Source organism: Polypterus senegalus, chromosome 9 (genome assembly GCF_016835505.1).
Source record: "Polypterus senegalus isolate Bchr_013 chromosome 9, ASM1683550v1, whole genome shotgun sequence".
Classification (NCBI taxonomy): Eukaryota; Metazoa; Chordata; class Cladistia; order Polypteriformes; family Polypteridae; genus Polypterus; species Polypterus senegalus.
This window is the reverse complement of record NC_053162.1, coordinates 129,408,743-129,552,183: the sequence shown is the minus strand read 5'-3', so window position 1 is coordinate 129,552,183 and position 143,441 is coordinate 129,408,743. Positions and strand designations below refer to the sequence as shown.

At 38.8% G+C, this 143,441-nt stretch overlaps 1 protein-coding gene across 1 annotated transcript; it reads left to right on the top strand.

Annotated features, from left to right (window-relative positions):
• The first annotated feature begins 21,837 nt into the window (after positions 1-21,837).
• Positions 21,838-76,741, top strand: lcat (lecithin-cholesterol acyltransferase). The gene is made up of 6 exons (XM_039763840.1): positions 21,838-22,039; positions 49,469-49,625; positions 59,459-59,574; positions 62,951-63,046; positions 64,668-64,892; positions 75,952-76,741. Exons 1-6 carry the CDS (start codon positions 21,892-21,894, stop codon positions 76,479-76,481), a joined length of 1,272 nt encoding a protein of 423 aa, XP_039619774.1. The 5' UTR covers positions 21,838-21,891; the 3' UTR covers positions 76,482-76,741.
• The last annotated feature ends 66,700 nt before the right edge of the window (positions 76,742-143,441 follow it).

Here is a 143,441-nt window from a genome sequence, read left to right as displayed (position 1 = left end):
ATAATTTTAAAATTTTTAGAAATATTGATGTTTTATATCTATCATGTAACCATTTTTATATAAATATGCACAATCAAATTGGAAGACGTTCTTAACAAATCATCTGTTTTTTAAATGATGTAAATATTTTAGAATTTTTTTTAGAAGTTTTAAGCTATTTGTTTATTTCATTTCTATATGCTACTGAATACAGCTGAGAAGGCAAATTTCATGTTATATGTGTAAACATGACTAAATAAAAACCTTGAACCTTAATAAGCTGCACAATTGTTTACCTGCATATTTTACAGTTGGAGCACAGGTAGGTTTAGTGGCGTGCTTGTAAAGACATAGTGTGTCAGAGGTGAGGGTTGAAGCATCAGCCATGGGGTTTAAAGTCCAGTGCCTCAGCCACTTCACCACAGTGCCAAGCCAAATGATTGGAATGTGCCAGCAAGTACCTTTGTCATCTCCTGCGCAAAAGCTGATGTTGAGCAGACATTAAAGAAGAACAAACCCACTCTGTTTTCTTAGAAAAGCCTTCTATTTCATTTTTGCAACAGCAGGTTAGTTTTCAAACAACTATAGTCAACACTGTAATTTTATGAAGTTAAACAACAAACAGAGTTAAACATATCAAAAGTACATTGTTTGTAACTTTACATAAAACTACTCTAAAGCATAGTGCTGCCAGTGGAGCAACATTAATGGTGAGATTCCCAGTTGAAACAGTGGTGAGTGTGTATTATTTGAAGCAAAAAATCTGCAGCAATTGAAAAATATTTAGGACTCTGAAATTTTCATTTTCTTGTGATTTACTGCCATATTTCTTTATTACGAAAACCTGTGTCAGTGGGTATGTCTTCATAAATAAATAGAAATGTAGATAAGCAGTTCACAGGAAATATCTGGATTTTTAAAACCTTTTTTGACAAAAAACCCAATACTCTTTTTTTGCCATACTAATGATTGTGGCTTTTATTCAGTGACATTTTGTGATCAGGTTTTTTAGACATTAATACTTTTTTTGTAAAAGTATTAGTTGCTTTTGTGATTAGTTAACCAGTGCATATTTAAACAGCAATGCAACTGTTATGGCTTGTTTTATACAAGTTAAGTTATATAATTGTTCTTCTTTCGTTCTCATTTGCTTCCACATATGTTGCATTGATAATTGTTGCTTTTATTTTTCTCAGGGATGACTTTTAAAAAGCCATGAGAACATTTAGGCTACATCCTGTTGTGGGGTACAAAATCTGTAAATTTTGCTCTGTATTTTTGTTATATTTTGCTCAAGACAACAACAAATGAACTAAATTCAGGACACATCAAAGCATATCCTCTTCCTACTTGTACCTCACTTTTAAAACAGCTGTTCCAACAAAGAAAGGAAGACATGCTGGTGCCTAAGGCTATTGATTAGTTTAGAATCTGGGCATTTGGGAAAACAAGTAGCTAAATTGGTTTACAGCCTGGGAAAGGAAGAAATGCCAGTATGTATTAAGCAACATCAGAAAAGTTTTATTGTTTGGAAAAACAATTCATTCATCATATTGACAGCCAGCCAATCAGAATATTTAATAATCACATCTTGCAAAACCCCAAGGTAGAATTTTATAATAAATATGCTAGATCACAAGCCACCTGCGACATTCATCCTTGACATCTTTAACTTTTTGTAAGCTTTTTCTAAAGACTATATATATCCAGACTTTACTATCAGTCCTTTGTGTTTTTCCTAAGGCACTTGTGTGGTTTAAAGGGCTAGAGTTTAACCAGCTGTGTATGTGTTATTTATGGGGCACTGTTGTGGTTAGGGTCTGTGTGTATGTAAGTCTCATGAAGAGCTTGGATAGTGACAAGTTGTGTTATTCACAAGGCACTTGTGTGGTTTAAAGTGCTAGAGATTAACCCGCTGTGTGTGTGTGTGTGTGTGTGTGTCATTCATAGGGCACTGTTTAGTTTCTGTGTGTATCTATGTATGTGGGTGTCTAATCTTAAAATGCAACAGTAGACCAACCTGGTAACGAATCTGATGAGTACATTTACCCCTAGGTAAAGGGTAGTAAGTGGGAAATACCACGATAATACAATCCACACTACTACATTTTCATTTAAAATGATGTTTTTAAGCAAAAGCAAGCTCCATCCACACTAGCTTTTTCACATCATTTATAAAAGTATTCTCATCCATACTAAAACAACCAAAAACACATATGACATAACCATCCATCTACACTGGACATTCATGCAGCATAGATGTCTTAAACCTGGAATTCACTGCAAAAGCTTAAGCCCATTTTACACTTCCTGACTAATTTTGTGGCTCAAATGTTAGCTTTACATACAGTATAAGAGTGGTTGAAATGCCAGATTGTATATCACAATTGGGTTGTTGCATGATCAGAAGAATTTCTGTCATGTCAGAAATTTCATTTGGCTGTCTTGTAGTGAGAGCAGTCTCACAAGTCCATTTTCTGATGTTGCTATCAAACTGCCTAAAATGCATTGGGGACTGACCACAGTGTGTGTGCAGTGTGAACACATAGTCTAGGAACCAACATCAGAGCATGTCAATTGGACAGTTTGAGGAGCTGCCTGACCACATTCTCTACCGCATGAAACACAATCTAAATGCATACAGAAAAGCATCAAAATTGCCAAGGAAAGCAACTATTTTATGTCTGCTACAGTTTGTTGGAATATGGTTTTCTTTAGTAAAAGGTGACCAAGCAATGAGTCAATGTAATGTGCACGATCCAATCATCAAAGAACCACATAAAAGCACAACCCAACCGAAGTGCAATGGAATCTGCCTTCTCAAAAGTCTCCGGTGCTAGAGAATGTTTTCAGAAGTATTTGTTTCAATGGTTGAAAATGCCAGTGATAGTGTGGATGAAATGCAAAAACAGAGAGAAAAGTCTATGTTTTTAAACAAAAATGCAGCTATGCCAATAGGGCCATTGAGAGTGCTAATGCGTTTCAAGGATATCCATACTTTCTCTGGAAAGAATTATTTGTTTTTTTAAGTCTTTGAAATGATTTTGTTATTATGGCACTGATTTGTGCTTAAAATAGACCTTTTCAGTCGATGTAATGAAGAGCTTCCTGTTTAAACGGGGCTGCGAGACGTGAACTCAGCTCTTCAGCGCACCTTATTTGATTTTTTCCGGCAAACAAATTTTCAAAACAAACCATATTTTATGACTCTAATCAGAGTCGGGGTAATAATTATGTTGGCGTGATCATTTCAGATCTGAGATCGGCTAAAATTTAAACAATGACCGCTGTTAATACCCAGCCGTCATTACTCAGTTTGCTAATAGATGTCAGAAGGATGGATGCCAAAACTGAACTGCCCAAAGATAGATTTCGACGTACCAAGCAAATGGCGATACGTTCTAAATTACTTATGGTTCCGGAGCTGTCAAAGGGTTTAAGTCAGTATAAGATGTTAGTCCTGGAAAGTACACCCCACCAAACCAACGTTCCAAAAACCAACCGAACTTATTGTTATCTGCTCGAACCAACACTGACTTACTATACTTGGCCGTCCAGCGGCGTCACTGAAGCATTCAAACATTCTTAGTCAATTATGCAATACTGCGTCCGCGTTTGCCACTTTATGTTCTAACTACAAAGGCAGAGTCCCATTGCATGGTTCTAACTTGTATTGAGTCGAGGTATTGACGAGAACACCATAAATACGGGGTATTGACGTGAACACCATACATACGGATAGTATCAAATTATATATAAGGATATATAAATGTACCAAACAGTTATATGGGAATAATACATATTTTTCTTTTTAACAATATTTTCATCTTGATTTTCATTCTACATTTCTAGGTGTTCTAATTGTTTAATTAATCTTTTATTTACTAATCCATGGGTCTGATGCTAAAGTACTTGAAGCCTTTGATTATTCAGTGTTGTTTGCTTGGGTGTCTGCTCTGCTCATTTTTAATTGTCATTAATAAGATACAATGAAGGGGGAAAAGAGAAAAACTGCACAGGGAAAGGGCAAAATATAATAAAATCAACAAAAGAGAGTCCATCCATCCTTATCCAACCCACTATATCCTAACACAGGGGTCTGCTGGAGCCAATCCCAGGGCGCAAGGCATGAAACAAACCCCAGGCGGAGCACACTAGGGACAATTTAGGATCTCCAATGTGCCTAACCTGCATGTCTTTGGACTGTGGGAGGAAACTGGAGCACCCAAAGGAAACCCACACAGTCACGGGGAGAACATGCAAACTCCTCGCAGAGAGGACCCAGGAAGCAAACCCAAGTCTCCTAACTGAGAGGCGGCAGCACTATCGCTGCACCACTGCGCCACACTACAAAAGGAAGTTAAGCATTTAAATCTATAACAAAAGCAGAAATATTTCTAAATGTCTTATAAATGTAAAAATCATGCTGCTGTGCTTTTCTGAATGTAGAATAAAAGAAAAATAATACCAGCTAATTAAATGAGATCAGTGTTATCAGGTGTTGTCACTGATTAGGGATCTGGTTGGAACAAAAACCTGCAGTCACAGGGAGGCCACAGGACTGAGGTTGGGAAACACTGGATTAGAGTCAGGAAACAGTGGGCGACACTCACTTGGAGGAAGGAGGGAAGAAATTAATTGTTTATTATATTCTGGTGGTAATTTTGCCTGCTGATTAATCAGTGGTAACAAATAAATACCCTTTATTTGAACCTGGAATTGTGTTTGGTAAAATTGTGTCTATGGTTTTGGGCTCAGTGGCATCTCCTTGTGGCTACAATAAATTAGTAGTAGAATTTTATATTCAATCCTGAAAGACACAGGGAGCCAGTGAGTGTTATGTGCTTGCCATAATTCGCTTGTTATTGCACATCTGTGTAAGGGCAGTTGCAGCAAAGTTGGAACTAACTGGAGCTGTGATCACAGATTAGAAGGGGCACCAAGCCAATAGGAAGCTACAGTAGTGAAAAATATATAATAAATAATAAAAGCATTGTGAGCACGGGTCCGAACACCATCAGACAAACACCACTTCTTTATAAAACACATGTTTATTATACTAAATAAAGTCCCACAAAACACAGTGCTCCCAGCACCAATCACCCTCCACACAGGCTTTTCTCTTAATGTCCGTGGGCCTCCTTTCCTCTCCTCACGGGAGCTTCGTCCTGCTCCCACTCCCGGCTATAGCTCTCTGATTGTAGTGACGTGGCCCCTTTTATTTCCACCCAGATGTGCTCCAGGTGCCTGATGAAGCTCTTTCGGCAGCACTTCCTGGTGTGGCAGAATTGCTACCCTTGCACCCAGCAGCACCCCGGATGTCGCTGGAAGGATCTTCCCCCACCTTCCCAGTTGAGGCGGAAGTGCAGAGCTCCTGGGCTTTAGGAGACTTGGGGCACCCCCTGGTGGAAGCCACGGGCCCCCATGGGTTTGTGCCTCCTCGTTCCATCCCCTTGGTCCTCTGCTTATCCAGGGCGGTTGCCCCCTTGTGGCCCAGGGAACGTACTGACTGCCTCCCCGTCCTTCCAGGCATCCCGGCTGGGTCTGGCCCCCAGCCTCCTGTAATAGCATGGACAAGGAGAGTAATGAACAGACATGGGATTTGTTATGGGGTGGAAGAAATAATGTTTCTTACTGCAGTGAATATGAGAATAATAAAAAAGAAAGAAATCAAAAAATATTCCAATTTATTTATTCCAATTCAGGTTGTCAAAAACAGTCCTGCATAGAAAGATTGTTAAAGTTTGCCTTTAATATTTTGGACAGGATTCTTGTACAAGAGGGAACACAACTAAAGAGTTTTTAGTAACAATGAAATGCAATTCTCAGTCAAGCCACTGTCTGTGTGTACTTTGTGACCACATGCTTTTTCTCCAGGAAAACGATGTTTCTTCTATGTGCCAAAGACATACCGGTGGGGCTGGTTGCCAACTATAAATTGCTTCTCTTTGAGTCGTTGTGGGTGTGTGCATGAGTGCCCTGCAATAGACTGAATATGTTCAGAGTTGAATCCTGTGTGAATGTGCTCAGGATAAGGTCCTACCAGATGTTGCCTAAATATGAGGTGATTTGTCGTGTGGTGGGTGTGATAATGCGCTGCATCAGTGTGTGCTCCTAACCTCCCCCTCCTTTAACCCTGTTTTGGACTAAACAAGTTTGGAAATGGTCCAGACTGCATTCTTGCTAAATATTTATAAAATGCCTACTTTCCAGGAAAAACAGAAGTAAGGGAAGAAGGATTCTCTTCTTTGAAGAAAATTTTAATAATGTGGAAAAAATTACCAAACTATCGGAAAATATTTAAATGATATATTGGTGCATGGAGACGTGTCAAAACTGAACACAGAATAGCCTAAATCTTTAGATGCAGTAGAGGAGTAAGCCCAGGCTGTGTATTCTTACCTGTACTAATTATTGTATATGAATAATCTGTGAAAATTGAAGCATTCACAGAAACAAGTGACTTAAAGAAAAGGGGTCATGACATAAACAATACCAGACAAGCATACGGAATTGAACTATACTTGATAAAAACATGTGATAGTCACTAGAGAAGAAGTCTGTAGGATAATCATGAATTGAATGTAAAGTCTATATCAGAGCTACTTTTACAAAATGAAAATGGCCGAGAGCTACTCATGTTTTCTAACTTTTCAACCCAAACAAACTGAATAAGCTTGTTTTGCCTGAATATTTACAAAATGTTGGTGTCCACAACTCACATTTTGCATTAAAACATCACAAAAAAAATATGTAGTTCACCTGCAAGTGCATTTTGTATGTCTGCATGCATTTTCTAGTGTATCTCATACTATTGAGTTAAAACATGAATGTTGTCAAAACAAAACAATGCAATTACAAATACACTTATTTATACACTTACTTATTCATTTGTCATTTTGTTACATGTCACTGTTTTACTTCACAAGAGTATTCACGTGTCCAGTTGCATGTGTGATTTGTGTTTTAGTTAGTGAGATGACTTTTGGTGACATGATGTTAATTTATTTGGTTATCTTGCATGTCTTTGTATTTTCATTACTGGATTTCTGCATTGGGACTTGGTCACCGTGAATTGCCTTCCAGGCAAATCCCTTCTCTGTATTGTATTTATGAGTATTTTAGTATCTTTTTATTTTATCTTCTTATCTGGCTGATGACAATCCCCTCCATTATGAATTTAGAATTTTTTTTGGACTTAGTTATTATTTTTGCACTCTTGAAGCAAAAGCTCCATTTAGCATGCCAGTGAAGTAGGCTGCCTGGAAGTGAACCTTCTCTGGATAGGCTAGAAGGGATTCTTACCTGCACAGTTTTGGAGGCCTCACATCTGTTTACATACCTGTCAGAAGACAATTAAACATAAGCCAGTGTAGGGACCCTAGCTTAAATATAGTATAAGAAAGAACTGGAAAAAAAGATAATAAGCAGAATTGGCCTGTCAAAAAAGCCCTTTCTGAAGGAAAAAGAACTTAAAAAAGACAGATCTAAATATGAAAGCTAAGAAAAGACTACCTATTCCAAACCTTCAGCTATGGCAGTGAGTCATGAAGTTTTAACAATGTATTAAGAAGATACAAAACAGATGTGTGCTGAAGATTAAGTAATTCATGTACAGTAAATGTTTTGAGCAGATCAAATGCTAAAATCAGCTTCTGCGAGCATATAAGCCTAATGGAAAATGCCATTTGCAGAATATGTCATAGGAGGGTCAAGAGAAGATATGACATTTAACTTACTGTATTTGGAGAAAAGCAGGAAATACTGTAAGCTGGCTTGAATGTATTATAAAGTTGTGTAATATTAGTAAACACAGAGACACACTGTAGTACAGAGAGAAGTGGAGAAGCATAGCTGTCAACCCTGAGACAGAAGAAGACATCTCATGATGATGATGAAGCATGACAATCAATTCACTGTTAGAGTACAACACCTGACAATGACAATGATCTTAACATTAACGCCGTCATGGCAATATCCATCCATCCATCCATTTTCCAACCCGCTGAATCCGAACACAGGGTCACAGGGGTCTGCTGGAGCCAATCCCAGCCAACACAGGGCACAAGGCAGGAACCAATCCTGAGCAGGGTGCCAACATCATGGCAATATGAAAGTACAAAATATCAATCGTTATCACTTACAAGAGATTTAATGAGTTATATTCAACTGATAAGCATCAGTTCATTACAGACTTGGGGACAGATTTAATTTATTTTTAGTATTATTGTTCCTGATATCAGCATAATATTGTATAGTCTGTTTAAAAAATAAATAATTTAAAAAGTAGTCCAATAAGAAAAACCCTTAGATGAGCAGTTCATTATTAATTTCCCGATTCTCTATTTCATTTGTTGCTAACTTCTCTAAACAAATATTTGAGAGTCTGACCAAAAGTTAGTACACAGGGTACAAACTCACAATAAAAATCAATAGGTCAAGCAAAGTTCACATTTTTACAGGGCTGCATTCAGATTAGATTTTGGTTTAGACATTCATGATTTGCATTGAGCCAGTTATTTTAAAAAAAAAGTTATTTTTTTATAATAAAAACATGGCATTTATTTGAAGGCTAATATGGTAGTTCAAGAATTACAAAATTGAAAAAGTTGATCCCCAATATGCATATTTTTTATACTTGTGATTCTATTACATGAAAATTGTATTTATATTTTCATCTTTGAAAGGAATAGTTTTATTTCTTTAACTAGACCAAAAGCAATAATTGTTCATGTGTTCTTAAGTGATCCATTTTCTGAAAACACTCTATAATACAGTGTTGTGACACAATGTGAGAACTATCCCAGGATGGGATGCCAGCCTTACTCTTACTGAGCCAATTTAGGGTTTGAAGTCAGTCTAAAAGCATGGCTTAGAACTGCAGACTAACTGCAGTACAATATTTGACACTTTTGTGTGTCACTTAGTTCATTTTTATCCAGCCCAGGTATTGCAATACAGGTTTTTAAAATACACACTACCAAATATCCAAAACCTACTCTTTACAGTTTAAAAATATTTTTTTTAATTAAAATGTTTTCTAAATATAGGAAATAGTGGTTGATTTATTTATAGTACAATTGACAGCTGCTATGTATTATTCACAGGCTGCTCAAATAGTTTCAGTTAATTCAAAATGCTGCTCTGAGAATCCTTACAAAACACAATTTTTTAAGTTTTTAAACTGGCCTCCAGTTAATGCTTACTACATTTTCAAAATCCTTTTTCTATTCTGAGGAATAGAAAAGTGCCTGCCAACTATACAGGACCAATTATTGGGGCCAAAAATGGTGATCTGAGCTGTAAGGGAGCAGCGCTAATCACTGCACCATCATTACTCAAAGAACAAAAGGTGCAGACAGAACAGTCACCACAAGCAAAATACAACAAATGACATGTTCAGAGTTCCCATCTTAGGGCACATATTGGCCTTTCCATGAAGTAGCTACACGGGACTACCGTCTTCCATCGTTTGAAGTCTCAACTCCTAGCACAACTGGAGTGTCTTTTTTGTTTTTTATCTATCCTTGCAGGCACTTTGCTCTTCTTTCTTTCATCATTTCACCAGGTCACATTCTGACTCGAGGAATTGGCAGAGGAGAGTTCCGGAACTGCTCAGTTTTGTGAGAAACTAAGGCAGCACACAGTGATCAGTATTATACTGTATATCCGGTGGCAGTACTTAGAATATTCTCATTACAGACAGCTATTCATCAAATGAAAACACTGCAATTTTTATTTTTTTAATGCATGCACATGTAAATCAGATTGGAGTACTGATTGGGTCAAAACAACATGGATGGACAAAGCTGAATCAGGCAGTGATCTTACAGTATCCATACTTGAAAGTTCTACACATGGCTGCTTAAGCTTTGTGATGTCACACTGGTTTTGCAAAGCATCATGGGGCACTGTTTATCTATGCTGGCCACACTGCAAAGTTTCAGTAAAATATTCGACAAGGAAGATCACCAGGAAACCCAGGATATTCACTGTGAAAAACACTTTTTCAATTTTTGTCAATCAACACTACCGAAAGGTAAAAGGATTAACACTAGAATCCCTGAAGCCTACGAAAAAACTCGTAATCCCGGGCCACCTTAAATTCCTTCGCACCTCTCCATCAGTGTCTTTTGTTTTGTAAATGTGTCAATAAGCACAAGCAGCAAGCAGCCTGTTATCCCATTCCCCCCACTGACAGAGCTGAGCCCATCACAAAATTCTCTGAGTTCGGGTCTCTTAATCTGGGAGTGAGGTGCCTGGAGTTGTATAGAGTAAATATTACATTATTATTGTTATTTGGAATACATGCATTGCATGTGTGTTCCGTGTCTACAATGGTCTGTGTAAGTGTAGGATGACAGGGACTGCTGAACGTATAGCTTAAAGCGAAATTTTTTCCATGTTATACTAATAATGGCATGAACTGTATAATGTATGAAGACTTTAGTCCAAATATCAAATAAACATGTGCACTTTTATTCAAGAATATAATCAAAAAAAAAAAAAATTGAATTTCATGTTGCTGTCAATGAGTTAAAAACCCAAGCTCAAATGTCAATTAACAGGTAGTTGATTTGTGTTCTTGAATAGTGTAGTGGCAAGAACTGTTGCCCTATAACCAAAAGGTTCCTGGTTCGAGGCTGGAACACTCCTCGTTTTTAGTAGTTGCTGCTATTATAATTACTATAATATAATAAAAACAAATATTTGATTTGAGTCTGTAACACCTGGTGTAAATTTTGGCTGATTTTAAAAGTTAGCGCTTGTTTTTTATTATTCAGTTTTATTCTGTAAGTGACGTTCACGTGGTGCAATGAACTTGCCACTCCCTCTCTGAGTTGATGGCATTTATCTCCATTCTTTCCACAGGAGCAGTGATGACCACAGTTGGTGCTGTGATTGATGTCTACTCAGAACTATTTGTTGTACCGGCAATCAAAGATACAATGTCCTATGACCGCTATCAGAATACCATGCGGCATTTGAGCTTTGACAACAAAGACACCCACGCAGAATGTGTGAAAGACGACAGATTTGCTGCGATCTTGGAAATCTGGCAATGTTTTGTTGAGAACTGTGTTTTGACTTTCCGAGTCTGTGGTCACAAAGCTTATGGAGCCGTTTCTGAACAAAGGCAGAGCAGTAACAACAGACAGCTCCTTCACAGCAATTTCGCTGACTAACAGAATGGGACTTCCACCTGCAGTTAAAGTCACTTCAGTATGCGAGCAATTTGCCACACTAGTGTTTAGATCTGGCAGTGCTTTGCTTCTGGTGCATGTGTCCAAAAAGAAAAGGCCTTCGATTTCAGTCTGTAACAACCAGTGTAACGTTTTGCTACCTGTAAAAGATAGCGCTGAAGAGATATAAGCAGACACACAAGCGCTAGTAAATCACGTCTTCTTGGTATCTTGTTGTCACTTGAATTTTTTGTTATTCAATTTTATTTTTTAATGAAAGCACATTTGTTTCAATATACCTTTACAAAACTGTTTTATATTCCAGTAACCACTTGAATGATATTGAATCTGTCTCTGTGTCTCTCACACACACACATATTCATACATGAAAACATCACTATTTGAAAACGCTATGCCATTTGAACATGAGTTGTCATTCAAACATGTTTTTTTCCGATCTTGCCTGTACTGCATTTTCAGTATCATACACCATAACGCAGAGTACAAAAAGGTGCTGGAAACATTCCACAGGGATTTTGGTCCAAATTGACATGATAGCATCACACAGTTGAATTCAGATTTGCCGGCTGCTCATCCATGATGCAAATCTCCTGTTCCACCACATTCCAATGGTGTTCTTTTGGATTGAAATCTGGTGACTGTGGTGGGGATCGATCTGTTCTTAACTTAATTTTTCTCTTTGTAAAAACTTGATTGCTTTGTATGGATTGTAATAAAATTAATAAAAAATAAATAAAAAAAAAAGAAATCTGGTGACTGTGGAGGCCATTTGAGTACATTGAACTCATTGTCACATTCATGAAACCAGTTTGAGATAATTTTAACTTTGTGACATGAAGTGTTATCCTGCAGTCCTAAAGGGGTAGACATCATCAGTAACAACACTCAAGTAGGCTGTGGTATTTAAACAATCATCATCATCGTCAGGAGCAGGAAGCCAGGCAGGGCCCTCCTCACTGTCCCGTTTCACTACTATGCGAATAGAGCCACAGGGGATGGCTAGTGTAATATAAATTGTAATTGAGCACAGTACATATTGAAGCTGTTATTAATGTGATATTATGCTATTGCAAAATGATTATTTTATTATTTAGCAAATTAAAAATATTCTTTCAATTGTTTTCAACCAGAATATGGCTGTGTCATACAGTAAGCTAGCAGTGGAGAGTGAAGCTGTGGTGTTGAGGATTGCATTTTAACACCTTACCCACTTGGCAACCGTGTCAACTGTGTAATGGGAATTTAATGACATACAGCTAAAACAGCAAAATATACAAAAAAATTGCAGTACAGTGTACTTTCAGTATCACAAAAAACAGACATTTGATGCTTGATCTTGATATTCAAAGACAAATATTTAATTCTTGCACAACAAACAGTAACATTTTGTTTAATGTTTCTTCTTCTTCTTTCGGCTGCTCCCGTTACGGGTTGCTACAGCGGATCATCTTCTTCCATATCTTTCTGTCCTCTGCATCTTGTTCTGTTACACCCATCACCTGCATGTCCTCTCTCACCACATCCTTAAACCTTTGCTGAGGCCTTCATCTTTTCCGCTTCCCTGGCAGCTCTATCCTTAGCATCCTCCTCCCAATATACTCAGCATCTCTCCTCTGCACATGTCCAAACCAATGCAATCTCGCCTCTCTGACTTTGTCTTCCAACCATCCAACTTGAGCTGACACTCTAATGTACTCATTTCTAATCCTGTTCATCATTGTCACACCCAATGCAAATTTTAGCATCTTTAACTCTGCCACTTCCATCTCTGTCTCCTGCTTTCTGGTCAGTGCCACCGTCTCCAGCTCATAGAACATAGCTGGTCTCACTACCGTCCTGTAGACCTTCCCTTTCACTCTTGCTGATACCCGTCTGCCACAAATTAATCCTGACACTCTTCTCCACCCATTCCACCCTGTCTGTACTCTCTTTTTCACCTCTCTTCCACAATCCCCATTACTCTGTACTGTTGATCCCAAGTATTTAAACTCATCCACCTTCACCAACTCTGCTCCCTGCATCCTCAACAGTCCACTGACTTCCCTCTCATTTACACAAATGTATTCTGTCTTGTTCCTACTGACCTTCATTCCTCTCCACTCTAGAGCATATCTCCACCTCTCCAGGGTCTCCTCAACCAGCTTGCTAATATATTATTTTAACTTATTATTGGAGCAAAATACAAGAAAAGAAGTAATGCATTAAAATATTAAACACATCATCATTTTATTATTGGAAAGAGGTTGTATCAATAAAAAGTGTGACATATGGTAAATTTTTGTTTTCTTCTTACTCTGCAATTACAATGCTTCCTTTTGTACCATAGAGGTCATTTACAAATTAAACTGTTTTAAATGTTATTGTTATTATTCACTTTTACATTTAATGAAAAAGCATCATTGGGAAATTACTTAACGGTTTTCACAATAAAGCAAAATGTATTAGTAATAAATACAACTGGAAGCCTACTTAGAGCTTGTAAAAAACAACCTAAAGAACTCTAAGACTGTGAGAAGCAAGATTACCTGGTCTAATGAAACCAAAATAAGTGTCATGTCTGGAGGAAGCCAGACCCCTGCTCATCACCTGTGCAATACCATTACAGCAATGAGGCATGGTCATGGCAGCATTATATTGTAGAGTTGTTTTTCAGTGGCAAGAACTAGGAGAATAGACAGGGTTAAAGGAAATCTGAATGGCACAGCAATATTCTTGATGAAAACTTCCTCCAGAGTGCTCTGGGTCTCAGACGGGGCTGAAGGTTCACAAAACAAAGATAACACAGGAGTGGCTTAGGGACAACACTAGTAATTTCCCTGGCATGCCCAGACAGAGAGTGAACTCAAACCCCATTGAACATCTCTGGAGAGACCTAAAAATAAATGTCTGCCAAAGGTCTCCATCCACCCGGACAGGGCTTGAGAGGGTGTGCAGAGAAGAATTTCAGGAAATCCCCGAATCCAGGTGTACAATGCATGCCAAATCAGACACAAGAAGACTCCAGGCTCTAATCACCATCAAAGGTGCTTCAACTGAGCACAGAGTAAAGAGCCTGAATATTTGTGTCAGTGCGATATTTCAGTGTGTGTATTTTAATAACTTTGTGAAAAATTCTAAAATCCTGTTTTTGCATTGTTATTCTGGGTAACTGAGTGTTGCCTGATGTGGAGAAAATTTAATTTTAAATGTTTTAATTTAATTAAATTTTAATTTTAAATGTTTTAGTACAGTGGTAAGTAAAATGTGAGAAAAATGAAGGGGTCTAATTACTTGAAATCACCGTATATATTATCACCAACTATTTACACCCACTAACTCCAATACAGAATCACTTCAGCACGAAGCACTACTGTCCTTTGACAGGAAGCTTTTATATACTCAGAAACTGTCACCCAAAGGTTAGCAAAGAAGTAGAAATGGCAAATTGTAAAGCCAACATCTTGAGTTTAACTCCCACTTTTGCTGTCTAATGTTCGACAGGTAGAAAAAAGGGATGGGTATTCCCTGAGCAGTTCCTCAATGGTGACAATTGAGATGTTTTTCAGAGATCACTTAACGAGGAGGCAAATGTGGCCAGCAGTGTGCGCAGAATCAGATAAGAGAGTGGCTAAGTAGCCTGTTGCTGGATAATGGAGATTATTTTTAGTGTAAAGGTACAACTGATGTCCAGTAATCTTAATGTTGTGAGTTTGCATTCCGTGTCTGCAGTCTAAGGGTATATGGCTCAGGACCTTGCATGTCTCTTTGTTCGTGGCGATGTTATTACCATATCCGAATGTGTTTTTCTCCACTTAGTCCAGCTTTTCCTAAATCATTTCCTAAGACATTTTGGTAAGTTTAATTTATGACTCTGGCCACAGATGAGTTTTTTCATGAGGTAGTGTAGGACAGGCCAGGTTTAGAACTTCACAGGAAGGGACAAACAGTAGTTTAATATCAAATGCATGTAATAACTTAATTTCTAGCCCAAAGTTAAAGTGCTATAATAGACTGAGTGATACATTAAAAATTGATTGTCTTAATGCTAGGAGTATTCAGAATAAAATAATTGAGAAGGAATTATGTAGCTGAACATAATTTTGATATACTGTACATAGAAATAACAGAAACATGGCTAAATAATAGACAATAGGAAAGAGTAGAACATGAAGGGGTACACATTATTTGGGAAAGTCTGGCAAAACTGAAAAGGTGGGGGAGACACCATTTATTTAAAAAAGTTTAAATGCAAAGCTTTTTCAATCGGATAGTGAACTGTAGCTTAGTTAAGTTGTTTGGATTCAACTAGATGGAATTAGGGATTGATGCCAAATTTTGGAGTGTGTTATAGACCTTCTAATGCAGACAATAGTTTACATTTTTTATTTTTTAATAAAATGTAAAAGGAAAGTTTACAGAGGAATATTATAGCCATGGTGGACTATAATTATCCAAATATTAATTGAGTTGGCCTCACAAATAGCAGATCACAAGAACAGGAGTGTTTAGGCATAATTAGTGACTGCTTTATTAACATGAATGTTAGAGCATCAGTGATTTAGGGTTTTGTAATAATCAGGATAGAAATGAAGGGGTAAAGGTGATCTAGTAACCATAATTTGCTAGATTTCACAGTGTTTTTGTAAAGTTTATATTCTTAAATAAAACCAATTACATTTAATTTTAATAGGGCAAACCTAGCAAATGTAGCAAAATGGTATAAGCTTTTAAGTGTGAAGACAGCTAAGGAGATGTTGGGCAATTTTAAAAATGTTTTGCACATAATATACATCAAGTATATAAAGCACTTTGAGCTATTTTTTGTATGAAAATGTGCTATATAAATACATGTTGTTTGTGTGTTGTTGTTGTTATCAAGTTCATCACAAAATTTAGAAGCAGTACAAAATTAAAGAAAACTGCAAGGTGGAAAAATAAGGAGCTAAATGAGAATTACAAAGAAAAATTAAGCTGTATAAGGAATATAAGACTAGCAACTCCAGAACGAAGTGTATGGCATATGAGAACACGAGAGCAATGGTTTAAAAGGACATTAGGAAGGCCAAACGTCTCTTGGAGAGAAATTTTGCAGAAAAGCCAAAAGATGACCCAATAAAATATTTTCAATATTTTAAAAGTAAACGAATGGTCAAGGAGGAGGTGAATACTAACAGGAACAGTAAAAGTGAGATAGAATAAATAGTGAAATAGCAAATGCTTTAAACTAAACTTATATATTATAAGCTTATTTATATGTATGAAGAATACAATAACCTTGCAAAAGTAACAATGACTACTAAGGAGGTACTTAGTTGTAAATTGTAGAGGGAGTACTGGTTGGATTAAATGAGCCAAAATCTAACAAATCATCAGGATCATATTTATCCCCAGGTGCTTAGGGAAGTTAGTGAGAACATATAAAAACCCATGGCACATATTCTTTGATATCCTGTACACACTGGGGGAATTCCTAAAGACTAGAAGATAGCACCTATTATCCCATTGTATTAAAAGGGTGATTGGGCTGAATCAAGCAACTATAGGCCTTTTAGCTTAACCTGCATCACAGGTAAATTAATGGAAGCTATTATTAAAGGAACAGGAGTGTACCCAACATGGGTTCAGACCAGGAAGATAGTGTTTGACTAATAGAATTTCACAATATTTCTATCTATCTATCTATCTATCTATCTATCTATCTATCTATCTATCTATCTATCTATCTATCTATCTATCTATCTATCTATCTATCTATCTATCTATCTATCTATCTATCTATCAGGAAGCAACAAAAGCATACAATAAGTGAATTGCATGTTATTATTTATCTTGAATTTCAGAAGTCCTTTGACAAAGTACCATATGAAAGGCTAGTGACCAAGCTAAAAGTACAGTGAATTCAGGGCACGGTCTGTAGGTGGATACAAAATTGGCTCAAACAGAAGGAAGTAAAGGGTAATGTTGAGTGGAACTTTTTCAGAAGCAGGTGATGTTAAAGTGATGTCTTACAGCGGTCAGTGCTGGGTCCGCTGCTATTTTCTGGATAAGAAAACGAATAAGCTAATTACTAGGCGGAAGGGCAGATATTGAAGAATCAGCCAAATTGTTACAAAGGGATAATCTACTGGCTTGGGTAGATTTGTGACAGTCAAAATTTCATGTAATTAAATGTAAACCATAACATGTAGAAAGCAAAAATGTTAGATTTGATTACACAATGGTGGGTCTGAAACTTGAAAGTACCCATTATGAGAAGGACTCAGGAGTCATAGTGGACTCAACACAATCAACATCCAGGCAGTGTACAGAAATGACCAAGAAAGCTAATAGGATATTAGGTTATATATCATGTTGTGCGGAGTAAGATATGCTTAATTTTGTGCTATTGAGGCTTCACCGCTTCACCTGGAGTACTGTGATCAGTTTTGGTCTCCATATTATGAAAAAGACACAGCAGTGGTAGAGAAAGTTCAGAGAAGAGCAGCTAGGCTCATTCTAGGGCTGAGATGTGTGAGCTACAAGGAGAGATTGAAGGAGATGAACCTTTTCAGTTTAAGCAAACAGAGATTAAGTGGGAGGATGATTGAAGTGTTTAAAATTTTGAACGGAATTAGTACAAAGGATCCAAGTTGTTACTGTAAAATAAATTCTGCAACAAAAAAATAGGGACATGGTTGGAACTTGTTAAAGGCAGATTTTGCACAAATGTTAGAAGGATTTTCTTCTAGTACAGAACCATAGGCACATTGAATAAATTATCAAGCATTGTGGTGGATAGCATGATTTTAGGGACCTTCATATTTCAAATTGATGTTATTTTGTGCAATCTAGATGAACAGGATGGATGAAATCGTTAGGTTGAATGCTCTGTTCTCATCACAATTTTTCTAATGTTCTAATGAGTGTGTCCAGCGCATGATGCTACCGGTATTAGCTCTGTAACCCCACTCAGCATTAAAGTAAGAGTGTTTGAACATTTTGTGTAGAATAGCCTAAAATAAGTGCTCAACCTAAATTGTACATAAATCCTAAAAAGTATCAGAAGAAGAATATTTTTTTTTTGATTTTGAAACAGTCAATTAATCACATATTTGTCATAACATTGTACATCTTATTCCATATTATTTAAGTTACACATTATTTTGAATGAAATACTTTTTTTTTTTTACTTTCATCCCAATTTGGGTTATAGCATTGCAAGCTGGAGTCAACTGAGTTTCTCATGTAGAATAATCAGTTGAAAGCTTTGAGTGAGTTTTTAATTTTATATTTTAAATCCATTGTTATTTCAAGCATGTTATAAATATATTTTTCTTACCTATGTATCTTTTGGCAGCCATTTGTATGTCCATATTATGTAATCAACCTTTAGCTGAAAATTTCCAGGGTGATTATATTGGTATTAAAATGGCAAATTATATCCTCACATTCAGAGCAAGTTTGAAAGCCGTTTTAAAGATCTATCTCTAAATAATTCAACATACTTAACTAAAGTTCTGCAAGTATTATGGGGCCTGTGATGCATTGTTCATTCTCTGTTTTTAGACTTTAGCTAACAATTCATGGTTTGCTTTCTGTCTTTCTTGTGCAAACAGATTGTTGACCTAGTCTTCTGTTTCATCATTTAAGTAACAGCTTGAAAGGTCTACGCTTGTTATCTTATGCCGTTTACTGTGTACAGTTGATTGCCCTAAATTAAATCTTTCAAACAGTAACCAAACAAAAGCACAATGCTTATTTAGTTTTAGTATATATTAAAAGGTTTATTATGAATAATGAAATCTTTACGGTTTTCTGCCAGATTAAACATAATTAATGTTTGCTCTTGAAACTTATTTTTTGTGATTGCCAAGGTAGGAATACTTGGTTAAGTTAAACGCTAAGACAATTTAAACAGTAGTGTGGAGCTGAAAGTTACCTAGTGTTGTGATTTATAGGAGTCCCAGAGCACACGTCCCAAAAAGCACTTCCAAAAATGCCCAGTATAGGGGGATAACTAGTAACAAAGGAAAACACATATGTTTATAACAATGAAAAGGATTTATTTACTTGAACATGCTCTGTGAAACAGTCACATATTATATATAACAAAAGTCACAAATTCAAATCAAGGTCAAAACACAGGGCAGAAAGTCAAAAAATCCAGATATATCACAAATCACAGTAGAAACACAGAAACTCACCAAAACTCCAAATTGCATTCAAATGAACAGCCAGGAACTGTGGGAGAGCCTCTGAATTTACAGGTCAGAGGGCAGTTCCTGGTGGTGATTGGGAGATGGCCGCACCTCTTGGTGGACCACCCACAAAACACATGAAACATAACCAAGGCAATAATACAAAGACAAAATGAAACAAATAAAGAATACAAATACTAAATGCAAGCAATATTAATGTAAACAAATCAATTGGAAATGGACAAAAAGGACATGAAATGAAGACCTGACCTGAACCTCAGATCTTGGCCAAATCATTGCACTCAGATAAAGTAAAATGTGACATGGTGGGGCATAATGATGCTACAGAAAATTACAAAGACAAACAGCAATGGGTTTTTATGCTTGCTTAGTTTTAATTACATGTATGTAATTTGACATTTTTAATTTGCCGGCAGTGTTTTTACAGACATCACATTAAAAACACAACAAGAATTTACTAATCAAACATGGCATAATACTTATGATAAAATATCAGATCATATGCATTATACATACTTTGTTTTCTATGTGTTTTAACAAATTTGTATCTTTATATGACCAAATCTGTATTTAATAATTAGTATTATCTATACTTGTATTTTACCTCAGAATTTGTTACAGTGCAATGCACCTGCACTCAGTGAAGTCCACTATACAAAAACAAGTTGTATTGTATTATATAATTGTATTGTACATATAAAAATTAAACCAACATTCAGACTAGACCAGTGATTGACAAGAATGATAACTGTTCAACCCACTTATTAAGCTTGTGGATGTTTATTAAAGCAAAATATTTAGGATATTAATAAAAACAGAGACAAATGAGCCATGGAACCTTTTGCATTCAAAAGCTGTGATCTAATGGAAACAACTGGACTTGTGAATTTAATGGGTCAGTGCTGTGTGAGAGAATCCACTCAGCTTTCTGCAATATCCATTTACTAAATATGTATGTCAGATTGTGCGGTTGAGACCAGACCAAGCCAACTGAACATAAGTTAAAACAGACTCATTTCATAATGTATATTAAAAGGCAAGCTAAAAAAACATTTTTTTTTAGACAGTAGGGGTTATGTTGTCCCATTTGCTTCTGTTATTGAAATCTGATTGTTGAAATCTATCATTAATTCTTTGTTTTTTTATGTTTAATTATGGTAGACTCATTACACTAGTTAAGAAAATCACCTGATTTGTTTATTCTTATTTAGTAGACTTACAATCTCATTGAATTTTTTTTTTAAATTATCCAATTTTCAACCATTAATATACGGTAAAGTACAATGCACAAAAGAGGTAAAAAAAAATATCCCACAGGGAGCCCTTTTGATAAGAATAGCATGTCAGACAGAGAACTATTTACTTTCACTCTTTAGGTCCTGTCTGCTAAAACCCAAATTGAAATCTTTAATAAGCCCTGTGGCCAGGTGCAGGAACAACAGACTGACAGATAAAAAATTGGGTAGTCAAATTTAGTACGAAAGAAAAACAGACAATAAAAAAAACAAATATATTGATGTTGTCACCCTATACTTCGGGCCATAAAATCAACAAAATGAACTCTTCTTCAAATGGGACACTTTAATCATGAGCTCCGTTGGACTGTTCACCCTGGCAAAAATTATGCTTCTTTCCAGGAATCCAGGGTTCTTATGGATGGGGTAATGGAAGGCGTGAAGTCAGATGCTCTCAATGGGTGGTTTCTTGGTGCTGGCAGAAGAGTAGGAGAAGACAGTGTTAGCAATAGGGACCCCTTTCATCTCAGCTGGTTATTACATACCTTGACAGAGCCTGTGGGGAAATCCTCTGACGCAAATGTGTCACAGCCTATCAGAAAGAATGTGGTGCTGGATGGTATTAAAAATGAATGGGGAGCCTACAAACACATCCTCCAAGTGTTATAAAGCAGATGAAGCAAAGAAACAATGGCTTTCTCTGTTCATCTATCATTCTAGAAGTCAAACTGAAATTGGTCCAGAGTTTTCCCTCTTTTAGTTTCTTCATTAAGTTTTACAATTATTTCATTACTAGTGTGGTTATGTCATAGCCACACATCAGAAGTAATTTCACATTTTGGAATATTTGTTTTTAACTATAGGTTTTAACCTGTTTCTACAGCTTTGGGATAAAACATTGCACAAGATTTAAAGAGCCATCTATTAAGATGGTATTGAGAATGTATTTAACACTGGCAATTGTGCTTTATAGTTATGTGTGTGTAATACTGTTAATCTATAGTGATTTGGTTCTTTTTACATTGTTTACATCAGATCATTTATACAAACCTTTCAAAACTTTATATTTTATTAACTTTTTATTAACTTTCTTCCAAAGCATAGAGTATAACTATTTTATTAAGAGCAGTAATTAAATAAAAGCTAGTTATTTTCTTGGTGGCCTGGCCTATTGTTATTCAATTAAATTGAGAGAATGGAACAAGCCACTCCTCTTTCCTGCCTGTCAGCATGTACTCAGTGTGGGATTATTTGGTTCAGCACTCTGATCTCACAGGCTGAAGTTGCATATCCATCATGGGACAACTGGGAACTTTCTCTGTATGGTTTGTCCTGCTGATTTCAACTCAGCCCACCTTGCAATTTTGGCTTTTTAATGTTATCTTTCCTCCTAACGCAGATCCTCTTGATGCAAAAGTGGACAACATAACTCCTGTAATTCTGGGCAAGTATTTAGCTTTTTTAAATACAGACTATTCTTTGTGAGATGAATACAAAAGAAAGAAACTTGTATTAAGTTGGTAAACTCTGATAATAGATATAATAAATTGATACCGTCTATTAGTAATCTCAATATTGATGCATGCCTGAGTCGTATTATTTGGTATTGTTTTGATTAATTTAATCAAATAAATCATTATTTCATATAATACAAGTTGTAGTGAGCATATGCAGAAAACTCATTGCACTCTGTTGAAAGTTGAATGTTGTAAACATAAAATTCCAGACTGCTGATATTTTCTAAATTTAATATTCATCATGTTTTAAGGGCATGTTCATCTTTAAAACTTTATTCTTATTTTGTTTTCATTGATGTTATCCATTTTGTTTTACTTTTTTCAAAGTGTTAATCATTACAGAGACATAAAGGATATAGGGTTGAATTTCTTTAGCACCTTTAAAAGTGTTTTGAAAATAAATAATAGTTTTAGCATATCAGTTTCATTTTTCTGTCTAATACTTTATTTGGTATATAAAATGTACATTTATAAAATTTCTTTAAATTAGATGTATAAAATTGTAGCACCATAAATGTGTAAATATAATATTCAGAATTGTATTCATATAGAATAGCTTCAGGATGTTTGCCCAAACTATATATCTTAATTGGGGCTGTACTTTATTTGCAGCCAATGCAGTGTTGCAATTCACTTTAAGAAGTTGACTGTAAAGTTTTAAAAAAGTAAAACAACTATTTTCTTCATACAAGACAAAACTATATTTTTTTTATAAACTGTGCCGTGTAATTTTGTAATAGGTTAAACATAAATCTAGTACCTGAGGAATACCTCAGACACATTTCAGTTGACTTTCTTTTTGCCTTAACTGACTTTGAGGTGAATTACAGAGAGCTGAGTCATGTGTTTTATGTGTAATCGGAGATGATCATTTGGACTTTGTTAACACAAAGTCACCCTTTAAGATGAACTGGAATTTACATAATGTGCATAAAAGCCAAGCAAAATGACACCTTTTATTGGCTAACTAAAAAGATTACAATATGCAAGCTTTTGAGGAAGAAGGGGCCTGAATTGCCTCGAAAGCTTACATATTGTAATCTTTTTAGTTAGCCAATAAAAGGTGTCATTTTGCTTGACTTTTTTCTACATTTATAATGGTTAACACGGTACAACACCCTAGTACTACATAATGTGCATAAGAAATTATAAATTATATGTCTAGCTGTGAATAAAATTTCACATAATTTGCTGCACATATATAATATGCATGAACACAACCCTGACATTTTCATTTAAAATTATACATTCAGTAATTGTTCTATATTGGTCCTTGTTAAACATTCATTTAACTCTCATATTTGCTTAATCAATTAGAGATATCAGAACAGTGTTTATCTGCTTTAACAATTGTTAACTGACAGCTAAAGACTTCAAGCTAGGATGTCTTCATTGTGTTTATATCATAAAGTGATACATTGTTTTTTAGGAGGAATGTCTGAGCTAATCAAAATCATAAAGTAAATTTTCCTGGTTCTCTGTTCTCTTTACATATTTATATAAATATTTAAATTAATTCTTGAAAAATATTTAGTAGATGGTACAGTGGCACAGGCCCTTCAAGCTCCAGCCCCACTGTGACCCTAAATTTTATAAAATGGATTTGAGCATGTTATGTTAAATCTAGTTTGTTTCTACAATTACTATTTTTATATCTAATATATAAAGCAGAGTTGATGTATGTCTTGTGATAAATTAGTCACAAAAACAAGCATAAAGGTTTGGGGAATGGCCCCGTATAATGGTTTTCGGTCAAGATGATAAAGAAAAACTTTTTATCAGACATTCGACCAGCATGATAAGGTTCAGTCGGTTTATATATGATGGCTAAAGGAAATGATGGAAGCATGAAGTGACGTCATCATGGTGGAACCGAAAGTGACATCATCTGCAGGAGCCGGAAGTGATGTCATCATGGTGGAGCCGAAAATGACATCATTTTCTGGAGACGGAAATTACATCATCGTATTGGGATTTGAAGTGTATGGTGAACCGATTGAAATATGGGTAGTTGTGGGTATGGAATGATTATTTTTCTTCCTTCGTTCTGCAGGGTCAGAAAGAGAGGCATTAGTACCCTCATACAACTCCCCATCTTGTAGCCATTCACTCACCTCTGGACCTTTTGATTGCCTCCTATTTGCACGTGTGTGACAGTGTGTATGTATGTATGTTTGTTTGTCCACCATACAAATCTGCACCGGGCGTCCGATCGCCACCAAACTGGGGATGGGGCTCCTTTGTGACCAGGAGTAGGCCACGGGGTATGTTTGGTTGGGAAAAATGTTCGTAGTGAAGCGCAGGGCACCTTTTCACCGACACAACGTTCGGCACACGTCCCCATACTTATCATCGACAAGATGGCCGCATGTTGCAACAGACATTCACAGTGGCGTCATCTAGAAGCAGTTTGCTCCCTGTGTGTCGCTCTTTAACCATGTTGCTTTAAATTACCAAGAGATGGCGGAAGTGTCCAACTATGAGAAGGCTGACTGCTTTGATCAGGTGAAGGGGAACTGTTGTATGGATGTAAAAACAGACGTTCATGGCGGCGCCATCTAGTGGCAGCTTTGGTCCCTGTGCGTCACTCTTTACCCATGTTTCTTTAAATTGCCAAGAGATGGAATTGTCCAAGTATTAGAAGGCCAACTGCTTTGATCAGGTCAAGGGGAACAGCCGTCACACTCCCACACGCACGGAAACTGCTGTATTTCATTCGCCAACGTCCGTTATATGGCAGCACGTTTGAACAGAGACTCGCCTTAAAAAGACAGCATCCTTCCCCCACCATTTTCCCCACATGTATGTCACTTCTCTCTGTAGTTACCATCGCCAAATCCACCATCCGCTAGATGGCAGCACAGTTCAACACAGACGCTCCTTACAAACAGAGCACACCTCCTCGCCATTTTTCCCAGTACGGTTTCAGTGCTACTCTTTCTCACGGGCTTTCCATATTTGTGGTGCTATTTGCTCACTTTCCGACTCACAGTACAATTTCAGTGTTGCTCTTTCTGACTGTCTGGTGCTATTTGTTTGCTTTCCAACGTATTGTAAATAACATAAATTCACCTCACTGTAGTGCTTATTCCATATGTAATACTATGTAACACATTATACTTGTCCTGCTTTTCGCTAATATACCCATGCCACCGAAAAAAAGACGTAGAATTGGAAGGTCCACTTCAGATGCCAGAAGAAAGTCTATTTCAATGGTGTCTGAAACGCCACACCAGACAAAATCCACATTGGAGGAACTTACAATAAAATGTGAATCAGAAAACTGTTTGTTCTATTTCTATATTCTGTTTCTTTCATTTGGGAAATTCACCGGTTATAGATTCCCGGACAATGCCGGGTACTCCTGCTAGTTATATTATATAACTCATGTTGTATTCTTTATACTGACAACATTCATAAATACAGTAATACCAAGGGGTTTGGATTTTTTCTACTTTATAAGGTCAGTAATGTAACGTGAAGTCTTGCAACTCAGGGATAATAATGTTTTATTTTATTTATTTATTTTTTAATCAAAGTGTGTTATTTTGAGTTCAATCAAAAATAATAAACAATCATAGAAAAAAAACTGTTGCTAAAGTAGGCAACAACAGCCTGTGACGATGTGGGTTCTGGCTCCACGCTCCCTTTGCTGTTTGAAGCACTTGAACCCAACACCGTCGATAATGTTACCGAGTGAGCTAGTCAATGGAGGCAAATTAAGCATCTGAGCAAGGGGATGGTTGAAAGTGCAACAGTGCTTTTATTAAAACAGTCAACAAAAACAGTGTTCCATAAATAGTGCAGTTCTTTCAAAGAGTCAATAAATAATCCATAAAAGAACGTGGCGGTTAAAACAACAATAAGAAAAAAACAATCCTTTAAAACGAGAGGTTAAAATCTTCTCTTGGAAGCAGTCTTAAAACAACAAACAAATCCGGTGCATCGTTTATTAGTGTTTGTTAGCGTCTCACCTGCTTATCCCGTTTGGGCCAAGCAGCAGGCAAGACGCTCTCTGCAGCTGCCCTCCTGAAACACACGCATGAGACTGGAGACCTCCCGATCCCTGGCTTCGGTATGGCACTCATCCCAGTCTCGGAGAACTTGGTTTCCAACCAACGGCCAGGTCGCCCACGTTGGGGATTCCAGCACCAAGTCTCCCGACTTCCGCTGCCTTTCAATGGCCTCTCTGCGGCCAGTCACCTTCCCTGGTCACTCCCGCTACCTGATCGCTCAGCGGGAGCGACATCAACACAAACGCCTGGGTGTCGGCCTAACACCCAGCTTCCACGCAGCTGTCCACGAGCGCTCGATCGCGCTCACCACACTCACGCACCGCCTGCTTCCTCTCCTGCTCCCGGTAACCTCCGTCCTCTCCTTTCCTTTTTTTCTCTCTCCGTTTTTTTACACCGAACGTTTCTTTCTCCCCTTTAAAACCGACTCGCGCTTCTTTTTAAAACGTGAGGGGCCATCACAGCTGTAGCATTAGCCACGGGAGCAATCACAAATGTGGGCAGTTCCTCACCTGTGCACAAGGTGAGAAACGCCCACATCGACGACTGCCCCGCGGCTCGCTACAAACCCCTCACGAAGCCGCCTCGGGTGCGGTGATTATCTATTTAAAATGAATGGCCTTTTCTCAACGAGCTGTGGACCCATAACACCACACAGCCCTTCCCACAGAGCCCACCCCACAACCCACCCTCTGTAAAAATGGCCAGGTAGAAATGGTCTCAACAGGATTAAAAGTTACTGGTGCCTGTATAGGCTTGTGAGAGAGGCCCAATAGACAAAGTGCTCCCCAGAGAAGAAAGAGAGATGAATCAAAAATGAGAAGAATTAAGGATTAAGATTAGTGGTCTGATGCAGATCCACAGCCAACCAGGTACTGACCAAGTGAACAGCAACTTGCCATTTCTGTATATTGGAGCCAGATGATCTGTTCATCCTCACTGCCAAAAGTTCAAGATTAGATTAAAGAAAGAGGATTTACAGAGGTTTACCGAGAGTGAGACAGGATATTCCCAGTGGGAGGCTAAGATAAATTTTACAGCGATAGTACCCAGACAGAATAATGCTTCTGGACAGAAGTCAGGGTAAGAGAAGAGAGGTCCAGGAGTAGAAATATATAAGGCAAAAGGGGAATGTTACCCGAGGATAGCTAGTTAGTAACTTCAGATCAGAAAGCATAAACTGGGGGATAGTTCTAAAATCTATAGAGAAAAATACCATGGACATTCAAAGGACATAAGTGAGAGATGGAATCAAATGCATAGAATAACATTTACAATGGGTGAGGTACAAATTTACACCGAGTATGTAGGCAACTGAGATTTTTTAACAATATCTCTGCATCATACATGTATAACTTCTCTACAAATGGGGAAGAAGAAGGGAAGTCACACTGTCAGACTGAAAATAAGGATAGGAGACTAGCAGGTATCTTACATAGACTTGCTTATAGGTATACCACTGGTTTAAAGTTTGAAGATAACATACTAGAAAAACTATATAAAAAAAAAGGGGTGGGTGGGGAGTGTAGAGGATATCGGGACCACTTTTTGCTTGAAGGACTGGTCTAATTTCAAGACAGAAAAAGAACGAAGAAGGAGAAACAGAAAACCTGGACCTAAGTTAATTGGAATGTTCCAAGTCTGGAGTCATCACAAATGTCACCATGAGTCCTCAACCAGCACAGGGCTGAAAAGAGATTGACTTGCATATAAAGTACTGGACTTGAATATAAAGTACTGGATTCTGGAAGATGAGGATATGGCTATTCCAAATTGGAGTTGTGCTAAGATATTTCCTCACTTTCATGAAGCATGAAAGACTAAGGGACTTAAATTAGGGGGACATGGCTTTAATTTCATTGAAGTGAAGGGAAGATTGAGGGATGTACTGGACACCGTGTTGGATTTAACAGGGAACCAGGAAGATATATTTGTGGATGGATTTAACCAGATCTATATTGCTGGAGGGTAAATGGCCAATAACTCTTAGTCTGGCAAAGAAACCTACTCAACTGTCTTCTTTTTTAACTTATCACAAATAAAAGTGGAGAGCTTAATGGAAAGCCTCTTACTATTCTATAACAAGATTGGCATAAGAGATCTAACTTCTGATTAATATTTTATGGTGGGGGAGGTGACACTAACAAAGTTAAAACAATACTCATTTTAATTATTGCTAATCTAGAATGAAATGGCAGTGGAAGAAAGGACAAGGAAAGGGATTCCTTGACACTCTTAAAAATATAATGGTAAGCAGATGATATAATGCCCTGCAGAAACGTTTCAAAGCCTATGTTCTTCAATATGTTAACCAAAGAAACATTACGTTTCAAATGAACTAAACAAACCAAGGATATGAGGAAGAACAGAAGGGAGCATTCCTACAAAACAGTGAAATATTGCCGGTATATAAAGAAATTTTGTGGTGTGAGCCTTTAGCCGCAATAGGGGTTTTTCTGCCTCACTATGCGCTGTCCGTGCAACGCGGCTGCAGAGAGCTTAAACAACTCGGCACATCCACATAAAAAAAACGACAAGGGGTGAGCGAGCTTTCTTGAAGGTTTTTACTGGACGTACCTCGTTGTAAACTGAAATATATACAAAAGAAACTTACCGGCATTTACAGGTGTAACCCCCACACCAAGGACAATTTAGGATCACCAATGCACCTAACCTGCATATCTTTGGACTGTGGCAGGAAACGGGGCACGGGGAGGAAACCCACGCAGACATGGGGAGAACATGCAAACTCCATGCAGGGAGAGACCCGGGAAGTGAACTCGGGCGTCCTTATTGCGAGGCAGCAGTGCTACCACTGCGCCACTGTGCCGCCCTTCCCTACGATCAAATCAAACTTGAAAAAAAAACAAAATTCAATTCCCACCCAAAAGAAAGAGAGGAGAGCCAACCAACAAAGCAATTCTTTGAAGCAGCAAGGAAGGAAGAGTATCGTTTTCCCTGACATAGAAGTTTGTTCTAAAATGTTATTGATTAGATTCTACCACATTTTAAAAAAGTTTTAAACAGATCCTCTGAGTGAGATATAGGAGATCAGTTAAATACTGACTGAAAAGTGGTGAGTTGGGATTCTTCCAGTTGAGCAAGATAAGTCTACATGCTAGTATAGAGGTAAAGACAATTACAATTTGTTTGCCCTTCTCCACTTTAAGCCCATCTGGGAGTACACCAAACACAGTTGTTAATATTTTAGGAGTGATTGTGACACAAAGACTATCTGACAGGCATTCAAAAATTTTTGTCCAAAAATATGTTAATTTGGTACACGCCCAAAACATTTGGTTCAGTGAGGCTGGAGCTAGACTACAATGTTCACAGGTTGAATCTTGCCCTGGAAACATTTTGGATAATTTTAATTGTGCTTGACAGAATATTTTAAATTGAATAACTGAGTGCTTTATGCATATAATGCTAGAAAGTATTCTGTGCATGGCTGCCTTTCGCTTCTTTTCTGAAATGTTAAGTGAAAGATAATTTCCCATTGTGGCCTGGGATCTTTGAAAGAAACTGACTACAAAGTATTTTTTCTAAATTGTAGAGATGCTATCTGAGTCTTCAAGACTGATCTGTATTTCTTCTGGAATAGAAATAGGTAGAAGATGAGATAAATTGGGCGGGTTCCTTGTAGCAAAGTTTCTAAATTGAATGTACTGGAAAAATTGTGTTGATGAGAAGTTAAATTTGAAGCTTAATTGTTTGTAGGATGCAAAAACATTATTGATATACAAGTCTCTAAATGTTTTAATCCTAGACATTTTCCAAACATTAAATGCTGTGTATTTCTGAGAAGTTAGAAAAGAGTTGTTATCATGTAGAGGTGCAACAGATAAGAGCTTCTCTGTCTTAACATGCTTCCTACATTGGGTCAATATTCTGAGTGAATGAAGGGCAATTAGATTATTAGTGTATTGGCAAAAGTTTGCATTTACTGGAGCATGGAGTAGGGAATATAAAGAAGTACTGCCAGATTTTACTTCTATTGCAGACCAGGCTTGTATATGGTCATCAATTTGTGTCAATGTTTAGGTTTTTATGGCCTATATATTTGCCAGCTAGTAATAAAATTGAAAGTTAGGTAGTGCCATCCTCTCTTCTGCTTTAGATCATTGTAGAGTCGCTCTTTGGATATGTGGAAGTTTCAAATTCCAAATAAATAAAGTTATGATCGAATCTAATTTCTTATAAAAAGGATTTGTTAGTGTATATGGAGATGGTTTGAAATAGAAAAACAAACTTGGGAAGGATGGTCATCTTAACAGAGTTGACTCTACCTGCTAATGTGAAATGGAGGGTAGACCATCTAATCACATCTTGTTTAATTTTTTTCATGCAGCGACAAAATTTTGTTGAAAAAGAACTTTATAATTACTTGTAAAATTTACCCCTAGATATTTAAAATGATCTGCTAAGATAAATGTGAAGGTGTCCAGTCTAGCATTGTGTGCTACAGAGTTCATTGGATTAATCTGAAAATCTTCTAGTGCTTTTAGAAATGCTGGCACAGACTTTTCTGGGTCAGATATATAAAGTACCATTTCATCCTCATATAGTGATATTTTCTGTTCAAGTCCTTCTCTGAAAATCCCCTTTATCTCTGATGCATTTTAAAAGTAAACCACCAATGGCTCAATGGCAGTTGCAAAGAACAATTGTGATAGGGGACATCCTTGTCAAGTACAGCATTCTAGTTTGAAGTAGACCCAATTATTGTTGTTAATAAGAACTGAGGCCTCTGGCCTAGTATAGACCAATTTCATCCATGCACATATGTTTGAGCTTAACCCATTTTTGCAATGTGGTGAATAGGAAGAATCCATTCAACCATGTCAAATGCTTTTTTTACATCTAAAGATAGTAAGATCTCTGGGGTGTTAGATTTAATGGTAAATATATTACATTAAACAAACGTTGAAGATGGAAGTTAAGTGTGTACCTTTAATAAATTCGGTTTGATATTACAGAAGGAAGTACTTTCTCAATCCTTCTAGCTAGAATGTTGGGAGTGTATCTTAATGTCATTATTCAGAAGTGAGATTGGTTTGTATGATGCACATTGTATTGAATCCTTATTTTTCTTAGTAATGACGGAAATTAATGCTTGTCGAAAAGTTTGAGGTAGAATTTTGTTGTCTTTAACTTTTATAAATGTTGCTAATAGTAGTGGAGCTAATTTATTTGAAAATGCTTTATAAAATTCTACTTGGTGGCAATCATTTGAAGTGAGTTTATAGTGTCTAGTAATTCTGAGAGTGTCAGAGGTGTATCCAGTTCCACAGCACTAAGAGCATTTAGCTGTGGTATCTGTAATGAGTCAAAGAACTCATTAGATTATGTCTTATCACTTATAGTATTCTGTAAATGTGTGAATTATATTTTTATGGTTTATGATTTTATCTCCATTTATGTTGGTAATTATTGCATTGCAGACTTCCTGGTTATGGATTTAATGGGTTTAAATCTTATTAGCCTTCTCTCCGTGTTTATAATAATGATGTTGCGATTTAAAGATGAGCTGTTCCGTTTCATTAGTAGTCAAGAGGTTAAATTCTGATTGTGAAACGTGCCTTCCTATAAAGTGCCTCATTTGGAGACCTGGTATAATCTAGATCTATTCTGGCTATTTCACTGATGAAATACAATACAATACAATACAATACAATTTATTTTTTTGTATAGCCCAAGAAGTCCTGCAATGGGCTTTAACATGCCCTGCCTCTTGACAGCCCCCCAGCCTTGACTCTCTAAGAAGAAAAGAAAAAACTCCCAAAAAAACCCTTGTAGGGAAAAAATGGACGAAACCTTGGGAAAGGCAGTTCAAATAGAGACTCCTTTCCAGGTAGGCTGGGCATGCAGTGGGTGTCAAAAAGAAGGGGGTCAATACAGTACAGTACAATACACAGAACAGAACAAAAGCTCAATACAATATAAAAATAAAAATTTTAGAAGTGCAGAGTAGAATTTAACAGTAGATAATATCACATACTATGATTTGGATTTGTTTACAAATCTGTCCTCTTAAAAATGCCTTCAGAGTTTTCCACTGTATTCCTTCAGAGACCTCTGGGAATGCGTTTGTCTCCAGAAAGTAATCAATTTGCTTGGATATGAATACTTTATAGTGCACATCAGCTAATGACAATGAAATGTGCGTATGCAGAAAAAAATTCAGATGCACAGAACTGTGCATAAGCCAACTTCCATGCACATCTGCTACATAAATCCTGGTCAGCATATTTTAATATACAAATCAATATAAATAGCCCTTTTTTGTTCAGTTTCGGTTAAAAGACAATGGAAAAAGCATGTGAAAAAAGGAAGTTCAGCAAATGTGAAGTTGAGGTAAGGAAAAGATATTTATTTGTTGGCCTTAGCAGTGGTATAAACAACAACAACATACAGAGTGTGGAAAAACTCAAAAGTTCAAGTTCAGAAAGTCGCACAGTGACTGAAATAAAAAAAGAAGTGGTCAGATATCAAAGTCGCTGTAAAAAGGTGAGTCATTTCCCACTGTTTGAGTGTCATACTGAAGTGTATTAGGGTATAGAGAAAAGAAAAAAAATGGGAACACAGTGAAAAAGGGTCAAAATGTCAACTTCAATCTCATTGTCCATTTTGTCATTAAAGTAGAACGAAAACTTAATCTTAAAATCAATGTTTAATTTACTAGAGTTTTTCAGATCCCATCATAATTAGGGTTATGTTAAGTGCTTCATATTGTATGTGTTCTTCTATGTGCTCTATGTGTGTGAATTACTACGTGCTGCTTAAATGGGCTTTCTTTTATGCCGATAGAACACAGAATACATTACATTCCTGATATTACACCCTTCTGAACTATTTAAATACTAAGATGTATACTTGATTATCATTTTCATGATGATATGAAGTAAAGCATGTATTAAACAAGGATCACGGTGGCACAGTGGTAGGGATGAGCTGGCTTCCAGTCCAGAGATTGTTCCTGCTTGCTGGGATGTGTGTGACCCTCAATGAAATAATTTATTACAGCAGGACTGTCTCTTTCAAACCCCCAATTCCTGTCCTTCCTTTTCTTTCTCCAAGAAACCAATCTCCACACAATAAGTTTAGTAATAAATGTCAAGCCATCCATATGCTTAAATTGCTGATTCTTAAAAACTTTTAAGGAACATTGAAATATATTCGTAGTACATGTTTAATTATTCCATCCAACTATCCATCCAGGATCACGCCAGTCCCAACAAGCTTACAGCACAAGGCAGGAACAATCCTTGAACAAGGCACCAGCTCATCGCTGCCCATACATTTAATTACTAACAGTACACATTATTTAAATGAAGTTAACAATTTATCTGTATAATGTAATATACATACTTTAATACATGTCATCTTAAAAATGATATGAAGAGCTCCAAGAAGATAGCGCTTGGAAATGTAATCGACTTAGAAGCCAGTCGTCATTATTTGTAAATATGCACTCTCTTCTATTGAAATTAATTCCTTTATTGTTATTGTATGGTACAATGAGATTCAATATGCAAATCCTCCATAAACTTATTTGCCTATAAAATGATAAAATAGCAACAATAATAATAAGAAGAATAATAGGATAAAAAAAAAATGAAAAATACACAATATTTAAGCTTAAGTACAATATACATGTATGCATTTAGTGCAGATAGTGCAAATGGCTCATAAAGTGGCTCAGGTTGTGCAGTATTACAACTGTAGTGTAAATTTACAGTGAGGTAATTGTACTTATAAATACAAACGGTTCTACTGGGAGCACTTGATGGACTGATTGAGTGCATTTATAGGTCTTGGGAAGAAACTGTTTGTGAACTGCGAGGTTCATGCAGGAAAAGTTCTGAAGCATTTGCCATATGTAAGAGGTTCAAACAGACTGTGGGCATGGCTGAGGCAACAGTCGTGCACTGAAAGTAGCAATGCTAAAGCAGTGGTGGTATTTGGAATAGTGTTGCCATTCTGTGGACCATTATATTGTTACAGGATGATTACAATCAGATACCTTAAATTTATAAACGATATGCAGTTATTTTCAGTATATTTAATAAAGCCGAGTCAGGGATGTGAATCTAAAAAATAAAGGGAAACCACACAAGAACAATAGCACTGCTTTGACGCTGCATGCCACCAGTTTGCGAAGCTGAGCTGAAAACCTGCATACTCAATAGTTTCAGCTGGCATGAGAATGTGCGTGACTTTACGCCAAGTTTAATTTTTATACATTGCAATGTGAGCATGGAAACAGGCATACCCAACATTTTTGTGCATATGCACTGTTTATACATGAGTCCCCAGGTATGGATTTAAAACACAATTAATGTCCCCGGCAATTATAATTTTGTGAGTGTTCATATTAGGAAAAGAAATCTACTTATTAGAATCGCTTCAATCTATACTAATAAAAGGCAAAGCCCTCACTTACTGACTGACTGACTGACTGACTGACTCACTCACTCACTCACTCACTCACTCACTCACTCACTCATTCTCCAACGTCCCGTGTAGCTGGAAGGCTGAAATTTGGCAGGCTCATTCCTTATAGCTTACTTACAAAACTTAGGCAGGTTTCATTTCGAAATTCTACGCGTAACGGTCATAACTGGAACCTACTTTCGTCCAAATATACGGCTATAGCCTACAGCTCGGTCGCTGTGTGAGGCGGAGTTGTGTTCCGCATCATCACACCTCCCACGTAATGGAGTGCCTGCCCATATAAGGCCGTCCGTCAGCAGCTATCCAATAGACACGCTGCCGCAAAATATTCGCAGGTGAAAGACTGTGCTTATGCAAACGAAGATGAGATGGTCAGGCACAAACTCAGCGAAAGTGCGAGAGAAACTTTTAAGTGTCGGGTCTTAGCTAACATTAAATAAAGCCGTGGACACTGCAAGATCACACGACATAGCACAAGCACAGATGAAAACCTTCGATGCATGTACTCCGAGCGGCTCACGTGAACTGACTTTGCAGGACTAAGAAAGGTGAACCCGTGCATGCAGTGTGTGATGTAACAACCCTCTGACGCTGAACAAGCCTTTTGTACACATATCAATAGGAAAGCAAGGTGTAAAGCTTAAGTTTAAATTACATTCATAGAATTTATTTGCAGGCAAATCCACAACTTAATACCGGGAATGCCTGTTAAACATCTTAGATTCACGAGTACCAATTTGGGTAGTGATCACTTTGATGAATTAAACCTGTTCAAAAAACGCATTACACAATTGAGAAGGCAGCAAAAGAATATGAAGCGAGTGACGCATACAAGCATATTCATAAGTGCAGCTACTGCGGAAACAAAGCACGGTATAAACTTTAAGTTTAAATTAAGTTCATAGACAGGCTGCCGCTGGCATTTGACATGCCTATGACGAATAGGACTGTACTTATGCAAATGAATAGGAAAGCAGGGTGTAAAGGTTAACTTTAAATTAGGTTCATAGACACGCTGCCGCTGGCGTTTGTCATGCCTATGATGAATACGATATTCGCAAGATAGATCGCACGAGATAGCACAAGCACAGTTGAGAAGCTTCGATGCATGTACTCCGAGTGGCTCACGTGAACTGACTTTGTTCTGGCTTTAACTACTGTGAAATAAACAGACATAAACTGGAAGCGTGAGTCTGTGCCTTTTAATAATCTCAAAAGAGAAACATGGTGGCAGCGTAGGTGACGGAACTACGCCGAAAGTCACGCCAGTTCGCTGTTAAACGTTCAGGAAGCGGAGACGCTAACATGAAAGGTAAATGGAGGGTCTGAGACCGCCGCTGACATTAAGCCTCGATGCTAAAGACCTAGCGAAGTCATGGAGAACATGGAAGGACGAATTCAGATTATTCACAGAACTTGCAAGGCAGAGGAAAACATTAAGGTGAGATTATTCCGTTACTTATTGGAGAGAGCGGCAGAGAATTGTGTCAGGCGCTGACCGGTGATGTAAGACCTAATGAGTTAACCATGAGCTTGATGATACGTAAATTTGATGAACATTACAACCCGAAAATAAACGAAACTGTAGAGAGGTACAGATTTTTTTCAAGAAATCAGGCAAGGGGAGAAAATATAGATAACTATGTCACAGATCTGAGAGTGTTAGCAGGCATATGCAATTTCGGGGAGATTTAAAGTTCCCTTATACGTGACCGAATTGTGTGCAGAACCAGTGATGCAAGTTTAGAGAGGTGCATACAAATATGCAGAGCCACAGAACTGTCGAAAGAGAACAGCAGAACAATCACACGGGGTTCTCTATTCTATACTTCTCCCGGTGTATCTCTCTGAATCCTCTGTGCGGGAACATTATCATTAGGTTTAACAATCCTATTGTTACACCTTCCACGTGCACCCAACCATCCTTATTACGGAGTCTTCCTTGCTTTACCGCTGGCTGCTTCTTTCGATTCACCTTCCCAGCTCTTTATTTAAACAGTTTTCCTTCTCACTTTTCTGCTCCTTTGCTGTCTTCTCCCTTTTCGTTCAAAATACGCGCCTCCTTGCCTTTAGCGATTTGGGTAGTGAACACTACGATGAATGAAACCTGTTATGTTTACAACGGTTGACAAACACGGAATGTAACTTGAACACAACATGTCCTCCAAATACGAACCTGATTGAAAGAAATAATGATAATCAAATCCTTGATGACAGCAACACTCATAACAGTCACAAAACAATTACATTAACAGTCAGGTTGTGTTTTCTTTAAAATATTTACTTTTCTTTTTCATAACTTCTTGAACACACTACTTCTCCGCTGTGAAGCGCGGGTATTTTGCTAGTATTAAATAAATTATCCATCACCATGGTATATCACCCTTCAGTATCACATATTATGTCTGATGCTACAAACTTACAGAGAAAACTTGGGGGTTGGTGGCAGGATTGACACTCCAGCCACCATAAAAAAACTCACACTGTTCCATGTGGTGCTTAGGTGTCACCCATTGCACGACTGAACTTGAGTCACAATCTAGGTGGTTGGTTGTGTGGTGTGGCAACACGCTGTAAAATCAGTGTATGCTCCCAACCTCTCTCTAACCTCTACAAATGGGATAGTTGTGTGTATTAAGATTTCCGCATCCCCAGTTTTCTTTGTATATCTAGAGTAAAAAAATTGTCAAATCCAATCCCTTTGCATCTGAAACCGGCCCTGACTTATTACATGAGTCTTCTGTAAAGGTACTATCTTGGCATTTAAACCTGTTAAGTGAGTAAACAATTTCTCTTTAATTCATGTTTGAGACCTTTTACATTCCATCTTACAAAGTTCACTGTTCAGTCATAAAAACATTGCCTATGAACTTTTGTTGACATTTTGTAGTCTTAAGTTAAGGTAGTACATTTTTACATATGATAGCTTTGACCTAGATGTCATATTATTTCCAGGTGTTATGGCTATGAAGCCTTATGTTTTTGACCCCCAAATCCCCCCACCCCCACATCAACGCAAGGCAGACCACATTCATGAAGTCTTGATCCTCTGACATGCCATGAGAGAGCAGCACATCCAGAACAAAATTAACCCTCCCCAGCAGCAGTGTCGAAAAGATTAAAATTGATGTATCTTTTGAAAGTACTGCCCCAATACAATAAACCTAGGGAAAGATGTTAAACAGTTCCAGTAGAGACTGAGATAATGTATGATAGCACATTCCCAGTACAAGAAATAAGGGATACAAAGTGAAGAAAAAAAGAACAAAAAAAATGTAAATAGCTACTTTATGGTTGCCAAAAAGTACATATATTCAATGAAAGAAACTTCAATATAATATAGTAATTAAAGTTTAAAAAAAAAGGGGGAACAATAGCTGAAAAGGAAATAGAATGTATAGTTATGGCAAATGTTGCATTACAAATGGTCCAAGTTGCAAGTTGCAGCAAAATCTTCCACTATGACTCATAATCATGTTTCAAAAGGATGTTGTGTTCAGTCTGCTTAGCTGTTTTTCCTACTTTATTCTGAGAACTAAAAATGTAAAACTGACTTTCAATATTCACTTATAATTTGACAGGGTACAAGAGGCTGTTTCTGACATCAGCACTGCATCAACGCTGTTTAATACTATAGTATGTGGCTCGTTTAGCAGCTGTTGCAGGGGAATATCTGGGAAAATACAAATGTAGCTCTTTTCAAATATAATCTCCTGTTTCTGTCTGGGAAGGGACATGTTTGGCCTGAAGTTTGTTGAAATGGACAATAAGGCTTTTTGGTTTTGTGGCATTCGATCCACATATATGTGTTTTTATTTTTCAAGTTATAATTTTGTCCATTTTTTTTAAACTAGTGTTAATAAAAATATTTTTTTTAATCATTTAATTTTGGAATGATATTCATTATAACAATATTCATTTTATAAGCTAATATAAGATGAAGCCATGATCAACTAATGCTCTTAACAGTTTCCCTCAGGTTTCTGAAATAAAATATTAATAGGTCTTAAAATGGTTGTGTTATTGTAATTACTACTATTGCATAACAGTTAAATAAAAGTGATCAGATTTAGGATAACTTGCAAGGTGTTTTTTTCTGGGAATAATATATTGATATTTAAATTAATTCTGAACCCAAAAGAATCATAGAATTCCTTTAATTCATTAAATATATATGGACATCATAAGTATGGATATATCATCTATCATACCATATCAACCACATAAACTAATACTTTTTGCACAATCCAGCAAACCTCTATAGTTATTTACACATATAGGTCATAAAGGGTTCAATAGGAGTGAAAAAATAAAAACAATCGGTGACAAGGGGCAGTCGTGACAGGTTTCACATTCTAAATTAATGTAGTCAGCTTAGTTGTTTACGTGGAAGCTACTTGGCTAAAGTATAATAATTTTTATGCATATACATATTCAGGTAATGCAGTGAATAAGAATTGCCATTCAACTCTCAAAGTTTTTTTTAAGTATCCAGAGACAGAAGGACTTCACAAAACTCTTTACAATTGAGGTATAATTGAACATACATCAAAAATTTGAAATCTTGACTTCTGTTTGTAATGACCATGTTTTCTGTTTTTGTAGAGATTAGAAGTGTGCTCTTTTGTATATGCATCATCATCATTTTCATATATTTTTATCATTTTCATATATATAAATGACCAGTTGTACTACTTGCATGGTATACACTTTGTTTTTGTATGAAATTTGTAACATAATTTTTCCCTCAAATGCTTTAATTGTTTTTCATATAGTTCCAACAGATATGTCCCAATTTACATTAGTTTTTGCAAAAATACTAATTTTCATGGAGAAAAATATAATAAAAAGTTCATCTGATAGGAATTGTTGGTTACTGTAATTCACCAGCTTAGAGTGCTTGAAATTCTGTTTTAGCATAAGCAAAGCTACAAGATTTAACAGAGGGAATCAGAGATTACCTTAACAAGCTGTGAAGGTGATTGCTTTTATAGTACATAAAAATAACTTTTATAAAATACCATCCACTCAAGTTTTGAAGGTCTCCGAAGCACTGCAATACATCACAGTAGTTGGCAATTTTTTCAATATATCTGTATAGGGTTGTCCAGATCTAATTATGCAGATCCAGCTAGTCTGGATGACTTTGATTTATGCGGGGACGATTCCAGTTCGGCATGAAGATGATTCTTCATGTCGTCAATTCGCACACTTCTCGATGGTCTGGGATTTTTTGGGTGATTTTCTATGTAATTAACTATGTTTACTAACTGCTATTGTGGGCTGCATCAGGAGTGGGCAGGAGGAGGAGTACAGGAAGCTAATCAAAGACTTTGTTAAATGGTGCGACTCAAACCACTTACATCTTAACACCAGCAAAACCAAGGAGCTGGTGGTGGATTTTAGGAGGCCTTGGCCCCTGATGGACCCTGTGATCATCTGAGGTGACTGTGTGCAGAGGGTGCAGACCTATAAATATCTGGGAGTGCAGATGGATGACAAATTGGACTGGACTGCCAATACGGATGCTCTGTGTAAGAAAGGTCAGAGCAGACTATACTTTCTGAGAAGGTTGGCATCCTTCAACATCTGCAGTAAGATGCTACAGATGTTCTACCAGACGGTTGTGGCGAGTGCCCTCTTCTATGCGGTGGTGTGCGGGGGTGGCAGCATAAAGATGAAAGACGCCTCACGCCTGGACAAACTTGTTAAGAAGACAGGCTGTATTGTAGGAGTAAAGTTGGACAGTTTAACATCTGTGGCAGAACGACGGACACTAAGCAAACTCCTGTCAATCATGAATAATCCACTGCATCCACTGAACAGTGTCATCTCCAGGCAGAGGAGTAGCTTCAGTGACAGACTTTTGTCACTGTCCTGCTCCAGTGACAGACTGAGGAGATCATTCCTCCCCCACACTATGCGACTCTTCAATTCCACCCGGGGGAGTAAATGCTAACATTACCTAAAGTTATTGTCTGCTTTTTTTTTTCTTTTTCTTTTTTTTGTCATTTTTTTTATTTTTATTACTATTTAATTTAGTTGGTCTCGTCCGATGCGAGAGATGGACGTCTGAAGTGGAGCTCCGCTAGCAGTGGTGCTATTTTTCATATTATTTGCTTATTATTCTGAGATATCCTGTATTTATTCAACCCGAGAGGGACCGCTACAGTATATGTAAACACATATAAACATGGCCAACAAGAAGGGGTCCAAAGAATCAAGACTAAAGCTACATCCAAGCTGCGATCAGCAAGCCCTAGTTCGAGATACGGCCTCTCAGAGACAGACCTGGATCAGATGGGCGAAAGTACAGACTCCTCGGGACCACGGTCCGCTACATCGTCGCCGGCTGAGAGCGAAAAGGGGAGCGAAGGTGCGATCGTGAGTGCAGATGTGGATAGCTCGCCGATTGGAGAGGATTACCTGAAACTGGAAAAGGCCGGGAGGTCCGCGGCTTCAGTTACGCAATTACGCTGGACTGGAGCAGCGGGACACCGCTTCAGCAGAGTCTGCTGCTTCATCTACGGTACAAGAAGGCACATTTGAGCTATCTGAACTGAAAGTGTTGCTCGCTGAGCTCACGCAAGATATAAAGAAAAGCGAGAAGGCTAATGAGAAAGCAACGGCAAAGGCACTTGAGAGACTGAAACAGGAATTAAAACAGGAGATGAAACAGGCCAATGAATGTCTGCGACAGGAAATCCAACAGGCAAATGAAAGGCTGCGACAGGAATTCCAACAGGCAAATGAAAGGCTGCGTCAAGAGGTACAACTTGAACTTCGACAGGTGCTGGGTAAAATTGAAGAGCGCATTGAGAAAAACTCGCTAAACTGAGCACGCTTGCTGATCGATTGGAGCATCTTAGTGAGACATTCACGAATCGGATCGAAATAGCCGAACATCTAGCTGCCAGTGCCGAGGAAAGAGCAGTAAATGTCAGTTCGGAATGTAAAAAACTCGGAGAAAAACTTGGAGACAGACTGGCTGCTTTAGAAGATGGGAATAGAAGGTATAATGTCAGAATTGAAGGCTTGCCGGAGAATCGAGAAAGTTTAAACCCGGTGAAATTCGAACTGAACTTTTTCTAAAATAATCGGGGCGACTTTAAAGCAGAATCTGAGATAGCAGCGCTTACGCACGCGGATCAAACACCGCCAGACCCGACCAAGATCTTTTATAGTTCGTTTTGAACGATTATCATTTAAGTTAGAGGTGATGGAACTCCTCAGGAAAAAAGGAAGATATTATATATGAAGATTGCCACATTCGCGTCTTCCCTGACTTCTCTCCAGCAACAGCTATCAAACGCCGCCTTCTATAATATTAAACAGCTGCTACGGCAAGCCAATGTCAAATACGGCCTCCTGTATCCGCAAAACTGAAAGTGGAATGGCAGGGTCATTTCTATGTTTTCGCTAGCAAGGAGGAGGCAGAAAATGAGTTAAGAAAGCTGATCCCGGGACTATTCTGATACATAATTGTGAGTCATGGCGGTAAATGATAAAGCTAGGATTAATAATCTACTGTCTGATCTATTTGTTTTAAAATACGGGTTTTTATCAGCATATATTCTCATATTCTTATATTATTATTACTTACTTATTACTTATCATTACTTAGTATTACTAGGGCTAAATGTTTATGTTTTATTGTGCTTAATTACGTTTTCCTCCTCTTTTTTCTTTTCTAATTATTTCATGTGTACCCTAAATGAGACTGTTCAATATCATACCCTTGGTTTGCTGTTATTGCTATTACTGCATTAAGACTTGTTATGCTTGTTTTGGACACATCTTTAACACCATCACCTGGGTTTATTATCTGGGGATATCATCTTAATGCACTAAAATTGATGAAGATGATATGTGTATATATATATGTATGTATATATGTATATATATATATATATGTATATGTATATATATATATATATATATATATATATATATATATTAAGTGCAAAATTCTTTTTTTTTTCTTTTTCCTCTTTTAAAGACTATATTGGTAACAGATATCTCTATCTTTTAACCTTAAAGCCACTGCATGGGGGCTTGATGTGCTTTGGACGTGCTCTGTCTCTGGGTATGTCAGAGGACTGGGACTGCATGAAGTGGGTTTTAGCCTCACCTGGGGAGGCAAAAAGGGAGGGTGGGGGTTAAGGGGAAGAGAAAGAGAGCAGGCTTGATCTATATCTAATCTATCATCTCAATCTTTATAATTATAACTATCAACGTAATAATAAGCTGCATGGCAACAACTCTTGGGGAATAGGAAATTAAGACCTAAACTATTTCACTTCCAGTTAAGACTATAATATGACACCAAAAACTCAGAATCAGTGTCTCCATGATGGGACAGTTAACTTCGTAAGCTGGAATGTTAAAGGCCTGAATCACGAATTAAAGAGAAAGAAAGTACTTTCTCACCTAACAGGTCTAAATGCTAAAATAGTATTTTTACAGGAAACCCACTTACTAAGTAAGGATCAGTTCCGCTGCAAAAGACTGGACTGGCCAAATGTTCCATTCTAGTTTTACAAAGAAAACTAGAGGGGTGGGAATTCTCATACATAGAACAGTACCATTTGTAGCATCAGATGTAGTATTGGATCCTGAAGGGAGATATGTGATGGTCATGGGAGACTTATCTAACTGTAAAATGATTTTGATAAATGTTTATGCACCTAATGTTGATGATAAGGAATTTATACAAAATTTATTTGCATCCATTCCCAATCTGAACACTCATAAACTTATAATGGCTGGGGACTTTAATTGTGTTCTAAATCCACTTTTAGATAAGACTTCCTCCACAGGGGAACGCAACTAACACCGCAAAGATAATTACAAAGTTTATAACTGATCACAACTTATCAGATCCCTGGAGGTTTTAAACCCAAATTCAAGAACATATTCTTTCTACTCACCAGTACATCATTGCTACTCAAGGATTGATTACTTCTTTATAGATAATAACTTCTTGCCTAAGATTAAATCTTGTAAATACGATGCTATTGTTATTTCAGACCATGCTCCGATGATCTTGGAGCTGAAATTACTAAGCCCCATACACTCACCCCAGATGCCGCCTCAATCCGCTTCTATTAGCTGACGAGAATTGTACTGAATTTATATCCAAACAAATTGAATTCTTTCTAGAGACAAATACATCCCCTGAGATCTCTGCAGGAATACTCTGGGAAACTCTTAAGGCCTTCTTAAGAGGACAGATTATCTCATATCTTTCCCACAGAAATAAATCCCGAAGAAAGTAGCAGAGATAAAAAGCGAAATTACTAAAATAGATGAAGAACATGCCAGACTACCAAGCGAGACTCTACATAAGAGGAGGCAGGCTCTACATTCAGAATTAAACCTCTTGACAACTAAAGAAACCGAACAACTAATTTACAAATCCAGACATCATTATTATGAACATGGAGAGAAAGCTAATAAGCTTTTAGCAACAAATTCACAAGCAAGATGTATGCAACGCAATCTCGTAATTACTAACACGAATGGAGATAAAATCATCGAACACAAAAATATAATGTACACTTTTAGAGACTACTATAAATCCCTATATACTACTGAGTTTAAAGAAGACAATATACAATCTAATGCATTTCTGGATAAATTACAGATACCACAAATTGACGCTATTAGTGTGGAGGAGCTCGATAAACCTCTGTCATTATCAGAATTACTGGATGCTATAAAGTCACTCCAAGGTGGAAAAGCAGCAGGCCCTGACGGCTACCCTGCAGAGTTTTACAAGAAATTCTCCGCTCAGCTAGCTCCCTCCTATTAGCAACATTTACAGAAGCCAGAGATAACCAATCTCTTCCACAAACCTTTCGCCAAGCACTAATCACTGTCTTTCCAAAACAAAATAAGGACTTATTACAATGTGCATCATACAGACCAATTTCACTTCTGAATAACGACGTTAAAATACTCTCTAAAATCATAGCTAGAAGGATGGAGAAAGTGCTCCCTCAGTAATATCACAAGACCAAACTGGATTTATTAGGGGCCGACACTTATCTTCAAATCTTCGACGCCTGTTTAATGTAATATACTCACCAACTAAATCAAACACCCCAGAAATATTATTATCATTGGATGCAGAAAAGCATTCGACATGATTGAATGGAAATACCTTTTACTATTTTGGAGAAGTTTGGGTTTGGCCCGAACATTTGTGCATGGATTAAATTACTGTATACTAACCCAGAAGCTTCAGTTTGCATCAATAACATTTGCTCAGACTACTTTAAACTAGAACGTGGCACAAGACAAGGATGCCCTTTGTCACCACTGCTGTTTGCAATTGCCATTGAACCACTGGCAATACATTGTCGAAATACTGATCAGATAAAGGGGATTAGCAGAGAAGGACTGGAACAGAAAATCTCATTATATGCAGATGACATGGTACTGTATATATCGGATCCAGAAAATTCTGTGCCTGCAGTCTTAGCAGCACTCACAGAATTTCAAAAGCTCTCTGGTCTCAGAATTAATCTGAATAAAAGTGTACTCTTTCCGTGAATTCGCAAGCATATAATATTAGATTAGACACCCTTCCTTTTATCATTGCAGAACAGTTTAAATACCTCGGGTAAACATCACAAGTAAACATAAAGCTCTTTATCAACAAAATTTCGTCGCCTGTATGGAAAAAATTAAACAAGACTTGCATAGATGGTCAACCCTTCATCTCACACTAGCTGGAAGAATTAACACTGTTAAGATGAATATTCTTCCTAAGCTCCTTTTTATTTCAAAACATACCAATATACATTAATAAATCGTTCTTTAAGCAATTAGATTCAACAATAACCTCATTTATTTGGAATTCTAAACATCCACGCATCAAAAGAGCGACCCTACAAAGACAAAAGGCAGAAGGTGGCATGGCTCTACCTAACTTCCAGTTTTATTACTGGGCGGCAAATATACAGTCGATAAGAACCTGGACACAAATAGAAGAACATACACAGGCATGGACCGCAATAGAAGTAAAATCCTGCAGTACTTCTTTGTATTCCTTGCTTTGTGCTCCAATAAACACACGCTATCGGCAATACACTAATAACCCAATTGTGCTCCACTCACTTAGAATCTGGAACCAATGTAGAAAGCATTTTAAGACGGAGAAGCTTCTTTCTGTGGCACCCCTGCAAAAGAACCACCTCTTTCAACCCTCACAAACATATGCAGTTTTAATATCTGGAAAAATTTGGAATTAACTTGCTTAGAGATCTTTATATAGACAACGTCTTTGCATCCTATGAACAATTACATTCCAAATTTAACATTCCAGCTACAAATTTCTTTCACTATCTTCAAATCAGGAACTTTGTTAAACAGAACCTTCCAGATTTTCCTCATCTTGCACCCTCATCCACGCTGGAAAAATTATTGCTCAATTTCAAGGAGTTAGACTCCATCTCTACAATATATAAAATCCTTTTACAATCCCTTCCTTTCAAAGATCCAAGAGGACACTGGGAAAATGACCTCTCAATTAATATATCAGAAAAGGAGTGGAAAGTAGCAATGCAGAGAATTCACTCAAGCTCCATATGCGCAAAGCATACAATTATACAACTCAAAATTATATATCGAGCACATCTGTCTCGACTAAAACTCTCCAAAATGTTTCCAGGGCATGATCCAACCTGCGAACGTTGCAACCAAGCCCCAGCCTCACTAGGTCACATGTTCTGGGCCTGCTCCAAATTAACATTATTCTGGACAAAAATTTTTAATTACCTCTCAGACAGTCTTGGACTCACAATCCCTCCTAACCCATTAACAGCTGTGTTTGGGGTTCTTCCAGAGGGTCTTAAAGTGGAGAAAGACAAACAAATTGTGATTGCATTCACTACACTGTTGGCACGCAGACTTATTCTGATAAACTGGAAGAACCCAAACTCTCCTCTTTTAAGTCAGTGGGAAACTGATGTGTTATATTATTTAAAATTGGAAAAAATCAAATACTCAGTTAGAGGATCTGTGCAGACTTTTTCAAAACATGGCAGGATCTAATCAGTAATATTTTGAAATGATTTTATAAAGCACAGAGAATTTGTTGATTTAGGTATTTTTAAAAGCCTTAAATTTTACACCGTTTGGCTTGCTCTCTCTCTCAAGGGTGGGGATCGATCTGTTCTTAGCATAATTCTTTTTTTTGTAAAAACTTGATTGCTATGTATTGATTGTAATAAAATTAATAAATAAATTAAAAAAAAAAAAAAAAGAAGAAGTGTGCTCTTTTGTATATGCATCATCATCATTTTCATATATTTTTATCATTTTCATATATATAAATGACCAGTTGTACTACTTGCATGGTATACACTTTGTTTTTGTATGAAATTTGTAACATAATTTTTCCCTCAAATGCTTTAATTGTTTTTCATATAGTTCCAACAGATATGTCCCAATTTACATTAGTTTTGCAAAAATACTAATTTTCATGGAGAAAAATATAATAAAAAGTTCATCTGATAGGAATTGTTGGTTACTGTAATTCACCAGCTTAGAGTGCTTGAAATTCTGTTTTAGCATAAGCAAAGCTACAAGATTTAACAGAGGGAATCAGAGATTACCTTAACAAGCTGTGAAGGTGATTGCTTTTATAGTACATAAAAATAACTTTTATAAAATACCATCCACTCAAGTTTTGAAGGTCTCCAAGCACTGCAATACATCACAGTAGTTGGCAATTTTTTCAATATATCTGTATAGGGTTGTCCAGATCTAATTATGCAGATCCAGCTAGTCTGGATGACTTTGATTTATGCGGGGACGATTCCAGTTCGGCATGAAGATGATTCTTCATGTCGTCAATTCGCACACTTCTCGATGGTCTGGGATTTTTTGGGTGATTTTCTATGTAATTAACTATGTTTACTAACTGCTATTGTGGGCTGCATCAGGAGTGGGCAGGAGGAGGAGTACAGGAAGCTAATCAAAGACTTTGTTAAATGGTGCGACTCAAACCACTTACATCTTAACACCAGCAAAACCAAGGAGCTGGTGGTGGATTTTAGGAGGCCTTGGCCCCTGATGGACCCTGTGATCATCTGAGGTGACTGTGTGCAGAGGGTGCAGACCTATAAATATCTGGGAGTGCAGATGGATGACAAATTGGACTGGACTGCCAATACGGATGCTCTGTGTAAGAAAGGTCAGAGCAGACTATACTTTCTGAGAAGGTTGGCATCCTTCAACATCTGCAGTAAGATGCTACAGATGTTCTACCAGACGGTTGTGGCGAGGGCCCTCTTCTATGCGGTGGTGTGCGGGGGTGGCAGCATAAAGATGAAAGACGCCTCACGCCTGGACAAACTTGTTAAGAAGACAGGCTGTATTGTAGGAGTAAAGTTGGACAGTTTAACATCTGTGGCAGAACGACGGACACTAAGCAAACTCCTGTCAATCATGAATAATCCACTGCATCCACTGAACAGTGTCATCTCCAGGCAGAGGAGTAGCTTCAGTGACAGACTTTTGTCACTGTCCTGCTCCAGTGACAGACTGAGGAGATCGTTCCTCCCCCACACTATGCGACTCTTCAATTCCACCCGGGGGAGTAAATGCTAACATTACCTAAAGTTATTGTCTGCTTTTTTTTTTCTTTTTCTTTTTTTTGTCATTTTTTCATTTTTATTACTATTTAATTTAATATTGTTTCTTTGTATCAGTATACTGCTGCTGGATTATGTGAATTTCCCCTTGGGATTAATAAAGTATCTATCTATCTATCTATCTATCTATCTATCTATCTATCTATCTATCTATCTATCTATCTATCTATCTATCTAATAAGTTATAACGTAATGAAAATTGCATAATTAGATCTGGACCACCCATTATCTCTCTCTGTAATGAAAGACCTTCTTAAAGGTCTTCAATTCATATAAAAAATAAATAGCCACCCTAACATACAACCTTACTATATAATTTGGTAAGTGGACCAGTTTAAAAAAAGACAAGCATTAACAATGTTTTGATTTAATGTACTCAAAATAACATTCATAATTCTTAATATTTTAACATCGCTGACAAGCTGCATCACCACAGAATAAGTCATCCATTGAATGACCAGCAGCAAGTGCTCCTATAAAATTGGTAAGCCTGCAATGGCAAGCATTCCTTTTAAGAATTACATGCCACCTAAAAGAGCCATGTAAAGAGTAAGTGAATCCATTCTTGTACACAGTCCGAGCTCTACATTGGTACCAAGAATGGGACAAAAAGAAGACCTGAGATGCAAGATCTTTAGTGTCATTTGAAGCTTTAGTACAGCAGGGTTGGGAGCATGGACAGGGGGTGCAGGAAACTGCCGGCAGGGCTTTTGGAGCTTATGGAGCTTATGGAGCTGGAGAAAATGTGTCTGATCGAGTAGCCACTGACCCCAGGGGAGCCATATGAAGCATGGCTGGTGGTAAAACCACTCTGTTGGACAAAGTGTGCCCATTCTGCTAGACTTTAGTGGCATACCAGGGCAGCAAATATCCAGCTGTGCCTTCCTCCACATTTCAAACTAAGTGACTGAACTCCAGCTTGTACCAGGATCAGCCAGTACTTCATTTGATAAAAAGATGTAAAGCAGACTTGGACAGTTTACTGACATCACCAGAGGTCCTTCTGCAGCGTTTTTGAGTCAGAAGGCGGAAAATAAACTCAAGCAAGAACAAAGACCTGTCATTCATGGCAAGGCAACTGGGATGGATGAATTGTAAATGATAAAAAAAGTTAGACTACTATTTATTTAAGTTTGTAGTTGTTTTTTTTTCTTTCCATAAATATGTGTGGTTTTAAAATATTAATTAACATTCCTTTATGTATCCTGTTTTGTTGTCACAGTGCCTGGCAATCTTGGAAACCAACTTGAGGCAAAAATCAACAAGCCATATGTGGTGCACTGGTTATGTTACAAAAAGACAGAAGACTTTTTTACTATTTGGCTGGATCTCAATATGTTCTTACCTATAGGGATTGATTGCTGGATCGACAACATGCGGTATGTAGGATCAAGTCTTGTCTATGTTTTCTATATCTATCTCAATCACATTGAAAGTTCAAGTCTGTTCTCATGTGTAAATAGTACAATAACATGCTTATCTGACTGTCTCCAAAATACTTCTTGTTCTTCATTCTCTTCATTTTTTCCCACTTCTATGTCAGGTCGATGTGCTTAATCAACCTTCTCCAAACAGCTGGTTCTGCATCTCCTTGCCAGTCAAGCCCTTTTCAGTCAGATCTTTTACTTTATCCATCCACCTTGTTTTGGCCTTACTCACTTTCTCTCCCCCGTACTTCCATTCACATCACTTTTTCCAATATATTCATCGTCTGTCCTTATTACATGGCCATACCACTTCAACCTACTTCATTGTACTTTCTTAGACATCTCTCACACTTTTTTGAACCTCTTATTTTCTCATTTCTGATTCTGTCCTTGTTTGTAACTCCACACATTCATGTCAATATTCTCATTTCTGCCATACCTAGCTTATTCTTCTGTGCTTCCGTTACTGCCCATGTCTCAGCTTCATATATCATTGCTGTTCTTACCACTGACTTAAAACATTTAAACTTCACCTTAATTCTTTGTTCACACAATACTTCCGATACTTTCTTCCAATTGTTCCATCCACACTGCACTCTATGGCTTATCTCTGCATCTGGTTTTCCATCTTGGGCTATCACTGATCTGCTTTTTTCAATAGGTTTCCCTGCAGACTAACTTCTGAATTATGATTATTATTAAACCTCATGTATTATGTCTTCTTCCTATTTGTCTTCAATCCTCTATCTTTCAAAGCTCTTCTCCATTCTTCCATCTTCCTCTCCACTCCATCATTTTCCACTCCAAAAAGAATGCACCAGGGGTTGGTCTTGAATTCCATGATTCAACACGTCCATAACCAGATCAAAGAGGTGCGGATATAAAAAAAAATCCCTGGTGCAGATCTACTCTAATTGGAATCTTGTCTGTTACCCCTGAAACTATGTTTTCACTCCCTCATACATATCCTGGACAATCCTTAGATAATTCTCTGGAATTCCTTTTTCTCTTACCCACTACCAGATATGGCTGTCTATCATAAGCCTTCTCCAAATCAATAAACACCATACTGTATGCAAACCTTTCTGTTTTTCAATGCTTCTCTTTGAGCTTCCTCAATACAGAGACTACATCATATGTTCTTCTCTATCACATAAAACTAAAATGCTTCTCCCCTACGGTGGTCTTTTTCCTAAGCCTTCTGTCTAGAACCCTTTCCTAAATTTTCATTGTGTGTCACATCTCAGCTTTCTCCCTCTATAGTTTCTACAATCCTGACTATAACCCTTTTCTTTATAAATGGAATAGGGGGCTTTGCCCCCTGCTCGCTTTGCTCGCCAACTCCCGTGTTTGGTTTTCCGGATACACACTTTTAAGATTTTTTTTTTCTTTGAATTGTTGCTATTTCATTAGTTTCACTTTTATTTCAGAACTTCTGTGAAAACAATATTTGTAATCTTGAGAGTCCCAACGTGCTGAATCTTTTTAATGAGGTCAGTGAGACATGTGTTTAATGACATTGTACCATAATTCAGGATAGGTTTCTCTGTTTGGAATTTCAGCACAGACAAAACGATCAACATCATCAGCAGTTAATTATCTACAAAGTAACAAATAAATGCATGTGCGGTAAACTCCGTTTTTGTAATTCTCAAGATTCTTTATTTGTCACATGCATAGTTATACAGGACAACATGCAGTGAAATGCATTCTGATCTGCTTACCAAAAACTGTGCAAAGTTAGAAGAATATCAGTTAGATTAGCAAAAAGTCATAGATTGAAAGATAACAGTAGAGTAGAACATAATAAATAACTAAAATTATGTGAATAAAGTAGAATTAAGTGTTAAGGTGCAATAGTGTAGTGATTACTGTGCAAAAACCAAACTTAGACTGGTGCATAGTTAAATGAGGCAGTTTGTTTGTTTGTGCTACTGCGATGTTTACTTTCTTTTTTTATATTTTCTAATTTTCCTACTTTCATATCCTTTAACTTTCTCCACATCTGTATAGCGACCAATGTTTTTTTTTAGAGCCTTTCGAATTACACTGCTTTCATAATCTCTAACCTGCTCTGCATGTGTTTAGTGCCAACATTTGTGAACGTCTTTATGAAGTTCTACTTTGTCTTTTACTCTGTCTTTTAATTCTGAGCCGGATTGGACATGTTTTTTTTTTCAGTTCCACTTGTTCTGGGAGGATAATTACTTTCTTTATTTTCTGAATTTGCACCTCGATTATTCCTTATCTTTTTTGCTCTTTTTTCTCACCAACGTTTTTGAGTCTCTTTTCTCCGTGCTACTTTCTTCTTCGTTTAGATGTTGACATTTCATTTATAACGTGTTGTCCCTAGATAGATAGACAGATCGATAGATAGATACTTCATTAATCCCAAGAGGAAATTCACATAATCCAGTAGCAGTATACTGATACAAAAAACAATATTAAAGAGTAATAAAAATGCATGTAAAAACAGACAATAACTTTGAATAATGTTAGCATTTACTCCCCCGGGTGGAATTGAAGAGTCACATAGTGTGGGGGAGGAACGATCTCCTCAGTCTGTCATTGGAGCAGGACAGTGACAAAAGTCTGTCACTGAAGCTACTCCTCTGCCCGGAGATGACACTGTTAAGTGGATGCAGTGGATTCTTCATGATTGACAGGAGTTTGCTTAATGCCCGTCGCTCTGCCACAGATGTTAAACTGTCCAGCTTTATTCCTACAATAGAGCCTGCCTTCTTAACAAGTTTGTCCAGGCGTGAGACATCCTTCTTCTTTATGCTGCCTCCCCAGCACACCACCGCGTAGAAGAGGGCACTCACCACAACCGTCTGGTAGAACATCTGCAGCATCTTATTGCAGATGTTGAAGGACGCCAACCTTCTAAGTAGGCTCTGACCTTTCTCACACAGAGCATCAGTAGTCCAGTCCAATTTGTCATCCAGCTGCACTCCCAGGTATTTATAGGTCTGTACTCTGTGCACACAGTCTCCTCTGATGATCACGGGGTCCATGAGGGCCCTGGGCCTCCTAAAATCCACCACCAGTTTCTTGGTCTTGCTGGTGTTCAGGTGTAAGTGGTTTGAGTCACACCATTTAACAAAGTCTTTGATTAGCTTCCTATACTCCTCCTACTGTCCACTCCTGATGAAGCCCACAATAGCAGTGTCATCAGCGAACTTTTGCAGGTGGCATGACTCCAAATCATATTGGAAGTCTGATGTATATAGGCTGAACAGGACTGGAGAAAGTACAGCCCCCTGCGGCGCTCCTGTGTTGCTGACCACAATGTCAGACCTGCAGTTCCCAAGACGCACATACTGAGGTCTGTCTGTAAGATAGTCAACGATCCATGGCACCAGGTGTGAGTCTACTCCCATCTCAGTCAGCTTGTCCCTAAGGAGCAGAGGATGGATGGTGTTGAAGGTGCTAGAGAAGTCCAAAAACATAATTCTTACAGCACCACTGCCTCTGTCCAGGTGGGAGAGGGTCGGTGTAGCATATAGATGATGGCATCCTCCGCTCCCACTTTCTCCTGGTATGCGTTTCTTTTAAATGTCTTCCGTGATCTGGTCTCGACGCAGTTATGTTTCTCTCCAGGATTTTTTTATTATAACCGAGAGATATGGTCACATAGTTCCTCCACTCCTTTGGTATTCTCTCCTGTTTATAGATCTTCTGTATTAGATTCCACAACACATCTACTCTCTCTTCCCCTAAACTTTTTCACATTTTTGTTGATATTTCATCAGGTTCTGTTGTGTTTCCATTATTCATTCTTTTCAATATATCCTTTTCTTCATCCTTATTATTGGTACAAGCCCTTCATTTGAGACTTCATCCCCAAATACTACCCTTGGATTTTCTTCATTCAACAGGTTTTCAAAGTATTTCTTCCAACTATTCTTGATTCTGTCATGCTTACTCAAGACCACACCTTGCTATTCTTTCTTCTTCTTTATCTGCCTAATATCCTTTCCATTTTTGTTCCTAGCCTTCACTATTCTAAAAATAATTCTCTGCTTTTTCTCTCTCCAATTTTTCATACACCTCCTCCAAAGCTTGTGCCTTGGCTCTTGCTACTGTCTTCTTTTTCTCCTTGTTTATCTGCCTATACATTTCTCTATCTTACTCCCTCCCTGATTGGTACCATGTCTTCTTTGCCTCCTTCTTAGCCTTTATCACATCCTTCATCTCTCTGTTTCACCAGTGTGTCTCTTTGTCCTCAGATGGGCACTTTCCTGTCATCCTACCCAACACTTCTTCACCTGCTCTTAATACAACTTTGCTATTATCTCACCATTCCTCCACACTATCAAACGGCTGCACTTCATTTAACACATTCTGATTAAAACTGCTTCTAAGCTCTTCCACTTTAAGCTTGTCATTGCTTGCTCTGTTCTTTTTCTCAAGCTGATTCTGATCTCCCAGTCATCACCATCATTTTATGTTGCACTGTCACACTTTATGACCTGACAATTCTTTATCTCTTTAAAGTGAAATCCTATCCACATTAGAAAGTCTATTTGGCTTTCCTTTCCTGCACTACTATAAGCCACGTGCCGATTTACGTTCTTTACAAAAAATTAGACACCATGGCAAAATCTACTTATCCTCTCTCCTTCTCCATTTCTCTCCTCTACTCCCCAACCTCAATGTAACATCCACCATCTCCCTACTCTATTTGAAATGCCTATTTAGATCACCACCAACATGCACCTTTTCTCTCTCTTGTACAGCCCCAGCTTTTGTGCCCAGAAAGTGTCCTTCTCCTCTTCTTCACAGACCACTTAAGGAGCATATGTATGATTGACATTAACTACTCACCAAGGCCCAGCTTTCCCCTCATCACCCTATTACTCCTCCTATATCTACTGACACTTTTAGTTCGTTAGATACAGTGTAGCCAAAACTTATTTGTACACTGTGAAAAAATGATCATAACACACAAGTATTTGTAACATTTTAGACATAAAGTTTGCTCTTCAATATCCTCAATTTCATTTCCATTTTAACCATGTTTTCACAGTGTACAAATAATTTGTGGCTGCACTGTACTACTACACCTACACCATTTCTTCCTTGCTCATTTGCTCCACTGTACATCTTAAAGCCTCCTCCCAATTCTCTTGCCTCATTCCACTTTCATCTACTTTCCTGTGTACACTGAAAAAAGTTTGGTAATGATTCACACTTAGTATTTTCAATCTGAACCAATATAATGTTTTTTAGCTTATTGATCCCACAATTTTTAAGTTGAGGCAAACATTTAGAGTGATTGAGTGCAATTCACTTGTTTTATGCTGAAGTTAATCTATTTTTAAGTTGTTCTTCTTTTTTCGCAATTGGAAAGCCATCACGCTGGAAAGTTCGACCGGAAGAATATACAAACGGCCCTTCAAACACAGCACACAAACAACCTAAAATATTAGGTTAACTGAAATAGGATTTTTACTTTTATTCCCTCCACCATAACTTCATTTGGTACAAACATTTTTTTTTACTTGATTGAGATCTGAAACCAAATATTTCAAGCTACGACACTAAATGATTAATCTTAAGTTGCTTGAAAGAAAAAATTTATGTTGAATGAACAACATCAGTGTTATACTTTTTTCAGTGTACACTCCCACTTTCCTCTTTTCCAACAAATCTGCCAACTTTGTTCCTTTCTAAGTCCCAACATTAAGTGTCTCCACTCTTACCATTAACTTGCCCTTATCTTTACCCTATCTTGTCTTCATCTTCTGCTTCTTCTGGACTAACATCTTTAACTGGGCCCACCCTTGGCCTAGTAGCTCTCGCTCACTCACCACAGAGTTCAAGCAAGGTTCTTGTGGATAACCCATGGGGTACACCCTAGCATTTTCAGAAAATGATTGGATTGAGTCAATTATTAAGGTTTTGTCTAAGTTTTACAGCCAGATGCCCTACCTGACACTAACCCTCTGTATTTATCTGGGCTCGAGACTGGCACCAAGTTGGGCTGGTTTGCCCAACCATTGGCTAAATTACTAGTGATAGCATTTGTAAAACATAGCCCCTCATTTTCCAGAATAGAGGAGGTACAGTAACAGAGACAGTCATTGACCCAGAAGAATAAAGTGATTTTAGGTACAATATTGTCATGATCTTTAGAGATGCTGAAATGCTTAAATCATGGATTAATTTTGTATCAAAATGCATGGTGTCTGTTGCTTTCAAATTCAACTGTGGTGCCATTAAGAGCTGCAACAGGTTAGAATATTAGAATATTGTTATTCCTGACTTATGTTTAATTTTTATTGTGTCTTCTATTTTTCTATTCTTCATTTTGTAAAGCACTTTGAGCTACATTTTTTTTTGTATAAAAATGTGCTATATAAATAAATGTTAATTGATTGATTGATTGATTCCTGCAGTTAGCATCCAATCAGGATATAGGTGTAACCATCATCATCGTTAAATTGCATAATTGCCATATTTGCATTTTGTATGGACAAAACAGCAATGTGCATCTGCATCTTCCCCATCCTCTCACATTCTAATGTACAAATTGAATATTTAGTTTAACACTAATGAAAATGACAGCATGTTTCTTTGAAAGACATTGCCTAAATTCCTTCAGAAATCTAGTCAAAATTGATGTGGGCTCTCATAGTTTACAGCATTCCTAAATAAAAAAGGTTTGATAACAAAGTGCATAAAACACAACACAAAAAAAAAGAATTGTTTGAACAGAAATTTCAAAAAATATTTTAATATAATGGAACTACGGTATATTGAAATAATTAGTATGGCATAACAAACAATATATTGATTAATTTACCCATTTTCTGAACCTGATTATTCTATATGAGGGTCATGCGGTGATGTATTCTCTCTGCAACATTTGACCCAAAAGAACCATCCCATGCTTTCCATACAATTGCATTCACCCAAACATACTCATTCAATACCAGATTAGAGTCAGGAAACTGGAGTAGAAGGAGTAACCCAACTTAAACACAGGGGCTGCTGTTCAAACTTCACACAGAAAGTACACTATTTACATAAATTCTACAATGCCTTCCTATCCTAATTATTTATAAATGTAGTAATGTTTCTATATGCATAAATATTCTGCATACTTTACGTGAATGTAACAAGTAATATTGTTTGTCAGGTGTCATTAGTACATTTTGCATTCATTTGCAATAAAGCAAACAGAAAAAAATATATTCGTTCATTTTAAAATATTGCCGATTAATTTTGTTTAAGGTCAAAATGCAAATAGACCTTGCTTTTGGATTTCTGATTGTTTGGGTGTGTGTGTCACAAAGTTTAATTTGTAGGACGCTTACTCAGGTGATGGTGGTGGTTGGGTGCATGCACTGCTACAACCCAGGATGGAGCAATTGCAGGTTAAGGGCCTTGTGCAAGGGCCCAAAGAAATGAAATCATTTACGGGCACGTTTAGATATTATAATTCAAATTGAGTAGCAGAGTTTTCAATTTGAAAAATGGATAACTGAATATAGTCAGACCAGCTGATTATTAGTTTATTCAGTGAAGACAATCTATGGGTAGTTATGTGCACCTATTTAAATAAACAGTAGTGGCGAGATCCAGGAAGTATGGCAAAAATGTAATAGATATCATGGTAATAGAAAGCACAGTTGTGCAGCTTTTGGGCTTCACACATGCTAAAATTCTAGCAGTAGTTTAGCTTGATGTTTGCAATTAATTCTGTGTGATTTCCATTTAAAAGATAATTTCAGACATTATATAAAATAGGGGCGGCACGGTGGCGCAGTGGTAGCGCTGCTGCCTCAAGCAGTTAGGAGACCCGGGTTCGCTTCCGGTCCTCCCTGATGGAGTTTGCATGTTCTCCCCATGTCTGCGTGGGTTTCCTCCGGGTGCTCCGGTTTCCTCCCACTATCCAAAGACATGCAGGTTAGGTGGATTGGCGATTCTAAATTGGCCCTAATGTGTGCTTGGTGTGTTTGTGTGTGTCCTGCGGTGGGTTGGCACCCTGCCAAGGATTGGTTCCTGCCTTGTGCCCTGTGTTGGCTGGGTTTGGCTCCAGCAGACCCCCGTGGCCCTGTGTTCGGATTCAGCGGGTTAGAAAATGGATGGATGGATGGATATATAAAATATTCTGATTCTGATTTAACATTAAGACATGTTTGAAGGATAATTCTAGGGCTTACAACAGCATGAAAACAACATTGACAGATGAAACCCTACAATGATGAATAAAAAGTAGGGAGATAAGACAGAGGAAAAAATCTGCAAACTACAGTACAGTAACTAAAAACTACACTTAAGTGTATCAGATTTGCTGTCAATTGTTAAAGAGGCCTGTCTGAAAATTAGGAGTGAATAAGGTGAGAAAAGAAAAAATAGTTTCAGTAAAAGCAAGTAGTTTGTGTGTTTGTAAGTCCAACGCAGATTTCAGTTCATTAACATTAATGAATTACATAGTGTATAGTTATATTAAGTGGGGAGTTGTTGTAAAAGAAAACTTTTTAGGATCCAGTTGGACAGGTGAAATAGGCATAATGAGTTTTATAGCAAGGAGTGTTTCAAAATTGTCCTCTAGATGGCACCCACTGTACACCAAATGCATACGATGCAAAAGCAGCTAATGCTGCCACCTAACTACACTTTGGCCATAAGCTGCTGGTCTGATGTTAACTGTGTATTATTACCAATGCTTCTAGAAGTAAATATATAGTTCCAATGCATGCATGCTTTTTACTAGATTAAACTATTCTGCAACATCATTTCTAAATATATTGTAGGTGACTGAAATGATTTTCTATGTCACCTGACAGTTTTTTTTTTTAAATGTGGCCATTTAAAAATTACACTTTGTATTATTGGTCTGTTAGCAAATAATCCTCAAATGCCTTTACCCCTACTCATGCATCTCACACTCGTACTTTCTCTTTCATCTCATCACCGAACCAAACTAACCAATCAGATTGCTCAGAGGGACTGGACACACAGACCTCAGTGTTTTATTACAGAAGTAGCTTCTTTCAAGGACCAGATTTAGCCTTCTTGAGAGACCAGTCCCACTTTGTAGAGCTCAGTGTGAAGAAACCTTATGGGCCACTAATGTCAGAATTTAAGCAGCATGTTATTTTGTTGATTTTTTACTGTCTGTTCTGGTGACGTTATGAGCGACAAAGTCTACAGAATAAAACAAATTTAGCTTTTTTTTTTTGTTTTACTTCAGATTCAATCACCTGCGGTGGGCTGGGGCCCTGCCCGGGATTTGTTTCCTGCCTTGTGCCCTGTGTTGGCTGGGATTGGCTCTAGCAGACCCCCGTGTACCCTGTAGTTAGGATATAGCGGGTTGGATAATGGATGGATTTAATCACATGTAGACTTTAGATTCATGAAAGAAGCCATTTATGATTTTATTAGAGCTTATTATCAAATAATTATCTGTAGGTTTTGTTTTGACAGTTCATGTTGCTACTAATTTGTTTAATTAATAATTAGGTCAATTTTGATTAACATTGCAAAGAATTTGATGAACTTTTAGAAAGTCATTATTAGCCCATTTTATTGAAGCTTGATGTGAAATTTAACATTGTGTGCTATACTTCTTTATGGTATTAAACGCAAATTAAATCAAAGAATCAGTTGGACAAAGCATCAGTGATTGCTGTGGATTTTTAATGCTTCATAATTCAATAGATATTGTGAAGCTACATGGGTTCATGGGTGTATTTCAGAATGATTTATAAAAATGGAAGTGTATTTTTATAATAATGTACATATAAGTAACAGTGGTTTTATTGTTTCAGAATAGTTTACAATAAAACAACTCGCAAAATATCAAATGCACCAGGAGTAGAATTCAGAGTTCCTGGGTTTGGCAGAACTAGCCCTGTGGAATTCTTGGACAACCACAAGTTAGCAGGTTGGTTTTAATTAACTATTTTATATCCAATTTTTCTTTTCAATAGGGCCAAGGCAGTGAGGAAATCTTTGAGGTAATCTTTAGATTACTTCACATTAGACATACTGTACTGTATATGAATTTTAGCAAATGATCTTACTTACTATAATCAGTCAATATTTATAGTCAATATTTGATAAATTAATGCACTACTAATTCCTATTACTCCTAAATATTTATTCTTTATTTATTGGGCACATATTACATCTTCATGTTAAGTATTACATTTTCAAATTTTTTTTAATTATCTTAAAATGTACTTTGAAATATACATTTCAATGGCATTTTTAGTATGGAAATTCTAGGATTGCACACAATATTTACTCAAGAAAATGTCATTATTCAGTCATACCATGGAGTTATTAAACTGAACCATTTCACACTTACATACAGTAGCTGTTAAACCTCAACTGAAGGAGAGAGGAAGGAGGGAGAAACTCTGTGTTTCTAATTTAGGAAAGGAGTCCCATACCAGCACCAATGATTATAAATTTTTGGCCTAATAACACCAGCAAAAATCACACAAACCATGCAGATCAATGAGCATATCTTGTGAACAACAGCACAGTCAAAAAAGAATCAATACTAAAAGCTGTCGAAACATCAAATAACCATCATCAGCACAAGGATACTGAAATTGCAAGCCAAGTCAAGTTGTGGAGCATTGCGTTGCCGCACTCACTACACAACGAAACAACTCGGGATCCTGGTTGGCAACACCCCAGTCAGACAGTCAGTCCAATCCCACCCTCTGAAAATGACCATCTATCTGCCACCTCCAACTGTTATGTGGGTGACTCCTTGGACTGGTCCAGCCACTTGGGTCCCCAACAATAAGGATCTTACGAGCTGGATCACCCTTGGGGAAACGCGCCACATGGCCGTAGTGCCATAACTGACGCTCCCTTACATGCAGGTAATGTGCCTCATTCGGGACTCCATGAGCAACAGCTTGAGCAGAGATGCCCAGACTTCCCTCTCCCCGGCCACTTCTTCTAACTCTTCCAGGGGAATCCCGAGGTGTTCCCATGCCAGCCAGGAGACATAGTCCCCCCAGCGTGTCCTGGGTCTTCCCCAGGGCCTCCTCCCGGTTGGATGTGCCCAGAACATCTCGCCAGGGAGGGGTCCAGGAGGCATCCTGATCAGATGCCCGAGCCACCTCATCTGACTCCTCTTGATGCGGAGGAGTAGCGGCTCTACTCTGAGCCCCTCCCGGATGACTGAGCTTCTCACCCTATCTTTAAGGGAAAGCCCAGACACCCTGCGGAGGAAACTCATTTCAGCCGCTTGTATTCGCAATCTCGTTCTTTCGGTCAGTACCCCTAGCTCATGACCATAGGTGAGAGTAGGAACGTAGATCGACCTGTAAATTGAGAGCTTTGCCTTACAGCTCAGCTCCTTTTTCACCACGACAGACCAATGCAAAGCCCGCATCACTGCAGATGCTGCACCGATTCGCCTGTCGATCTCATGCTCCATTCTTCCCTCACTCGTGAACAAGACCCCAAGATACTTGAACTACTCCACTTGGGGCAGGATCTCACTCCACCCTTTTCCGGCTGAGGACCATGGTCTCGGATTTGGAGGTATTGATTCCCATCCCAGCCGCTTCACACTCAGCTGCAAACCAATCCAGAGAGAGCTGAAGATCACGGCCTGATGAAGCAAACAGGACAACATCATCTGCAAAAAGCAGTAACCCAATCCTGAGTCAACCAAACCAGACCCCCTCAACACCCTGGCTGCACCTAGAAATTCTGTCCCTAAAAATTATGAACAGAATTGGTGAATAGGGGAAACCTGGCGGAGTCCAATTCTCACTGGAAAATGGTTTGACTTACTGCCGGCAATGCGGACCAAGCTCTGACACCAATTACACAGGGACTGAACAGCCCTTATCAGGGGGTCCGGTTCCTCATACTCCCAGAGCACCCCTCACAGGATTCCGCGAGGGACACGGTCGAACGTCTTTTCCAAGTCCACAAAACACATGTAGACTGGTTGGGCAAACTCCCATGCACCCTCCAGGACCCTGCTAAGGGTGCAGAGTTGGTCCACTGTTACGCGACCAGGACGAAAACCACACTGTTCCTCCTGAATCCGAGGTTCGACTATCTGATGAACCCTCCTCTCCGGAACCTCTGAATAGACTTTACCAGGGAGGCTGAGGAATGTAATCCCTCTGTAGTTGGAACACACCCTCCAGTCACATTTCTTAAAGAGGGGGACCACCATCCTTGTCTGCCAATCCAGAGGCACTGTCCCCGATGTCCATGCGATTTTGCAGATGGACAATAGCACAGTAGACAGGAAGTACCAGGACTCTAAAGACTTGGACCTTGTCCTTTTGCATAGATATCAGGAGCACCACACACCCCTTTCCAGCAACTTCATGACCCCCCATGCTCTCCCAATCCGTCTACTGACTTCATAGGAAGAGTCACTAGAGACATGAATGTCACTGCAAAGGTAAGTAAACCTCTCGACAAGGTCGACACTCTCTCCGCAAACAGACACACTGATGATGGCTGTGTCTAAGAGGTCATTAAAGGTCTGGAAATTGCAAATGAATATTTATGCAGTAGTATAGAAATTCCAATACACCACTATTGGCATATCAGTTAGTCCATGAATAAAACAATGAAAGCACAGATTAAGTTCATTTTTTGAAGAAAATGTTGGTGCACCAGTCCTTTATGCATGCAGACTTCTCTAATGTAATCATTAACTTACCCATTCTGCATATTTTTTTTGCCTTGCAACCAGGCCATTTTTTGCCTAATTTAAAACAACACATCAAGGTGAAAATCAAAAGGCTTTCAGGTGAAAAAAGTCAGAATAAGTCAGAGAGAACATGCAGACTACACACCCTACATGACTTGAGCATAAGACTCTAAGGCTGTCCAGCAACGATTCATTTCAAATCAAAAGAGAATTCATTAAGACATAATGCACAAAATAACCCCCCTAAGTGGAGTATGTATCTAAAATTGACCTGCATGGAAAACGGGTGGTTTGATTGCCTACTAACTTCCTAACTAATCTAACTTCTTATCCATCTATCATTAACACAAATTAGAAAGTGTCTTTTTCTGACAGTATCAGAAGCAGGCCAAGAACTAGATTAGTATCACTAAATTGAAGTCACATAGGCAGTTAGTGAACTTGTAACCTTGTTGTTTGATGTCCAGCACCCTACCCACTACACCAACTCTGTTGCCCATCTCAATGCCTTAGTCCACAAAATATTTATTTTAATCACGACTGACATAAAATAAAACAAATATTTTTCTTCTCTTAAATTATTGATGTGTTACCTTTAAATTTTATTCACCAGGATATTTGCATACAATGGTGCAGCACTTGGTTGGCCTGGGATATGTCAAAAATGAGACTCTTCGTGCAGCACCATATGACTGGCGAATTACTCCCAGTAAGTATCAGTGACTGCTTCCTTTTTGAATAATGGGATAAGAAGCAAAAAGAAATACTATCTCATAGTTGCTTAACCTTCCTTTTCACCAGAGGACTGTTGTACACTACCTTCCAGCTACAGCTGTGCTTGAAAGTTTGTGAACCCTTTAGATTTTTCTATATTTATGCATAAATATGACCTAAAACATCATCAGATTTTCACTCAAGTCCTAAAAGTAGATAAAGAGAAACCAGTTTAACAAATGAGACAAAAATATGATACTTGGTCATTTATTTATTGAGGAAAATGATCGAATATTACATATTTGTGAGTGGCAAAAGTATGTGAACCTCTAGGATTAGCAGTTAGTTTGAAGATGAAATTTGAGTCAGGTGTTTTCAATCAATGGGATGACAATCAGGTGTGAGTGGGCACCCTGTGTTATTTAAAGAACAGGTATCTATGAAAGTCTGCTCTTCACAACACATGTTTGTGGAAGTGTATCATTACACGAACAAAGGATATTTCTGAGGACCTCAGAAAAAGAGTTGTTGATGCTCATCAGGCTGGAAAAGGTTACAAAACCATATCTAAAGAGGTTGGACTCCACCAGTCCACAGTCAGACAGATTGTGTACAAATGGAGGAAATTCAAGACCATTGTTACCCTCCCCAGGAGTGGTCGACCAACCAAGATCACTCCAAGAGCAAGGCGTGTAATAGTCGGCGAGGTCACAAAGGACACCAGGGTAACTTCTAAGCAACCAAAGTCCTCTCTCACATTGGCTAATGTTATTGTTCATGAGTCCACCATCAGGAGAACACTGAACAACAATGGTGTGCATGGCAGGGTTGCAAGGAGAAATCCACTGCTTTCCAAAAAAACATTGCTGCTTATCTGCAGTTTGCTAAAGATCACAAGGACAAACCAGAAGGCTATTGGAAGAATGTTTTGTGGACAGATGAGACCAAAATAGAACTTTTTGGTTTAAATGAAAAGCGTTATGTTTGGAAAAAGGAAAACACTGTAATCCAGCATAAGAACCATATCCCATCTGTGAAACATGGCGGTGGTGGTAGTATCATGGTTTGGGCCTATTTTACTGCATTTGGGCCAGGATGGCTTGCCTTCATTGATGGAATAATGAATTCTGAATTATATCAGAGAATTCTAATGAAATATGTCAGGACATCTGTCCATGAACTGAATCTCAAGAGAAGGTGGGTCATGCAGCAAGACAACGACCCTAAGCACACAAGTTGTTCTACCAAAGAATAGTTAAAGTAGAATAAAGTTAATGTTTTGGAATGGCCAAATCAAAGTCCTGACCTTAATCCAATCGAAATGTTGTGGAAGGACCTGAAACAAGCAGTTAATGTGAGGAAACTCACCAACATCCCAGAGTTGAAGCTGTTCCGTATGGAGGAATGGGCTAAAATTCTCGTAATATTTTGTAACAGATGTATATACTAAAGTAAACTAGTATTTTTCCTCTTTTAAAGTGCATATTTAATATTTCCATATTTAATTTTTTTGTTATTAACTGTGTTTCATTAATTTAATAGTGAATTGTGGATCAAAAACATTATTGGTTATAAGAAGTGAAGTTTGTATTTTTCTAACTGATGTAAACCTACAGATGAACAAGATGAATACTTCAGCAAGCTGAAGGTACTGGTGGAAGAGATGTATGAAAATTACAACAGTTCTGTTCAACTGATTGGGCACAGCATGGGCAGCAACTACATATTGTACTTCTTGAACCAGCAGACACAGGCTTGGAAGGATCACTATATTAAAGGCTTCATCTCATTAGGTGCCCCATGGGGTGGAGTAGTCAAAGCATTAAGAGTTCTTGCTTCAGGTAGGTAACCAAGTACATTTTTATTGGTTTTGTTTTTCTGCAGCAAGAATTTTACTATATTATGAAAATCAAGACCTATGCCCATATTTATTATGCAAGAATTAATCCTGGGAATTGCACTTTAAGGACTGAGAATGAATTTTGTCAAGATTTGGCACCTTTTGATGAAGTTCTGTTGTTATCTGATACTAATGCTAAGGTTTCATCAATGAAACCGCACATAGATTTTTGCCAATTCATAATAACATCAAAAATAATACAGTAACAAGCACCAAAATGGAGGCATGCACACCAAATAAGAATAAAGCCTGATAGTGGTCATGTTTATTTAAGAAAAGCATCATCCACTTATAAGGCCATGGGAAACACCTTTTAAAGTAACAGTTACTGAAACTACCCATGGCTACATGTTTCATTCACTCCTCCAGTGTTTCCGGTTGTCTTCCAGAGTTGCATGCCATGTTCCTCTCCATAATTCCCCCTTATCTTATACAAGAATATTTCTAACACACCAGGAGCCTCTGCCTGCCTTCTTGAATCTTCCCAAGCTTTTAAAGAGTAACATGAATATTCCAGGAGTTCTTGGAATGCAGAGCTCAGCATACTTGTTTGACATTTTGCTGTTGATCTCCCATCCAGTCATACTTATCTTCAAGGTAATTAGAGCATTAGAACATTAGAACACTCTAGACGAGAACAGGCCATTCAGCCCAACAAAGCTCACCAGTTCCTATCCACATATTTCCTCCAAGAAAACATCAAGTCGAGTTTTGAAAGTCCCAAACGTCTTATTGTCTACCACACTACTTGGTAGCTTATTCCAAGTGTCTATCGTTCTTTGTGTAAAGAAAAATGTCCTAATGTTTGTGCGAAATTTACCCTTAACAATTTTCCAACTGTGTCCCCGTGTTCTTGATGAACTCATTTTAAAATACAAGTCTCGATCCACTGTACTAATTCACTTCATAATTTTAAACACTTCAATCATGTCACCTCTTAATCTTCTTTTGCTTAAACTGTAAAGGCTCAGCTCTTTTAATCTTTCCTCATAATTCAACCCCTGTAGCCCTGGAATCAGCCTAGTTGCTCTTCTCTGGACCTTTTCTAGTGCTGCTATGTCCTTTTGTAGCCTGGAGACCAAAACTGCACACAGTACTCAAGATGAGGCCTCACCAGTGCATTATAAAGGTTGAGCATAACCTCCTTGGACTTGTACTCCACACATTGTGCTATATATCCTAACATTCTGTTAGCCTTCTTAATGGCTTCTGAACACTGTCATGAAGTTGATAGCTTAGAGTCCACTATGACTCCTAAATCCTTCTCATAAGGTGTACTCTCGATTTTCTGACTGCCCATTGTGTATTCAAACCTAATATTTTTACTTCCTATGTGTAATACTTTACATTTACTGACATTAAATTTCATCTGCCACAAATCTGCCCAAGCCTGTATGCTATCCAAGTCCTTCTGTAATGATATAACGGATTCCAAATTATCTGCTAATCCACCTATCTTGGTATCATCTGCAAACTTAACCAGCTTGTTACTTATATTCCTATCTAAATCATTTATATATATTAAAAATAGCAGCGGCCCTAGCACTGACCCCTGTGGAACACCACTCTTAACATCGGCCAGTTCTGATGAGGTTCCTTGTACCAACACCCTCTGCTTCCTGTGTCTGAGCCAATTCTGCACCCATCTAAAAACATCACCCTGAACTCCCACTTCTTTTAACTTGATGCCCAACCTCTCATGTGGCACCTTATCAAATGCTTTCTGAAAGTCCAGATAAATAATATCATAAGCTCCACTTTGATCGTATCCTTTTGTTGCCTCCTCATAGAATTCCAACATGTTAGTAAAACATGACCTCCCTCTTCTGAACCCATGCTGACTGTTCAGAATAACTCCTGTCCTTGTCATGTGTTGCTCAATCTTATCCTTAATAATTCCTTCCATTAATTTTCCTGTGATGCATGTTAAGCTTACTGGCCTATAGTTGCTTGGATCTGCCCTGCCACCCTTTTTATATAATGGGATGACATTTGCCATTTTCCAGTCCTTCGGAATCTCTTCAATGAGCAGTGACTCCCTAAAAATATGTGTCAAGGGTTTATATATGTATTCACTAGCCTCCTTAAGAACATGAGGATAAATATTATCTGGTCCTGGTGATTTGTTTGATTTCATCTTATTTAATCTGAGCAGCACTTCTCCCTCTACAATTTCCAAATCCCTCAGTACCTCCTTAGTAGTTGCATTTACCTCTGGAAGGTTATCCACTTGCTCACTTGTAAACACCTCAGAAAAATGTAAGTTTAGGGCATCTGCTATTTCACTGTCTGTATCTTTTAATTCCCTTTACTATTCCTGATGAACTTGACCTCCTCCTTAACTGTTCTTTTACTACTAAAATACTGAAAGAATCTCTTGGGGTCGTCTTTCGCCTTATCTGCTATATTCCTCTCCAACTGTCTTTTAGCTTCCCTGATATCCTTCTTAATAGTTGCCCTCATGTTCTCATACGCTCTACGATTCGCTTTGCAGTCATTAGTCTTATATGCCTTATAAAGCAGTGTTTTCCTTTGCAATTTCTTTTTTAAATCTTTATTAATCCACCATGGAGTTTTTTTTAGTTTCCTATTCATTCCAAATTTAGGTATGTATCTGTCCTGCATTATGTGTAAAACATTTTTAAACCTGTTCCACTGCTCCTCAACTGTCTCCACATTTAAAAGCTTATCCCAGTCTATCCTACTTAGACTTTGTCGCATCTGCTCAAAATTAGCCCTACCAAAGTTCAACTTCACAATTTTAGTCTTTGCATCTGTACTCTTACAAAATACTGAGAATTGTATTACATTATGGTCACTTGACCCTAGTGGTTCAATCACCTCTACACCCTCAATTCTATCCTGATTATTACAGAATACTAAATCCAGACAGGCTCCACCCCGTGTTGGTGCTCTAACATGCTGGCTAGTACAATACAGTTTGCATTCATGACCACTTATGTATTGATACTGTGATATCGCTTGCTATTTACATATGTGTGCTCATCCACACTTAGGGCAATGATCTTTATGTGTGGGATGATTTGCAAGAATGCAGCTACCTTTTAACATTTCCTCCAGTGCATTATTTGGGAAATTTTAGGATGTGACATAAAGAAATCATTGCCACGGAGAAGGTGCAAAAAGCATAACACTAGCTACACTTTCATTTTGGCTGACAGCGCTTAGCTTTTCTGAGAAGATGGATCAATTATGCGATGTACAAAATTGTTCGAAATATTATTCCTACTCTGTGAAATTAATACCTTTTTATGAGTTCATTGTTGTCCTGTGTTTCTGACACATTAAGCCTTTCCTGGGATGTGTGTTCTGATCTCTATCTGAACGCCATCTTCTGGCTGCTCCTAGTGAGTTAGGACAGCTCAAGAGCTTCTCCAAATCCTGGTGAATTTAGGAATACTTTTACTTCTATTCCTAAAAGTATGTCTAAATTTATGTCACTCTAAGATTTTTCAGCCAGTTAGAATAGAGTACTTTTCCTACACTTAGATGCTTGAGAAATACAGGCACAGGTCAATTTCATGATTAAATAAGTTATAAAATGTACATATGGCATAACATTCAAGTATGTCTGGGAACTTCATTATATTTTGAAACTGAAGAATTTTTCATTTTTGTTTATTTACTTCATCAAAGGCAGATACTAAGACAGATTGTTTACTTGTTAAATATTTTTGATTATATTAAAAATTAACTGACAATAGACTGTACTGAAATATAGTTCCAGCTAACATAAAAGGCATGTTTTTTAGTAGCATCTTACAATGTTATGTAGTTAAGAGCTGAAATAGTTCTCACAGACAATAAGTGAAGTAAATATTGTGTTGATTGGGTTACTGTTATTAGTTGTTGGTAATGAAGTGTCTATGTATGACTGAAGTTCATGTATAGTAAGATTTTTTAACTTTTTTGAGACCCACCCCAATGGGGCGACATGCCAAAACACGATTGATGCTTCTGTCATGGGCTGCTTGTCTGTTGCCGAAGGCAACTGTATGTTCACAGCTCCTTCGGACAACCCAAAGTGTCTCCTACTTCGAGCACACGGCAACACAGATGTTCTGGTACTGGGGAGGCCAGGCAGCTATTGTGAACCCATTTTTAACAAGCGGCGCTGTGTGTCATGTGAAATCTCCATCCTGAAAGGTTCAGTGATTATGATTTCCTAAAGCAACAGATCCTCCTCCTCCACATGGCTATGAGCCCAGTGGCCATGGGGTGCCAGTTTCATCTCTGGAGCATTGACCCAGAACATCCTGTATATACGAGGACAGGTAGAGGACCAGATTATAAACTGGTTCCAGGGGGACACCTTCGAGCACATTATGGAGAAGCTTGCTTTTGATACAGTCCTGCCAGGGATAGATGAGGACATTTGTGATGAGATTCTCTGGAATGATGTCCACTCTCTGTTAGACCCGACCCGCAGACTGGAGGGTGCCCAAGCCACATGGAAGCAGAGGGGCTACTCGGGCTTGGCCCTGACATTGATCCAACCAGCACAGGCTCCTAGGGTTACTGATGCCATGGGTGGAAGACACCATTTTAGGAACTCCATAGTGGGGACTGAGCACAGGTGCTTTCACTGTGATCAACCGGGACATCTGGCTCGGGACTGCCACCTCCCACCTACACAAACCATGGACATCGGTTTGGCCCAGTTATGCGGCCCACAAGTTTCCCCCAAGATGCTAGTCAAGGACAATTTTAAGGTTTCTATTAAGTTGGCCGGATGTGAAATCCCAGCACTGTTGGACTGTGGTAGCGACCTCTGTGTGGTTCACCATGACTTGCTCTGGCAGAGCCCTTATAGGACTACAGATCGGGTGAACCTTTGCTGTGTCCATGGGGATGTTAAAACATATAAGACTATCTTACTCACTCTGAAATTTAAAGGGAAGAACTTTAAGGTTTGGACTGCCATATCAGACATTTCACCCTGGCATCTTTTAATAGGGAAGAGGAATACCCTTTTCCCATGGGTCTTGGCCACCTGCAGAGCACCTCCCTCTGTGGTATATTGAGAAGAGCTCACTGCTGACAATATCAAACAAGGAGCCAGGTTAGAAATTGAAACCGAGTTGTCCAGTGAGGTGGGAGACGAATCCTCAAGGTCCAGGGACAGCTGCCGAACTTTACCCCTCCTACCCTATTTGCGCAGACAACCTTACCAGTCCAGACACCCACTTCAGAACCCAACAAAGTCGCAGCAGGAAGTGAGCATGATGCTACACTGGGAGCAGAGGAAGCATACAGCAACAGCGACAGCAACTTAGATTTTGCTTTCAAACAAGCCCATGTCATGGGAGATTTGGAGAGGGAGGACCCAAACTTTAAAACACCACACTTTAATTAAGGATGGTTTCTTGTATCGAGTGATTTCTGATTGCTTGGAGGACAGGCATATCGATCAGTTAGTGGTGCCAAGCAGGCATAGGAAGACGGTTTTAAAAATTACTCACATCCATATTTTGGGGGGACATCTTAGTGCAGAGAAGACAAGGGAACCCATTTCGAAATGCTTTTATTGACTGAATATGGAAGCAGTTTTGCAGGGCATGTCCCGACTGACAGATTGTTTCCAATCATAGACCCGCTAAAGCTCCCATCTCACCAAAGCTTATTTTGGATGTTCCCTTTGATAGGGTTGTACTATATATTTTGGGCCCACTCCCCAAGAGTAAAATTGGTTTTCAGTATATGCTCATGTTGATTGACTATGTGACAAGATACCCCGAGGTGGCCATTCTACAGAGAGCGAATGCATAGACTGTCACTAATCTCTCTCGAAAATGTTCACGCATACTGGCATTCCGCGCAAGATGTTTACTGACCAGGGTACACCCTTCATCTCTTGCATCATGAAGCAGCTGTGTGACAGCCTTGCAATTAAGGAGTTGAGCACACATCATCTGAGACAAATAGCCTGACTGAGCATTTTAATGAAACATTGAAGCAGATGATACAGTAAGTGGCCCGTGATGACCCAACCTCCTGGATACCGTGTTGCCTTTCCTCCTGTTTGCATGTTCAGGAGTCCCCTTAAGCATCCACTGGGTTGAGTCTGTTCAAACTCCTGTTTGGCCCGCGACCACGTAGGGTATTAAACATTTTTCAGGAGGAATGGAGAGGGGTTCGCAAGGCACCTTATGAGGGGAGATTTGTCGAACGAGATATTTCGCTCCAAGAACAGATCTCGAAATTGTCCACTATTGTGGTGGAACATATGCAGCATGAACAGAAGGTGCAAAAATGTAATTATGACAAGAAAAGCAAACTCTGCAAGTTTAAGAAGGGGGGTCGGGTGCTTGTGTTGACCAACATAAATTTCAAGTGAAATGGCTCAGCCCAGCAGTAGTGGAAGAGCACATTAGTCCATTCAATTATAAAGTCAGAATTTCTGCTTGGCAGAAGCTCATGCAGGTTTTACATGTTAATCTGTTGAAAGAGTGACATGACCCACACGAGGCCCTGGTCATGTCAGCAGCAGTCCCTTTGACTGAAGTCCCCATTGGCCATGATTTGATGGATGCCCAGAAGGTAGAGTTGCTGACACTAATTGGAATGAACTCTGATGTCTTTTTGGCCTTGCCTGTCTGGACAGAAATTGCAGAACACAAGATCGTAACTGTACCCGGTGTTACTGTACATATGTCCCTATATCGCCTGCCAAAGGCAACAAGGAAGGTGACATATGAGGAGGTGAAACAAATGGTCAGATTAAGGGTTATCCATAAAAACATAAGAAAGTGGCACAGCCCAATTGTTCTGGTCTCAAAACGAGATGGCTCAGTCCAGTTTTGTATAGATTTACAGTGCTTGAACAAGATTTCCAAGTTTGATGCATACCCAATGCCGTGTATAGATGACTTGTTGGAGAAACTTGGGGAGCCTCGTATATCTCCATCCTGGATCTCACGAAAGGTGTACTGGAGGGTGCTCCTGTAGGAATCCAGTTGGGAGAAAACCGCATTCACCACCCCAGATGTGTTGTCTGTTTTGCTGCCAGAATCAGCAATCTGGTGTAAAAAATACACAAAGTCAAAATAATCTTCTTTAAGTTAAATTTGCAACAATATATTAATCAGTAATTGAGGATGTTTAGATTTTTTCAGTTTTTTTTTTTAAATGTAGCTTGGTAAATTTCAAAACTTGTAATCTGTGTAACAATAAATTTTTTTATAAATTTCCTGATAAATTTCCATGAAGAATAAATGCACCAATTTTCAACAAAATCAGTTCACTAGGAGGAAAGTTGTTTCATTCATTCAGACAGACAGACAGACATGACAACAACAGTATTTTATGCAAACACACCAAACAATTTCTAACGCGGCTCCTAAGTATCAGTGCATCAGAAATTCTGAAACTGTCATACCACTCTTTTGCATCAAATTCATCCACATCTCACTCACAGTCCTGGCAACTTTCTTGTGGTCTTTAGGTTTTTACAGACCATCCTATGCTAATTGCACTTAAAGCAACAGCCATATTTTTTTTGTTTTTATACTCACTTGCAAGAGACAGCAGAGCATAAATCAAAATGATAAGGAGAATAGAATAAAGGTGAAAACCAACAGTCAAGAGGGTTATTAGTCAAAGTCAAGAAGCAATAGTCAAAAACAGAGAGAGTTAAAAAAACAAACAAAGATTGAATACAGATCTTTTAATGCACTGCAAATCAAGGATTATCTGTCACGGTTAGATGCCCTAAAAACGCCTGTGTGTTCTTTGTATCATTGCCAATTTGACATCACAAATGACCACACCCAGGGAATTCTCAGCAAGTGACGGCAGAAATAGAAACTTAGCATAGTGTCATCTAAATGGGAAACAAAAATAGTGATGCAAAAATGGGATTAAATAATGAACTTTCTCAAAGCAGTTTCTAGACAAAATCAAACCCCATATTTGAATCTGTTCTGTCTCAAAGCAATATAATCCCTATACAGATTAATAGGAAATGCCTAGGAATGTATACAAAAAATCATTAAAGTTACACCTCATAACAGGGTTTTTTTTCTATTCCTTGCTGACAATTTGCTGATAACCTGCACTGAAAATGTTGTGAAATAAAACAACAGTTAGCTTGCTGTTGGTGTTCATATTTATCTATTACTGTAAGCCACATTTGCCTGACAAATGAGTTTTTATTAATTTCGCGTATGTGAGAGACATTTAGGATACATACAGTCCAAATGGATTTGGATCACTTGCAAAATTAATTTGAACACTCAAACAAAAAAAAAAAAAACAGTCATGAGCAAAGTTCAGAATGGAGTCACTTTTAGCTAAAGGGTAAATGTATATGAGGTAACATAAGTGTCTGGGTTATTTGCGTCACATCATGTTATTTGTTTACACCTATGGTCTTTTCTCAGGTTTCATTGAATTTGGAACAAAGCAGGACACATTTATTATGTTTAGTTTTTTTTTTTTATTTTCACTAATAATTAACTATTGGTTAATTGTTTTTTGTGCTGATTGAGCTGCAATTCAGCAATGATCATGACTTTGTGTAGAGCAGCACTTTACATGTACAAAAGCATGTGGTATACAGTTTTCTACAGCTTTTGAAATGTGAGGATTGCTTCACAATTCTCTTTTGACTTCTTGCCCCCATCTTCTTTCATAAGGACATATTGCGGTTAGTAAGCAAAGAGCATCAGGCAATTGCAAGTTGAGCCACACTGCAGTGTAGCCCTGGGCTTTTAAAGAAGATTTTCAAGCAATCTAATCTCTCTTAAAATAATCACATATTTTCATTGATAAATCTGGTATTCTGCCCTATTCCAGCCTGATTGGTGACTGTAAGCTGGTGCAGGATGTGTATGTGTTCTGAATCTTGTCAAGTTCATTTATATAACACATTTTAAACAACTTGAACTACTTTACTTTGAATGCATTTATAACTGTGAGATTGCATTACATTCTTAAACAATCCATTCAAATGAGTGACATGTAATTTTACTTATGGGTTATATAATGAACATTAATTTTCCTTCAAAAGTCAAACAAATGACACAAAACATCCATCCATTTTCCAACCCGCTTAATCCGAATACAGGGTCACGGGGGTCTGCTGAAGCCAATCCCAGGGCACAAGGCAGGAACCAATCCTGGGCAGGGTGCCAACCCACCGCAGGACACACACAAACACACCAAGGCCAATTTAGAACCGCCAATCCACCTAACCTGCATGTCTTTGGATTGTGGGAGGAAACCCACGCAGACACGGGGAGAACATGCAAACTCCACGCAGGGAGGACCCGGCAGCGCTACCACTGCACCACCATGCCGCCCTGACACAAAACAGTGTTTGTTAAATAATAAGTACAATTCATGCACTCATACTGTGAAACTGACCTGCATGAGCACAAAAGCACTTCCAGGCATAACATCTGCTTTTTCTTTTCAACACGTATTGATGTGTTGCTGTAGCATCACTACTGTGAGCCATTTTTATACGTAGTTTTTAGTCACATTTTTATCACATATTATTGTGCCTTCCAGAATAATATGTCTACTTGCAGTCAGGCTTGAGTCCAACATCTCATTACTACCAATACTGTAAAAAAGCTGGCACCATTTTGTTTTTGGAACCTTGATATCAAATGAGTACCGAAATATCAGCTCTTGTGACATCCCTAGTGGTCAGGATACTCTTTGGCTAACTGCATTTGAGTAGGTGAGAGTAGAAAATGTACCAATATTTATAAATGTAAAGTGTGACTTGTAGTGGGCTCCAAGACTCATCTGCACAGCATTCAGTCTCAGGTTCAAATAATCTTTTTTTTACAACTATACCTTTACAGGTCTTCTGTAAAACACAATTCTGTTTTCTTTCTTTTTGGTCTTCCTTTCCACATATCCCTGCAGGCAAGTATTGTCCTCCTCCTCCTCTCAACTCCAGCTCTCTTCTTGTAGTGCATTGCTCTTGTCATTGTGGTTTCTGAGATTAGTCAAGATGTTGGTTTTCCCCTAATTCATCAGTGGGCTATTACGTGAGTGCTCCTTTCAAATGGGTGTTTTGTGACATCCTTGCCAGTCTGGCCCACTGGTGTACTGTCAACACACAGAGCTACGCCTTAGGGCCCAACTGGAAGATACATGTAAGAAAATAAAACAAAATAAATGAAATGTTGATAATAAAATGAAACCAAAGCCCTAAAGCCTTGTGAACTTGAGTTGACATGAATGACAATCTATAACTTCTTTTTTTAAAATTTGTTTCATAATTTCAAAAAGTATAGCCTTGCCAGTTACTAAAAGGTACTAAAACAGCAGTTCATTTCATGGTAATTTTTGGAATTTGGACCAAGGGCCCAGAGTTATGTGGAGGCCATATGTCTGCACATATTAAGTGTACCTGTATAACTCCCTCTGTTTGACAAGAAGAAGGAAAGAGAGAGGTAACAGGAAAGAGAGAGAGAGAGGCAGATGAGAGATGCAATGGAACTCATTGATGGGTACTTTGGTGGGACAGAGGGCCAGCCACCCTACATGATAGTCAGGGTACTTAAAGATTGGCCCTGCTAGACAGTACAACAACAACATTTATTTATATAGCACATTTTCATACAAATGATGTTGCTCAAAGTGCTTTACATGATGTAGTAGGATTTATTATTTTTGTTCTTTTATCAATTTCTCTCTCTCTCTCTGTTTCTCACCATTTTTGTGTTAACCCTTTGTTTGACCCTTGCTAATGTCCTTTGTTTTACTAATTTCTTGATTATTTTTCATTTTGAATTTTCCTTGTCATTATACTGAGCTAGGAATACTAAGAAAGAGCCCTCACTTATTTACTATTTCTCTTTATTTTCATTTAAAATGACAACTGAATGTAATGATTAATCAGGCACTACCATATCACAAAAATGCAACTTGTTTTTCTCCCCTTTTTAGCAGTACCCACACCTGTCATAAAATTCTGTATAAATCACTGTCATGAATTATGTTTCCTCTTGTTAATGCAGGTGAAAATGATGGGATTCCATTTGTGTCAAATATAAAAATTAGAGAGAAGCAACGGATGACCACCAGCAACCCTTGGATGATTCCTAGTGACCTCAGCTGGCCTACAGATCATGTCTTCATTTCTACTCCTACTTTCAACTACACATATAATGACTACCAGCGCTTCTTCCATGACATCAACTTTGAAGATGGCTGGTACATGTGGGAAGACACCAAAAACTTAATAGCCGACCTCCAACCTCCTGGTGTAGAAGTTTACTGCATGTATGGGACGGGCCTACCAACTCCAGTTACATATATCTATGATGAGAATTTTCCAAATGCAGATCCTATTAATATCCTGTATGATGATGGTGATGACACAGTGGGCACTCGAAGCATGGAGCTTTGCAAACGATGGATTGGCAAACAGGATAAGCCAGTCCATGTTATTGAGTTTCATGGTATGCAACACTTGGACATTGTCTTTAGCAGCAGAAGCCTTAATTGTATACAAGAGATTCTAGAAGGGAAATTTAAAGGGCCTTGACCTAATGGAGCCTCTGAATTTTCACAAGCTGGACCTCAGCGTCACCAAAGCACAATATTCTACTGCCAGATGTTCATTTTCCATCTTTGTACTTGTTTGTGGTTTGACTACTAATTTTTTCAGAAGGACTGAGAACTTTTAGCCACATTTAACAAAATATTAATGATTCCTTTGTAACATGTTGATTTTTTTCTGTTTTCTTTTTAACTATTATTGAAAGTATTATTAAAGTGAAGTAACAGTCATCATATCAAATTGGATTTACGTTGTCTACTCCACATGTTTTATTGTTGTTAGGTGGTGACAGTATTCTAGCAGTATTGGATACAAGGTAAGTACCAGGGCACCTCTCCATGGGTTGAATGGATGGATGTTGTGTGATTGTGCAGTGGTTAGAATTACAGCCATTACAGGTCTGGAAACCTTCATTAAAATGGTGGTCTCTTGAGTTTTCTCCAACTACTCCAGCATCTAACCCCCATCCCAACGTTGTGCATCCAAGGCTAATTACACATTTTAAATAGGCCCTGTAGTGTGTGTTTTTGACTGCATGCTGCATGAGTTGGTTTCTTGTTTGTTCCCAAAGCAGCCAGAACAGGGTCAAGTACCTGGGGCCCCTGTGCTAGAAAATGGAGGATGGAGGGCTGAATGTCAGATGACTCGAAGAATATGGTAATTATGGGTAGCATATGCCTTGAACTATGGAACATGAGCTACTATTAAAGTCAAACCTGTGATTTTGATCTGATAAATATGATTACAAATAAATGTATGGTTTATGATATTTGTAAAACCAGAAACTCTCAGCAAGAGTGCTCCTTTATTTTATAACAAAACTAGCAGGAGTACCCAGCATTGCCCGGGAATGTATAACTGTGAATTTCCCAAATGAAAGAAACAGAACAAAGAAATAGAACAAACAGTTTTCTGATTCACATTTTATTGTAAGTTCTTCCACTCTGGATTCTGTCTGCTGTGGCGTTTGAGACGACTTTGAAATAGACTTTGTTCTGGCATCTGAAGTGGACGTTCTAATTCTACATGTTTTTTTTTGGTGGCATGGGTATATTAGCAAAAAGCAGGACAATTATAATGTGTTACATGGTATTACATATGGAATAAGCACCACAGTGAGATGAAGTTACCTTATTTACAATATGTCAGAAAGTGTTTGTAAGGAGCGTATGTGTTGAACCATGCTGCTAACAGACGTTGGCGATGGTAACTATAGAGAGAAGTGACATATAACCGGTGCTGCGTCTGGGGTAAATGGTGGGGGAAGGATGCTGTCTTTTTAAGGCGAGTCTGTGTTCAAATGTGCTTGCATATAACGGACGTTGGCAAATGAAATACAGCACTATCAGTGCGTGTGGGAGTGTGACCCGCGGAAACACTGGTGTGCCAGCCGGTCACGTGCACTGGGTCGTTCACATTTTACATCCATACGGCAGTTCCCCTTCACCTGATCAAATCAGTCGGCCTTCTCATACTTGGACACTTCGACCATCTCTTGGCAATTTAAAGAAACATGGGTAAAGAGCACCGCTCAGAGACCAAAGCTGCCACTAGATGGCACCGCGGTGAACGTCTGTTGCAACGTGTGGCCATCTTGTCGATGATAAGTACAGGGATGTGTGCCGAACGTTGTGTCGGTGAAAGGGTGGCCTGCGCTTCAAAATGAACATTTTTCCCAACCAAACATACAATATGACCTTCTCCTGGTTACAAAGGAGCCCCATCCCCAGTTTGGTGCATGGCAGACAAACAAACACACATACACACATACATACATCGACTCTGCTGTGTATATTAGATGAATCCAAATGTGTTTGTTTTCCTAGCCCATAAATGAAGTACCTTTTAATTTTTCTCATCATTTTTTCTTTATTGTAATTCTGTGCCAGCATTTTTACAATTTTGATTTCTTTTTATTCAATCAGCTAATTAATAATAATTGCATATGCGTTTGACCCAGAATGTAGCCCGCCAATTAAAATAAAATGTGTATGTTCATATTTTAATCATCATAACTGCTTTCACATTAAAGCATTTATGAAAATCATCTGGAAACTGCAGAACAAATATCCATTTTACAAAAGGAAATCTTCCATCACTGGCCATTTCTGAACTAATAGATTAACTTTAGTATCAGGAAATTATGTCTTTGACGAAGGATTTAAATTAAATGCAGAAACTGATCTCATCTTTAAAATTTGATTAAATGCAATCTGACAGTGCCTTTAGCATACTAAGTGTCTTCTTTTTATGATGTGTATAGCAGGCATTCATAACTATCAGGACTTAATTAATTTTAAAAACACACAAACCCTTGCTGAGGATAATACTTACATCTGGTATGTGTAGGAAATCAAGTGTTTGCATACATTTCAAATGTTCTTTTTAATTGTAAATGTTTTTGGCTGTGTTGAAGCTAATAGAGAAATTATTTGCATCCATAAAAAATTACATAACCAAGCTTACCAGGAAAGGCCTTTAATATTTTATAGAACTATGAGGTTGTTATCTTTTTAAAAATAAATTTGCAATTGCAATTTTCTAAGTACTTTTATAAGTTCTATTAAATAACAAAATAAAAATGATACTGATGAACAATTTGAAAAAATTTTGTTTTTGTATAGTGTTAATTTTTGATTCTGCACTGGATAATTGCTGAGATGCATCCCAGTCATATTGTTCATGACTAAATATATATTTTTTGTAATTAACTTATGAACTTTGTTTCTTTGTAACTGCCATTGTCCTATTTTGATGTATCAATTAAGAGAATCCATAAAAGAAAATGTATCTATTTTATATGTTAGTCTTATGTACCACCCTGCCAGTTGGGTCCCAAACATTCAGGGCACTCGCTACAACAAGTTGTTTGATTAAATAGAGCCCATCCCTTTATTTATTTATTTATTTGGTTGTTTGTTCGTTTAATCATCATTTCAATCTGGCTAGAATTGAGTCTGTAGTGCCTGTTGCTAAAGTTTAACCTAAATAGGAAAAAAACATAATTATGAATCTAATATTTAAGACAGTTATTCAGCTAATTATCTTATTCATGACAACTTTTCTGCTATAACACATCACAACTTCTTGATTAAGACTTCTTCTTCTTCTTTCAGATGCTCCCGTTAAGGATCATCTTGTACCATATCTTTCTGTCCTCTGCATCTTGTTCAGTTACACCCATCACCTGCATGTCCTCTCTCACCACATCCATAAACCTTCTCTTAGGCCTTCCTCTTTTTCTCTTGCCTGGCAGTTCTATCCTTAGCATCCTTCTCCCAATATACCCAGCATCTCTCCTCTGCATATGTCCAAACCAACTCAATCCCGCCTTTCTGACTTTGTCTCCCAACAGTCCAACTTGAGCTGACCATCTAATGTACTCATTTCTAATCCTATCCATCCTCGTCATAGCCAGTGCAAATCTTAGCATCTTTAACTCTGCTACCTCCAGCTCTGTCTCCTGCTTTCTGGTCAGTGCCACCATCTCCAACCCATATAACATAGCTGGTCTCACTACCGTCCTGTAGACCTTCCCTTTCACTCTTGCTGATATCTTCTTGATTAAGGCTACAAAAGTAAATATCGGCCAATATGGCAGCACAATTATACACATTTATCAACATCATATTAATTAACAACCCACTTCTGGACTGTCCGTCACTACTGATCAAGTGGAGAGAGAGCTGAGAAAACTCTGCATAAACAAGATTTCAGAGTCAGATGGAATCAGTTCCAGGGTGCTGAAAACATGTGCCATCCAGCTGTGTGAAGTCCTTCAGCACCTGTTCTACCTTTCCCTGAATTTTCAGGAGGTTACCCAGCTGTGGAAAACATCCTGTGTGGTCCCAACGCCAAAGAAAGGACATTGCAGTGATCCCAAGGACTTCAGACCAGTTGCCTTTAATTCATACATCATGGAGACCTTTGACAGACTTTTCCTAAAACAGTTTCAGAGCAAAATGTAAACATGAAGTGTATAATGTGTGAAACCTGAAGTCCAAAAATCAAGTAAACACTTTCACAAAATGTACAAGTATAATAAAACAAGTGTGCTTTTAATCAAGAATATAACTATTCAAGAATATAACTGCAGAAAAAGAATTCGTGTTAGGGTGTGACATTGACATGCCCTTAATACAACTGCTTTGGTGGTGCAGCGGTAAGAACTGCTGACTCGTTCGTGGTCCGTTCCTGGACACCTCTGTTTTGAGAAGTGAGTTGCTCTTATTCTTACTATTATTGAATAAAGACATTTGACTATGTAACAGCTGGTGTAAATTTACTTGTAAAGGTTAGCATTTTTTTTAATTCAGTTTTATTGTTTCAGTCACGTTCACGCTCACCCCGATCTGACACTGATGTTTTCAAATAAAGATGTGCTATAGCAGAGGTGAACTCAGATGAGTACGAGGGTTCTGTATCAGAGAAAGAGAACAGAAGCCCTCCCTGCAAGAAACCTTTACTCACATATAAGAACAACGCAACTGCACCAAGCGTAAAGGTGAAAGATGGCACCTTTGGATGCAGCAACAGGTCGGCGTCATCCTGCCATTCAGTCTGCCTTCACCACACCTGTCCTTCAAAGAAAAAGTAGGTCTTACAGAGCTTGTCAAGGTATCATACAAAGTCCTGTTTGTAATTATGTTTTGTGATGGTCTTTATATAAGAAAACATGTATATGTTACTTATATAAAAGTTTGATTGAACGGTATTTACCTTGATTTATTTACTTATCTTTCTACAGTGTAAAGTCACAAGTAGACTGCAGAGCTTCCTCTGTTTCATCGACACAGGCATGCTGACACATTACATGTCTACTGAAGTGGCTTTAGCTGCATGTGGAAGCTCCTGTCGCACCCTACGCAACTGTGTTTGATCTTATTCAGGAAAAGATTCCAGTCACCCTACAGGAGAAAGACTTTCCGAGACTAAGATCATAAAGCTGATGTAACCGTTTCTGGACAAGGGAAGAACTATAACAACAGTTGTGTGGAGCTTCCTGACGTAACCCTCCCCATTTCTCTGGGCTTGGGACCGGCCTGAAGAAACACACTGGTTTGTGAATCCCCTGTGGCTGGGTTCAATACTTCTTTCCAAAATAGTCCTTAAATTCATTCTGATATTTCTGCACAATATACATTTATTTATTTATTTATTTATTTATGGATTGATTGATTGATTGTCTGTATTATCTGTCCTGTGAGTCTGTATCCTTGTGTTTTATGTTTCTTCTGCTGCATGCTTCTGAATTCCCCCTTGGGATTAATAAACTTTATTTAATCTAATCTAATCAAATCAAATGGTTCCAACTCAACATCTGATAAACTGAGAATGGCTTATGCTAGTGATGTATAGGAATATTTTTATTTACTTTGTTTCAGCCCTCTCAGTGAACAGTGAGATGAAGAAAAATTAAAAGAGCCCCAAAGCATACCTTCATAGAAACAAAATAGGTTAAGTTCCCCTGAACCCTGTGAATGACATGGAGTTTTTGGTTTTGAAAACAAAGGTTCAAATAAAGGTGAGAACCATGCTGTGTGGGTGGTCAGGTGGCACTGTTGAAACTGCAGGTTGCTCCTGCATTGCTTGACAGGGAAAGTCATGTTGCAGCACCATAGCATTTTGTATAAGGCAAGGCTATTTCCTTTATTATTATAATTTTACATCATATCTCAGCATGCGTAGGTGTTTACTGTCAAATCGAATACAGCTGAAAGCATCATTTCTCCAAACTCATTTAGCAGGAGGTCCGTCTGTACCACCAAACTGAACTTCTATGTGAGAGTTGTATACAGTGGAGTAGGCTTACTCTGAAAAAGTGATTAATTTCCACTGACTACACACATCATCTCCTGCCTGGGTTGTTTTTTTTTTCACATATGATCATAAAGTAATACAGATTTAGATACTGGATAAATTGTGAGCCTCTGAACCATCTGCTGACCTAGCCAATATTTTGACATGTTCAATTTAGACTTTTATACCATCAATCGTAAAAGGAAAACCATACTAATAGGTAATGAACCTTCAAATATCACACACTATATGCTTTGAGCACAGCACTCTAAAGTAGTATGGGAGCAATACAAAGTGCTGTGCAGCCAAGCTTTTGCTCATTGACGTGAGGCTGGCAAAAGATTGAAACAAGCCTTTTTTTTATTAGGAGATCATTCAAATCCACTTTCTATCAGTAACTGTCAGTTGGTTTTCCGCAACATGTAAGGGGCACACATTTGAGTCCTTATGTGGCTTTTTCAAATTTAGCACCTTCAACCACAGATTGCAGCCCTTCTTATATTTCAATAGCAGGTACACAGCAAATGCCGCTCCACATCCACATTCTGAAGGCATAACACCTTGTTCTTGAATCATTCCTAGTTCTATAAGAAATAATTATTTTAAAAAATGTAGTACTAGGCTGTTGTACCATTATGAATGTAGTGAGAAGTTAAGCAAAATGACACCTTTTAGTGGCTAACTAAAGAGATAAAAATATGCAAGCTTTCGAGGCAACTCAGGCCCCTTCTTCAGGCAAGATGTACAGTAATACAGAGACTGGAATTCCCTGTGTTTATATAGACACTAGGACAGATACGGCATTGGAAAACCTTTAAGTGAGACATCTTAGATGTGAAAAATGAACAGACCTCTTCAGGCTAAGATTTTTTTAGTAAGAGAGGAGAACAATGTATAGGCAAGATCTTTTGATAAGGTAACTGTCCAACAAAGTCTTTTGAAGTTTCTGGTGAGTTTTTCAATACAATGTGGATCTGTAGTCAGGTTGTCTGTGTCAATCCGAGAGATGCACACAAATCCTCATATCTGGCCATAAAACTCTTGTCTGTATTTAAACCATGTTATAATGTGTTAAATTTTAGCATGAGTTTAACTTCTCATTCTTTTCTCTCTTGCTGTGTTCTGAAGTTGCCCATAAGTACTGTGACATTAAAGTCCCTCTCGCAGTGTCCATGGCTGTTGAAGTGAGCTGCTACAGAAACATCTGTGTTGCCGTGATTAATGTGGAACCTGTGTAAATTCATTCTTTGGTGGAGTGTTTGTGCAGTTTCTCCCACATAGAGTGCAGTGTCGGGACATTTCATACAGACAATTAGGAAGACCACATTAGATGATCTGCAGGAATATGATCCATTTATGCAATGTTCTAGTCGGCAGTGTGGCATAACTACATGGTCTGTATTCATAAATGTAAGGACACATTTTACATCTTTTCTGTAGGCAGGGAGTCGTGCCATTTTCTGTTGGTTCACTTAGGGAGCATTGGACAATTAGTTGCTGAAGGTTTGGTGATTGTCTGTATGCCGGAAGGGGTGGTTCTGGAAATCCATTTTTCAGCGTTTCGCCATTGTTTAGCATTGGCTGAAGTTCTTTTATAATTTTTTATGCAGTTTTTAATATCTGGAAAAAATTTGGAATTAACTTGCTTAGAGAGCTTTATATAGACAACGTCTTTGCATCCTATGAACAATTACATTCCAAATTTAACATTCCAGCTACAAATTTCTTTCACTATCTTCAAATCAGGAACTTTGTTAAACAGAACCTTCCAGATTTTCCTCATCTTGCACCCTCATCCACGCTGGAAAAAATATTGCTCAATTTTGAGGAATTAGACTCCATCTCTACAATATATAAAATCATTTTACAATCCCTTCCTTTCAAAGATCCAAGAGGACACTGGGAAAATGACCTCTCAATTAATATATCAGAAAAGGAGTGGAAAGTAGCAATGCAGAGAATTCACTCAAGCTCCATATGCGCAAAGCATACAATTATACAACTCAAAATTATATATCGAGCACATCTGTCTCGACTAAAACTCTCCAAAATGTTTCCAGGGCATGATCCAACCTGCAAACGTTGCAACCAAGCCCCTGCCTCACTAGGTCACATGTTCTGGGCCTGCACCAAATTAACATTATTCTGGACAAAAAATTTTAATTACCTCTCAGACAGCCTTGGACTCACAATCCCTCCTAACCCATTAACAGCTGTGTTTGGGGTTCTTCCAGAGGGTCTTAAAGTGGAGAAGGACAAACAAATTGTGATTGCATTCACTACACTCTTGGCACGCAGACTTATTCTGATAAACTGGAAGAACCCAAACTCTCCTCTTTTAAGTCAGTGGGAAACCGATGTGTTATATTATTTAAAATTGGAAAAAATCAAATACTCAGTTACAGGATCTGTACAGACTTTTTTCAAAACATGGCAGGATCTAATCAGTAATATTTTAAAATAAGTTTATAAAGCACAGAGAATTTATTAATTTAGGTATTTTTACAAGCCTTAAATTTTACACCGTTTGGCTCGCTCTCTCTCTCAAGGGTGGGGATCGATCTGTTCTTAACATAATTCTTTTTTTTGTAAAAACTTGATTGCTATGTATTGATTGTAATAAAATGAATAAATAAAAATTAAAAAAAAAAAAAAAAATTTTTCGAAGTGCTTCAAGATGTGAGTTGTAGGTGACAACAAGGGAAATGTGCTTCTTGTTGTCTTTGATTTTATATTCCAGAAGGTTGTCTCTGGGTATGGCAGTAGCTCTTCTTATTTGAGTGTCTGTTGTTTTGGGGGTATAATATGGTTGTAACATATTGCTTGGCTGAAAATAATGGAGTGCCTTATATGCTTGGGGTGGAACCTATCACTTCTCAGGTAGGTCCAACTGTCCGTCGGTTTGTGAAAAACAAGAAGTTACGCGAGTGTGATCTTTCAGTTGAACAGCGCATCAAGGAAGCTGACTTCTGTTTTTGAGTAATTAAGGTTCATCTTTATGTTGGGATGGAAAGAATTATATTCATTATGAAAGTGGAGGAGGTCCTTTTCACTGGTATTCCACATTATGATGATGTCATCTACAGTATGTAATGGAGATATAACATTGGTTTTAAGACGTACGTTGATATAAAATCTTCCTCCAATTTTGCCATAAATTGGTTTGCATAGTGTGGTGCAAACCGACAGCCCATTGCAATACCCATTTGTTGCAAGTAGAAGCCTTGTCCAAATGAAAATAAATTGTGTGTCAGAGTGAATTTTATCATTTGTATAACTGACTCTGTAGGTAATTCATGTTGTTTAAGGCACTTTCACAGGCTAATATGTTATCATCATGGGGGATGTTTGTGTAAAGTGCCTCAACATCCATCGTGGCCAGTAAGGTTCCCTCAGGTAAGGGGCCTATACCAGAGAGTTTTTTTCAAGAAATCAGTGTGTCCTGGATGTAGCTAGTTGTATTGTGGGCGAGGGGTTTAAGCATGTGCTCCATGCATCCTGAGATATTGTCTGTAAGGGAACCAATTCCTGAAATATAGGCTTTCCTGGGTTCCCTTCTTAGGAAGCACCCATTTTAGGATTTTCAGGAATTAAACTGTTTACATGATCCCTGATTTCAAGAGGAAGGCTACTTACTATCTTTTTAAGTTCCTTCTTGTAGAGATCTGTGGGGTCTTCCTGTAGTTTGTAATAATAGACAACCTGCCTACAGATCCACATTGTATTGAAAAAAAGAATTTCCAAAAGACTTTATTGGACAGTAATCTTATCAAAAGATATTGCTCTCCCCTCTTGCTAACTGAATCTTAGCCTTGAGAGATTTATTAGTTTTTGACATCTCAGATGTCTCACTTAAAGGTTTTCTATTTTCAGTCTCTGTATTGCATCTTACCTGAAGAAGGGGCCTGAGTTGCCTCAAAAGCTTGCATATTGTAATCGTTTTAGTTAGCCAATAAAAGATGTCATTTTGCTTGACTTAAAAAATGTAAAAAAAATCTTTTAAAAAATTAAATATTGTGGCAATGTCTGTTGGAGAATATAGTGCGTTCTTGACTAAATTTCTAATTGGAAGTATTTTTTTGCCAAGAATGATTGTGGTTTAAGAATGGATGGGTCACAATAGAGAATTTTGATACTTTCCCACTAACAGTAGGACCAGACCTTCACTAAGAACCAGAAGAGGGAAACAACCATGTTCCACATCTTTCCACAATTAGTGAACACTGAATAAATTAAACAAAAGCATTAGATATGTGTGCATTATTTTTTATTATTGTTGCTGCTTTTTATTTCTTGATTGATTTCTCTCACTGTTTTCCATTGAGTAGATGGCTAATTTTAAATAATCAATAAATGTTTGCACTTTAATTTACGTTCATTATCCTTGTAACTCTTGCTTACAAGTTCTTATGATCCTACGCAAGAGAAATCACGTTTGTAAAACAGATTTATTAAATTGAACATGGGAAATTTTTCAAATTTGAGCTTATATTTGGTGATTTTTTAGTAACTATCTCACTGTAGTTAACACACTTATGAATCCTAATTACATGATTTAAAGACTGTTTAAATTTAACTTTTAACAGATGGGTGGAATGTTTAGAACAAGATTTCATCAACTAGTCAAAATTGTCTTACATTAGCTGAAAGAATCAACTTTATTAAAGTGGATATTCTTTCACAATTGCTTTATTTTTCCAGTGCATTTTAAAATATAGTATCTTATTGTTTTCCAAAATATATTATTTTGTTTAAAAATTGGACACGGTTATAACTTTGTTAATTTGAAATACAAACTTGCCACTGATTAAAAAAAAAATTCAACAATCTAAAGAATGGTGTCAATTGGGATAATAGCGCTGCCTAACTTCAGGTTCTTCAAGTGGACTGAGAAACTTGCAATCAAGTTCAAGTTTAACACACTAGCAATCAGACTGAAATAAACCCACTTGGATACCCATGGTAAGAAAATCCTGCCCTAAATCCTCACAGTTTGCTTTGCTCTGTACACAAGTTGCTATTAATTATAATCAAACTAGGTGGCTTACTCCCCCTGCTTGATGTGCTTGCCAAATCCCCTTGCCTGCACTATGCGCCAGCCACTTCGCATCTCTGCCGCTCATGTTGTGAAGAGGGGGGCTGAACAAACCCCAAGGAGACGCTGTCGCTCCTCCTTAAAAGGTGTTACAATGGGAAACAAATACATTTTTTTTTACCTCCTCTTTGCTCGATCAGCTGCTGGATGGCTGCTGCTGCCATGCCGCATGATCTGCATTTTGTGCGGCGCTTCAAACATTTAAAAGCCTGTACAGCAGCTGTATTTGTCAAAAAAACTTTGTCTTTTATTTCTGGCTGTGGGCGTGGTTAAATCTGTTGGCACAAAGTCTCATCTTGCGGGATGTGAGTTCTTGATAATTTTTAGTTTATAATTTAAAAACTGAATAAGAAGCTGACAATCTAATAATATCACATTAAAGTTTGATAGATTCTGAAAAGAATGATACCAAACATATATATGTAGGTTTTAAAATAAGCCCGATTTAAAGTGTGACAAAAAAGTGACATAAAAAGTCACATAAAATTGTTGCACTTTTAGGCTTAGGATTTTATATATAGCGAGTAGATTGAAATTTGGTAGTTTAATATTCACACAAAATATGCTACCAGGAGAACTTTTTGACCCTTGTTGAAAAATAAATGTGTGCTGAAATAACCCCTTGTTTTGTATTGATAGAGTTAACTTTCCCCTTTTGTATTATTAATATGTAGCCTTTGTCAGAATGCCTCAAATCTCCCAGACGTACCACTGTTTATAAGGTACTGTACCATATAACTTCTCCCTACCTTCCCTTCTACATTTATAACCTCAGGAAATTATGTATAGTAAAAGGCAAGCAGGAGTTAAGTTACAATTTAAACAATGTATTATTGATAATATTCATAAATAATAACAATATGCAAAGTACATTTGAATACTGGTAACCATACAACCTGATAAATGGTGATGTATACTGTAGTTTCAGGTGGCAAACAGACTTGCTAGTTACTTAAAAATGTCTCTAGCTCATTTGTGGCCAGCTTTCTTCAGAACAGGCCGTATGCCTGCCTCAATATGGCTACTAAGCTGTGCTAATCATTGTCTTGTCCTTTTCAGTTCATGGTGTGAGATGGTCTTTCTTCAGTTTAGTAAGAGAGAGAGAGTGAGGCAAAGCAAGCAAATTTATAGGTTTTCTATCCAACCCCTACAGCCAATAGGGCATCATGGTACTTAAAGGCTTTTTGATACCAGCCAGTTCCAAACAGCCGTACTTAAGACCAATGGAGGGATAGAACATCTTCACACCTGCCCCCAAAACCATGTGTTAAGGTAAAGCTTGGCAGTTAGGCAGCCTGGCTTTCCTGTGGGGAATGAGAGAGACTTCAGTAGAGAAATATTGGTCAAACTTGTTTGAGGCATTTCCCCCAACCCTGTCGTAAAATTACAAAGAGACTCAGTCCTAAAGGGGGGAAGGGGTTCTTAAACCATCAAACCATTGCTGTTATTATCTATAATGTAACACTAATATTACATTGCTTTGTCTAAATTACAAATAAAGACATACAAAATATTTATCAACTTGTATGCAAAATTTCACATCACAACACCCCTGATGACTAACCTCTTTATTTCTCAAATTATTTTAAAGCTGCAATATTAATAAACTTGAGCATCTCACTTCCCATTTGAAGTTGGAAGATGTCATCTGGCTTGAGAAGGTCTCACTTTGAAGTCTCCATTGTCTTTTGCAAATCAAACATGGATGCTCTTTTTGAAAACATGAAGTTTGCAGTCAATCAGGATCTGATCAATTGTGATTCAATGTAAATCTTATTCCATCAGACAAACAGATTAAAATGCCGGATGTTCAGGTAATGCCTCAGTATAACAAACATACAGAGCTGGATGACAGGAACTACATAAACACAGTTTGCATGATGAGTATAAAAAAGAACTCTGGTAAAGGAGACTACATTGAATTCCTTAAAAAAGAATTGGCCATAGTTAGTCATATCCTTGTATAACTCCTACTTTATAATGGACGGGTGCGATAAGCTCAATATATCTCATCGCAATCCATCTTGTCCAATGCCCTTAATATTAAGTTTGGCCAATTACTTCATTCTGCAATGGTTCATTGTAGAAAGACTATAACCCCAGCAATTAAAAAAATCCATGACATGGAAATACAGGTAGGCACCATCACTACCTGGACTGAAGAAACAGCTGTCCATACTGAAATGTTGGCGGTGATGTGGGAGGATTGTGTGCCTTCATTGGTTAGTTTTAATTTGTTCTGCTTTGTTTACATGTTTTTTATATTCTGTTAAGGCATATAAACAGTATGGGAAGAGCTAGAGGTTGCTGACTATTGCTAGCAATGTTTTAATGTTTTTTGGTAGGTTCTGTGCTCAGTGGATGTTGGTGAGGGTTATGTTAGTATAATTAAGATTCTAAACTCTAAACCTCTATAGTGGTAATCCTTGCAATTTCTTAGTGTTTTCAGGTTTACAAAGGTTCTAGACAAGGCTACCTCAGTCCTTCTGAGTTTTCAGCCACTTAAGCCTCTCAAGCCTCTCATATCGTTCTTCATAATCTAGATCATAATCTAATAAATTATTTCTTTTACTGCTTTTAGTTTTAGACATATTTAACGACATAAGTCCTTAATTATCAGCTATGTTTTCATATATGTGGTTTATTTAATTCATTGGCTCCTAGCAATGCCCCTTGCTTTAGCATTACTTTAATAAAAACGTTTAAGGATTTATACTATTTGGTATAAAACCTTACAGGACAAAAATGCTTAATGAACAGTTTATTGTGATAACATTAACATATCTTGCTTAGCTAGATTAATCCTTTTTTTTTTTTATTAATTTTACTACAATCCATACAAAGCAATCAAGTTTTTACAAAAAGAATAATTGAGTTAAGAACAGACCGATCCCCACCCCTGAGAGACAGAGCAAGCCAAACGGTGTAAAATTTAAGGCTTGTGAACATACCTAAATTAATAAATTCTCTGTGCTTTATAAACTTATTTTAAAATATTACTGATTAGATCCTGCCATGTTTTGAAAAAAGTCTGTACGGATCCTCTAACTGAGTATTTGATTTTTTCCAATTTCAAATAATATAACACATCGGTTTTCCACTGACTTAAAAGAGGAGAGTTTGGGTTCTTCCAGTTTATCAGAATGAGTCTGCGTGCCAAGAGTGTAGTGAATGCCATCACAATTTGTTTGTCCTTCTCCACTTTAAGCCCCTCTGGAAGAACCCTTAAACACAGCTGTTAATGGGTTAGAAGGGATTGTGAGTCCAAGGCTGTCTGAAAGGTAATTAAAACTTTTTGTCCAGAATAATGTTAATTTGGTGCAGGCCCAGAACATGTGACCCAGTGAGGCTGGGGCTTGGTTGCAACGTTTGCAGGTTGGATCATGCCCTGGAAACATTTTGGAGAGTTTTAGTCGAGACAGATGTGCTCGATATATAATTTTGAGTTGTATAATTGTATGCTTTGCGCATATGGAGCTCGAGTGAATTCTCTGCATTGCTACTTTCCACTCCTTTTCTGATATATTAATTGAGAGATCTTTTCTCAGTGTCCTCTTGGATCTTTGAAAGGAAGGGATTGTAAAATGATTTTATATATTGTCAAGATGGAGTCTAATTTCTTGAGATTGAGCAATATTTTTTCCAGCGTGGATGAGGGTGCAAGATGAGGAAAATCTGGAAGGTTCTGTTTAACAAAGTTCCTGATTTGAAGATAGTGAAAGAAATGTGTAGCTGGAATGTTAAATTTGGAAGGTAATTGTTCATAGGATGCAAAGACGTTGTCTATATAAAGATCTCTAAGCAAGTTAATTCCAAATTTTTTCCAGATATTAAAAACTGCATATGTTTGTGAAGGTTGAAAGAGGTGGTTCTCTTGCAGGGGTGCCACAGATAGAAGCTTCTCCGTCTTAAAATGCTTTCTACATTGGTTCCAGATTAATCCTAACCCACCTACCACAATACAATGGGAATAGATATTCTGTTTCCCTTAAAATCTGAAAGATAAATAATTTACTATATGAGTCAAGTCAAGTCAAGTTGGGGAGCATGCACTGGTACAGTGTGTTGCCGCACCCACTACATGACGAAACAACTCGGGATCCCGGTTTGCAACCCCCCAAGCAGACATGCTGTCCAATCCCACCCTCCAGAAATGACCCTCTATCTGCCGCAGACAGGTGTTACGTGGGTGACCCCTTGGCTTGGTCCAGCCACTCGGTGCCCCAACAATGAAGATGTTACGAAGCCGGATCACCCTCGGGGAAATGCGTCACATGGCTATAGTGCCGTAACTGACACTCCCTCACAATGCAGGTAATGTGCCTCCTTCGGGACTCCATGAGCAACCGCTACACAACAATTGGTACACAAGGATTTTCCGGAGAGACACAGTACCAAAGGAGTCCAGTCTTCATCTCAGGTCACTGGATAGCGTCCATGCCTCACAAACATATAGCAAAACAGGAAGCCCCAGGACTCTAAAGACTTGGATCTTTGTCCTTTTGCATAGATATCGGGAGTGCCACACACCCCTTTCCAGTGACCTCATGACCCCCCATGCTCTCCCAATCTATCTACTGACTTCACAGGAAGAGCCACCAGAGACATGAATGTCACTGCAAATGTAAGTAAACCTCTCAACAAGGTCGACATTCTCTCCACAAACAGACACACTGCTGATGGCTGTGCCCAAGAGGTCATTAAAGGCCTGGATCTTAGTTTTTATCCAGGTCACTCACAAGCCCAAACACTCAGACTCCTCACTCAGTCTCGTGAGCACCATGATCAGAGCCTCCATTGACTCCGCGAAGATCACAGCATCGTCAGCAAAGTCAAGATCCGTGAATCTTTCTTCACAAACAGATGCCCCACAGCTGCTGGACCCCACGACCTTGCCCAACACCCAGTCCATACAAGCATTGAACAGAGTAGGAGCAAGAACACACTCCTGACGAACCCCAGAATCAACTGGGAAAAACGTGGAGGTCCTGCCTCCACTCTGCACAGCACTCACAGTACCAGTGTACAGGCCAGCCATGATATCCAGCAACCTTGAGGGGATCCCACGAACCCTCAGGATGTCCCACAGGGCAGCTACATCAACTGAGTCGAATGCTTTGTGAAAATCGACAAAGCCTGCAAAGAAACTCTGCCAATATTCGCGTTTGCACTCTATGAGAACCCTCAGTGCCAGGATGTGGTCGACGATAGACTTCTTAGGCGTAAAATCACACTGTTCCGGTCGCTGGTATGTGAGCGAGTGATCACGGATCCTATTGAGGATGACCCTAGCAAGGACCTTACCCGGCACTGAAAGCAGTATTATCCCCTGTAGTTGCTGCAATCCAGGTGACCACCCTTCCCTTTCCAAATAGGGACAACAAGTCCCGTTTTCCAGTCAGTTGGGATGATGCCAGTCTCCCAAATGGAAGCAAAGATTGCTTGCAATGCCAGGAGGACAGCCTTACCACCAGCCTGGAGAAGTTCACCCCGGATACCACAGATCCCTGCAGCCTCTCCCCCCCTCAGCTGGTTCACCACCTGTGCAATCTCAGTGAGATTGGGTGGCTCATAGCTAATTGGAGGATCAGCCTCAAGAACCGTGTACCCAGAGGTATCCAACGTCCTAGCCGGAGGATCAGCTTTGAACAACTGCTCAAAGTAGCCAGCCCAGTGGGTCACAACTATAGTGTCATCTGCAAGGACCATTCCATCAGCTGCCCTGACTGCGACTCTCTGAGGAACAGATTCAGATGTGCGTAATGCTTCGATTCCTCTGTAAGCAGGACGTGGGTCGCTAGACCACAGATGGTGTGTCACTTGCTCACAGATTCCTCTAACAAATGCCTCTTTATCTGCCCTCAGAGCCCTCGCAGCCATCCTTCTCAGTTCCCGGAACAGACCAAAATTGCCATTGAGCCATGTGCTGCTACTCCTCTCAATGATATCCAGGGTGCCCTGCGAGATGAAACACCTCCTTCTAGGAACAAAATAGATAACACCAACACAACCCTCAGCAACCTTCAGGGTCTTGTCATGGAAGGTCTCCCACATCACATTAGGATCAACAGTCATACCCAAATCTGAATGTTCCTCACACAAACTGCTTGCAAACTCATTAGAAACAGCCTGGCCTTGGAGTCTGGCCAAGTCCAGGCTCATTTTTCTAGTAGAGGTAACCTACTGGACCTAAGCTGGGTCCTAAGAGTTGCAACAACAAGTCTGTGGTCAGAATTCACAATGTCCAATGATGTGGTGCAGGGCGCTGCACCCAGGATCCAGCGATTCGCAGCCCCTGAGCTTTTGCAAAGTCAAGGAACATAGAGCCACTTTCAGCACGGTCACCAGACCCATGGGGACCGAGACAACCCTCATAGCCAGCCCTATATGTGGAATAACTATATAAGGAACAACTCAAAATTTGTAGAAGGTGGCTGTTAATATGCCCAATTAATTCAACATGATAAACTATTGTTTACCTTTGGGATATTTTAGTCTCTCAGAATATGAAATGATTTTTCTCTCTTACTCTACTAGTAGGTAGGGTAGAAACATCTAATGTGATCTGAATAAGCTGTAGCACTGTATATCTTAAAAATAAATAACTACAATGAAAAGCTGAATAATATTTAGCAATGCTGATCAGCAGTGTAGAATGAGTTGAAAAGGTAACTTAAAATTAAATGGAATGAGAAATTAGGAATTTAAACTGCTTACTGAAGATAGTCTGAAGTTTATTGAAAATGTTTTAGATAGACAGAAGAGAATTTTTATTGAGATTGAAGTTAGTATGTTTTTCATTTGTAGGTTATCAATGCTTTAGTAATTATAAATAACAAGATTTTTTTATTTTAAAGGCAAATGTATGCAATATTTTGCAGTTATACTTTGAGTTTTTAAGTTCAGTTGTATTGAATTTGCTATTTCTGCACAATATATAACACATGATATAATTTTCTAAGCCCAGATAATCCTGAGCAGGGTCATGGTGGTTGGAGACTATCTCTGCAAGCATAAGGGCTCAAGGCAGAAACAAACTCCTGGACAGGGCACCAGTCCATCACAGGGGAACACTCACACTAACACATATATGCCCATTAGGGCCCATTTAATGACACCAATTCACTCAGTCTGGGAGGAAACTGCAGCACCTGAAGGAAACAAACACAGGCAATGGGGGAACATGCGCACTCCATGCAGGTATGAGCCAAACAGAACATGAACCCCAGATTCTTTATTGCATAGCAGCAGTGTTACCACTGTGCCACTAATGCACAATATATGTTTATTTACCTACCTATTGACTTTTTGTATTATTTGTCCTGTGAGTCTTCGTTTTTTATTTTTCTGCTGCCACAAGTATCAAAATATGCCCCTTGGGATGAACAAATTTTATGAAATCTAATTTAATCCAGTTGATTTAAACTTGCATTACATGTAAGCCAATACAGGGACCTTCCTACTTACACAACTTGGCAAAGTGTTGTTATTTTTTCAGTTCAACCAAAAGAAAAAGACAATAAGAATGGTAGCCAGCTTAAAGATAGGAAGACACATGAAAGATTTATGAGATAGATAGGTCAGAAAAATATTAAATAATGAGGGAAAGTAGGTGATTAGACATTGTGAAATGACAGGGATTACTTGTTTATTGACTAGTTTCAAAAGAGAGTACTATGTGATTTCTTTTTTCCAGGACTAACAGTGGTTAGGAGCTACCTTGTCGTAAATGCCAGAACATTTAATAAGGTACATCTCATAAAGAAATATCATACTCACTATAAATAATACCAATACACATACAAATCTATTTTGTATTAATAATCATTGAAATCAAACACATCTATCCAGCAACCAGACAAGGTTAGAACTTCTAAACTGTTCAGTAAATTGAGAAGACTTTATGTGAGTTACTGTCAACACTGTGAGAAAGATGCTATAGAAGATAACTTGGGTTATTAATGACCTGCTACTGAGGTTGAATAAAATAAACTTCAGCAAATGTCCAGTTAGAGTTAGAGTTTTTTAATGAAATGGTAATAGAAGTTAACAAAAGTTTCAACTTTTCTTTCCAAGCATGGGGTTAAGTTGCTGAGAGATGGCCTGGATGATTAATGGCACGTGTCTCATGTGTAGCGTGCTATCAGTTGGCTGATTAGTTACCTGAAGTTGTCAGTAAGGAACGAAGGAGTATTGCACATGTTGCCTTTGGTGTCTGATGAATATCTGGGTGTTTATTACAAGCCCATTAAGACAGCATTAGATTACCTACCTGTAGATAGCAATCTCAAAAATAGAGAAATACGTCAGTTAATACAAGTATTGTTTAAATGCTTCTTTTGTCTGTCACGAAAAGTGCATGATGGAATTTAATCACTCCAGTCATTCTTAATTAAGTAAAAACATACTTTACTATTAACAGAAAAAAAACTTTGGATATACAAAGGCTAGTTTTCTAGACATTAAATTTACATTCCTACAAGACAAGAGATGATCAGTTTATTCCCCGCTTTTGTAGTCCTTGTAAGGCCGTATTCCATGTCAAGTGCTTTTAAAATTGATTTACCACTCCCTTTTCCCCATGCTTTTCATGTTTTTCTATTGCATTAAATTATGTAAAATGTTTGCATTTAACAATTTCTTTTTCAAAAGATCATTATGGAAAGATTATAAATACTTAAAGAAGAATGTTGACAGCCTGAGTGTTCTGACTCTGGAGAAGTGAAAGACAAATTGTAATTAAAGGAGTCAGAAGATGAAGAGAGGTCAAAAAATATGTGTGATGGTGGATACATGACTTAAAATGCTGATATTTTAAACAAACCAGAAAACATTAAACAAAAATCAGAAGTCACTGGTCAACAGAGTAGTCAAAAAACACTATGGGAAATACGCAGAAATGTGTACACCAAACGATCATTTGATCCAAACTGAAGAGGAAGAGAAGTCTGTGGTGACCTTTTAACTGGTTGCATTGATGGCATTATGTGCTGCATATTCTCAGGGAATCCTGGGAAATCCACTAAGCAAAACGTGTAAAACTGTAACACCCACAAGTATCTAACATGGCTTTGTGAATTTTTTGAATTATAGCTGTTTGTTTGGACATGAGTGCTGTGGCATCTTCTGGCCAGAAATGGCCTCTGCAAAGATGTCAGTTAAGCTCTGATCTACAACTTTTGTATGACATACAGACTTGTCCTATGTGAGATGAAGCCTGGACACAGACAGGTAGACACTGTTTAAGCACCCAACACATGTTTATTTACACAATATTTACAAAGTGTAGCAGCACACAACTCACTTTCACCCCCAAAGTCCAGGCCTCACCGCGATGCCTCTCTTCCTCTGGTCCACCTCCACTCCTCTCCTCTCCTCCAGAGCTCTGTCCTTCTTTCACCTGACTCCACCCATCGAATGAAGGGAGGCGGCCCCTTTTATATTCACCTGGACGTGCTCCAGGTGCCTCCCAGCGAACTCCTGCCGACACTCCCTGGTGTGGCGGAAGTGCCGGCTGTGCACCTGGAAGCACTCCATGTGTCCCTGGTCTTCATCCCCCCAACACTTCCAGGTGTGGTGGAAGTGCAGAGGGCCAGGGCTCCTCAGGCATCGGGGCACCCCCTGGCGGTGACCACGGGCCCCTATAGGGTTGAGCTTCCAAGCACCTTTCCCATGGTCTCCAAAGCCACCAGGACGGTCACCCCCTCGTGGTCTGAAGGAGGCATAATCCCTCCTCTGGTTCTTCCGGGTGTCCCGGCTGGGTACCACCCCCAGCCACTCGCCACTCCTGGTATGAAGAGTTCAGCCACTTTCTGGTATGTATGCCAGAGGAAGGTGAAGCTGGATGTCTGCATCCCTGTTAACTATACTGTCTTAACAGGTTTTGTCACCAAGAAGAAGCCTAGCAGAATGGACAATGCCCACTATGTCCTATAAAACTTTATATGGATTACATTCTTCTAATCGTTTAGCACATAGATTGTATTAGCATGTTCCTCTGACCATTACATGTCTTAACCTTCTGTCAAAATGTAACAGTGTTGCTCTAATCACTAACCTTCATTAATGGCTCTTCTTGAGTCCTCAGATTATTCCATCTGCCTAGAAATATCTGCTTGGCTTTAGTTACCAAATCAAATGCAGTATATTGCTGAAACCAATGTATGTACAGTATGTATGCTAAACATAAGTACATTACATGAAAACCATGCTTACAGATCACATTATCATATAATTATTTTGCATCTCTGGCCAGTCTGGGTTTCATGCCCTGAGCATCCCTGAGGAGATATTTAACTTAGGCATAATCACATTCAAACTAATAATATTTTTTCAGCAATCAGAGCTTCCAGCATAGTCTTAATCAGTTTGGACCCATTAATGTTCATTTGTCCAAGAAGCAGTTGAGTCATCTGCACAATTAAAAACACATTAAATGACATCAAACCCTGTATGGGAGACTTTATCACAGCCTTCAACAGTATAAATCCAAAAATACTAACCCATTCTTAGAAATGTTCAGTCATTGGCATAATTAAATATGCCCTGAAAGTTCAGATAAATGCCCTTTTGCTCCTGTATCCATGTTTCAGTGAATTCAGCATGAAGAACTGGAGCCTAACCAAAAGCCATAGTATCATAACAGTGCAATAAAATAATAATAATAATAATAATAATAAAAAATACAACTCAGTTCAAATGAGATGATATGAAATGCCAGTTTCTAAAGGTTAAGATTTTAATTTTAAGATCCTGTTGGTATTTATCTGCCTTAAGGGGTTTAAATCCTACTTCTGGCAAGTAATTAATTTGTTTTAATTACATCTTGTACTGCAAGTAGCTTCAGAAAAAGGCATCTAACAAGTAAATAATGTTCATAGAAATTAATCACAATCAGACAGATAGTTATTCATTAAAGTACAACCCAGTACAAATGTGATGCCATTTAACAGTAACTACAGTAGTAGGAAAATGTTACATTTTGTCTTTTAATTGAAGATATAAATAATTTTATACCCTTTTTTTGCAAATGAAGCAAAAATAAATTAAGTTCTAGGTGCTGGTTCCAATTCTGGTATGTGGGCCTGAAGATATATAGAACATCAAACCCTTCTTTCCATAAACAACAAAACCACAGAGAAAGTCACAAACCTTACATTTTTAACATTAAAAATAACAATCAATTGGATTATTATTGCACCTCAAACATTGTAAACAAAAGATTATATACTGCTCAAAAAAATTAAAGAAACACTTTTTAATCAGAGTATAGCATCAGGTCAATGAAACTTATGGGATATTAATCTGGTCAGTTAAGTAGCAGAGAGGATTGTTAATCAGTTTCAGCTGCTTTGGTGTTAATGAAACTTGCAATAGGTGCACTAGAGGGGCAACAATGAGATGACCCCCAAAACAGGAATGGTTTAACAGGTGAAAGCCAATGACATTTTTCCCTTCTCATCTTTTCTGACTGTTTAATTCACTAGTTTTGCATTTGGCTACGGCCAGTGTCACTATTGGTAGCATGAGGTGATTCCTGCACCCTACAGAGGTTGAACAGGGAGTCCAACTTCTCCAGGATGGCACATCAATATGTGCCATTGCCAGAAGGTTTGCTGTGCCTCCCAGCACAGTCTCAAGGGCAGGGAGGAGATTACAGGAGGCCAGCAGTTACTCTAGGAGAGCTGAACAGGGCTGTAGAAGGCCCTTAACCTATCAGCAGGACCGGCATCTGCTCCTTTGGTCAAGGAGTAACAGGATGAGCACTGCCTTAGCCCTACAAAATGACCTCCAGCAGGCCACTGGTGCAGATGTCACTGATCAGACAATCAGAAACAGACATCATGATGATGGCCTGATGGCCCGACATCCTCTAGTGGGCCCTGTGCTCACTGCCCAGTACCATGGAGGTCAAGCTCGATTTACATTTGCCATAGGATACCAGAAATGGCAGGTCCACCACTGGTGCCCTGTACTTTTCACAGATGAGAGCAGGTTCACCCTGAGCTCATGTGACAAATGTGAAAGGGTCTGGAGAAGCAGTGAAGAATTTTATGCTACCTGTAACATCGTTCAGCATGACCGGTTTGGTGGTGGGTCAGTGATTGTGTGGGGAGGCATATCCATGGAGGGACACACAGACCTCTACAGGCTAGACAACGGCATCTTGACTGCCATTCGGTATCAGGATAAAATCCTTGGACCCATTGTCAGATCCTATGCTAGTGCTTTGGGTCCTGGGTTCCTCGTGATGCACAACAATGCCCAGCCTCATGTGGCGAGAGAATGCAGGCAGTTCCTGGAGGATATAAAAATTGATTCCATTGACTGGACCGAATTTTCACCTAATTTCAATAGAACACCTCTGGGAGATTATGTTTCGGTCCACCAGATGCCGCCAGGTTGCACCTCAGACTGTCCAGGAGCTCAGTGATGCCCTGGTCCAGATCTGGGAGAAGATCCCCCAGGACATCATCTGTCGGTTCATTAGGAGCATGCACCAATGTTGTCAGGTATGCATTCAAGCATGTGGGGGCCATACTACTATTTGAATTTTGAGTTGCTGCAATGAAATTTCAGCAAAATGGACTAGCCTGCCGCATCATTTTTTCACTTTCATTTTTGGGGTGTCTTTGAATTCAGTCATTCATTCCCATTGAGATCTGATGTGTTTTGAAAGCGTTTGATTTTTTGAGTAGTTTATTTTCTGCCCCATCCAAAGTTGTTCATCTCTGCTTTAACCAGAAAAAAACTGTAGACCACAGAATTTGGGCCCTTTGAAAGTTCCAGTAATGTTCTATAAATGGGTGGCAGCAGATGCCTTTTTCAGGCAACCTTTTCAGACAGCTTGAGGCTATGTAGGCAACATCTGATGTAGTTTTGGAGACTTTCTGACCCCAAGACCCAACTAAGGTTTGTGATCATTGGAGATTCTCTGGCCATTAAACAATCCTTCTTGTTCATGAAAAACATTATTTTCCTGGTTGATTCTTAATATCTCTACTTGCTTTACACTTTTTCATTATTGCCCTGATAGTAGAAACTAGCATCTTTAGCCATCAAGCTATTTTCATATGGACATGATTAATGCGGCTCAACAAACTTTTCTTACAATCATTACTGTGCTCTTGGGTATTAACTATTATGATGGATGATTAAGAGAATGTGGTCTCTGTGTCACCTTACATTTAAACCCAAGTAAAGCAGGAAGTCACAGCTGACCACTTACAGTAAGTCTTCCTACTCAATCTAATGACATTTAAAATGTTAAATATGACTGAGAATATACTTTAGTTAGATTTTACTCATATAACTTTCTAGGGAAGGCAATAATTTTATCTCACATAATGTATATTTGAGAATACTATTTGTTTTATGATGACAATTGTTTTTCCTTTAAATTATCTTATTTAAGTAGAGGTTAGATTTTTGTTAATGTGTTGAATGAAAGACCAAGGACATAAGCAATAAAGACATTTCTTCACAGCCCATTTTTCTTTCATTTGCCATGGGTGCCATTGATGAAGGCACAGCATACTTAGGTAAGCAGTTGAGCAAATGTGTTGAACTGACACCCTCAATTGTTACTTACTCTACATCATCAAAATGTATGGAGCGTCCACTTTTGATACCCCTGTTTTCTTTATCTTTCTGCATGTCCACAGCAGAAAAAAATGTACTTGTGACAGTCCTTTGTAAAGAAAGAATGAGTTAAAACATAGAATTCTTGGCATTCTTTTTGCAAAAATAAAATTAATATTAATAAAATCAAGACTGTATCTTTCCTGAATACATTTCCAGAGGTTACACATTCATCTAGACAGTGGGTGAGGCCAGGAGGAAGTTTGTACACTTCTGAGTTTGTAACCCAATGTCACATTATGTGATTTCTAGTTGTGGGGTATGTCAGATTTGTTGACCATAGTTTCTGATCCTGTCGCTGGACTATATCAGTTTAAATGACTGAGAATTACTGGCCATGTCACATTTAGTGATTGTATGACGACCCTATCACTCAATCATGCTTGACTCTTTCTGTGAAAGCCAATAGTATGCTACCTGACAATGCCCATACTATACAAAGGGTTTACAGGTTCAGCAAGTTCAGTTGCAATCCCTGCCTTTGTTTTCTTTTTCCATTTTGTCATTGTATGTAAAGCATAAATCATCAGATATATGAGCTTCTCTTCAGTTTGTGAGCTCCAAAACCCCCATATTCCTTATCCCTTTTCCATGTATTATATGAATTGTTCTTCCAGGTGAGTATTCATTGGATGTCAGCTCTCATGCCCACAGAGCCCATCCCTATGACTTAAGGCAAAATCAAATCTGTCTGATTTTATCAGAGCAAGCCGCAGACTAGTTGGAGTGAGCTTTGGAGATTGTCACATTACGTGACCAAACTCATGGGAGCCTGCCACCAACTCCCTCCAGCTAGCAAGGATTTTGTGAATGAAGGCTATATCTGAAAATGACAGGAAAGTTCGTCTAATGTGTCATTACCTTTAGACTCACTGTCTAAATTGTGGTTTATATTATCTGAGTTATTCACAGTTTTGTTTTTGTCTCTCCCTGTTTTATCAGACTTTCTGAACATATTCCATAGCTTCTAATTGGTGCTCATTAACAATGCATTGTTTTGAAAAGGGACACTTTGTGGTGACGCTCTAATCACCACTACCCTTTGATCAGAAGGCAGGTACTCTTCAAATAATCAAACTCTTGTAAAACCCATGTTGCCTTTACTTCTTCACTGTTAAACCCTCACATTACATCTAATAATTGACCAATCTACTTTAATCAGGTATTTAAGACAATGGCAGATGCATATGGGCAAAAAACCCTGTATCCTCTCTGAAAGATCAACAGGTTAATTAATCCGCTATATTCTAACTACAGGGTTACAGGGATCTGCTGGAGCCAATCCCAGCCAACACATGGTTCAAGGCAGGAAACAAACCCCAGGCAGGGCGCCAGCCCACCACAGCAGGTTAATTTATTTTTTCTTTAACTCTTTGAGGGCTGAATATTTTTTTCGAAAAACAGTTTCTGAAAAGCAATGGCTTCATACAGAAGTCAACATAAATGCTACACAGTCACAGTCGCAGTGCACTGCAATCTGGTTTCTACCTCTTAACATTGTTAAGTGGCAGTCCTCTTGGCAAAAATTACTGTAGGCGTGTCAGCTACATGATTAGCTGGGGACGAGTCAGCTGAAGCTGGAACCTCACATTTGTTTTCAATCACTTGTTTCAAAACCGGAGTCCGGCAAGTCATAGTCCAGTTCAGAGATAATAGGCAAAACTTCGTCCATGGAGTATTTTGCGTTACGCATTCGCTTTGATCTCTCGCCATTATGTCAGTGCCATTTTTGCTCTTGTTTGCACCTTACTACTCACACGAGCGCATAAAATCTCGGTCAAACCAATGAAGCTAACTTTCCTTCTAGCGACGAGAGTCCAACTAAAACATAACAGTTGGTTTTGCTGCAGTTTACAGTTGATTACCACCGTCAACTCCTTGTTTTGACAAAAGTCGACATCAGCCCTGAAAGAGTTAAATTACATACAAAGAAAGAAAAGAAAAAAAGAAAAAGAAAATAAGAAATTACAAAGGGAAAAAATAGAAAAAGGCACAGTTAAAGTCGAATCAAAGAGTAAGTTACATTTTATAGTTAAAATGTGGAATCACTCGCTCTATTATGTCACACTGTGTTTTTTATTTACTAACAGTAGTTATTCTTAATTTCTTCCAAGTGATCTGTAATATTTTAGTAAAAATGTTATTCTGTTACAGTTACTTTTTTCACATCCCCACTTCCTTTCACCACTAGCCCCCTTTTAAATGTTGCGCCAGCCTCTTTGTACCCAACAGCCCCTGCACCATCAGCTGATGACCAATCAGAACCACTGCAGACACTGCTGGGGGTTGGTTTCAAGTACTGCTACACACTATTAGTTTATTAAATATGAAACAATTTTGATGGGAGTCATAAATTTGTGGATATGACCACAATGTAGCGGTGCTACATGATTTTTTGTCATTTGCGTTGAGCCAATGAATTGTTTCTGTTAGTTTGTGCTCCTTTGACAGAATTGTGAACTGTTCATTTCGTAGAAGAAACTACCCGTTGAAATAAAATGGGGGAATGCATATAATTAAAAGGAAATGGCCCTTTGAAGTGGGACTTCCTGTTTCTGTTAAAAATGACTTCCAGGTTACTTCTATATATACAGTAGAGGGCTTTAGACCTCAATTAGATCTACATCTTGGTTTCATTCTACAAATTCTACCATCTTGACCGCACAGTTTTAAGAGAATCCACCTAACCACAGTTGGACAAAAGGACAATTTCTTGGGTTTCTACCTGAAAAATAATTCACATCTGCTGAGACTCAGGCTGATGACACCATTCTGTTTTTTTCTGCATGATTTATTTTAGGGTAGCACCATCATTTCAGTCTTCTGTGGTAGATATCAACATCTTAATTAAAGAAAGAAACTGATCCTCTAACAAGGCAAGTCTGATAAAACATGTTATGAGTCAGTAATTAGGTAGGAAAAACTGTTCATTTTGTCATTTAATTACTTCTCTGCAAATGCCTTACAGCAGTGGTTTTCAACCTGTGGGGCGGACCCCCCTAGGGGGGGCACAAAGTAACAAAAAGGGGGCGCGAAGATGCGAAAAAAAGAAAACAAGAATCGAAAATATGAAAAATACATCTGTTGAAACCAACGCAAAATTAACTTAAACTACATTCTGACACTAGAAAAATAAATATAGAGTTAGATAAATGTCAATAAAAGTAGGTATTATAAAATATGATATATCATTAATTAAAAAAGAACAAATTGGTATTAGTGGGCTCCTTTCAAAAAAATGTTAGGGGGGCGCAATTAAAACTGTTATGATAACTCAGGCCGCAAATACTTAAAGGTTGAGAAACGCTGCCTTAGAGGGAGCATCTATTGCAGCAGTCTGTTACATCATGGTAAAAATGATCGAAATAGTATGGGTACAAGTCTATCTTCTGAGCAACTGAATTTACATAACAATGTCAATCAATGCGTGCATAACTCTGATTGGTGTATTGGTTTACACCCAAATTATCTATATAAAATAAAAGTCAAATTTATTATATTCTTATTCTTCTTATGCCCTTTGGATTGAACCACCACCCTTGAAATTTCTTTGTATGTAACAATTCTTCATTCTGGTTGTTCTTAGGATATCTGCTGCCTTCTTAATCATCTTTTAGTCATCTTTCAGTATATTTTGTTTATTACATTCATCTTTCATTCTGGTGCATCTTTTGTTTACTTGGCCATCTCAGCCGATTTCCAAAACCAATTTCTATATTTCAATGTACACTGTAAACCAAAATACTTAACTATTGTTTCCTCTAAATGATTCTCTCACATAACCTTCTTTCATCCATTTTACTTCAAGGATTTACTCCAGTTATCATTATTTTCAATTATTTTCTCAGTCACTCTTCCAATCTGAACTTTGTGTGTGTTGGGTTTAGGGTAATTTTTTGTATGTATTGTTTGTAATGGTTATTTGGGGAAACAGTTTTTGTATGGCTTGAGCACAGTGTTTATTAAATGAAGGAACAAAGTGGGGCAATTTTTTCATGCATATAAATATTTGGCAGCTCTTCTTATTTATTAATTTACTGTATATTTTAGGCACTTTCTATTATATGTTTATAAATATTCACTTTTCTTTAGAATATATTCAACTTATTATATGTTATAATATGTTATATGTTAATATATTATTATTATAGGTGATTTTCTGTCTTTCTATCATTGTTGAGAGTGGACTATGGGTTGACTTGGCTTAGTCTGAGCTTTTACGAAGCTGTGGTAGTGTAAGTGTCCGCCAAGGTATTTTGAGCAGGTTGTTACATAGTCAGAGATGACATGCCTCCACAAAATCCCATTTGAAGTAATGAAACCTCATGAGAATACTGCAAGCAAAAATAGTATCAATATGATATCACCAAAGAAAAAAACAATGTTATGTAAATAACACCTGTCACTTTGGTGATGTATCTCCTGAAAACCAAAGATCTGGCCTTGTACAAAAGACTGTAGCTGATTATAACAAGGCTTAAACCAAATAATCAGCTTTACATAATTTTACATCAAACTTGTCATTTAGTAAAGCTATTTTTATGAATAAACTAGTCGAAGTACCCAGTGTTACCCGTGTATATTTGTAGAACTGGTTGCAAAAAGAAAGCAGATGTTATGTTTTTTTTTTTTAAACAGTGACACTGCTGTTATCGCTAGCTGTCCCATCTATCACACACAGCCTTCTATCAATATACCTGCTCTCATCAGTCACAAATTTCTTCTTTTTGCATTCTAGAATTGCCACAACTCCTTGTTGGGTTGTAACCATGAACGCTGTCATGTCTGACCCATCCTCTTAGTTCACGGTGAATGGTTTATAGTGCTTAAATGATGCAAAAGAATGGCAAAGCAGGAGTTAACAACAGCCCTTGGATTTCCTTTGTGTTGCGCTGTACTTCCACTCTCAATCAAGCCTCACCCAAGACCCCCTTCAAAAATTCATGATACTCCTTTTATATTACAGAAGATAGAAGTAGTGCACTGCATTGTTTTCTTAAGCTCTGGTCATTTTGTCTGCTAGTCTGGTTTCAGTCTGATTGGATGTTTCACTTTCTCTGAGCCAGCAGGTGGCACTAGTATGCAAAATGTAGCATACAGGGTAAAAAAAAAAAACATTTGGAGCCCCAGGGTCAAAATTTTGGGTTCCAAAGTAGTCGGTCCTGTCTATATGGTCCTAGAGAGCAGTAATACAAAATTTATTCCTGATCGGTCAAAGGGAAAAGGATTGTATAGGGATCATACAGGCAGACATTTTTTTTTATTTAAACATACTAGGAGGCTCTGCCCCCTGCTCGCTTCACTCGCCCACCCCCGTGTTTGGTTTACCGGATATACAATTTAAAGACATTGTTATTTTCATGGGAATTGTAACATATGCATTATTTTCACTTTTACTTTATAAACTTTTGTAAAAACAATACTTGACCTTTATTTCCGGCCCCAGGCATGGTTACATCTCTTTCTCGCAGGACATATAACGCTGCTTACGTTTTGAAGGGGGGCAGCTGAATGGAACACTAAGGAGATGCCGTCGGATCATCTGCTGTCTTTCTGCTGCTGGTGAGCTGCCTGTTCTGCTTGTCGCATGTCGTTGTTTTAAGAGCTGGGAGCACACAATGCTTGTCTGCCAAAAGCAATCCAACAACTGCTAGGTTAGATGTCTGTGGACTTGTTTTAAATGATGGCTCACTGCCTTGTCTTGCGTGACGTTGTAAAAACAATACTTGTCCTTTATTTCCGGCCCTGGGCGTGGTTAAATCTCTTTCTTGCAGGACGTATAACGCTGCTTGCGTTGTGAAGGGGGCTGCTGATTATTGTATATTGATTATTTTAAAGCCTGTAGAGCCGCTGTTCTTTTTGCCACTTCGTGTGTCTGTTGCTCGCGTTGTGAAAAGGTGGGGTTAGGGTGGCTGAACGCACACAAGGAGAAGTGGTCGGCTCATCTGCTGCGAGCTGCGTGTTTTGCTTGTTGCTTGTCATTATTTTAAGAACTGGGAGCAAGTTAAAGTGTCTCTCTTTTTTATAATATATATATATATATATATATATATATATATATATATATAGATTCCTGTATTGTCACATTTTTCCTACCTAAAAAGCTTATACTAATATTCTGTTGCCAGTTGTACCAGTTTCAATATTTTCTCATATTCTGTAATTGCACTATCAGGACAAATTTTGGCAAGCCAGAAACCAGAAAATGATGGAGAAGCAAAGAAATAGTAGTAGTAATAATAATAATAATAATAATAATAATAATAATAATAATAATAATAATAATGCATTTTATTTATATAGAACCTTTCCTATGCTCAAAGCGCTTCACAGAGTCTCAGAAAGAAGCAGTCGATTTATGTAATAATAATAGTAATAAGCAGTGGTCAAAGTCAAAAAGTCAAATCAAAGTTAAGAATCCAAAATGAAAACCAGGATCTTAGTAAAAAAAATTCCCAGAAAAGGATTTTTGTCTAATGAAACACACCACCGAAACACACTAAGAAGTCAAGAAACCTGAATACTGAATGTAGCATGCCGCCATTTTATATAGGCAGGGTGCAATGGCATAACATCATTTGAAAGGCAGTGGGCATAGATACCACAACAACAAGGCCACAGCCATGTAAAAACACACCAAACTGTGGCACCCACTAACCAAACCATGATACATGCAATCAAAATAAATGCAATGGGCTTGCTATGCATATGTTAATGTATATAGGAGGGTATGTTGGGTTATGAGGATGCTGTAAACTCTACCAGTGCCTGGACTCAACAACTAGTGCCACTCCACTATACTGCCCACTCACACAGAGGCAATTTACAATGTGCAATTAACCTAATGCAAATGCTTGGTTACATGAAAACTGCAGAAGCCATAGTATGCAAAAAATGGAGTCTCTTGAAATGACTATTTAAAGGTGCCTAAACTACCCATGACATCATGTTTTCTTTAAAGATCATGCCAGTAAGAAATGTTTCTGATTTTAGCGTGGCCATTTAGCATATAATGCTTTCATTACTAAGGTGTCTACTAAAAAGGTGCAATACAATGCCAGTATAATTCAGACCTGATTTCTTTATTCTTCTTTCGGCTCAGTAACTATGAAATAATTTATATTCCTTCTAACTTCAATTCAATCACTTAAATTCCAGACTGTTTATAGTATCCACTACTCAGAGTCATTGTACCTACTTCCTGATGCTTTTTCCCAACACTTAAGAGTTTCCCCCCCCCTAAGTGTGCTTCTAAATTTACCTTCATGACAATGGTGATGCTCAATAATTAATATCACATATTCACGCTCGACCATCAGCCCAAGAAACTTGAACCAGATATGTTGCTGATGCATACTTTTGTTGTAAATGGAGACTGATGAGGTCACACTGAAATTTGAATGGGCTGAGCTTTCATCCATCTCATTGGCAGAAGCTCTAAGTCAGTCATGTTGGCGTAGGGTATAAAGACACTTAGTGAGACTTGGATAACCAAAAAAAAGAGGTGCCGTTTTAAGAATTTCTACTGTTTATCTCCCCTGGAGTAGCAGAAAGAAAAGATGGCAACCTTTGTTCCAGTGAGTATTTAACTAACTTCCAATTAATATAATGTATACACATGTTTTGTGGCATATCACAGAGCAATCTGTAACAACAACTCATTGCAGAAGAAAAATATGTTTTGAGAGTTGTGAATAAATAAATGGAGAAAATATAGACAGCACATGTAGCATCACCAGCTGAGTCGGACAAATCTAGATTTGTAAAGAAAAAAAAATTAAACCTGCTTTCATGTAAGGTGTTTCAAAGAATAATTGGAATTGTTAGAGATTAATTTTTTATTCTTGCTCAATTAGATTAGTAAAAAATAACACTCAACTTATATTCAATATTAAAATATTTATCCACATATATTTTGTTTAAACAAAAGTGTTCTTTTGGCAATTAGACCCCTGTACACTGCTTTTGTAAGGTTTTTGAGACTGGGTGTAAAAAATTAATTTAAGTTTCTTAAGTTGGCTCACTTATTGAGTTGGTGGGTAAAGATACGGTTGGCATTCATTCCAAACAGTTTGTTAATTAAAATCCAATTCTCATTCTGATGTGCTGTGCTGATTATGGAGTATTCTACACTTTATTACTGCTATCACTGACAGTGTTGTGTTGTCATCCTTCAAGTGTAAATGCAGCAAATCATTTCACCAAGTGAACAGCATTAGAATCCTCTAATCATTGTTATTTTCAAGGTAGCACAAACAACAACATTTATTTATATAGCACATTTTCATACAAACAGTAGCTTTACATAATAAAGAATAGAAAAAAGACACAATAAGAAAACAAAATAAATCAACATTAATTAACATCGAATAAGAGTAAGTTTCAATGGCCAGGGGGGACAGAAAAAACAAAAAAACTCCAGACGGCTGGAGAAAAAATAAAATCTGTAGGGATTCCAAACCATGAGACCGCCCAGTCCCCTCTGGGCAAAACACCCTTGTGCAGATGGCACCATGTTAGCTGGCAGAATGTTGGCAATCATATGTTTTTAACTTCATAGTAAATTGGCAGCTGGTTAAGAAAACAATCATAAAAAAAACCTAAATGTATAAAAACCTGGGCTTTTCACCTGATGTTCCATTCAAGAATGTTATATTTCAGTTACATGATTCAAAAGGGAAAGAAGATTGTTTGTTATCTTTGTTGTTGAACTAGCAGATGCTTATCCAAGTTGACTCACAGCAGAGATTAGGATCTCAGCATGTAGTGGAAAACATGACCAATACAGCAAAACTCTGTTGTGCACTAAAAAATCCCACATGTAGTGAAGAGGCTGACAGCTGAGGCAAAAAGAGGCTTTGACACCTTCTGCTTAAACCTCCAAGGGATGTTAGTGTGCCTCCTGAGCTTTGCATAGCATATCATACTTAGAAAATAACAAAACGCTTGTACTTTTACAGTTGAGCACAGCCTAATCCCACAAAAGGTGTGCACTACAAATGAAAACATTTAGGAAGCCTCTGGCTTATGTGCAGGTTTTGAGGGAAACCAAAGGGGATCCACAAGGCCATTGGTATTTAGCCACTGTCATGGAAGCCTACTGAGAAACTGAAAGTCTTGTGTTCTTTCAACCAGTGTACATTTCTTTCTGATAAAAAGCAACAAAATGTTTTTGATGCCATTTCATAACCATTTAATGCTGAGTCTATTTTTTTGTAAATATGTTATTGAAGTAACTATTGTGTGTTGAATACATGCGGATGCAAAGTAGGCCAATGTAGTTGCTTTACTGTCATTCACCTTGCTATTTGTACCTCATTGTTACTTGTTAGCTGGTTAAGAAAATAACTTGCTATGACACATCTTAAACAAAATTAACAAAACAAACAAAACAAGATGACACACAATATAAGAAATAAAACTGCTCTGTTGGTAATCTATGACACTACAAAAAAAAGCCAAAACAACTAAAATCTGTGATTGATATCCTAAAAAAAATGATAGACAGGCACATCAAATCTTTAGTTTATTATACTGTTATAGTTTGTCAACTTGTCACTTTGGCTTTTCAACAACCTTTTAATAAAGTAATACCAACACAATACATTGTTAAAAATAAACATGCCAGTTGGAACCAAATGTGGTTCTTCCAAGCAATGCCTTAGGGGTCTCAACAATATGAAGGTTCTAGGAATAACCCTTATTTTCTTTAGATTGATATCAATCCCATAAATAACAATGGATATATGGTAGTAGTAGATTTGTAAAACTAATTTTAAAATGACACTTGCTGCATAAAATAACGAGGTTTTCGACATCTATTGGTAGTAAATATTTCTGTTTTATCCACTAATAAGGAACACTTTTAAAGCCCAAAGAACCAATTTCATATGCAAAGAACCATTCACAGACTTAAATGTTTCTCTGTCAAGTAGTGGAGCTACAAGGAACCACACAACCCAGTAAAGAATCACTTAACATTGTGACATTAAATGAGAATTTAACCATTCATTTTTTAAACATTTTTGTCATATGCAAAGTAACACAGTAAAGAATGCACCGTATACTAACTGGTTAAACACAGTTCTTCAAATGGTATGTCTTTAATATATTGGCCAAAAGTTTTAATAATAATACCAGGACAGAATGGCGGCATCGATGCTTCATCATGGGTCCAGTCTCCTAGGTTCGAATTCCATTCTTAATCATCATCTGCGTGGAGTGTGCTTGCTTTTCTCGTGTCTATCTGGGGTTTCTCCAGGTAATACAGTTTCCCTGCCGCATCTCAAAAGTGTGTGGAGTTAATTGCTGATTCTGATTTAGCAGTGTGCATGTATGTAACTGACTTGTGCCGCATCCACAGCTTGTTAATGCCTTGCACCTGAAACCCTAAGCTGGACGAAATGGAGGGGAGAATGTTATGTTTTTATGTTAGATTAGTCTCATACTGCTTCTCCTTTCCCCAAATAATTAAAAAAGCAAAGCATAATGCTGAATATTGGAGTCAGAGATTAATAAAATGGCTCAAGGTTTACAGCTACCCACTGTGATCAGTAATTAAACTAAAAATTGTTGGTTAGGGACAGTTCTGAAATAGGACTTTTGTACACTAAAAATTTCTCAGTTGTTCTCCTGGTGAGTGAATTTCAGGTACCACATCTTGTTCTCATTTATTTTCTCATCCAGCTCCTTGCACTGCAGGATTATGGGTAACCATACGCTCTGCCAACAACATCTGTAATAATACTAAACAGAATGCAAGTTGAATATATTGCATATGAATACACAAACACACCACACTACTCATGGTTGGATTATATTAAAATTAGGCAACCTTATATACACATATGTAGCATGTGCGTGGAAATTAACATTCCCAGAAAAAACCTTAGGAACTCACATATAATTTATAGACAAAAGATTTGTTTAGCAAACAAACCCAAGATGTCTGATGTTGTAAGGTGGCTGGTAGCTGTACTGGCTGACTGCACCATACTGCATATATGAATAATGGAAAATTAGATCTTCAGATATGGAGAGTGGGAGATTGCTTTTTGAGACTCTTCTTTGACTCATGAGAAAAAAGGAGACGCATAGGAAACAATTCAAAACACAAATCTTAAAGCAACAAGCTGTTAAAGAGTACTGCAGGAGCATTTAAGAAAACTGACAAGTGTGAAGTTAGTCTGACTGAGAGCAGCAGAGTAGAATCACTCTAGTAATTAAACAGCACCCTTATGCTTCATGGCTTCTGTTCTTGTTTTTTTGTTTTGTACATCCATCTCGCTGTCTATCCCTTATCTGCGCCACTTCAGGACACTACAAGTACTAGAACCTATCCTGGCAGCATCAAACAGAAGGAAGAAATAAACCCAAGTTAGGGTGCTAAGCCATCACAGAACACACCTACACCCACACACCGAGTAAATTTAGATTAACCTTAGCATATCCTTGGGATATATGAGGGTTATGCAAGCACCTGCAGAAAAACCTGTTGTAGACACAGGGAGAATATGCAAATTCTGTACACATAGTGACAGAGCATGACCACTGTTTACTTATTTCCAAAACTTTCACCCTTGTGCTTTCAGTGACATGTCCTTAAAATGTAGTACTATATACTACACGAGTAAACACTCAGTACACCCATGTCACCGCGAGGGTCCACTAGGGTGTGTGTAATGTAAATTTTGGCTGTGTGTTGTTAGAATTTTGTGACCTTGACTGTGCATGGCCTAGATGAGAAGACATGGGGTCATTCGAGGAACAGTTATGTGAAGTGATTTGTCACTACCCACACCTATACAATCAAAAACTAAAAGTAGACAGAGACTGACAAATGTGCACAAATTCATGGTGAGAAATTGCCCAGATCCTGGGCAAAGATAAATGTTTGTGCAGACAGAAATGGAAATATCTGCAAGATTGATGTTTAAAGGAAAAGAAAAAACTTTGGGTTATAAAACTGTGGGATTCTGCAACCACGAGGTGTTGTGCACAAATTGTTTGTACTCTAACAGACCAGGGTGGGCATTCTCTGTGCCCAACCACATCTGCAGCTGTCTGCAACTGAGCATATACAGGTCTTAACACTGCCATGATATGCCTATGTAGTATGCAGTATTGCACATTGTATGTATAGCATGTAAACATCTGTAATGTTTTAATCTTTTACCACTTTGGATGTAACATGACAGAATCAAGTATCATATGATGCTAGCACTAGTGCTCCTTAGCTTTGTCCTCTTATGTCATTCATTCTTTTTTGCATACTCACTGATGGTGGATGAGATCAGGGTGATCAAGACAAATTAAGATGACTGGCAGTTTTTGATGTACATGGCATGTGGAGTGAGGTGTGATAATGGCAAATGGTCAAATCAAATAAAACAATATTGTTATTATTTAAATTGAAATGTAAAAAGTGTACTGCTCTGTGACATATTGTGTCAGTTGTTGACTCATAGTTGAACTTGTTCTTATTCAAAATAAATGATAGGCATTTCATTTTAGTGTTAGGCTGTAAACAAACTATCATCAAATGGAAATTGTGAACATCTGGATAACCCTAGCAAAAATAACTTGGCACAAGATTAAATTCTACTGCATTTTGTTGTCCAGATATGCTGTTGCCAAACACATTCATTGGAGGAATAACACAACTTCCACCAGTGCACTTGTTCACATATCACAAAGCTCAAATTCTTCTGGAAGGAGGTAGCCATTTACAATCCATTCTGCAGTCATAAGATAGTAGGGGTGTCCAAATAAACATATATTGTGTCAACCCCAGAATATCAAACTAATCATCATATATATAATCACGGAGGCCATTTTACCAGCAGCTTACGTGACTGAATTTCTAGATCTTTCTCTCATTATAAAATGACACATGTATCCTCTAGTGACAATAACTGCATGCACTGAAGTCTGGAGGCAGACAACAGGACCCAAGTATTGTCTTCCCTGAACCATTTTACTTCATTTAGCTGAATACTGGAAGCACAGTGAAAAATAATATCCAGAAAGTTTATTTTAGATCCAACCTTACTTCAGAATTTCATAAATTTAATCTGTTTGATTTAAGAAATAAAATTGATATTTTTAGGTAAATTATTTAATTGATACCCCCACGCCAATTATTTGTTTATTTTTTAAGAACTGGTGACCAGATTAATAAAGTAAATTCATGAAAGCATTGGGTCATGTTATTAACAAACAATTTACTTAGTGTCATTATACCGCATAGCTCAAAACTAACAGCTGATTGACATTATGCATATAGTGCAAAGAGCTAGCATGAGATATACATTTAAAGTAGATCACAGGGTTAAATTACTATACAAATATCAGGTGGCTTGACAAGGTGAAATCACGAAGGGGCAACACAATACTTACATGAAATGAAACCTAGCATGGCCACAATACACTGGAGAAGGATGTAATTAATGGGAATCTACACTCAACTACAGCATACATACATGCTAAATGTACAGATATATATATATATATATATATATATATATATATATATATATATATATATATATATATATATATATATATATATATATATGCACACAGTTAATTTGAGCTTGAAATGCTATAAATTATTTATTTCACATTTACAAAAGGGTAAACATGCTGTTTCACGTGTTGTGTAGCAGATATTTATAAGTCAGCTTAGCGCTGTGTACATTACATACTACACAATGGGCACTTAACAAATACCCAGGTAGTCTTCCATTAGCCCTCAGAGTAACCTGAATTTATCACAGCGTTTTGACTTATGCTGTAGGCATTAACAGTACCAGGTAGTATTGTCTGAACAACTTGCTCCAAATATTCACACAGACATTCGACTGGATCGAGATTGAGTGATATTCCACTAATCACCAATGATTAATTTCTTCACATAATAGATTATCATTATCTTGTGCAAACTAAAAAAAAATGCTTAGTGAAATCTGTTCCTGACAAATTTTAAAGAAGTGTATGGACAAGCTACAGGGACAAGCTATTTTTTAGCTAAGCAAATAAGAACAATGGAATGAAATCACTCCTGTAGTTTGTAAAGAGTATAGTGTTTTTAAGTTACTATAAACATTAAAAGACATTCACATAAAATCACTTTAGACATTCAAACAGTTTGGTCACCATCTAAACTACAACAAATAACACTAACAAAACCATTCCTTTTAATACTTTTTCTACAAGGACTATACTATGGATGCAGGAAATAGGACTGCTATGATTTTCTCCAGATGGGAAAGGCAAAACCACAGAGATTGTCTTGACTAAAAACTGTGAAGAGGGCATAATAAAAAAAGAATCAAGAGACTAATTATTACAAAAACAAGAAAATAATAATTAAAAAAAAAACACTCCATACTGGAACAACTAAGAACTAATAAGAACAAAATAGACAGGTACCAAAAACCATAAAGGCAATCAAGTCTAAAAACATCTAAAATGGAAATCAAAACCAAAGATTAACCTAAAAAAGGTCTTAAGGAAATACATCAACACTTTATGAAATAAAACAGGTTAGAGGGTGGCTAGAGAACGTAGCTGCCTAAGCATGCTAATACACAGAAAAGAGGTAGTGGTATTCAGGTGTTTTAAATAGTTCTTTGCAGCCCTAATAATCACAGCACCTGAGAGTTCTAATTCGCTTTAGCTCGAAAAAACACAAAAAACAATTAAGGGCAACAGATCCGAGAAAAACAAAGCATGAAATAAAATGCAAAGAAGATAACAGTAACGGAAACACACAAAAAAAGTGGAGGAGCACTGCTGTAATCCTAACATTTATACTATCATGAACTGTGCATTACTTATTCCTGTTCAGATTTGCCACATGTATATAGTACAGTGAAACATTACATTACATTTCTGACCAACATGCAACAATTGGCCACACTCCAGCTCCATGATCAGCAAGTATTAAAGGAAATGGATATGTGTCTGAATTGAAGATCTGCCTCTCACTCTCATTCATTAGTCAAGAATCCATCCATTCATTATCCAACTCGCTATATCCTAACTACAGGACCACGGGGGTCTGCTGGAGCCAATCCCAGCTAACACAGGGCACAAGGCAGAAAACAAACCCTGGGCAGGGACAATTTAGAATCGCCAATGCACCTAACCTGCATGTCTTTGGATTGTGGGAGGAAACCCACACAGACACAAGGAGAACATGCAAACTCCATGCAGGAAGCGAACCCGGGTCTCCTAACTGCGAGGCAGCAGTGCTACCACTGCGCCACCATGCCGCCACTTAGTCAAGAATCTTGTCTTCAATTCTTTTTGGTTTGCATTCAATACAAACATGTAAAAGTAACTGTTATATAAATAATATTTTAGAGAAAACTGCACACATTTTGACCAAACAAATTGATATCAGACATGTGGATTATGCAACAGGAGTGCTCTTCTGAATTGGTCATCTATCAATACCATTCACAAGAATCTCTCTTATGTACTTCCTCCACAAAAACACAAGATTAAAAACTTTTCACAGTCACCACTACAAACTTCATGGGTTAAGTAACATTTTACAAAATGTCATTTTTGGGTGGAATATTCCTTTAATAGTCAAACGTGGACCTTATGTTGAAACCTCCAAAAAGTAATTTATTCAAAAGTAATCTGAAAATCTCAGATATACTGGGTGATAACTGAATAAATTCAGAAGTAAAATAAGCTTGATTCTAATATAATTAGTAAACTTGTGAAATTTTTAGATGCCATTAAAATTCCACTGCTGAAAATATATGCATTTCATAACATGATATCATGCACTCTACAACAGAAACGGTGATTATGTTGGTTATGACATCTTCATTCTGTTTAATGATTATTTTTTTCCTGCCTTTTTCAGTGTGCCTCTTGCTATGGAAAGCCTGGCCCAGTGCAGTTGTTTGGAATGAGCAGAACAAGTGGCTACCTCTCCCTATTTGCCTGTCATGGGCCACTAGGTGCTCCTCGCTCTCGTCTTGTCTACCATGCTCCCAGATTAACACTGCGACAGATCTGCCAGCTGATTCGTGTAATGAAACAGATTCGGATGCGAGAGGCAGCCATGGCCAGCACACTCAAGTAAGATATGCTATATGTTGGAACTCTGCCTCTCTGGTTAGCAATAAATGTGCAGTTTTGTGATACTTGTATGTCTCATTGTTGTGAGCTTTTGAAACAGCAGCTTGCACAGCTTAATGTTTTAGGTATGCGTATAGTTTGTGAATCTGTCTCATATAAATTATCATGTAAATTTTATATTGCACTGAGAATCAAATATGCTTAACAGGCTTGTGCCTCCTCCAGACCGCGAGGGGGCGTCCGTCCTGGTTCTGTTGGGAGCCACGGGTCGAGGGCATGGAAGCCCTACCCTGTAGGGGCCCGTGGCCACCGGCAGGCCGCGCCTCGATGCCGGTTTACCCCGTGTGGTCTTTGGCCAGGGATGGAGCCCGGCCGGGACACCTTGGAGGACCAGAGGAGGGCATGTGCCTCCTCCAGACCGAGTGGGGGCGTCCGTCCTGGTTATGCAGGGGGCCTCGGGTAGGGGGCTTTGAAGCCCAGCCCTGTAGGGACCCGTGGCCACCGCCAGGCGGCGCCCCAGTGCCTGTTTGTCCTGGGAGCCCGGCACTTCCGCCACACCAGGAAGTGCCGGGGGGGAAGACGACCGGGGAGACACAGACGGCTTCCGGGTGCGCAGCCCGTCCGGGTTCCCATAAAGGGGGCCGCCTCCCTCCAGTCAGCGGTGGATGTCGGGAAGAAGCAGACAGAGCTGGAGAGAGAGGACGGGAGGCGGCCAGGAAGGCACAAGAGACTGTGGGCCTGGACATTGGGGAAATCGGTGCAAGAAGGCACTGGGGGTGCACGTGAGAAAACTTTGTGGTGTAATAGTGTACATAATAAATGGTGTGTGGTGACAATATGATGTCCGTCTGTCTGTGCCAGGGCCAGCGTTCACAAGACGCACAAAGCAACAGAAGAGCTTTGTAACTAACATACTCAATTACATCATCTACTTGTTTTCTTTGCACAGTTTATGCAGAGTGATTTTGTTTAATTGGAAATGGAGTTAGATTGCTGGTTTGTCACAGGAATTGAAGGCAATATTCATTCATCAACACTTTCCCTTTTTTAATTTGATATACTATATTAATCCCAGATGGGAAATTGTCATTTCACATGACCTTTGGGGGTCAGAGGGCAGGTTTCACCATTGTGAAGGGCTCCTGAAGCAATTTTTAGGTTAAGAGCCTCGAACAAGGGCCCACTGGAGTAACATACCTTCTGGCAGTAACAAGACCTAACGTTTCTCCAATTACATGTTCACAGAGACGCAGCTCTTGTCCTGAAGCCAGCCTTGGGAGGGACAATCATACAGATACACAGTTCAGATCAATTATAGATAAAGATAGATATGACATGCACATCTTTTCGATGTAGAAGTACACTTTGCTGCCTGGAGAAACTGTTAGAGCTCCCAGGTTAAATGTCCTCCACCCTCAGTGGAAAAAGTTTTGATGGTACATAAAATACATTTAAATGGAAAATGTCTAGAATATACAGTAAGTGGAAAATATACAAATGTTCCAACCTTCACAGTGATGCAGTGGCTACAAGTACTGTTTCACAATGACATTCCTAGGGTTAAATCCTGGAATGAAGATTGCTTGTTCTGTTCATGTTTGCAGTTTTTTGAGGTTTCCAGCCTTCTTCCAAGTATTTTGGATCACTTGGTGACTCTAAACTAGTGTTTTGGGTTCAGTGCTAGTCGAATCCCATTTGGAACCCTAGGTGAGGTGGACAGACATTGCCCTTCGATGTCCATAGGAGGTATTCTGCATTATTAGATGACCCCCTCGGTGTCTGGAGAGTGCGCATCTTAACGCCACCTAATGGATTGATCACTTCTGCTTGTGTGAAAATGTCCAATAATGAACTGGCATGCATTCTGGGTCATGTTGTGAATTTTACCCAATTCCACCTTGACAGACTTTAACGCACCCAACTCTAGTTTGAAATAGCAGATTAGACAAACACTGCTGTGAAATATTCATGACAACTGACAGTTCTTAAATATTCCAATGCATATGTTTCATTATCCAGGGTCTAATACTGTTTTACTCTTTTTACATTAGAATACAATCATCTGCCCCTGCTGGTCCTGCCCCCTCTGTAGTAATTAGTTCGGAGAAACAGTGCCTGACTGCCTGTTTTCGTCGTCGTCGCAGCGGCAACATCAAGCGGGCTGGATGAGGAATTCTGTATTGGAAACCAGTGAGAAGGTCTCAGATCCTGCATCTACTCCTCCTGAAGAGCAACTGAAGAAAGTCAGGTGCAACACTGTGAAGTGCAGATCATTCTTCAGTCCTGCGCTACCTTTCAATTAACGCAGCATCTTTGTCTTGAAATCTTAAGTTATCCACTTAAAGGAACTGCTTGAAACTGTAAACATAAGACCAATGAATGGGATAAACATCTGATACTTTCAACGTCTTTTTTTTTCAAAAGAGTTCTGTTAGCTATATCCAAAAATATTGCACTGTTTCAGCTATGAAAGTTTTAAATAAATTATGAAATCTATATATAATAACCTGAAAGTCAAACATTGTTTATTATGGAAGTTAAAACAAGTATGTTATTTCATTTAAAAATTGATGAAGGTGGATATTTCCAGACACTAACCAGTTATTCAAATGTTTCAAAACTTTATTTCTTACAGTATGTCCATCCCATCAGTCTATCTCCAAGCTCCATTTAACCAGTTTAGGATTGTGTCTGGGTGTAGCTCACCCCAGCATTATCATAAGGCACAAAGCAGGAACCAGACCATTTAAGTATTCATCACTGAAACATTTCCATTGTGCCTGCTGTAATCATGGAGGTGTTCTAAATACAGATAAAGTCTTAATCCATTTAAAACAAGTTACAACCCTTCTAAGCACCTTTAGGGTGCTCTCATAAATAGAATGATCATTTTGGCATTGGTTAGCAAAGTTCTAAATTATACTAAGGCAAGAGTACATACATTGTGGTATTTCAACTCTGCATTAGTTTAAAATAATTAGTACATTTGCACAAAGTGTTTGGGGTGAGGTTATGGGAATGCTTTGTTGTAGGATCTGATCTGTGTGTTTTCATTATGGCTGAATTGCAATTATTACTTCTACCACTAGAGGGCAAACATGCTGGGTGTGTATATATTTTATTTTTTACTTCAACAAGATTCCCTGCCAGTTTACTAAGAGTTTAAATCAGCATTGCTAAGTAAGGAAATTGCAATTTGAGCAATTTTTGCATTGCAATTTAAGCATTGCTAAGTGAGGAAAAAAATCTTGGCATACATGTAGTAGCATTATGTGCCTGTGAAAAATATTAAGAAATAAAATATTTCACTTTGCGTAGACATTATTTGCCATTGCAGTTTTTGTAAATTACTCTTCTAGTCATTAGCCCCATATGAAATAAAAAAGTAAATCCATTTTCCATTTCAATAATATATAACTAGTGTGCTGTTTTAGCATATTTTCTGTTATATCTAATGGATTTTATTTTTTATTTATTTTGTATTTATTTCTATTGATTTATTCTAATCATTCCATACAGATAGATCAATGTTTACAAAAAATAGGGTTGAAAACAAACAACCCAACCTCCACCCCTAAGAAAGAGAGCATGGCCAACGGAGTAAAATTTAAAGCTGGTCCAAAAACATGGATTTTATTTTATTTTAATACTTAAACTACAATTAGTTCAAACAAAGTGTGTGGTTTATTTAAAAATAATACATGTGTTTATATTAATGTGAAATTGATTTGCACTTTTCTATGACTTTTTCACCTTTGTAAATCCAATCAGTGGCTTCTTTATTCAACATCTGCCAAGGAGAGCAGAACACTTGATTGTGCTCCCTCAGTTACACAAAGATTAAGCTTTTATGGTGGTTACTTTGGTTTCACAGTCATAGTTCAAACAGAAGATACAATAATAGCTATACCAAAAGATCTGCATTAATTATTAAACACCCCTCATTTGGCGAGGCTTGATTAAGGAAAAACATAAAGTACAAGATACAAAATCTTATGGCACCTCTGTGGATTTCTCACATATATAAGAACACATGTCTGTCAGGGGGTGGCGCAGTGGCGCAGTGGGCAGCGGGCAGCGTTGCTGCCTCACAGATAGGAGACCCAGGTTCACTTCCCAAGTCCTCCCTGTGTGGAGTTTGCATGTTGTCTGCGTGGGGGTACTCAAGTTTCCTCCCACAGTCCAAAGACATGCAGGTTAGGTGCATTGGCAATTCTAAATTGTTCTGTGTGTGTGTGTGTGTGTGTGCATGCCCTGTGGTGGGCTGTCACCCTGGTTTGTTTTCTGCCCTGTGTTGGTTGGGATTGGCTCAAGCAGACCGCAGAGACCCTGTAATTAGGATATAGCGGGTTGGATAATGGATGGATGTCTGTCAGGTGGGGCGCTTTACTAACTTCAGGTAGTTGTGGCTTTCCCTCATGACTCTAATTCTTTCTTCCAGTGATCCTTTACTCCATAACTTTTCCCCAAACTATAGAACTCAATACGACTTCTCAGCTGAGCTGGTCTTAAACACCATCTCAAAGTCACTTCCAAATCAAGTGTTGGCAGTCCCCAGGCTGAACTAGCTTCCTGGAACATTAGGCCTTTTCTCAGGGCTTGTACATTCTGGTCCCTAGCAAAAAAGAGAGTGGTAAAAGCTTCATGGCATCTAGAATTTTCTGCTGTCTTTAACTGGCATACTCAAGTTTTTCATCATGCTTTGGCTGAAGAGGCTGAGCAATGTACTATTACCCTATTTTCTTAGGGTTTTCAGTAACACATTACTTTTTCTATTAAAGTACGTTGAAGAGGAACACTAAATTGAATTCCTGAACAATTCTGAAGCTTTACAGTTAGGCCAGCTTGCTTAATGAGTTTCATCAGATAACCAAAGGTGTTAATCAAAGATATTAATCTTGACATTCAGAAAACGCTTGGAGGTTGGGCATCAAACTAAACCAAGTGCAAGTTCAGGGTGTTGTTTTTTGATAGGTGCAAAATTGGCTTAGATACAGGAAACAGAGTGTTATGGTGAATGAGTCTTATCAGAACTTTAAGAGTGGTGTTCCACAGGGGTCAGTGCTAGGGCCACTTCTATTTTTAATATTAATAAAGGATTTGGATAGGAATATTAATTACAAGCTGGTTAAGTTTTCAGATAACACCAAATTAGGTGGCATGGCAGATAATCTTGAATCCATTGAATTATTACAGATGATTGAACAGCATGCAGGTTTGAGCAGATTTGTGGCACATAAAATTTAATGTAAATAAATGTAAAATACTATATGTAACAAGAAAAAGGTTACGTTTGAATACACAACGGGATGTCTGAAAATCAAAAGTTTACCTTATAAGAAAGATTTAGGAGTCATAGTGGACTTGACACTATCAACTGGCAGAGAGCGATCAGAAGCCATAAAGAAGGCTAACAGAATATTAGGTAATATGCACACTGTGTGGAGTACAAGTATAAGGAGGTTATGCTGAAGCTTTATAATGCACTGGTTATACCTTATATATAGTACTTTGTACAGTTATAGTCTCAATGCTTCAAAAAGATATTGCAGAGCTGGAAAAAGTCCAGAGAAGAGTGATTAGGCTGATTCCAGGGCTACAAGGGATAAGATATGAGGAAAGATTAAAAGAGCTGAGCCTTTTCAGTTTAAGCAAAAGTAGATTAAGAGGAGACGTGATTGAAGTGTTTAAAATTATGAAGTGAATCATTACAGTGGATCGAGACTGTTATTTTAAAAAGAGTGCATCAAGAACACGGGGACACAGTTGTCTACTAGTTAAGGGTAAATTTCGCACTAACATAAGGAAGTTTTTCTTTACACAGAGAACCATAGACATGGAATAAGCTACCAAGTACTGTGGTAGACAGTAAAACTTTAGGGACTTTCAAAACTAGATTTGATGTTATTTTGGAAGAATTATGTGGAAAGGACTGGCAAGCTTTGTTTGGCTGAATTGCCTGCTCTCATCTACATTGTTCTAATGTTCTAATAAGCTGACATGTCTGCTGATCAAGTGTCATCTTAAGCTTGTAATTACAAACTGAAATGTGGTTAACTGTGACAAAAAAGAAAACCTAAGCACCTACAAGGTGGCATGAGTAACACTCTTACTCTTAAAATTACAAAACACAGGGCAAGGAGCCTAATACCGAAACCAAGTTGCAGAAGACAACTCCATAACAATGATATTGCCAAAAGCAGAGCCAATAATTAGTGGACTCATATTAATTCATTTATATTTCCCATATCATTTCTGACATGCCTAGGTAGACATGAGTTAAAATCACACCAAACCATGAAAAATACCCTGCTTCAAGTCCTTTTCCCAAGATTAGGTGAATACTATACCATGAGGTTAAATACTTAGAATAAGACATCCAAATTTTTGTTGGGAATCATTCTGTCATGATAGAATTATCGTCCTTATTTTAAAAAATAAAGTTTTGTCAACAAAGTGTATTCCCCTCAAAAGATAATGCCATCCCCATACCACTATTCATTTCACCATTAAAGTTCCCCTTTCCATAGTTTGATGACCTGGTCTCCAAGGAATTCAGCTTCCAACTGAGGTGCCTGATCATGAAGTCCATGCCCTGCAAGGTGTATAACAATACTAGTCATGTCTAAAGATAAAAGGTTGTGAGAAATCTAGTGTCCTCATTTTGCTGCCTTTATGTACTTTAATTATGCCTCTGCACTGGTAATCTCAGCAAGTTTTTGGTTTCCACTTTTACATCACTTCAATGAGAAGTGTAGCTCATACCAAGTAACCAGATAAAAACATAATATGCCACTAACCTTAGAAATAATTGCACTAACATTTGGCTAACCCCCCATTGCACGCACTTTAGACAATCGAATGCTTTCACCACCTATGAGATGTTTCAGATAATATGTTTCCTTCATTTCATTTAATACTTTGTGGGGTTAATGTGGCCCACAGCCTCATAAGGTATGTCCAAGATGTGCATTCTACAGCAAGTGGGCAAGAAGATTACAATGTTGTCTATAGAAACCACAGTGTAGCTGTGCGCGATGAAGGTTTCAAAATGCTTCAAAATAGTTCAAATGCAGCTACCAGATAGACATTCTGGCACTACTATGACTCATTGTACAAAAAGTACTCCACGGTCCAAGTGTGTTCGCTTTTAAGGATTTTAATCAAATTCAAAGCAAACCATTCATACAAAAATAGAGAAAAAAGTAAAATGGTGAACTTATGATATTCAATATATTTCTTAAGGTTTCTATGCATTGTACTATGCAGCAGATGGTCAGTAATCTATATGCCCTTATTGTCTGTCTGACTTTTCATGTTTCTTTCTATCTTCCTACCTTTAATCTATAGGCTATTCTATTCCACTGTGACACAGAAGTAAAATGATGAACATTACATTTTGCTTGCGTAACCTTGTGTTAGGATATAGCGGGTTGGAAGATGACTGACTGATGACATTCCGTTTTCTATTAGTTAAGAGTGTTAAACTGAATCTTCCATTATCAATGTTAAGCTACATTACATTCAAGTTCAAGCTAAACAGACTAAGGGAAATTTACCATTACAATAACTTAAATGGTTTGGCTCTTAACACATATCTCTCTATTATAAAAAAAAATCTTGGAACGAAACGTGATGTGATTGTCTCAGAGACACTTTCATGTCCCATGAGACAAATCTCCGTGCCAAGCACTGTAAGCCCCACGAGACAAGAGCTCATGCAACGAGATTTGGAAAAGTCCTGCGTGGTTATGTCAGACACGTTTCTTGTAGAGAGAAAGAAACAATATTCACTCACGGACAGTTATACATTGTGTTGTCAGGATATAATTCCAAACACGGATTCAAAATTCAATGAGATATTGATGAAAGGTAAAAGCGAAAAGAGATTGAATAAATATATGGACATAGATGGTATGACAGAAGTGTGCCAAGCGAGATGCAGATCACGTGGCATGACAGCAGAAGCAATCCAGCAGCTGATTGAGCAAAAAGGAGGTAAAAAAAAAGATATGTGTTTCCCATTGTATCACCATTTAAGAGGGGGTGTTGGAAGAGTGATCGCATCTCCTTGGGGTGCGTTCAGCCCCCCTCCTCACAATGCAAGTGGCAGAGATGCAAAGTGGTTGGCGTGTAGGTCTGTGGGGCTGGGGGGGCGCTCTGGGATGGTGCTTCTGATGCTTCTGATGTTCCCTTCCCCTGTGAAGCATGAAAGGAAAGACACAGTACTGACAATTGCCACGTGGCATGCTAAAGTTTTCTTCATGGTTAAAGTTATCCATCAGGTATTCACCAGTCAAAACCAATCTGAAGCACCATGAACAATTGAAAAGAGGCATGATAGGGCAGAACTAGAACCTTCTAGTTTCCTGAATTTATTGGCAAGCATTTTGCAAATTTCTGCTTTAGGTTTAGCCTCAGGTTTAGGAGTTCTCTCTTGCCACTAACCCTGAGTCTGTAATGACATTTTGTAAAATAGGGTGGGATTGACACTGGGTTTATTTATCATTCACAAAATCTGAAAATGTATTTAGAGAAGTTAACATTTAGCATCAAAGTTGTTGGGTTTTCTGAGAGTTCTCCCTCCCATTCACTTGGTTGCAGCTCCTGTCTGAGAAACTGTGAGTGGAGGAGAGGTGAGAAATTTGAACATAATAAAGCTGTTCTTTTTTGCACTTAAATAATAAAACAATATAATTTACATCTTCATTTATATTACTTTACATGGGCTCTACCAGGTTTTGCTTGGGAGGTGGTGATGTGGGAAACCAAGAATCAAAAATACTCCTAAATGTTCTTTGTCAAGGTCAAAGTTTGTGAAACATGTCTTGCAGATGTAACATGTGGCTGATGACACTTTTCCATGAGTCACATTGCTTTTCTTAGACTTATTGTGTAATACCTAGAAGTAAACTCAATATGCAAATAATTGGAGAAGTTACTTGAATGATGTGCAGCACCCTTTAACAAGACCATCAGTCTAAAGAAGATACACAGTCACATGAAAATACTTGACCTTTAATTAGTGTAGAGTGAAACAATTTGTGCAAAATTGAATTCTCGATGAAACTTTGAATCTCTCTTTACAAAAAAAAATTGCAAAATCAATGCAATGTTTCACAACCAGCAAATTTCACGTCATTACCAAATGCATTCTACATCTTTATACAAAAGAATTGGGCAATTTATTCTGGTATAGAAGAAACAGGGTACAGACAGAGAATATATACTGTACCTGCAAGGAATTTCCAGAAGGATCTTGGCATGGATCAGATTGTTGGGTTTGGTAAATGCTGGGGAAATTGGATTTGGAGAAAGTGAGTGCAGATGATGTTACCACTGACCAGAAATGACTAGTGTGAGGTGGAACCAGAAGTGTGAGTGGAAAGATCGGAGTAGCAGCAGCAGCACTGCAAAGCGACAGATGAAAGAGACAGTTGTTTTAGCTGTAAAATAAAAAAAGAAAATTACACCTGGGCAATTTCATTAAAGTGTATGTGAAATTAAATTGTGCTATTTTGCTCATCACTCCTTTCAATCATTCACCTCTCTGAACAAGTCTAAGATGAAAGTGTGTTCTGATCAGTATTCTTTTTGAATACTAATGTCAGAAAATAACACCTAATTCTCTTGTGGTAGTCAATGCAAAAGTAGCTTCTGGGTATCTCATTGCACAGTTAATGAAGAGCAGTAAGTATTGATGTAGCCAGACAGTTAAAAAATCTTCTAGCATTATTATACCATGGAAGACCCAAAGAGTGTCGGATTTAAAGAGAACATGCTCTAGAGCTGAGCGTAAATGGAGGAAGACAAAACTAACTATCCACTGTGAACGCCACCCGGGCACAGACAGGCGGACATCTTGTTTTAAAACACCACCACACGTTTATTATACAAAATATTTACAATAATGGGTCCCTAAGACCCCAGCCAATGGTCACTCAGACCTCAGTCACGTGCACAAACCCCAAAACAGTCACAGTCCTGGCCACAATGCCTTGTCTTCGGGCCGCCTCCACAACTCCTCTTGCCTCGTCCTTCTTCCACCCGACTCTAGCCTCGAATGAATGGAGAGCGGCCCTTTATGGAGGACCGGATGAGCCCCAGGTGTTCCCGGCAATCTTCTGGCCACGCCCAAGTGTGGCGGAAGTGCCGGCTGTCCTCCCGGCTGCTCTCCGGGCGCCGTCATAAATCTTCCCCCCAGCACTTCCTGGTGTGGCGGGAGTGCTGGGGAAACAAGTCCCCAAGGCATTGGGCGCCTCCTGGCGGTGACCACGGGCCCCTACAGGGAAGGGCTTCCATGCCCTTGACCCGTGGCCCCCAAAGCAACCCGGAAGGCAAACCCCACGTGGTCCAGGCAGGGCTCTGACCCTCTTCCGGTCCCTCCTGGCGTCCCGGCCGGGTCATGGCCCCTGGCATCCCTGACAGTGCCCCACAGCCAGCGAAGACCACTCGTGGGTAAGAGCGACCCGTCCCGCGAGGGCAGCAGAGCCCGAAACGGGTCCCACTCGAGGATAGCCGGGTCCGGCCCCGCACTCCTAGCAGGGACAGGGGCGGAGACACAATCCGAGCACCAACCCATGGTGCATCCCTGCGCCTCGCACAGGTTGTGCTCCCCCCTTTTACCGGCACCCCGGGGCCTCCTCGGTAGGCACCCCCTCCGGGACCTCCACGCCCCTTTGTTCCGAGCCACTTGTTCCCCCGTTGGCTCCTCCAGCTGTGAGCGCACCTGCACACCGGCAGAGATCATTCTGCAGGCGGCCCGACATCAGAGGGCTGTTCCGCCACGAAGGGGTTCCTTCAACTCGCCCGGTGTCCGTCCCTACAAAAGAGAATACAGGGGCAGAACCGCTGCCAAAGCACCCAGCTCGTGCCGCACGGGCAGCGTTCCCCTCCAACCGGCACCCGGCACTTGCCTGATCGGCACCCTCTCCGCGGCTTCCGTGTCCTCTCGATAGTGGAACTGTCGGCACCGCCTGCTCTCTCACCGCCCGGCCTCAGGGATTCCCTCTGCTCCCTCAGAGGCGGCCAGCCGTCGCGTGCACCCAGCAACGCGTCTCACTGTATTGGAGGCGGCACCCAGCCGCTTAATCCTCCCTTCACTTCGGACGCCTTGACGATATGCGACTCCGTATTAACCAACACGAGCCCCTTTCCCGTCTGCGTCCGCAACATATCGGAGGAATCGGCACCCAGCCTCTTATTCCTCCGTTCACTCTGGGACGCCATGACGGTTTGAGACTCCTTATGGAATAAAAGGCGCCTCTGTCCCGTCTGCGTCCCTATAGTCAGGCGCAAGACCGCAGCCGACTCGGGGCGGAGTGCGCTAGGACCCGGGCACTTAGCAGCCCGTGTCCATTCAGCGTCCTCTCGGACTCCCCCCTCGCCGCGCATACAGCCCGCGGCGCGCACTCCTGTCGGAGGGCTGCTTACTCGAACTGATCGTTATCATCACAGCCTTTTCAACAGACCCTCCCGCATGCTGTACGGAGTCGGCTGTACTCACCGTCTCCGCCGTACCTCTCCGGCTGGAGATTCAAGCGTCGAGCCGTCCCGTTGTCGATCGAAGCGTTTGCAGCGCCCGGCGCCTTCCTCTCCAGTTCCAGCACCTCAGCCCGGAGGGCACGTAGCATCTGCAATACACGCTGCTCCACGGGCTGAAGGGACGCCTCCAGCTCCGCCAGAGCAGCCGGCAAAGACAGGAAGTTAACCGACGCGGAGCCTACCTGTCTGTCAGCCTCCAACGCCGCCACTTCCTGTGGGCCTTCTCCTCCGGCCCAATCGGGTCTCCCCCCTGCCCGTGATGGACATTCCTTGGTCCCGCCTCTCTGCAGTCATCGGCGGGCACACAAGACACACCGTCAATCGCGTGCCTGTCAGGGGGAGGGACTTCTGGTCCGCGGCCATCTTGGCTCTCCTTCTGCGGCGGCGGCGGGCCTGCCGGCAGCCTTGTTGTTGCCAGCACCTTTCGAGCTGCAGCGTCTCTTCCTCTACAGCCCTCGCGGCTGCCGCCGCCCTACGGGCCCGCAAACCAGCATGCGCCCGCCACTGACGCGGATCCGGGAGGTCCCTGCCTGGAAAACAAAACACACGCCCGGCCCCCAAGGGCCGGCTGCCGATAGGCGGGAACTCACCTCCCAGGTCCCGTCTAACCGAGGAAACGTCCTCGGCGTGGCCTCTCTGGACGCCATGCCATCCCGGGCGCCTCCAGCAATGGCGCGATCGCGGGAGCCCGCTGCACTCCTCCAATGCACGCCGCCCGCCCGCATCAGGGAATAACGGCCCTCCTGCGGACCCTGGCGGTCCGTGGGGTTCCTTTACCCCGCGGGGCTGTGTGCACGCAGCCCCCGCGGTATGTGGGTGGGGTCCCCTGCTGCGCCGGGTCGTCCACAACAAATTTTTTGATAACAGGTCCCCGCCTTGGAACAGGCGGAGCATCCTGCCGACTACGCCAGATGTGAACGCCACCCGGGCACAGACAGGCGGACATCTTGTTTTAAAACACCACCACACGTTTATTATACAAAATATTTACAATAATGGGTCACTAAGACCCCAGCCAATGGTCACTCAGACCTCAGTCACGTGCACAAACCCCAAAACAGTCACAGTCCTGGCCACAATGCCTTGTCTTCGGGCCGCCTCCACAACTCCTCTTGCCTCGTCCTTCTTCCACCCGACTCTAGCCCCGAATGAATGGAGCGGCCCTTTATGGAGGACCGGATGAGCCCCAGGTGTTCCCGGCAATCTTCTGCCACGCCCAAGTGTGGCGGAAGTGCCGGCTGTCCTCCGGCGGCTCTCCGGCGCCGTCATAAATCTTCCCCCCAGCACTTCCTGGTGTGGCGGGAGTGCTGGGGAAACAAGTCCCCAAGGCATTGGGGCGCCTCCTGGCGGTGACCACGGGCCCCTACAGGGAAGGGCTTCCATGCCCTTGACCCGTGGCCCCCAAAGCAACCCGGAAGGCAAACCCCACGTGGTCCAGGCAGGGCTCTGACCCTCTTCCGGTCCCTCCTGGCGTCCCGGCCGGGTCATGGCCCCTGGCATCCCTGACACCACTATGAAATATTAAAAGTTAAAATAACAGAATACAATAACACTGTCCATCTTGAGAGGCGCTGCTATTTCTCTAAGATTATAAATAACAATGCTAGTAATCCCAGAGTCTTATTCTCTACGATAGATGGTCTGCTAAACCCAGGTAACTCAAAGGAATGCCTCGTAAGTACTTCCAGTAAAACCTGTGAGGCTATTGCTGTATTTTTCAACCAAAAAATTAATGATATTAGAAATAACATAGTATATCTCCCCAACACTAAGGATCCTCCTAAACCCCAGCATTCCGTTATAAACAAATTAAACTCTTTCACTAGGATAGATTTATCTGATTTACAAAAAATAATATCTTGCATGTTCTCCCCGTGTCTGCGTGGGTTTCCTCCGGGCGCTCCGGTTTCCTCCCACAATCCAAAGACATGCAGGTTAGGAGGATTGGCGATTCTCAATTGGCCCTAGTGTGTGCTTGGTGTGTGGGTGTGTTTGTGTGTGTCCTGCGGTGGGTTGGCGCCCTGCCCGGGATTGGTTCCTGCCTTGCCTTGTGCCCTGTGTTGGCTGGGATTGGCTCCAGCAGACCCCCGTGACCCTATTCGGATTCAGCGGGTTAGAAAATGGATGGATAATATCTCAATTAAAACCCTCGACCTGCGTCCTTGACCCAATACCAACAAATTATTTCAAAGAAGTATCGGGCGTTCTAATTGATAATGTTCTTGACATAGTAAATTCGTCATTAAATACGGGGGTCTTCCCAGACTGTCTTAAGACTGCTGTAGTTAAACCCCTACTTAAGAAACATAATCTCGACCCCAAGGCTCTTGAAAATTTTAGACCCATCTCTAACCTGCCTTTCTTAAGTAAAGTTCTGGAGAAGGCAGTCATTATGCAGCTAAATGACCATCTAAATCACAGGTGTCAAACTCCAGGCCTAGAGGGCCGCAGTTGGTGCAAGTTTTCTTTCTAACCCTTTTCCTAATCAGTGTCCAGTTTTCACTACTAATTAACTTCTTTTCCCTCATCATAATAACTATTCATGGTGGCTCTAAAATCCGTACTGACCCCTACTCTCTCTTCTGTTCCTTTATCCGGTTTCTTTGTGGTGGATCGGCATGCGCCACCTCCACCTACTAAAAGCATCATGATGCTCCAACAATGATGGATGGATTAAAAAAGCCAGAAGTCTACGTGACCACAATCATCAAGTCCTTCCGTGAGAACCCTAAATCCAAAGAGGACTGTTTCATTTATGTTAGGTGGAATGCCCAGAGGGGACTGGGCAGTCAAATGGTCTGGAATCCCTACAGATTTTATTTTTTTCTCCAGCCGTCTGGAGTTTTTTTTGTTTTTTCTGTCCACCCTGGCCATTGGACCTTACTCTTATTCTATGTTAAATAATGTTAACTTATTTTATTTTCTTACTGTGTCTTTTATTTTTTTATTCTTCATTATGTAAAGCACTTTGAGCTACTTTTTGTATGAAAATATGCTATATAAATAAATGTTGTTGTTGTTGTAGCCGGGGAAATTATTGGAGGTGGTTTGGGCCTTCAGTTCCTCATGAGATGACAAATGAGACATGGCGCATAATATTTCTCCAGTTAAGTTATTATACTGTATCTATCCAGTAAATTCTGTCCAAACAAGAAGCCTTTTGCTTAATCCTGCCACAGTGGGTCATTCAGGGCATTTGTATGAGCAAAGTAAAGAGGGTCTCTCCTGTATCAGTGGGAATTGCTATTTCTCTCAGGAACCTAGGGAAAATGTACTGGCTCCAGCTGTGAATTGTGCAAACATGCTGTTGCAAACCTCCTCCTGTTGTACTTAATAATGTGAAATCTTTTTGTTAGCATTTTTATTTGTCATCATTGTACTGTGAGCAGTAGGATGCCAATCCAGTTATGTTGTCTTGATTTACCTGGTATTTTTCTCCACATGTTCTGGCACTGTCACTCTGTCTTTTTCTTTTAGACACAGTAGAGGGCTTCGCTTTGCTGTTCGCTTTGCTCTCCAACTCCCCTGCCTGTGCTACGCGCCAGCAACTTCGCATCTCTGCTGCTCGCGTATGTGAATTTCACTTTCACCAAACAAAAATTTTAATTTTCGGTCTCTTCATTGGGAAGAAACACTACTTTTCCTTGATGGCAACACGAATTAGACGATCTACAATTCTCCAACTTAAAGCCAAACAATACCCACATTCTTCTGTCATATCACCTATGTCCATATATTCAATCTCTTTTCACTTTTATCTTTTCATCATTATCGCATTGAATTTTGATTCCACATTTGGAATTACATTGTGACAACGCAACGTATACTGTATGCCCGTGAGTGAATATCGTTTCTTTCTCACTACACAAACTGACAATGGCATTCACACAAATGAGAAATGATTGAACTGCATGCGTGTTCAATCGTAGTGTTTTAGATGTGGCCAGGACTTTCCCAAATCTCTTTGCATAAAGTCTTGTCTTGTGGGGCTTGAAAATTTTTCTCGTGGTATTTCACTTTCACCAAACAACCAATCTTTTAATTCTCGTGGATACGCCACTTCATTGGCAAGAAACACTACTTTTCCCTGATTACAACACAAATTAGATGATCTACAAGTCTCTGACTTAAAGTTTACATAAGGACAATATATTCAATCTCTTTTCGCTGTTCCATTATTTCGTCAACTAATAATTTCCGTTTGTTTGGACTAATGTGATCTTTACTATTATTTTTTTGAGACTTTCGAATTTTCGTACTTTCATTATCTCTAACCTGCTCTGCATGTGTACCGCGCAGTATTCCTCTGTTACCTAAATTCTTTATTCTTTTGGACCTTTCAAGGCTTCCACTCAATCTGTCTAAACAAGACTTATTCGGTCTGGGTACCCTGGCAGCCAAACTAATTATTGCATCCCACTGGAAGACACTTGAATGTGTCAACACAACTTGCCAAAAACTTGCAGTCCTCCTTCTTAATACAACTTAATACATTTGGAGTTGACTGAAGCGTAAATTAATAGTGCTTCCAGTAATGTAATTGAATCCTGGTCTGCTGCTGTTCTTTTATTTTTCATTATTATATTTTTAATTATCCTTTGGCTCAGGCTGGGTGGGAGTGGGTGGGGTTACTTTGCATGCATGTTGCAAGACTTGCCCGGACACCACCAGTCAAAAACCGCATCTTTATAAATTGCACACGTTTATTAAACATTAATAAACACAGCCCCACCACTACACACAATGCACTCAGCAATAATCACCCCAATAAATCTGTTTCTCAGTCCTTGGCCGCCTTATCTCTCCTCCTGGGAGCTTCGTCCTGCTCCCACTCCCGACTCTGGCTCGTCGAGTATAAGGAGGTGGCGCCTTTTATTCCCGCCCGGATATGCTCCAGGTGGCTGGTGACGATCTTCCGGCAGCACTTCCTGGCGTCCCTGGCAGGTTCCTCTGCCATCTTGCCAAGTGTGACGGAAGTAAAGATTTCCCGGGTTCTAGGAGGCTTAAGGCGCCCCCTGGCGGTGGCCACAGGTCCCAACGAGTTGGAATGTCTCTCCTCCTCTCCCGTGGTCCTCTTCTGCTCCAGGGCAGTTGTGTCCTCCTGACCTGGAAGCTTTTAATGTCTCTATCCGGTCCCTCCAGGCATCCCGGCCAGGTAAGAATCTGTGACACTGCCCTTCCACCAGCGAAGACTTGTTGGTCTAAGCGGCCTGTCCCGCGAGGGCATACTTTGAAACGGGCGTCAATTGTTGTCTCCCAGGGTCTGGTCCTGTAAAAAAGAAACAAGACACAGGGGCGAAGTCGTTGCCCTGATGCCACTGTTCGGCTTTTCTTTTTCTGAAATAGGGCCAACGTTTCCACCTTTGACCAGCACCCTGGTTGCCGACCAGCACCCGCTCTGTGTTTCTTGTACCCCCACCTTTGGGTTAATCACTAGGACCGCTCTTTTCTCCACCGACTTCGGGGCTCTCCTCTGCACCCGCAGAGAATGATTTATCTCATTCTGTGAGCTCACGGGCTCACGACTCCCTTTGTAGGAAGAACCGGCTTTCCCCCTTCAATTCTTCCTATTCCTCTGGGGCATTCTGATGGCCTGGGTCTTCCTACTGAAAAACAAAAAAAACCCTTGCCATCTGCGCCCTTGTAGAAATATAACGAGACTGATGCTGGCTCTGGGGGTTGAGCACTAAGACCCACGGCACTCGTCAGCCGGCGTCTTGGCTCCACCCCTCCAAGCGATCAGCCCCTTGTTTCATTTCCACTGTTGGAGATGCAGCTACTAAGTCCCCAGAACCACGCGATCTTGGAATGTATTCGCTCGTGCCTCCCTTTTCCTTTACGGTACTGGTTTCACTCACCTGTACCCCCACGATCCTCCAGCCAAAGATTCCAGACCTCCAGAATCCCTTTCTCCTTTGCCTTGGTTGGCAATCCTCAGCCCCCTCGATTGGAAGACAGCACTTTGGAGAATCTCTGACGGCCACAGGGCAATTCGCGGAGTGTCCGCGGTGCGTGTGTGGACCATCTCCCTGCAGGACGTGTGTGTGGCCAACTGGGGAACCGGGCAGCTAAAAAAAATATTATTTTTGGAGTTCCCTGCCTTGGAACAGGCAGAAGGTCCCTGTTCGGGCACCATTGTGAGACTTGCCCAGGCACCGCCAGTTGGAAACCACATCTTTATAAATTGCACACGTTTACTAAACATTAATAAACACAGTCCCACCACTACATACAATGCACTCAGCAATAATCACCACAATAAATCTGTTTCTCAGTCGTTGGCCGCCTTATCTCTCCTCCTGGGAGCTTCGTCCTGCTCCCACTCCCGACTCTGGTTCCTCCGCCATCTTGCCAAGTGTGGCGGAAGTAAAGTTCTCCCGGGTTCTAGGAGGCTTAAGGTGCCCCCTGGCACGAGTTGAAATGTTTCTCCTCCTCTCCCGTGGTTCTCTCCTGCTCCAGGGCAGTTGTGTCCTCCAGACCCAGAAGCTTTTAATGTCTCTATCCGGTCCCTCCAGGCATCCCAGCCAGGTGGGAACCCCAGACATCTGTGACAATGTCCATTTATTGATATATCCTGTCACTTTGTCTTTACTTAAGTTGATAAAAAAGTCAAATCCTTTCAGTTAAAATGCTTTCCCTAATTAAACTCAATTCAAATTTTCCAACATTTACTTATATATTTTTCTAAAAGCTTAGACATTGTGTGCTGTGCATTTCTATCTTAAAGAAGATGTATGAGATGACAGCACAGATTTACCATTAGAGCATTCCGGATGCGCATCTAGAGGCCTGTGACAGCAAGGGGCCTTTTCACCAGTATGTACTCCTTAATTAAGAAAACAATTGAGTATCTGCGAGTTGAAATGACCAAGCGATAAAGCAATCAAGTCTTGTGACAAAATCAAGAGTGAGAAATGCACCACTGTGTTTAACATCCTGGTGTCTGCGCGCTGCATTGTTAAGGACATAAGTCATACAGGGGCCTGTGGGGGGTCTTACCCCAGCCTTGTGACAGCACATGCCTCATCTATCTCTAAACATGTGACTGTGAACAGAGTGTGGCTTCTAAGAACAGTAAAGCCGCAACCATCAAAATATAGTCTAAAATGGCAGTAGCTGGACACAAAAAAATAATAGTGAAAATTAATCAAAATGAAATGGTAACAAAAATATTCAATAATAAGCCAATATTGTCATTATTCAGGGTGCACTCATAACATGTTAGTGGTGTGGTCCCTTGGGTGGTGGCAACTTGGTGTGCTTCTCCTTCCTAGGTGTTAGCAGCTAATCAGTGCTGAAAATGTCCTTCCTTAAAAGCACCTCAGTTTGAAAACAAGATCAGGAAAGGTAAATAACATTATTCTTGTTTTGACACTTTAAAGTAAGCTCAATAACTTTGCCACCAGAGATTAGTTATGCGTCACCATTTACAGCAAGTGTAATTAATGAAAATGAAGTTGCATGAAAACATCCAAACAGAAGAACAAGATAATCATTATATTCATCATTGCCAGACAATTCATCCTTGCATGTTGCCATTACACAAATATTCCCCAGCAGTATGGGTTGTTATGATACTGAACTGGTTTTTCACCTGCATCCTCTTAATAAAAGGAATCTACAGCTGAAGATAAAGTGTTCAGTGTTAATCAACAATACTTGAATATCCAGAATTGGACAGATCTTTACAGGCAACAATGGAATAAAATCAGAGAAGCAGTATTATGACTATAGTAGTTAGCAAATAAGGCAGGTTTATCCTGATCATGACAGTTGTTAGGGATTTATCAGGAGATGAAGGGCAAGACAAAAGTAGTCAAAGTTCAAAGCTAAATTTGTTGGCAGAGGCATGAAGGAAAAAAACTAACCAAAATAAATCAACAACAGGTCAAAAGACACCAACTAGCACAGGAATTAAAACAAGCAGAAATGTCAGGAATTTTTCTTTTATTCCGGTACTTGTAAAAATCATGTACCTCATTGCCATGTTTTATGCCCATACAATGATGATGGCTCATCAGTCAAATGGAGTGATTGCTGAGGAATCAATAAACAAGATGACCATACTAATGAAAAAAACAATACAAATAATGGCTATACCCATGGCATTGTGTCAAAATTCAAAAAGGCCCTGCATGCTTAGATTTCAGTACTTATCACTTGTAACAAACCAAAGTGCACATTAAGATCTCAAGGAGCCTGAGTTGCCTCGAAAGCTTGCATATTGTAATCTTTTTAGTTAGCCATTAAAAGGAGTAATTTTGCTAGACTTCTCACTACATTCATAATGGCTAACACGGTACAACACCCTAATACTAAGGATTAATTAAATAATAGTAGGTGGTCGAGCTTTTAGCTACAGGACTTCAAAGGTTTGCAATGATTTGATGCTTATATATGAGATGCCCCTTCAGTCTCAGCTTGAAACTCACAATGTTTAGCCTAGAATGCCCTGATTATGGCTGCTGATTAGCTGTACATCCTGCATCTCTGTTTGTTAGTCATTTGTATAAAAATTTAAAAAATGCATTCATTATGAACAGTTACTAATACTCTTTTATTCTGTTTCTCTTTTCTGTGCCCTGCTGCGCCACTTGTTGCAACTGCTCTACTTCCAAGCTGTTTTCTTGACCATGGAAATGCATCTGAGATACTGGGCACCTTGAAATCAAAGGATGGAAAGATTCTGTTTTCAGATTAGAAAGCCCAGCAAAGACTTTACTGCAGAATGCAGGAGTTTTCTGAAGTCTCCAGGATTGTGACTTTGTCTGTTATTGTTGTGATCAGGTTTTAGGTCACTAATTGTTGATTAAGTTTTTTCTAACATCTTGGCCAATGTTTTGTGTAACCGTCATTAGCACCTCTTTCAGCATTTCTAGAGGAGTAGCTTCCTAGGTTGTGACCTGAGGGATAAACGTCAGCTACAGTTTTTTTTTTGTTTTTCCCACAGAAACTTTTATTAATAGTTTTGCTTTTTGCAATTTTCGTTTGGTTTGACTTCTTTCTCTGTCCTTGAGTTTGATTCTTGTTTCTAGCTATTTTTTTTTTTTTTGGTTTCCTTTTTACATTTATCTCCCAGTTTACTCAGTAAAACTTTACCTGACGCTCCTTGGCAGAACTATTATATCTGACCATGGACCCCAGAGGTTTGTTTTCTCCAGAGAGGCCACTAACTGGAGTTTTAGTTTTCCTCTCCTCTGTTATCAACAGGCAACTAATCCAACAAGAATGTTAATGGACAGATATTATTGGGTTCCATTTATGTTAAATAGTTTGGGTCTACTGTTTAAACAAATCTCTGTCGTTATAAGTATACATTATATAATTAGTGATTTGTAACATTGTAATTGCCTTTTTCCTGTGATCTAGTTATAGTGTTCTGAGCCTGAATTCAGTGAAGTGCACTATACAAAAATAAATTAACAATATAAGAAGAATCAGAAATTACCACAAATGACAGTTTTGTCATTCATGTCTGGGACCTTCCAAAAAGACTCAAAAATAAAAGTTTTTTATATAAATGAAATAAAAAAAAAATAGTTACATTTTAAACAAGGTGTTATTGTTAAGTACTTTAAGTACTTTCCAAAGTGACCAAAGTGGAATAAAAGACCATCACAGTAATAAACAATAAATAGATGAATAATATCACAAAAGTCAGCCTCCATACACTGTTAGTGTCTATCGAGATTGAATGGCTTTGCTATGACCTTCATTGAAAAGAAACTAATAGAAAGTTTTTATGGATTATGTGAACTTAAATAGGAGACCAGTGTAGTAAAAGGAAAATTAGGAAAATAACATTTTGAAACAAAGTCTGCTGTGATTCTTGCAAGTAAGCCTTATATTTTTAACATTTTTAATAGTTTACACTGATGCTGACTCATGCAATGTTGATAGCATTTCATCATCTAGGGGTTTTCATGATCAAACAATGTGGCTATTGTTAATCAATAACATATAATTTATTTTAGCAAGAAAATAAAATTGATTTTGTCAGACTTGCACGAGAGAGAAGGAGGTGAGTCCTGGTTCCAATAAAATCAGCTTTATTGTTGTGAAGACAGGAACAGTCTCAAGCATTTTCACTCAAATGGAAGCTGTCATTTTCATCACTCAAGCACACAGCAAGCAAGCACTGACACTGACAGTCTTTCTGCTTTAGCTCCCTTTTTCAGATTAAAAGAACAGAGTATGCCAAGTTCAATGGATGGAGTAGGTGCATTCTGGAGGAAACAGAGAGAAGACAGACAAAAAGTGAGCACAAATCTAGGTCAATGGCCAGTGCGAGACAGACAGGTTATGTGGAGAGCCTGCGAACTTTCAGTTGTAGTGTTAGCAGACATCCAATTCCTGCCTGTTTTAACAGAGTGTCAACGCACAGTGCAGTTGTCAAGTGTCATTCGGCATCCCTAGTGGCACTTGTATATTATAGTATGATAAATCCGACTCATTATTCACATGATAGGCTGGCACAAGACAGTACATACATCTATACAGGTGAGATGATCGAAGACAAAGGAGATAATCCACAGGTGACGGTATGCTGACAAAAGAGACAGGTTAACTCAGACACAAACAACAGACCTTTCTATTTACTAGTTAGCTTCCCTTTTCAATGTTGCCGCTGGCTGATCTTGTCCCCAACAGCCCCTGGGTTCTTCAAAGGCATTCAATCAGGACCACAGTAGGATCTGCTGGGAGTTGAAGCTCTCAAGTTAAGTAGCGCTGCTACAATGTTAAACAATAATATTTAATTTGAGTTGTTTAATCCAAGCTTGTTAATTACTTGATTTAGGATTCTGTAAATTGCATTGCATTGATTGTTTGTGAAGTAATTTCTGTCCATGCGTTAACCAGATCACTTTAATCATCCATCTATCCATCATCCAACCTGCTATATCCTAACTACAGGGTCACGGGGGTCTGCTAGACCAACACAGAGCGCAAGGCAGGAAACAAACCCCAGCCAGAGCGCCAGTCCTCTGCAGGGCACACACACCAAGCACAATTAAGGATCACCAATGCACCTAACCTGCATGTCTTTGGACTGTGGGAGGAAACCGGAGTACCCGGAGGAAACCCATGCAGACACGGGGAGAACATGCAAACTCCATGCAGGGAGGACCTGGGAAGCAAACCCGGGTCTCCTAACTGCGAGGCAGAAGTGCTATCCACTATGCCATCATGCTGCCCTCACTTTAATCAATTTAATGCAAAAGTTAAATTAGAATTGTCTGAATTACTTTGTTCACTGTTTTTACACTGGAGCGGATGAGGGTATTAGTTGAGATCACAAGACAAGTTTTAATATAACAATAAAGCTGGAGACTCTGGGTTTTACTGGCTTTGGCAGACCTCCAACCTATTTGAAAAATTGTACCAAACTCCAACCAACCTCCTCTAACCTCTCTTGTCTTCTCTTCCTCCTTCAAGCTCCAAATTCCTTGGAGTGCAGGTGAAGGGATCCTTATAGATATGGACAAAAGAAGACTTCAGGTTCAACTGCAGTTCCACAATAAAGTACTTTGGTGTCATTCTTAACCTCTTATTGAAAATGTGGCAACATCTACAGCATACCCATTGACCCAGATAATCTCCTATCCTCATTCTCATCCCGGACAATAAAGCTTAAGTACCTTTAAAGAGGTTGGGCTACAGCAGTAGTCCCTTGCCTCTGCCACCTAGCATTTAGAGTCCACAGTCAACCATCCATTATTTGGTCATCCCAGCCATACAGGGTTCTCACTGCCACCCCAGACTTTCACTTTTCTGTCCTGTCCTGTCTTTCAATGTACAAAATAAAATTCACCCCAATACTCTTAAAACTAATGTGCAATAGTATTTTTGAAAAAACGCTGATAGCTTATATCAAATGCAAATGAACAAATAATGAAGCAATGAACATCAAGTAGCCACTGACTATATAGTATACCTGAAAACTGTGATCTGTATTTCTGCAGTATAAAGTTTATGAGTTTATAAGTAATGGAAACTATCATCCACCTTTAATGCTTCTGAACCATGTAAGCAAAGCAGTTTTACTTTATATGGCAACCTTTCTGCATTGAACAACACCCTCAGTCATACTAAATGCCAGTATAGAAAAGAAGATTCTCAAGGAGCAGGGATGACTGAAATAAAGGAATCCTGATATCATCCAGATCAAAGGGTGGCAGCAGAGAAGTCCAGTGAAGGAAACATGAGACTTTTCTTTAAAAAACTACATGTGATTAAGGATATCTAAGGACAACAACTGCTTTATTTAAAAACAAGGATGTGTGTCTCCAAATGGTTAGAGAGGGCACTGTGGTCTAATGATCTTGGAATTTTATGAAGATTTCTCATGTGACCCAGGAGATAATTACTTCGCTTGTTCACTTAAAATACATCAAAAAAACATTTGGAACACTATGCATGAATTTTTGTTGTTTCTAATGAACAGAAGGTCACTTGTTATTTACTTCCTCAACACAATGTGGCTTTCTCAAGTAAAATGTCTTGTTCAGTTAAACACACACACACAAATAGTACAGAACAATAGCAGGCATATTTTCTAGGGATATTGTATAACAGAAAATAATTACATACAAATGCAATTGTAGAATAAGACAAAGTGTGATTTAAAGCAAAAAGGAGTTGGTAGGCTGTTCTGTCTTTGAATTACAGTCATTACTTCAGCATTACTTCATAACAAATCAGAAGTCCCTCTCTGAGAACAGCTCCACTGTTCTATCTCTCTCCGTAAATAATTCACAAACTTTAGAAATAATAAGTGATTTTCTCACTACAAATAAAGATTGATAAAGGAAGTAAATGTTTTATTTTTTCATCTTAATGTATACTTTCTTGTATCCAACATACATTTCTTTTATTCATTTAAATAACTCTAAAGTAATATTAAAGTTATCCTTGATTTGATTTGACCTGATTTGATTAAAGCTAATAAATTACATTAAATTCCAGTTAAAGCTGTCTGCTTCTGTGCTGGATGACTGCAATGCATATTCATTCTTTGTCTAATTTTTCCATCTACTTCTTCGTTGTTTATGCTATTTTGCTTAATTAGTAATCTCGCAATGTCAATGCAAACCAGACTGAGAAATATTCAATTACTGCTGAAGAGTCTTAAAGTCAAGATTTTTTAAATTTATGCACCTTCCAGTTTGGGGATAACTGCTTTATGAAAGTTGTGGTCTTGATTTACTTCAGCTGTTAACCTGAAGGAAGGAGTACAAATAGAAGGAGATCACTGATCCAAAAACAGATATCCAGCGATTACAACTAAAATGTGTTGGGACTGAATTTCAGAAATCCTAAATATTATTTAGCTAGGAACAAAACATTTTAACTTTCAGATGACCACTAGATTAGATGGGTGATGTTCGCAAAACCTGATAGGTTATGTGATGTGGCTATGCTGTGATATGGATTTTCATAGGCCTAATTAGTTCAACTGCACTTTGACTTTTCAGTTTCCCAAGAGTCTTGGGACTGAAGTGATTTATTTTCTATTAGCCAGAATCCTTGCTTTTCTCCACTCTGTTGCTAGCTGTCCTGATTTTACTTTAATTTAATTTGTATGTAACAACCAGGAAGTCTGAACCAGAATGACTATAAAAACTTTAACTTTTTAATTATATAATGTCAATATGTGTGTGCTCAGAGTAGCTAAACATTATTTTCCATTGTATTTTCTATATTACTGTTGCTGCGTTTTTTACTGCCATCCTCAATCAAGAAGGCATGTCCGTCATTTCACAATGTAACTCAGTAATGATGCCCCATGGTCAACCACCCTCACCATTACACCTCTTCTTTCCCAATTTGCCAATGGTATTAGTTACATGCCTATTATTTGACAGTGTTATTTTAATAATCTGAATCTCTTTATTTTATCACCCCACCATGACTTTGTACAGAAACATTTCTGAACCAGCCTTACCATTACAGCTGGATTCAGGGACTTCCCTACATATTCTATAGGAGTCCTGCCCCTGTGAATCTTCAATAGCTCATAAAAGGCTGGGTATCTATGGTAGCTCCTCACCTGCCTTCTTTAAAGAGGCAGCACACCTTCCAGTCTAGAACCATGTACTGGATTGACTTGAGCTTAATTAATGGCCTCCCCACCTAGTACGAGGCATGAAGACCCCACCTGTTTTTATATGGTACTATGCGCCCCACCTAGCAGAGTGGGGGTGTTCTGAATTAATTGCCAACTATCTGTGTCATCACTCCCTCATTTCATAAAGAGGTACACATCCCTGGCACCCGGATATCCTTTAGAAATCTGAAAAAATATTTCCTACTTCCACCAAAGCTGCTCTCTCTGTCTCTCTCTCACTCTGTCTGTCTCTTCCCTGCAATGGAGGTCCATCTTGTTGTCATTGCCGGAACCCAGTGTTATATAATTGTTACCTAAACATACTTCTATAATGTGACAAAAGTGACCAAATATACCACGTTAACTGGTGGGTAAATTGACTTGGTATAGGTGAGAGCAGGCATTTAGATGAATGTATCCATTGCTGGTTCCTTTCCCTCACTCAATACTGCCAGGAGAGCTTTGGGCTCCCACAAATTGGAAGTGTATTAAGCAGTTGAATAGGTGGATAGATGAATAGATTATTTAAGGATGTCAGGTGAGGCAGCTGAGCAAGCAATGCTAGGTTAGGTATACCTTATTATCCTAGAGGGAAATTTGTTTGCAGCAGGACAGTACAAAATCATAAGGCATTTTACACAGATCCAATAAAATA

What these genes read in the sequence shown, in the direction of transcription:
- lcat (XM_039763840.1), top strand. Translation starts at nt 21,892, where the DNA reads ATGGGACAACTGGGAACTTTCTCTGTATGGTTTGTCCTGCTGATTTCA. An exon ending in TGACTGGCGAATTACTCCCA is followed by an intron (nt 63,047 to 64,667) that starts GTAAGTATCAGT and finishes GTAAACCTACAG; the next exon opens with ATGAACAAGATGAATACTTC. An exon ending in ATTAAGAGTTCTTGCTTCAG is followed by an intron (nt 64,893 to 75,951) that starts GTAGGTAACCAA and finishes TTGTTAATGCAG; the next exon opens with GTGAAAATGATGGGATTCCA.